This window comes from Tasmannia lanceolata, unplaced genomic scaffold, assembly GCF_043159265.1.
Source record: "Tasmannia lanceolata isolate RefF3 unplaced genomic scaffold, GAP_Taslan_0.1 ptg000004l, whole genome shotgun sequence".
NCBI lineage: Eukaryota > Viridiplantae > Streptophyta > Magnoliopsida > Canellales > Winteraceae > Tasmannia > Tasmannia lanceolata.
The window spans coordinates 2643133-2768888 of NW_027518681.1; the positions used below are offsets into that span (position 1 = coordinate 2643133).

General features: G+C 40.7%; 5 protein-coding genes and 1 long non-coding RNA gene across 7 annotated transcripts; 3 read left to right on the forward strand and 3 right to left on the reverse strand.

Annotated features, from left to right (window-relative positions):
* Positions 1-11617: 11617 nt before the first annotated feature.
* LOC143876032 (uncharacterized) lies at positions 11618-15176 on the forward strand. The gene is made up of 3 exons (XM_077377636.1): positions 11618-12276; positions 13097-13444; positions 13959-15176. The coding sequence occupies exons 1-3, from the start codon at positions 11842-11844 to the stop codon at positions 14577-14579; spliced, it is 1404 nt and encodes a 467-aa protein (XP_077233751.1). The 5' UTR covers positions 11618-11841; the 3' UTR covers positions 14580-15176.
* A 23514-nt stretch (positions 15177-38690) lies between these two features.
* Positions 38691-57876, reverse strand: LOC143876033 (uncharacterized). Its single transcript, XR_013250285.1, has 2 exons — positions 57499-57876; positions 38691-39152 (listed from the first exon to the last, which is right to left on the reverse strand). It is a non-coding gene; the product is annotated as an uncharacterized LOC143876033 (long non-coding RNA).
* Positions 57877-63711: 5835 nt separating this feature from the next.
* LOC143876034 (uncharacterized) lies at positions 63712-65542 on the forward strand. Of its 2 annotated transcripts, XM_077377639.1 has the most exons (3): positions 63712-63991; positions 64025-64412; positions 65288-65542. In XM_077377639.1, exons 1-3 carry the CDS (start codon positions 63798-63800, stop codon positions 65378-65380), a joined length of 675 nt encoding a protein of 224 aa, XP_077233754.1. In that variant the 5' UTR covers positions 63712-63797; the 3' UTR covers positions 65381-65542. The 2 variants fall into 2 exon arrangements, with proteins under 2 accessions (XP_077233754.1, XP_077233753.1); XM_077377638.1 differs by having other exon boundaries at positions 63718-64412.
* A 4293-nt stretch (positions 65543-69835) lies between these two features.
* LOC143876035 (upstream activation factor subunit UAF30-like) lies at positions 69836-89342 on the forward strand. Its single transcript, XM_077377640.1, has 2 exons — positions 69836-70227; positions 89045-89342. The coding sequence occupies exons 1-2, from the start codon at positions 69949-69951 to the stop codon at positions 89162-89164; spliced, it is 399 nt and encodes a 132-aa protein (XP_077233755.1). The 5' UTR covers positions 69836-69948; the 3' UTR covers positions 89165-89342.
* Positions 89343-97667: 8325 nt separating this feature from the next.
* On the reverse strand, positions 97668-100948 carry LOC143875712 (uncharacterized). Its single transcript, XM_077377315.1, has 2 exons — positions 99014-100948; positions 97668-98351 (listed from the first exon to the last, which is right to left on the reverse strand). Exons 1-2 carry the CDS (start codon positions 100785-100787, stop codon positions 98254-98256), a joined length of 1872 nt encoding a protein of 623 aa, XP_077233430.1. The 5' UTR covers positions 100788-100948; the 3' UTR covers positions 97668-98253.
* Positions 100949-107004: 6056 nt separating this feature from the next.
* VEP1 (NAD(P)-binding Rossmann-fold superfamily protein) lies at positions 107005-108824 on the reverse strand. Its single transcript, XM_077377641.1, has 2 exons — positions 108536-108824; positions 107005-108342 (listed from the first exon to the last, which is right to left on the reverse strand). The coding sequence occupies exons 1-2, from the start codon at positions 108572-108574 to the stop codon at positions 107206-107208; spliced, it is 1176 nt and encodes a 391-aa protein (XP_077233756.1). The 5' UTR covers positions 108575-108824; the 3' UTR covers positions 107005-107205.
* Positions 108825-125756: the final 16932 nt, after the last annotated feature.

Here is a 125756-nt window from a genome sequence, read left to right on the forward strand (position 1 = left end):
GAATCACCGACCAGGCGGGAAACACGCCGCTTCATGTGGTTCGGACTGTTCAGTCACCCTCTTTTTCAGACAGGGAGCATAATCACCATAAAATTACATTATTGCCCTTCAAAGTAAATTCATTTCCTCATAAATTATTTTAGAAGAATGCTAGACTCACACGACCCTTTTCAAAAAAAGGGTACAAGGGCTCTCCCATTGGTCAATATACATTTACCTATGGGAGTGCCCTTGTACACTTTTTTTGCAAGGGCTCCTGTGAGTTTAGCATTCCTCATTATCCCAAAAATCTTATTTATTTTTCTAATGCCATAGTGAGTTGCCATAGAAAATAGTCTTTACCCTCATGTGGCCCACCTGAAGGGTGATCAAGACCATCGATATAGTAGTGTACCATAAGCCCGGATTTTTAATTGTCTAGTTAGGTATTCTTTGGCTTGCAAGAAACACATTTCTTACTGAATTTTTTCCTTGGAAAATTTTAGTTTCCACAATTTAAAGAGAAATGATCTATGAGTTATTTAGTGGGACATCATCATAAATTTAACATCTCTAAATAAAACTTGAACCACGGTGGTTCAAGTTACTCCTTTTCATGTGTAATCAAACCATTGAAAAGCAAGAAATTCTGGAGAGTGATGTGCAGCCAATAGGAGAGCCCTTTCACCCCTTTTTTGCAGGGGCTCCCTTCAGTCTAGAATTCCTCAATTCTGGAAAAGTTTTTTTTTTTCCAAACTTTTCTAAAAAATTCTTGCATTTCAAAAGATGGTGCCCCTCCAAATGATTAATTAAGAAGGCATGACTGTATATTGATAATCTGATTCATGAATTTTTATTTTTTTTATAGTGAGCATTTAGAACTCAATTAGGGATTCAAATAAATGTAGTTTTGTCATTCCTATTTGACTGTTCATGGAATTGTACTGAAGGTTTGTTGTCTCTTTCTCATTTATAAGCCACAAATGTGGTACTATGATCATTGTACCGACACGATCATTCTGAGATATGGCCCTCAATTTGATTCAATGCCAATAAATGAATGGGGGTTTCACTTTGCTGAATGTGCAATAAATTTCTAAAATATCATGGATCACAACTTTTAAAACCTTTAAATTACTCACGAAGTCAATGAATAGAAATCCAAATGAACTAAAACTCTCAAAGCTAGACTAGTCGAACACTCTATCCCATGCAAAATCAGGATTCAAAATCTATAAAATTATAATTAACACATCCACGTTCAATCAAAATCGATAAAACCAGAGAAGAACTATACATAAGCAGGTACTGATCATTTAAATAGTCTCATGGCATAGCTTTAGATTATCACAAGAATTCATGGAGCACCGAAGTGTCAAGCATGGGGTACTGAAGTACTGGAACGTCGGTCCCGAAGTACCAAAGCATGGGGTACTGAAGTACCAAAACATGGGGTACAGAAGTACTAAGCGGTCCGTTGTAGGTCACCGACGGTCATCGATGTTGGAACTAGTTCCTCAATTTACAAAGCCAACGTACTCTCCCATTGGCGGGATCGGCTCAGATCTTAGCTTCTTAGACATTCGAGAGTATCCAAGTAGCTTCTCAGTCATGATTACGAAACATCCACACGAATTTTCATGGTGCAATGTACATAAGGTGATGGGGTGTAAAAACTCCGGCCTCTCACAGGCCGCCACCTGTCCTGGAGTAGGTGAACTCCAGCCTCTCACAAGCCGCCACCTGTCCTGGAGTAGGTGAACTCCAGCCTCTCACAGGCCGCCACCTGTCCTGGAGTAGGTGAACTCCAGCCTCTCACAGACCGCCACCTGTCCTGGGGTAGGTGAACTCCAGCCTCTCACAGGCCGCCACCTGTCCAGGACACCTCACCAGGTTTTCCCCTATAAATAGGGGTTCAAAGCTTAAACCAACGGATAATACGAAAAAACCCTCTCCACCCAAAAACTCTTAAAACTAGCTATGCACTCCTGCTCATACTGACTTGAGTGTCGAAGGGCCTGTCCGGAGTAAAACCCGGGTTGGTCTTCTGACCTCGCTTGCCTTGTGCAGGACTCAGCCCTCATAGCAGGACTCAGCCACTTCGCTTCCCTTCACTCCGGTCCCTCAGGACTCAGCTCCTCTGGTCATCCAGCTCAGCTCTTACGTCACTGTCGTACCTGTTACCGATTTTCGGTCTAACAGATTGGCGCCATCCGTGGGACCCCAGAACTAAAAGCTGTTCAGATCTCTCACAAAAATGGCAGGGCAGAAGAATGCGCGGGTACCAGCTGCACAGATTGAAGCCGTGCTGCCTCGCAGGACCCGAAGTGAACGAATCGCCTCGGTGGTGGTGGCGACCTCTGCTACAGCTGAGCAGAGCCCTGCTAGTTCAGAGCACCTAAATCCCCTACCCACTCCGGAGCAAGTTCAAGCTCTATTTCAACAGATGACAGCTCTCGTTGGGCAGTACCAGCAACTGCTCCAAACGCCTTCACAACCTCCTCCAGAGGCTCCGCGGTCTGTCCAAGAAAGGCCAGACATCCACAGGGGAGAGTCATCGCGCCATGGTGAGGATCGAACTCACCGCTCCACCAGACAAGTCCATCACCCCACAGCGAGACATTTCCAAACAGAGCCTCACCGCCGCCAAAGGTCGCGGTCCCGCTCCGCACAAAGGCGCCGAGCTCATGAAGATCGTGCACCACCAGTGAAGTTCCGGCCTCGTCGTAGGAGTCTAGAGAGTCAGTCCGGCTCCGCGGCGAGCCAATTTGTGGGTGGAATCAGGTCCTTGGAACATAGAACGGATCCGCTCCTACAGAGAATGGAGGAAATGGACCACCGAATAGAGGAACTGGCGAAGGATCAGAGCCGGCCCGCCTCCAGGGCGTTCTCAAGCAGAACGCCGTTCACTGATGATGTCCTGGGTGCCCCAGCACCCAGAGGGTTTAAAATGCCCGCCGTCCCGCAGTACGACGGGACTACTGACCCCGTGGACCATTTGGAGATGTTCAGAACAATGATGCTCCTCCACGGTGCTTCTAACGGCTTCATTTGCAGAGCGTTTCCAACGACGCTAACTGGTGCGGCAAGAGACTGGTACTCCAGGATCAAACCGAGCTCTATCAGTCACTTCAATGACTTCGGGGAGGATTTGGTTCGCCACTTCATGAACAGCCGCAGGCCAAGGAAAACAACAGCATCCTTGATGGCCTTGCGGCAGGAGGATAATGAACCTCTGAAAGCCTTCGTTCGCCGCTTCAACAGGGAGGCACTTCAGGTGCCAAATCTAGATACCTCAGCAGCTATGAATGCGCTCATCGCGCGTGCCAGGTCTAATGATTTCCGTCGGGCTGTCGCTCGACAAATTCCGCTCTCACTGGCAGACCTCATGGCCGGGGCAGATGAGTATATAACGGTGGAAGAAAAGCTGGCAGCTCTTAATTCAAATCGGAGGATAACCTCTGAAGAGAAAAATCCCCCCAAGCAGCGTAGGGAGGATAAACCTCCGAGAAGAGAGAAGTCCCCATTTCCGCAAAGAAGAGGAGAGAACTTCACACCCCTCAACACCTCCAGAAAACATATATTGGCTGCGATCAGCGAAGAGGAATTCGTGAAGTGGCCTGCTAGAATGATCTCCAAAGGAAACAGGAGAGATCCATCAAAATACTGTCGGTTCCATAAGGACCACGGTCACGACACAGATGAGTGTTGGCAGCTCAAAGAGGAAATTGAACAGTTGATCGGTCGGGGTTACTTGAAAAAGTATATCCGAACTGACGGCCGCAAGCAAGAGCGCAGGGAAAAGAGCCCCCGAGGCTGCAGCCCTCGAAGATCACAGCCGCCCCCTGCTCGGAACAAAACTCCTCAACCGCCCAGTACGCAGCCAGAGGCACCTCGATCTCAGCCAAGGGGGGTCATTGGCACAATCATGGGTGGACCTGCCGCTGGGGGCACGTCTTCCGCTGCCCGTAAAGCGTATGCACGACGGATCAACGCCGTGCACACGACCAGTAAGAAGACAAGAACAGAGAATGAGATCTCCTTCTCAGATGCAGATTTGGACAACCTCATACTACCTCACGACGATGCACCGGTGGTAACCATGCTCGTCGCCAACTGGAAAGTAAAGAAAATCCTCGTTGACAACGGGAGTTCGGCGGATATCTTGTACTACCACGCCTTTCAGAAGATGATGATAGGAGACGACCGCCTGAAGCCGGCAAGCTCAGACCTGTTTGGCTTCTCCGGAGAGGTTGTGAAAGTAGAGGGGCAGATTGAGCTCCCAGTTCTTGTCGGAGAGCCACCTTGCCAAGCGTTCGCCATGGTCAACTTCCTAGTAGTAAGGGCCACTTCGGTCTATAATGCTATCCTGGGACGGCCTGGCCAGAACCTGATCCGTGCAGTGGCTTCGGCCTACCACCAAAAGATGAAGTTCATAACGCCCAATGGCGTGGGAGAAGTTCGAGGAGATCAACCTCAATCCAGGGAGTGCTATGCGATGGCACTGAAGGGCAAAAATGCAGTGGAATCACTACCAATCGAACTATTCGATGTAAGGGATGAACTCAGGGGGACTCAACCCACTGAAGACCTCACCTCCATTCCGTTGTGCCTAGAAGACAAGGAGAAAGTTGCTCTGATCGGCTCCTCTCTCAGTAGCAGCATTCAGCACCAGCTCACTGAGTTTCTCCAAGACAATGCAGATGTCTTTGCATGGGTTCCCGCTGATATGCCCGGCATTGATTCAGAGATCAGTACGCACAGGCTTGGTGTTGATTCAACCTGTAGACCGGTTAAGCAGAAGAAGAGGCATTTCGCTTTTGAAAGGCGACAGGCGATAAAAGAAGAAGTGGAGAGGCTTCTGAAGGCTGACTTCATTCGCGAGATTCGATATTCGGACTGGCTGGCAAATGTAGTCCTAGTCAAGAAGACAAACGGAAAATGGAGGACCTGCGTCGACTTCACCGATCTAAATAAGGCATGTCCTAAGGACAGCTATCCGCTCCCAAAGATCGATCAACTTATCGACGCCACCGCGGGTCACGAATTGTTGAGCTTTATGGACGCCTTCTCCGGATACAACCAGATCAGGATGTACGAATCAGATATACCAAAGACCCCCTTCGTCACAGATCAAGGGAGTTATTGCTACCGTGTTATGCCCTTCAGCCTCAAAAATGCCGGAGCTACTTACCAAAGGCTGGTGAACAGACTCTTTCAGCACCAGATCGGCCGCAACATGAAAGTCTATGTGGACGATATGCTGGTCAAGAGTCGCAGTGCGCAGGATCATGTATCTGATCTCAGAGAAACATTTCAGGTCCTGAAAAAGCACAGCATGAAGCTTAACCCCACCAAGTGCACTTTCAGAGTCAGCTCGGAAAAAATTTTGGGGTTCATGGTAAGCCAACGAGGGATAGAAGCAAATCCAGAGAAGATTAAAGCTGTGATGGAGCTCACTGCTCCAAAAACTATCCGAGAAGTTCAGTGGCTCACGGGAATGATAGCCGCGCTGGGGCGCTCTATCTCCAAGTCCGCGGAGAGGTGCCTGCCTTTCTTCAGCGCAGTCAGAGGACTCAAGACTGCGCCCTGGACGGAGGAATGCCAGACCGCATTCGAGGAGTTGAAGAAATACGCATGTCCTCCCCACCACTATTAACAAAGCCGGAGCCGGGTGAGGAGCTATTTTGTATCTCTCCATTAGCTCCACGGCTCTGGCAGCTGTCCTCGTCCGCGAAGAGCACCGCCAGCAAAAACCTATCTATTATGTCAGCAAGGTTCTTCACGACGCAGAAATAAGGTACCAGCGGGTCGAGACACCATTTGATTATACCAAGAAGCTGATCTCTAATGAAGGAGACAGTGTGAATCAGTTAGATTGTTCTAAACTGATTGGTAGTCTCATGTATGATATGAGTTGCACTAGGCCAGACATAGCCTTTACAGTTGGCATGCTCAGTCGTTTCACTAGTAATCCTGGCCATGAGCACTGGGATGCCCTTATGAGGCTGATGAGATACCTTAAGGGTACTTAAGGATATGCTCTATGTTATAATGGCCATCCTCCTATCTTGGAAGGGTATTCTGATGCATCATGGGGCTCCAAATTAGGAGACAGTAAATCTACCAGTGGTTATGTTTTTACACTGGGTGGAGCCGTTGTTGCATGGAAGTCAAAGAGACAGACTTGTATTGCTCTGTCATCTATGGAATCGGAACTTTATGCTTTAGCTTCTACAGGAGATGAAGCAGAGTGGATAAGAGATCTGATCCTGGACATTCCATTGACCCATTTAAAGATTAACTCTTTAAGTTTGTTCTGTGATAATCAAGCTACAATTACGATTGTGAAAAACTCACTCTTTAATGGTAAGAGGAGACATGTCCGGCTGAAACATGCCACGCTGAATTATCTTCTAGAACAGGGTATTATCACTTTGGTTGATGTGAGATCAAAGGATAATATGGCTGATGCTCTTACAAATGGACTGAACAAAGATCAAATATTCAAAACTGCGGGGAAGATGGGGTTAAAGACTGTGTAGACATGTCTTAACCTACATTCATATTATTTTGAATTTTTCGAATCTCCCTATCTTGGCCAAGATAAGCACTTGATATGTTTCAATGATGTTAACAGTTATCTTTATGTCATTCCACATTTGATGACATGTCCTTCTTGGGAAAGGTTGTTTCATTCCAAACTTGATGATACAGCTTAACTCAATTTGGATATGATGCCTGTAACATTCCAAATGAAACATGGAATGGTTCTTTCTAAAGAAACTGTTTAGGTCTTGTTCTTGATTGAAACTTGACATTGATGCTTATTGATATTGATATTTATTTTCAGCCATTATGAAATTGTACTGAGTTCTTTCTGTAGAACTAGATACTTTTAGTAAAATACACAAATGATTGGATTCATTTTAATGAAATTCATATTTGGTAATTTACAGGAATTAGCGAAAATGGAGGAGATTGTCTCAATTTGGATCTTGATGATGATGACTTACTTGATGAGTGAATCCTTATAGAGCAGTGGGAACTATTATTTTCTTTTCAGTTGATTAAATAGTTCACCTACATGTGAAACTGCTTATGTTTGAGTTTAGATTATTTCTAAAACTCTTGGTTATTCTTTAAAGTATTTTGTTTTCAGTTAGATTACAGATCTTTATTGATATGGTGATATGGATGATTCAATAATTTTGTTTGGACATCACATTAACTATCTATTGGATTGTGCTATATGTAGAACATAGGAGGAGATTGTTGGGTATATAATATAACCCATGTATGTTCTAATATAAGCCCAATAGGTAATGGATCAGGTGTAGTGGGCCCATTTGGGCTGGAGCCCATTAACCTCTTATAACCCTAGTGTATCTCTATATATAGGGGCTGGAGGCAACAAACTTGGTATTCCAAACTAGATACCTTGGGTGTAATGCTTTAAGCATCCTTGCTTAAACCTTAATTACATTAACACAGACGCCCGTCCAAGTCAACGTCGTCCGTCCGAGATGAGCCCGGTGAATAGAATCTCGGACGGACATTCTGAGCCCAGTTGGTTTTTTCTACCAAGCGCGATATTTCTTACCTAGGTCATATCTCCTTCACCAATTACTGGAATAGACCGGGAACGATGGAATCCCTGTGACGAGGAGAGTTTAAGGGATCCAATTCGGTGGTCGAAAACCTAGCAGGTAATGACCAACAATGGAGATATGGAAAACTTCTAGTCTAATAGAAGGTAATCATCTATCTTACATGCTCCAAAAATGAAACCAGAGTTAAAAAAATGATTCTTATGCAGATTCTTACTTAAAATCACGTTCTTCCGAGTCCATAACAGTTTACTATATACGTCTCACACTCTCCTTGGCCACCACTTAAATTTTGTGATTAGGGTTTCTTCTAGAGAAAATCAACCTAATATTAGGTACTTATTATTTCAACTATATTTTCAGTAAGTTGGTTCCGAACTAGAAAACAGTAATTGGGCAACATACATTGCCGATCACAAAGGGCCATTTGACAATCCGTCATCCATTATAACAACATTACAACCAACACTTCACTCATTTCAATAACATTTTCACACCTAATAAAACCAATCAATCAAATCAGCTGAAAAATCCTAATCCAAGAAAAAATGCTCCACGTCTGACCCAAGGGTGTGTGTGTGTGTGTGAGAGAGAGAGAAAGAGGGGCATTTTAGTGTTTGGATTTGGGAAGAGGGGCCCTCCCAAAATCATATCTTCTCTTTAAAAATTTCTTCAGACACCATCCTTACAGAGTTACAGGTCTCCAAAATGGCTCTCCGAAAATTACAAGGCATACAAAAAGAAGGAAATATTTTTCATTTAATAGAAAATAGGAGGATAATCTAGTGAATAAAAATGCTTATTAATGTATATTAGTAAATATAAACTAATTTCCAATGATTTGGTCTTGATCACTTAATAAATGTGAATCCTAATAATGTCTGATGAGAAAGTGGGCACAAATTCTTTTTTTGAAATATCATGAGCCTTTCTGTCTCAATGAAGGCAATAAATCCATGCCATATTACCAATATTAAATTATTTCAAATATTCGCTTCTCACAAGATTCTCGATTTGGATACTTTACTGCTTACCATATATGTCATGGTAGGTTGTTTGATTCGAATTTACGCAATACCTTATAGAATATAATGACAGGGAAATATGCCCTTACAACATATAATAACACTTTTCCATTTTATATCTGAAACGGGCGTCTTTCCCTGTTTGAAACCCAACAAGTTAACCCGGAAGGGTGTGGCTCTTTGGCATAAATTCATGGGTTTGCTCCCCATTGACGAGGGTTCGAATCCCCCCTTGCTTACCCGATGCACGTGGTTTCTGGGTGATTACGCGTATCCGTAGAGAAATAGTCCTACCCCCCGAAGGGGGTGGGGACACCCTTCGTTACCCACAAAAAAAAAGACAAAAAAACAAAAAGTTCCTTACAAATAAGAGGGATACTCTTCCAAATATTTATTAATTTATTTATTTCTATATTAGCCTAGAATTAAAAAAGATAATTGAAAAGGACAACACAATACATAGTATAGAATTTAGAAATAAGGGATTTGCAAGGCAATTTGGCCCAAAGCCATTTTGATGTTCACTTTTGCAGGAGAAACCATAACTATATATTAAGCATCTGATATACATGTATAGTGGGTCCACTTGGCCGAATCACAACTTTTAAGACCCATTTTTTATTTGGCTAGAGCTCTCTCTTACAGATGTGTATGTGAAGTCCAATATTTTTTAGAAAGTACATTGGGGCCCATTTCTCAAGCAGATCAAAACCGTTCATTTGATGGGCCACAACTTAAATATGTTGTACCCCGTAAATCATCTCCAAAGGATTTATACTAACACTCCTATCTATAGAGGGACTTGACATTATAGAAAACTCAACAGATTCGAGGGTTAGGATCATCCTATAGATCTAGAGATGATTTACTGGGTACAATCTAGTAAAGTTGGGGTCCATCAAATGAACTGTTTGGATCATCCTAACAAGTGGACCCTACTCTAAAAGTAAAATCATCTAAGCTATTTCTGAAAAAAACAAGAGATTTTGGTGGGTAATCTAAAAACAAAATGTGAAAATAAGAGAATGCAAAGCAACATTCAAAGTATCTAATGTCTATTTGCAACATCAACGACAACCCCTGCCGTTTGTTTAACGGCCCCCAATATATTCCTAATCGCACCCGTCCTTCTTTCTTACATGTTGCCATGTATGGCTCTTGATTTCCAAATCACACCCCAACGGGCCCAACCCCTTGCGCTTTTGTCGTCATTCGCTTTACCATTTTCTATTTATGTATGAATTTCCCTTTTGTCGTGATTCCCAAGTACCACCCCCATCTCCTTGTCTTTTCTTTTCCCTTTCACCTCTTTTGAATTTTCCGCGTTCTCAACACTACCATTGAAAACTCTCTCTCTCTCTCTCTCTCACAGAGTGAGACCAGTCTTCTCTTCCTTCTCTCTCTTTTTTGGAGGGATTTGCTAGCCTCCATCGCAGTAGGCATTTTGCGGATGGGTTTTTGCATGTGAGAGCAGCCACATGGGCTCACTTTTCAACAGATTTTGTCGTTATTCATGAGGAGGCTACGGCACATGAAACCAAAAAAACCTTGGCTGCACAATGTTGAGCAGGCAACATGATACGTAAGTGTATGGTATATAGGAGGTAGTTGTGAGGTAGTTATTGCAGGGATTTGCATTTTAGGTTTGTAGGTATGTGTTTTAGAGTCATGGGTGTTAGTTTTTATTATGCGTCAGGTTAGTGGTAAGTAGGTTGATGATGTGGTAATCTCATTATTCTTGTATTTAAGTTTATGTATTTCAATGTAATGGAGGAGAAGAAAAATTTATAGCAAAGGACTTTGTTCAGGAGAGTCATGGTTCCTCTTGATTTGAACCACTAGGAGGTCCGGTTGCCTCGAATCAACCATTTCCTCGTCTCTTTCTGTCTTTTATTTTTTTGTTTTTGCTAACACAACACACTAAAATACACTAATAAAAGTGGGTGTGGCAATATCAATTCCATAGTCTGATATTTCCACACCCTCTGTTTCCTCTTGCGTTGCGCAGCCAAGTTTTGTTCACATGAAACAGCCCGCGCGCGGAATGCCTTCTACAAGAACATAACATGGAATTGATGTTGCCACACCCGTTGCTATTAGAGCACTACTGAAGAAGTTATTCAGCAACGTTGAGGAGCTAAGTTCTGTTCGAGCGATGGATGCTAGCAAATCCCTTATTTGGCTAGAGCTCTCACTGTTAATAAAATTATATAAAAATTCTAGGGATTTTCTAGGGACCATGGCATAAGGCATTTCGCGGCGAGGCTGTTGCGTGTGAGAGCAGCTACACAGGCTAAGATTTTGTCTTATTCATTTAATTCAAATGAGGTGGCTCCTCTCAACCAAATTGATTAGTCATTAAACAAATTCAAGTGCAAATCTAGTTGTTTGCGTCAAAATCAAGAGATTTTGTAGGCAATCTAAAAAAAATGAGAAAATAAGACATAGCGAACAAAAGCTATAGAGCAATGATATAATCTCCCCCTTTTTATCCCTGGTCCACCCCGCTTGTAGTGTTAAAAGTAGTCATAGTACACTAGTGGGGTCACCCGGGGAAGAAAAGAGGCTGAATTTATCACCTCCGCAACTTTTTTACTGATGTCCGTTCCACATACGACAAGTACCACATGGGTGGCCTCATGAAGTTCTACAAGATCAACGGTCTCGATTGCACACATCTCTCTAACAGACTACCGTTACCTTTCCGTCACCAAACCGTGTGGAAGAAAACTTCCGTTTTCAACGTCGCCGTTTGTCTAACGGCACAGAATATATGCCCTCGATTTCCAAATCGCACCCCCACTTCTTTTGGTCACCGGTGTTTTCGCCCCACGTAGGATAATACACCCCCAGTAACATCATTTCGCAACCTAACAACGGGGCGCGTTATCCTAATCGGAGCGAAAACTTATTTCCTCCCTCTATCTTCAAATTAGGTCGTCTGATTTGTGCTTTTGTCGTCGTTGGCTATAAAATTTTCTATTTTTATGTATGAAGTTTCCTTTTAGACCACCTCTTTTTCCTTTTCTTCTCTCCCTCTCTCCTCCTTTATTATCCGCGTCCCCAACACTACTATACTAGTCTCTCTTCCTTCTCTAGCTACTCTGTGGCAAAACCCTGTTGCCGAACCTTCCAATAAGATCCCTCTATGTGGGTTTTCTGAGAAAAAAATAGGGTTAGGGTTAGGGTTAGGGTTAGGGTTTATCAGTCTTTTTTTTCTTAACAAGATGGAGAAGAAGCAAGGGTTTTTTTCAGCGTTAAAAGAGGAAGTAGTAAGAGGGCTATCTCCAGCAAGGTCTAGGGCAAAGAGTCCGGCGAGAAGTGGGTCACCCATGTCAGGGTTACTAAGGAGGAAGAAGCATGTGGTGGCTCAACCTGAACCGTTGATTGCGAGATCTGGGAGTTTGAGACCTGTAGGAGAGACACTGACCCCACTAATGGAGGGTCCAGATCCAGATGGATTTGAGGGTGGAGATGGGAAGAAAGAAGGTTGGGGTCATTGGATGAAAGGACAGCTGTCACGTGCACCTTCTGTTTCTTCTTCAGCTTATAAGAGGTCTGATCTTAGACTTTTACTTGGGGTCATGGGTGCACCCCTTGCCCCTGTTCATGTTAGCACCACTGACCCTCTTCCTCATCTTAGTATCAAAGACACACCCATTGTGAGTTTTCTTCATTCTAAGTCTACCATTTTTTACTGATTTTTTTTTTTTTTTGAGGTGGTTTTGATTTTTGGTGGTTTTGGTTTAGAGGAAATGTGAAATGGGTACTTTTTGCCTTTGTTTTTTTCTTTTTACCCCTTCTTTATTGGTTTTTTTTTTAACCCTTTTTTTTATTTGGTGGGGAAGTATGGTAGTTTTGATCTTGGTAGTTTCGACTATTAGTAAGAAAATAAAATATTTGTGGTTGGTGTGTTGGTTTGTTCTTGAAATCTTTTTGTAGTGTTTTTATGGTGAATACTTGTTGTTTCTACCTTGGCCTTTATTTAGATGAAAAATTGCAGATTTGGAGCTTTGTTTGTATTATGAGATTGTTAATTCGGAGATTCTCGAATGGTTTTTTATTTATTTATGTAAATTGGTCGTTAGCAAAAGGTTTTCCAAGGAGTGATTAATTTAGAGGCAGTGATTCGTTCTGGCTTTTCTTCAGATTGCTGAACTGGTTCATGTTGTTATGTGGGTTTTCATTGGTTTTCCAAGGATTGATTAATTTAGAGTGAGAGATGACATTGAAAAAAAATAGAGGGAAGAGATTCCTTTTGGTTTTTCTTCAGATTGCAGAACTGGTTGATTTTGTTCTGTGGGCTTTCATTCTCTTGGAATTTCCTTAGGCTATGTAAAACAAATTTTATGCTCATTTTAAGTGTAAAAATGGGCGTAAAATTTGTTTTTATGCCTATTTCACGTCAAAAGAAACAGAGCCTTTAGGACCTTGTGGTTGTCAAGTAGTTAAGTTCAGTCATGATGTGAGTATCGTTTACAGGAGACATCGTCTGCTCAGTACATATTGCAGCAATACACGGCTGCTTCGGGAGGCCTAAGGTTGCAGAGCTCGATCCGCAATGCATATGCCATGGGAAAAGTGAGGATGGTAGCTTCGGAATTTGAGACGGCTACGAAGGTTATGAAGAACCGGCATGTGTCCCGAGCTGCTGAATCCGGTGGATTTGTCTTGTGGCAGATGATGCCCGATATGTGGTATGTGGAGCTCGCAGTCGGAGGAAGCAAAGTACATGCCGGTTGCAATGGAAAGCTTGTCTGGAGGCATACTCCTTGGCTCGGTGCCCATGCTGCTAAAGGGCCCGTAAGGCCCTTACGTCGTGCCCTTCAGGTGAACTTCCTTTGTCTATTCACTACATTTCTAAAGCATTTCTTATACTGCATTGTTATCAGATTTGTTGTTTCAAATCTGCTTATGATGTTTAGGCTATGTCTGGCAACCAGGGATTTTTTTTTTCATGATAAATTAGTGTTTCCAAGTGGTGAGAGAGGATTAGGGCAGGTGGAAGAAGGAGAGAGATTTGAGTGGGCACAATTGAGATGAGGGTGAGAAGTGGCTAAAAATCAAGAAAAAGTCGATCCTATTTTGAGTAGAGTTTTTTGTTTCCTCATTTTTAGCCCCTTCTCACCAAGTGGAGACACTAGTTTCCTGATTTTTAGCCAATTCACCCGCCCTACCCCTCTCTCATCACTTGGAGACACTAGTTTATCATGAAAAAAATTCACACTAGCCAAACGTGCCCTTGGTGTTTACTCCATTTGTAAAGCATTGCTGATTCTGCATTGTTTTCAGATTTGTTCTTTCCCATTTCATAATTTTTTATGGATGGCTCTATTTTTTTCAGGGACTTGATCCTTTAACAACTGCTAGCATGTTCGCCGATGCTAGATGCATAGGCGAGAAGAAGGTAAATGGAGAGGATTGTTTCATACTAAAGCTCTGTGCAGATCCACATACATTGAAGGCCAGGAGCGAAGGCCCTGCAGAGATCATAAGGCATGTCTTATTCGGCTACTTTAGTCAGAGGACCGGACTTCTCATCCACATGGAAGACTCCCACTTAACCCGCATCCAATCAAATGGTGGAGACGCAGTTTACTGGGAGACCACCATCAATTCCTTCCTTGACGATTACCGACCTGTTGAAGGTATAATGATCGCCCATTCGGGTCGTTCTGTAGTAACCCTTTTCAGGTTTGGTGAGATGGCCATGAGCCACACCAAGACAAGGATGGAAGAAGTTTGGACGATCGAGGAGGTGGCATTTAACGTTCCGGGTCTCTCAATGGATTGCTTCATCCCCCCTGCCGATATAAGATGTGGGTCAATCAGTGAAGCCTGTGAGCTTCCTCAAGGGGAGAGGGGGAAGGCCATGGCTGGAACTCATCGGTCCACCAAGGTTGCCGCACTAGAGAAACCACATGATAATAACCTCGATAACATCATATGGAGGGTGGAAGTCTAATGCATAGGATCAAAATGAAATTGTTTATAGGGATACATTTAATCGACTGACAAATTAGAGATCTAGCTAGAAGCTGATTGAAGAATTTTGGGTTTGTTTGCCTCATCTTCAGTAAAAGATCATGTTCATTCACAGAGTCTGCCTCGGACTTCTACCGAATTTTTAACTCAAAATGCAGTTTTAGATACGGGTTTCGAATTTGGGGATGAAGCAGATGGAGGTTTGTTTTTTTAATGTTACCTTCCATAACCGAAGGACTTTCGATTTTACTAATTCCCTTTCTAAAGCACATGTAGTTGCCGACAAGAACCTAGCTGCTGGCATGTGTTGACTATTCTCCTATGTTTTTACTTCAGTTTTTCAGTTTTACTGTGTTGATTGATGTAAACGGTTTTTTTGGGTGTGGAAAATGGTTTTCTCTGGATCATAAAAAGTGTGAAAGAGGAAGAGATAAGAAACCTATTCTCTTACCTCTACTGTAACAAAATGTGTGTTACTGATCTGGATTTCTGGTTGTGGCAGTGCTGCTGAAACAAGATGTAAACAGACTTGTGTTCTATCAGATATTGAATGCTTATATATATTTTGTTTCTCTCATTTGGATTTTTGTGAATTATACACTTCAATAATCATCTCTAATGGTTTACATCGTTCCTTGTTTGTCCTTGGAAAGTTCAATTGCAATGTTAGTTGGGTTTTCATATTCAGATGGGGATATGGGTGTGGTCCCTCTCATTTAGAAGTTTTGCCTTTTTTGACCAAGGACCCAAAATCACAGCTCTAAAAAGCCCCCAAAGACATTGTGGGAGGGATTTGCACTGTCTGGGGCAGTGATTCTGAAGCATCATTAAGGCTTGGCACGGGGTAAAAGATGACCCATGTGGTTCCTTTTTCTTTTATTATTTCTTTTGGGTTGGAGAGGGGTGTGTGTGAATCTGCTGTTTACCTGCTTTACATTTGCAGACATTGTCTATCCTTCCCCACTTGACTTCTGTTTTTCTATCTCAGAAATTTCCAACATCATGATGTTTATACGAGTTCAATTCCCATCTTACCCATCGGCTTTCCTTATGGTGTAATTTATTTAATGGGACTATGTGATATACTTCAGTCAAAGGACTACATGAACCAAGAAACCAAACTCTCCCTCCACTTGGAAACCAACCATACTAATTTGTCTTCTTTTTCTTCTCACCTGCGAAAGCTTTTTGACAGAGCCCATGGTAGTAATTGCTATATATTTTGACAGTGCAATCAGAGAGAAAATATTCGTTAGCTGTAGGAATTCTCAGGTTGGGCCTTTGGTAATTTATGACTTGTGTACTGTTTTGGGCCTTACTATGTTTAAAGATTGATGGTTACACTGCTTATTTGTGTCCCACTTTCGTTACTGAAAAGCCACCTTCCCCCTATAATAGAGTGGGAGGAAAAAGCTTGAGGGGGCCCCCTTCTTAGCATTGCATTTCAAAGTCTGTTTTTCTCCTCCCCAACAAAAGCTTCTGTTTTTTATTTTTTTTATCTCTGGTAAATTTCCAAATCATCATGTTTATATGAGATCAATTCCCATCTTACCTATTAGTTTTTTCTAATGGTGCAATTTTTTAATGGGAAAATTTGACTAGTTCAGTCAAAAGGAGACTAAATAAACCGAGAAACCAACAATGACTACTTCCCCTTCAGTTTCACACCTCACTAGCAAAAGCTTTTGAGTTTTGACAACCCATGGTATCAATTGCTTTATAAATGTGCGTTGAGAGAAAATCTTGATTATTAGTAGGAATTCTCCCGTTGGGTTTTTGATGGTGACTTATGAGTTATGACTTGTGTACTATCTGAGACATTATTATGTTCAAAGATAGATGGTTACAACTCTCTCATCTGCTTAATTGTCTCCCATTCTCATTTGAGTGGTAATTCAATAGGGTATCTTTCTCATTGTACGGCTGTAACAATTGCAGGGCAACCACCTCCAACCGTATTATTTTATGCTCTTCACAGTCTAAGCAATTGTCTTAATTCCCTTCAGTTCCAAACAATATTCTCTCTTATTCTATCTTGTCAAAAAATTTCCTTCCCTTTAGTTAAAACAAGGAAAATATATACAATGCCTTTATTTTAGGGAAATGTTATCAGCACTACTGTATTTTGATGAGGGCACTCCTCACTTTATTAAAAGTATGGTATGGCCCGCCTCATAGGATGATCCAAACGGTCCATTAGATGGGCCACAGCCTAAATAGGTTGTGCCCCAAAAATTATTTGCATAGGTTGATCCTAACCCTCTGATCTATAGAAGCTTAAAAAATAAAAGACTCTGAGTTTAATTAAATTCTCTCATTATCAAAACATGGAAGGGGGAATATCAGCAGCCTATGTACAGTTTATTAAGACTATTTAGAATGACTAGTCCCTTCCAAATATCTAAAAAAAAAATACTAGATCGATCAAGCACACAAAATTGTATAAACTTACAAATCTATTACGAACTCACAAATATAGTAGTCGGTAATTATAGAATCAATTTTGAAACCTCTTCTATCACAGTTCTAAATTTTTCTCAACCAATTGTTTTGGGAATGCCTTTTTAAAGTCTATTAGAACTATTTTTTGTTTGCAATCTAGGCTTGACTTCTACCATCTTACGTCAGCAAATAAAATTTCAATTTTTGTCTCCTTCAGATGACCAAGATATTTGTACTATCAAGAACATTTCGATTTCTCAAAGGCCATTGATATTGGCACTACCATGTTTTGATAATTACACTGACTCACCTTCTCTTTTCTGTCACAGGATTTCCAAAGGCTCCTCAAATTTTTTATTTTATATATAGACTATTGATATTGGAAATAACATATTTTGATAATGGGAATAACTCACCCAGTCTGTTATTAATTAATTAGTTGTCAGCGGAATTACAATTCCCTAAAAGCTCTCAACAGCCAATTAAATAATAAAAGCCAATTTGGGTGATGCAAACCATTCATTTGATGGCTCTGACCTAGAGCTGATCTGGCGAACCCTGATAGCTGGGTTGATAAAGAGGTGATGACCTGCACGACAGCACACGAGGTCAGAAGGCCAACCCGGAGTCCTTGCTCCAGACGGGCACTTCGACACTCAAGTCAGTGAAACTGAACTGCCAAAGCGTTGAATAGTGATTTTTTGGGATTCGCATCCCTTACCTTGTCTCTATGAGGGCTATTTATAGCGGGACTTTCAGTGTAAGTTTGCTTGTCTTTTTAGGACAGGTGTCAACCCATGGTTGGGTGAGGCAAACAGATGATTCCCTCTTGGTTTGTCGCAATGACAAGAATACCCTTTAGGAGATGAGGGCTTTTAGGGGTCTACCCTGGCGTCACGTGTTGCATGACGATTGGGGTTGTTTTGCATACCCCATCAGTAGCCCCCCAGCTCTTCGAGTCATTGTAATGACTTGGAGAAGCGCCTTTGAGCGTCATACTGGAAATGGCCTAGTCTTTAATGAACTAGGGACTGGATTCAGTGGTTAACATTTAGTGAGGTTAAACTTGTTCAGAGTGGCATAGGTTGTTCTGGAAAGTTGGTGCGCGTGTTTAATACGGAGGCTGGTGGGATCTTTCCAGAACGGCCAGGGATGGTCTGAGTATTTCTTCAGAGCTGAGGCCGGTTGATTTTACGAGAACGGCCTTAGACGATCTGATGATTCATTCAGAGCTGAGGCCGGTTGATTTTACGAGAACGGCCTGAGACGATCTGATGATTCATTCAAAGTTGGGGCCGGTTGATTTTACGAGAACGGCCTTAGACGATATGATGATTCATTCAGAGCTGAGGCCGGTTGATTTTACGAGAACGGCCTTAGACGATATGATGATTCATTCAGAGTTGAGGCCGATTGATTTTACGAGAACGGCCTGAGACGATCTGATGATTCATTCAAAGTTGAGGCCGGTTGATTTTACGAGAACGGCCTTAGACGATCTGATGATTCATTCAGAGCTTAGGCCGGTTGATTTTACGAGAACGGCCTGAGACGATCTGATGATTCATTCAGAGCTGAGGGCGGTTGATTTTACGAGAACGGCCTGAGACGATCTGATGATTCATTCAGAGCTGAGGCTGGTTGATTTTACGAGAACGGCCTTAGACGATCTGATGATTCATTCAGAGCTGAGGCCGGTTGGATACAGAACGGATCCCTACGATCTCAGTTTTGTCATTTTAGTGGATTACGTTATAACCACCACGGCCTGAGACGATCTCATTTTTGTCGTTTAGTGGATTGTGTTATATCCACCACGGCCTGAGACGATCTCCTTTTTGTCGTTTAGTGGATTGTGTTATATCCACCACGGCCTGAGACGATCTCCTTTTTGTCGTTTAGTGGATTTCGTTATATCCACCACGGCTCGAGACAATCTCTTTTTTGTCGTTAGTGGATTGCGTTATATCCACTACGGCCTGAGACGATCTCATTTTTGTCGTTTAGTGGATTGTGTTATATCCACCACGGCCTGAGACGATCTCCTTTTTGTCGTTTAGTGGATTGTGTTATATCCACCACGGCTCGAGACAATCTTATTTTGTCGTTTAGTGGATTGCGTTATATCCACTACGGCTTGAGACGATCTCAGTTTTGTCGTTTTAGCGGATTGTTATTTCCACCACGGCTTGAAACGATCTCCTTTTCTTTGTGAGTATATATTTACTCATTCCCTCTTTGAATCTCCCATACTTGATAGTTTTTTACTTATTCCCTTTCCAGCTTTCCCCCCATTCCAGTCTCATTCCTGGTCCTTGGCTCTTCGTTTTTCGAGTCTGTATTGAATACACTGACGTGTGGCGTTAAATGGGTGGCGGACATGGCCGGCCGTCTGACAGGGATGAGTATAAAAGGGGCCTGTGGGGCCTCATTTTTACCATTCGTAACTCTCATTTTTACCTTTGCTCTGCCAGCGCGGCTCCCTTTGGTCAGTTCGGTGCGGGTTGCTTGAGTTCGAGGGTCAGATTACCCATAGGTAATTTTCCAGTCTGATTTTTATTTTTCTTTGGCCGCATATGAGTAGTGAAAGTTCTAGTTCAGAGTCCGGTTCGGGGTCTAGTTCGGAGTCCGGTTCACGGTCTAGTTCGTCTTCAGGAGGGCCTTCCTCCTCAGGCGGAACCAGTTCGGGTTCGTCGGAGAGGACAACATCGGTATCAAAATTGAAGGGGCAAGGATCCATGGCTGGTCGGCCAGACGATGTGTGTGACGAGGAGTATGTAGACGTAGGATCGGATGAGGTCACTGTTGACCTGAATCAAAGTCCTATTTGGGTAGCGAATCCGGACTCCCCTACTATCGTCAGTAGTGGAGCCGAAGACGATGATGAGGAAAATAACCATGAGAGGAGAGCGTCGGTCTCTCTTGCTGGGAGTAGAGTAGTCGAGTTATTGGCTTCAGCGAGAATGGAGGACGGTGTTAGAGAGGGTACCGCAGCCGCTCAGGTGGAAAACACACTTGATGCTTCCCGACTCGTAGACGTCCGAGATCGGTACTGTATTCCCACACTATTTACCTTGAGGGCGGCTATAGAGGGGGATAGGGCGTGTAATGATAGCGTTGATTTGTGCATATACGAGGAGGCCATGAAGGCCGGTCTTAGGTTGCCGATAAATTCATTTATAGCAGCCGTGCTGAGATTCTATGGTCTGGCCCCCGCTCAAGTTGCGCCGAACTCGTGGAGGACTATAGCCGGCTTTGTTTACCTTGTGCGGTTCCGTCTTCAAAGGAATTTGTCTGTGCCCCTTTTTAGGAGGTGCGCTCAACTAAAAAGCCATCAACTGGGAGGTTAGATTTATATTAGCCAACGTGTTGAGATGAGGATGATCACTGGCATTCCTACCTCCATTCATACTTGGAAGAGCAGATTTTTCTACGCAAGCTGCGAGGGAGGTTGGCCGGTCTCCACAAATTGGTCTTTTGTGAATACGAAGGCCATGAGTTGCAAACCAGCTTTAGATGACGAGGATGAAGTCACTTTGGGAATGATCCGCGATGAGATCCATAAGAACGGTCTTATTCACTGCTCGGAATTCTCCAGGGAGGAGGTTTTGGTCGAGATCGGGATTAGTTCCACTTCCTAAACACGTAGGTGTCTTAGGCCGTTCTCAAATATTGTTCATCGTCGTTTTTTTTTTAATGCCGTGATATTTTCATTAATTGCACAAATCTTAGGGTGACTACATTTGTATACATTTTTAAGGATGCTCCTTTGACGGGCTACTGGTAGTACTTCCTCAAGTTCTTGGAGTTCCAAGCATGGGGGAGCTGGTTCTCGTCGAGGGTCTTCAACTTGTAACTGCCGGGCCGGATAACTTCAACTACTTTGTATGGCCCCTCCCAAGTGGGGGAGCGTTTTTCGGCCTTTCTTGGCTGGGATACTGCAGCTCTCCTCAGGACCGAGTCACCCACACGGTATTCTCTGGGGTGGATTTTGGTGTCGTGGTAGCGGGACACCCTCTGCTTATACGCTGCTGATCGTATTTGAGATTCTTCACGTACTTCCTCCAGTAAGTCCAGATTGGCCCGGAGCCCGCCTCCGTTTAATTGTTCATTGAAGCAGGTTACACGTGGTGAGGGAACCCCGATGTCAATCGAGATTCTGGCTTCGGTTCCAAAAGTTAGGTTAAAAGGGGATTCTCCCGTAGCTAAACACGGAGTGGTGCGGTATGCCCATATGACATGGTACAACTCATCGGCCCATCGTCCTGCCTTCTCATCTAATCTTTTCTTGATGCCTTGGAGGAGGATTCTGGTCGTGACTTCTGTCTGCCCATTGGTTTGAGGATGGGCAACGGATGTGAATCACTGCTCAATCTTGAGGTCTGCACAGATTTTTCTGAATTTTTTGTTGTCGAACTGCTTGCCGTTGTCCGTTATAAGGGCTCGGAGGATTCCGAACCGGCAGACCACGGATTTCCAGAAAAATGCTTGGATATTTTGTTCACTGATTTTAGCAAGGGGCTCTGCTTCCACCCACTTCGTGAAGTAGTCTATTGTGACTACCACGAATTCTCGCCCTCCAGGAGCCGGTGGAAAGGGCCCTAGGATGTCCATTCCCCGTACAGCAAATGGGAGTGGGCAGATTATGGGGGTCATTGGAACGGCAGGTTGGTGACTGACGGATGAGAATTTCTGACACTTCTCGCATTTCTTTACTAGGTCCAGAGCATCTTGCCTCAAGGTCGGCCAATATAAGCCCCTAAGCAGTACCTTGATGGCCAGCGCTTTGCCCCCTAGATGTTCTCCACATATCCCCTCATGAGTCTCCTGGAGTGTGTAGGCAGCATCGCCGGGTCGGAGACATTTTAGGTATGGGAGGGTATACGATCTTTTGTAAAGACTTTCTCCGTCGAGTGAGAATCTCGCCGATCTCTGGGTGACCTGGCGTGCTTTATTTTTCTCTTCGGGGAGTTTGCCACTGCACAGGTAATTGATAATGTCGTTCATCCAGCACGGTTCCTGATCTATTTGCATTACTTCGACGACTTCACTTTCGATGCTAGATTTTTTTAGGAATTCTACACATATGTTTCCCAGAGCGGTATACCCGGAGGCCGCGAGTTTGGAGAGTATATCTGCTTTCTCATTCTCCGTTCTAGGGACACGCATTACTTCAAAGCTTGTAAACTTGTCGGCGAGTGCGCGGACTTGTGCCAGGTATTTGCGCATGCGGTCGTCGCGCGCCTCATATGATCCCTGTATCTGTTTAACGACCAGCTGTGAGTCGTTGTACGCTTTCAATCTTCCGGCCCGAGTTTGGATTGCCAATTTCATTCCGGCCAGAAGCGCCTCGTACTCCGCCTCGTTGTTTGACGCCTTGAACCCAAACCTCACGGCGTAGTCCACGACGAAGCCCCTGGTCCTGTGAGGAGTACCCCTGCTCCGCTTCCCAAGTGATTCGATGATCCATCCACATGTAATTCCCAGAGCGGCTCTTCCATCGCTTCGTCTTTTTCCTCGGCACTTCCATTTCCGGTTGTTTCTCCGGCAATCTCGGCTTCTTTATTCAGAGGTTGATCGGAGGTCGCATTGCTTTGCCGCCCGGGTGCCTTGTCGGAGGTTGATTTCTTTCCTCCTCAGCCGGCATAATGCATTCAACAATGAAATCGGCTAAGAGTTGGGCCTTTACCGCCGGTCGGGGCAAAAACCTAATGTCGAATTCGCTAAGTTCTACCGCCCACCTCACTAGCCGTCCTAAGGTGTCTAGGCGATGGAGAATTTGCCTGAGTGGTTGGTCGGTTATAACTTTGATGGTGTGGGCCTAGAAATACGGCCTGAGTTTTCTGGCAGCCATAATAAGAGCGTAAGCCAACTTTTCTGCCCTTTGATATCTGGTCTATGCCTCCTGTAAAACTTTGCTGACGTAGTAGATCGGTTTCTGTTGGTTCTGGTCTTCTCTGATCAGAACAGCTGCCAGCGCTACCGGACTCGCCGACAGGTACAACGTCAACTCTTCACCAGGTTCAAGTTTGCTCATCAGGGGTGGTGCCGATAGGTATGACTTCAGTTCTTCAAAAGCACTCTGGCATTCCGGAGTCCATGGGGCTGCTTTAATTCCCTTAATCGCGTTGAAGAATGGCAGGCATCTTTCCGCCGATTTAGAGATGAAGTATCCCAACGCGGCTACCATCCCCGTCAGCTTTTGAATTTCCCTTATGGTGGTGGAGGGAGTTAGACCGACCACTGCCTGAATTTTCTCTGGTTGGCCTCTATCCCTCTCTAGCTGACCATGAATCCAAGAAATTTTCCCACAACGACGCCAAAAGTGCATTTAGAAAGGTTCAGCTTCATGTTGTGTTTCCTTAGGACCTGGAATGCTTCTTCCAAATCGGGTATGTGACTGAAAGATTCCTTGCTCTTTACTAGTATGTCGTCTACATACACCTCCATGTTGCGTCCGATTTGTTCTCTGAAAATCTTGTTAACCAATCTCTGATATGTTGCTCCGGCATTCTTCAGGCCGAAGGACATCACACGGTAGCAATATATCCCCTGGTCGGTTACAAACGAAGTCTTGGGAGTATCCACTTCGTACATGCGAATTTGGTTGTATCCGGAAAATGCATCCATAAAACTTAGAAGCTCGTGCCCCGCGGTGGCATCTATTAGTTGGTCGATCTTGGGCAGCGGATAGCTGTCCTTGGGGCAGGCTCTGTTTACATCGGTGAAGTCCAATCAAATTCTCCATTTTTCGTTTGTTTTCTTCACCATTACCACATTGGCCAGCCAATCGGGGTACTTGATCTCCTGCATGAAATCAGCCCTTAGGAGTTTCTCCACCTCCTCTCTGATCGTTCGTTGTCTTTCTGGGGTGAAATGCCTTCTTTTTTGCTTTACCGGTCTGCAGGTGGGGTCAACGCTGAGTTTGTGCATGATAACGTCGGGATCTATCCCGGGCATATCAGTGGGCGTACAAGCGAATACGTCCGCATTTTTCCACAAAAACCCGATTAACTCTTCGCGGGAATCGTCGACCAATGATGACCCAATGCTAACCACCTTTTCCTGATCATCTTCGTACAACGTGATTGGGATCAAGTCTTCTGCGGGCTGGTTTACAGTAGCTCGGGTTTCGTCTCTCAAGTCCTGCAATTCGATGGGTAATGCCTCCGTTGCATTTTTGCCTTTTAGCGCAGTTGCGTAACATTCCCTAGATTGTAGTTGGTCGCCTTTCACCTCACCCACACCACTGGGTGTTATGAATTTCATCTTCTGATGGTAGGCGGAGGCGATGCCGCGGAGAAGGTTCTGCCCGGGTCTCCCTAAGATAGCGTTGTAGGCCGAAGTGGCCATCACTACCAAGAAATTAACCATCGCAAAGGCCTGGTGGGGAGGTTCCCCGACTAAGACGGGAAGTTCGATCTGTCCCTCGACCTTGACTATCTCCCCGGAAAATCCGAATAAATCTGAGTTCGCGGGCTTTAAACGTTCGTCCCCTATCATCATCTGCTTGAAGGAGTTGTAGTAGAGGATGTCCGTCAAACTCCCATTGTCCACCAAGATTTTCTTCAGTTCCCAATTAGCAACGAGCATGGTTATGACCAAGGCATCGTCATGTGGGAGGATCAAGTTGTCGAGATCCGCATCAGAGAAAGAGATCTTATTCTCTACTTTCAAATTTTTGTTGCTTGCATGGACCGCGTTGACCTGCCGAGCGTAGGCTTTTCGGGCGGCCGAGGAGGTTCCTCCTGCTGCCAGGCCCCCCATAATAGTGTTTATTACTCCAGTGGGTTGCGATCATTGCGGTTCTGACCTCGGGCTGCGAAGAGTGAGAGAGTCGCGACGGGCTTGTGGCGACCGTGGTCGCTGGGGGCTCTTCCTACCCTGAGGACTTCTTTCTTCACGTTCTCTACTGTCCGCACCATGCTCGACATATTTCCGGAGATATCCCCTTTGGAGCAGCAGCTCGATTTCTTCCTTGAGATGCCTATACTCATTGGTGTCATGCCCATAGTCTTTGTGGAACCGGCAATACTTAGATTTGTCCCGCTTGTTCCCTTTCGTCAGCATTTTGTCCAGCCATTTAAGAAAATCTTCCCGTCTGATCGCGGCTAGTATGCGATTCCTAGGTGTATTGAGGGGCGTAAAATTTCGCTCCCTTCGCTCTGGGCTTCTTTCTTTTGCCATGGGCTTATCGTCCTTACGTTTTTAGGGTTATTTTCCTCTTCCGGAAATTTTTCTCCTCCCGGAGTCCAGGGCCACCAATGTTTCTTCTATAGAGATGTATTCTTCTGCCCTCGCCATAAGATCCACTAATGAGTGCAGATTACGACGGGCTACCGTTCGGCGAAATTCGATCGATTTCGCACCCGCAAGGAGTGCATTCGTAGCCGCAGAAGGGTCTAAGTTCAGGACTTGCAGGGCTTCTCTGTTAAATCGGCTAATAAATTCTTTTAGGCTTTCACCACTTCTTGACGGAGAGCCATCAGTGACGCCGCAGTCTTGTGTGGCCTTCGACTGCTCATGAAGTGCCTAACCAGGTCGTCGGCGAATTCTCCGAAACTATCTACAGAGTTGGGTTTGAGCCTTGAGTACCAGTCTCTTGCGGCACCAGTCAAGCTGGTTGGGAATGCCCTACAGAGGAATCTGTCAGAAGCCCCGTGCAAGAGTATCATGGTTCTGAATGTCTCCAAATGATCTACCGGATCCGAGGTCCGGTCGTACTGTTGGACCGAAGGCATTTTGAACCCTTTTGGAGCTGGTGCGTTTAGCATGTTATCTGTGAAAGGATGCTCGCTGGAGAACGGTTTTATAGAGGACCGATGGTGGTTTTTAGCTAGCTCCTCGATCCGGTGATCAATCTCCTCGAACCTCCGTAACACGGGATCAGTGCTGTTTTCTACCCGACTATATAGTCTGGCCTTCCTGTCTATGGTGGGGCTCGCCGCTGAATCCGAGCGGCTCTCCGAACTTCTCCCATGACGACCTGATTTTTCCTGTCCTGCACGACCGGCTCGGTGCCGGTGCCGTTGTTTCGATCGAGACCGGCATCGCCAATGAGGTTCTGTTTGCGCCTGTCTTGTTCGGGAGTGATGGTCACGTCTCGAATGAGAGTGAAGAGTGTGATCACGGCGGGGCTGAGCAGGCTCCTCTGCCGGGGGTTCCATCTTTAAATCAGGGGGTTGAGGGACCTCCGGGGGAATGCCTGGAGGGGCCTGCTGTACGAGGTTCTTGTATTGGTCGACCAGCGTGGTCATTTGTTGGAAAAGAATCTGAATTTGTTCGAGCGTAGGAGCCGAGGTGGGGGTTGACTGAGCGGGGGCTGGCCCCGCTGCTGCCGGATTGATGACGACTTGTGAGGCTAGTCGTTCTCCCCTTGTCACTTGTCGCGGTGCTGTTCGGACTGCCCGAACAGGAGGTGCTCGGGTACTCTTCCGTCCTGCCATTTTTCTTGAGACTTAGAACGGCTTTTCGTTCGGTTCCCACGGATGGCGCCAATCTGTTACGCTCGGAATCGGTAACAGATAAGGTAGTGACGTAAGAGCTGATCTAGAAAACCCTGATAGCTGGGTTGATAAAGAGGCGATGACTTGCACGACAGCACACGAGGTCAGAAGGCCAACACGGAGTCCTTGCTCCGGACGGGCACTTCGACACTCAAGTCAGTGAAACTGAACTGCCAAAGCGATGAATAGTGATTTTTTGGGATTCGCGTCCCTTACCTTGTCTTTATGAGGGCTATTTATAGCGGGACTTTCAGTGTAAGTTTGCTTGTCTTTTTGGGACAGGTGTTAACCCATGGTTGGGTGAGGCAAACAGATGATTCCCTCTTGGTTTGTCGCAATGACAAGAATACCCTTTAGGAGATGGGGGCTTTTAGGGGTCTACCCTGGCGCCACGTGTCGCATGACGATTGGGTTTGTTTTGCATACTCCATCGGCAATCTAGGCTTGACTTCTACCATCTTACGCCAGCAAATAAAATTTCAATTTTTGTCTCCTTCAGATGACCAAGATATTTGTACTATCAAGAACATTTCGATTTCTCAAAGGCCATTGATATTGGCACTACCATGTTTTGATAATTACACTGACTCACCTTCTCTTTTTTGTCATAGGATTTCCAAAGGCTCCTCAAATTATTTATTTTATATATAGACTATTGATATTGGAAATAACATATTTTGATAATGGGAATAACTCACCCAGTCTTTTATTAATTAATTAGTTGTCAGCGGAATTACAATTCCCTAAAAGCTCTCAACAGCCAATTAAATAATAAAAGCCAATTTGGGTGATGCAAACCATTCATTTGATGGCCCTGACCTAGATATGGTGTGCCCAAAAAATCAACTCCATAGGATCATCCCAACCCTTTGATTAGTGGAGATTAAAATGGATGGGTATAAACCTCCACAAATCCGTCCATTAATAACCTCCACAAATCGAAGGGTTAGGATGATCCTATAGAGCTGATTTTATGGGCACACCCTATCTACATCAAGGCCTATCAAATGAATGCTTTGGATCATCCAAACAATATTGTGGGCCCACTGTGTCCATTTGTAGGGGTGAAAATGGACAGATACTGTTTGTCCACTAATCTGCCCATTTTTTTCACTCCACAAATGGACACCCTAGGATGAGCCAATAGAGCTGAATTTTGGTGGACACCCTATGCATGAAAGGGCCTTCCAAATGAATGTTTTGGATCCCTCAACAATGTCGGCCTGACCCTATTTAAGCTAACGTTAGCAGCTAACAGGAACCCTTTCCTCATATATATATATATATATATATAGAGAGAGAGAGAGAGGAAATGGTTTATGGGCTCGAGCGTAGATAAACTTATCTACGCTCGAGCATAGATAAACTTATCTGCGCTCGAGCGTAGAAACAGGGTGGGGCCACATTTTTTTATGGGATCCAAAGCATTCATTTGATGGGCCCTTTCATGGATAGGGTGTCCATAAAAAATCAGCTCTATTGGATCACCTTAGGGTGTCCATTTGTGGGGCAAAAAATAGACAGATTTGTGGACAAAAAATCAGCCCTTTAGGATCATCCTAACGCAGCCATTTGTGGAGGGAAAAAATGGGCAGAAACGGTGTATGTCTATTTTCCCCTCCAACTTTGATTGGGTTAAGATGATCCTACAGGGCTGATTTTTGGTACACACCCTATCCATGGATGGGCTTTCCAAATGAATACTTTGGATCCCCCTAAAAATGTGGCCTCCACTATGGTTTGTGAGCCATGCACAGATAGCTTATCTGTGCAACTGCACATACTACATTTCCTATATATATATATATATATATATATATATATAGAGAGAGAGAGAGAGAGAGAACGGTTTCTACACACAAGTGTAGATAAGTTATCTACACACTAGCTTAAAATACAGTGAAGGGCATATTGTTTGGGTGATCCAAACCATTCATTTGATTGGCCCTCACATAGATAGCGTGTCCACAAAAAATCAGCTTCATAGGATCATCCCAACCCTAGATTTGTGGGGGTAAAATGGGCGTGTATTAAACTATAAACCTTCAGAAATCTGTCCATTTTTTGCCTCCATGGTTCGAAGGGTTAGGATGATCTTATGAAGCTGATTTTTTGGGCACGCCCTATCTATGTGAGGGCCCATCAAATGAATGCTTTGGATCACCCAAACAATGTGGGCCCCCACTATATTTTAAGCTAGTGTGTAGATAACTTATCTACACATGTGTGTAGAACCCGTTTTCTCATATATATATATATATATATATATATATATATATATAGAGAGAGAGAGAGAGAGAGAGAGAGAGAGAGAGGAATATGTTCGTGCGCTCAAGCTCTAATAGGAAATGGTGCGCTTGAGTCCACCAATCACATGGGTCCCACAATTTCTGTGAGGATCCAAACCATTCATTTGCAAAGCGCTATCATAGATAGGGTGTGTACCAAAAATCAGCTCCATTGAATCATCCTAACCCCTCCAAAAGTGGAGGGCAAAAATGGGCAGATTTGTGGTCTGTCCATTTTGACCTCCACAAATGGATGGGTTAGGATGATCCTATGGAGGTGATTTTTTGTACACACCCTATCTATGTAAGGCCCTTTCTAGTGAATGCTTTGGATCATCCTAACAATGTGGGCCTCATTGGTTTGAGAGCTCAAGCTCACCATAAGGTTCCAACGCTTAAGCTCACAATCCTTTTCCTCATATATATATATATATATATATATATATATATATATATATATATATAGAGGAAAGTGTTTCTACTCGGTCCCCTAGATAAGCTTATCTACTCCTCCCTTTAAAAAAATACAGTGGGCCCATGCTGTTTGGATGATCCAAAGCATTCATTTGATAGGTCTTAACATAGATAGGGTGTGCCCAAAAAATCAGCACCAAAGGGTCATCCTAGCCCTTCGTTTTGTTGGGCACACCGTGTCCAAAATGGACGCATATAAACGTACCACAAGGCACTACAAAACGAAGGGCTAGGATGACCCTTTGGTGCTGATTTTTTGGGCACACCCTATCTATGTTAAGACCTATCAAATGAATGCTTTGGATCATCCAAACAGCGTGGGCCCACTGTATTTTTTTAAAGGGAGGAGTAGATAAGCTTATCTAGGGGACCGAGTAGAAACACTTTCCTCATATATATATATATATATATATATATATATATATATATATATATATATATATATATAAATATAGAGAGAGAGAGAGACGCACGTACTTTTAAAAATATTGTAGGGCCTACACTTCACTGATCCAAATCATTCATTTGTTGTGCCCAATTTAAATAGAATGTTCCCCTAAATATCATATATATCAAAACACATGGTCGTGCAGGTATAAGTTTCCTAATAATGCCAAACTAATGGGCATCCTTGCAAATTAAACCAATAGGGATTACGGGTGACATAGGGAAATAGAATCCAACTTGGCAGAGAGTCACCATCGGATCAATCTTAAGGATGAACCTTTTGTCCCACACATGAATATACATCATATAAAGGTGTAGTATGTTGAGATTGTTGATCTTGAAGAACATCACGAGGCAATCTACATTGTCCCGGTCCCATGAAAACTAACATCCCATTAATAAATTAAAGGCCTAGGGCCCTCTTTGTTTTGGATTTTGAGAATTAATTTTGAGTTCAAAACTTATTATTGACTCGAGATTAAATGCAACTCTGAGTATGTGAAACAAGCTCCAAAATCTTAAGATGTTAGAGATGGGTTATTTAATTATTTATCCCTCACCTGTGGCCTCTCTTCTTCTTTTTTTATTGGCCGTACACATAGATTTTCATACCAGGGCATTTTTGGGTTTTGAACTTAGGACCTGTCGTGAGGCAATAGCTATGATACCATGTGAAATAACCAACCAATTACTCCAGAAGCTTAAACTATTAGAGATGGTGTCTTTTAATCATTTATACTTCAAAAGCGATAGGTTTTGAGATGATATCAATCCTCACGGTAAAAACAAAGGCTTAGAGAGGCACAAGCATTCTTTGTTCATGCTATGGAGTAGAGATGGTGTGACTCACGCTTAGACCTGGCAAGAAGTGACCTGGACCCGCGGGTCAACCCGGCCCATGCGGGTGGGGTCGGGTCCACCATTAGTGACCCGTAAATTTTGCGTGTCATTTTCTACCCGGACCAGTCCAGGTCGGGTCAAACCCGGCCCGGCCCACCCGTTTGCCAAGTCTACTCACCCTATCAAAATATGAAGTGTAAAATGGTGGACCCCACCAATGCTATGCATGAGCTGTAGGGATGCAACTTTGGTCGGGTTCAACCCGATTTTAGCTTGGGTTGGGTTCGCATTTTCTCGGGTTGGGTTGGGTTGGGATAGGGTTGCGAAAAGCCAACCTGATTTAATTTTAGGTCGGGTTAGGGTTGAGGCCTTGGCAACCCGACCCGACCCAAGATGAACCCGACTCAACCCGAACCCAACCCGATTTGGAGCGCGGTTTGGATTAGGGTTGACATCCTCAACCCGAGGCTCGGGTTGGGTTGGGTTGGGTTAGGGTTGAGAGAATGCTATCTCGGGTTGGCCTCAACCCGACCTGAGTTGCACCCCATTGAGCTGTCAAAAAAATTCCGTGGAAAATATTATGCTCAGAAAGTGATTTGCATTTTTTATTTGCCGAGTTAGATACCTTGGGTCCACTCCCCCTAAGTTATTAGGTGGGCAAAATCACCTCCTTATGTTGCGGGCAACATGAACAATCAGTAGCAAGTATATATTAATTTAGTTTACCACGAGAAGCGGGAAACTAGATTAGCGGGTCCCTCGGTTTAAGTGGCCAGCGATAATTTTGACTTTGACTCTGAATAGAACTTTGACTACCTCTTTGTTTATTTATTTATTTATTTTAGAGGATTTGTTAGCGTTCATCGCAGAAAGCATTTCACGAATGGATTGTTGCATGTGAGAGCTGCCATGCTAGTGAATGAAGACAAAATCTACTGAAAAGTGAACCTATGTGGCTGCAATCACATGCATGGTTTTAAATTTTGAATTCCGGTCTGAAAACGAAACGTACCAAAACCGAAATTGCCGAAATGACCAACTTTCGGTCGAGATTTCAGAAATTTTGGCTAATATTTCAAGAAAATATATTTTTTACAGAAATTTGGTCAAAATTACCAAAATTTCAGCCGAAAAAACCAACATTTCATGGCTTTCAGCTGAATTTCGGCTAGGCCCGAAATTTATACCGAAACCGAAATTTAAAACTATGATCATATGCAATGGCCCATCGAAATGCCTTCCAACATGGACTCTAGAATATCTCTTATTTTAGGATTTGAAGAGCAAAGGAGGGTAAACGCAAGGAATTACTAGAAGATGGTGGTCAGATACACAAAATAACCTTGCTATATTTAATTCTGGTAGATGGTTTTGCCACATTTATTATTAGGTAATACACCCATGTCAAATCTACCCACTTCATTGATTTCAATTAGGATAACATACATGAGACTCATGAGTGGAATTGATGGGTAAAATAGCCTTGTAACCGTGGTTAAAATAATTAACCAGGATTAAAGGGTTTCAACGGATAGGCCTTTGTCTGCTTTCGTTCAGACATTTTTTTGGCAACAGGGAGAGTGAAGAAGATGCTAACTAGGACTCCGCTTCCCAATGTATCAATAGGTTTTAGAGAAGATGCTAACCAGGAGTCCTGTCCCCAACGTAGCGAAGGATTTTAGGCCTCCACTGACCTCTAATTAAGCAGGTTTATATTCCCTAATTCAGCAGGAGTCCCACTCATTGTCTTTTCTTTTATAATAGAAATATGGGATTTGCTAGGGTCCATCACAAAAGGCATTTCGCAGCGCATGTCAGACCAGCCACCTCGTGAAGATTCACGCTGTTGTCTTCATTCACGAAGTAGCTGGGGTCTGACATGCACCGCGAATTGCGATGGACCCTAGCAATTCCCTAAAAATATAGGAGGAATGATAGATACAAGGCAGCCCTTGCATAAAGAGCCTTAAGAGGGCTCATGATTGGGGATTTTTCTTTTCCACAGTAAGTCGATTCTAGGCAACTAATATTTTCCCTACTATGCATTGATAAATTGTAATGAGTGGGGACAATTGCTTCACAGTCTAAGGTGGGGAAAATAAAATAAAAATCAACAGTTGAATATTTTCAAACAATAAAATAGGGTGGACTTTTCCATCTCTAGGTAACAAAACAAGGTATTTCCATACGTGAGCACCGTGGTTGGACATTGTAAGTTTGTAACTACTCTCCCTTTCTTCTTTTCTTTTCTTTATGTGGTGATGACTTCATCACCCATCTATATTAAGACTTCATGTTGATTGAGAAGACTAGTTCCGATTGATAAAGACTAGTCCAACTAAAAAATCAATCGAGTATTATAAGAAAGTGAAGAAGAAATCCAAGGGAACCAATGTAGGAACCCCTCCGTTTAGAAAGTCTCCCTCACGTTAGAAAGTGGAGAGCAAAACCCCACCAACCATGGACGCAAAGAAAAGGTGAAGTGAGCGTGAAATCATACCCTGTAAAAGCAATGTGACCCACTTTCTTTCTTCTTCTTTTTTTCGCTTGTTTTTGCTGAAAACATCTGTCATCCATATCAATTGCCTCCAATCCTTTTTGTTCAAATTTTCAAACTGCTAGTTACAAAATCCTTGTATGAAAAATTCTTGAAGACAACCAAAATTTTTTATTCCACATTAAAAAATCAAGTGCTGTTCAAAATCACACATTTGATGAATAATTAGTCAATTTCTCACAATTATTTGTAAATCTTCTAAGTAGTTGCATCCTAATCTAATCAATCAAACTCGTCCACCTAGCCCTCATTCCATACTGTCACGCCCCCTCCACGGCCTGGCACACCTTTCAAGGTGCACCTTTCAAGCGTGCAAGGCATTTGATATTAACCATTATCCACAATAATCAAGGCACAAATAATAGTAGTAAAATCTCAACATGAACAGTGAATAAAAATAACTTGTCGAAGTCTCTCACTCCAGTCCCATTGTAAAACTAAAGCAAAATTTCCAACCAGTGTCTAAAATTAATTACTTTAAGAAAATACGGTCAAAGTAACTAAATGTCCAAATAACGTAAGTCTACTCTCCCTCCCCGATTCTCCGTAAGCGTCGAGTCTCCAGATTTGTAGAGATATAATCCACGGGTGAGCTAATGCTCAGTAAAGTAATAACGCAATTACTCTAGCAGGGTCTAAGCATGCCAAGAGAATGAAAGGTTAGAACAGATGATTAGTAGGTAACTGAAACATGGAAGGAACAACTTGGTCTCCCATATTCCAAAGGTTAACACTGAGGATTTCACAAACACGATCGACACAAGTACATTGAAATCATATAAGTCACTGGACAAACCACGATGTTGACATAAAACTCTTTCGACACCTTGTATTTTGTAAGCCTAAAGGTTCAACCCTTGGCAAGTCCATACTGTTTTGATGATTCCAAACACAAGTGATTTTGTGTTACTAATGATTTTGGTATTTAAGTTGTAGATGTACATGTTCATTTAACCAAAGTCAATGGAGCTTGGATCAAGGCATCGGAGCCAAAAAGAGAGCATCAATAGAAGTTTGGAGAAGCCTTGGAAGATCCAAGATTGCAAGGACTTGAAGTTAAGAACATCATGTCGAAGATTGATGAAGTATCAAGTTCCTTAGATTGTAAAGTCCGTCCTTAGCATAGGTGCTTTAGAGGCTCAAAGGAGAGTGAAATAAGGTCTCTAACAATGTAAAATAGTGAGGTAAAACTGATGGAACAAAAGCCCAAATTGTACATAGAAATGAAAGACAAAAAGATGAGAAAAAGTGTGCCTAGCGGTCTACAAAGGGTAGCTCAGTCGACCGAGAGGCCCCTGACCGCAAAAATAAAAAAGGGACAGAGTGTATGTCGCGGTCGACCGAGACTGGCAGTTGACCGAGAGCGATAAAAATGCCTTTTAAAATAGCGTATCCGTTGCGGCTAGTTTTGTCCCCTTTGCCTATATAAGGGTTCCCTAACTTTTAGTCATCTCTATAACACTCCTAAACTTAATTTGAAGATTACATTGAGTTGGAACCCTTTGGAGGCTCTTTTGAACTATATGTGAAGGTGTGGACTTAGGCTTTCATTTGTACATCATTCTCTATCTATTGTAAGCCTTGCAAAGGCATTTTTTATTCTTTCTTTTCTCGTATTATCAATTGTAATTGGCAAGTGCTCGGAAACGCAGATCCATCTTCATGGGCAAGTGTTTCGATACGTGTGGCTTTCTCCGATGGCGAGTGGTGAGGCGTGGAGCCACCTCGGTTGTAAAGGTTTCATCTTCACCTTAAGAAGATTGAGTAGAGAAGCCATCAAGGTGTCTTGGTGGAGTGGAATGGGTCTTGAGTTTAAGACCGAACCACTATAAATCCCGGTGCACTATATTCTCTCTCTCTACCTACAACCTTGTGCGTCTTGAATTTATCTTCATTGTGCATTCCTTACTCATTTTGTTCTTTGATTCTAATTCATTGATCAATCCTTAAAAAAGAGCAAAAATGTTATAAACCCAATTCACGCCCCCTCTTGGGTTGCCAGACCGGGCCCTATTTCACGCCCCCTCTTGGGTTGCCAGACCGGGCCCTATTGCTATTTCATTTAGTATCAGAGCTCAAGGCTCTTACATAACAAATTCATCTTAGGTGCTGCTCTCTCATTCAACAGCCAGCCACGAAACGCCTTTCTGTGATGGTAATGAGGGTCCTCGGATCAAACATTGTTCACGTGTTGTTGCGCATAATCAAGGTCCTTGGATCAAATATCAAGGGCGGCACCTACATTGATATGTGGTGTTGTAAACTTGCTACAAACTGAGAATTCGGCTATGTATCTAGTATTTATTAATTGCATCAAATTATATAAATTCAATATTCGCAGCGATGTTTATAATGTATATTTTCAATTTATCATCTGATTTTACAGATTTATCTGTAAATATTGTCATCTCAAAATAATCCCAAGAACAGAAAAAATAATTGTCTGATGTGACTGAGAAATGAAGCAGTCAAAACCTTGGGGTGGGGCTAGCTTTGATGATGAAATGCAACCTTTTTTTTATTCTTTTTTTTTTTGAACCATCTTGACAGTTCACCAACCAAAATTTCTGTCTCCCTCAATCTTGAGAGTTGAAATTTTGAACAAAAGAGTAGGATTCAATAGACATGAATGAGGTTGGTTTGATAATGCCTTGTGAAGGCAGCTACGTTTCAACAAAGAAAAGGAAAGTGGGCCATACATATTGCTTTCACATGGTCTGATTCCACGCTCACTTCAGCTTTTCTTTGCGGCCATGGTTGGTAGGGTTTGCTCTCCACTTTCTAACGTGATAGAAGACTTTTTAAATGGTGTGGGGGACTAAGTTGATTCTTTCTGAATTTCTTCTTCAATCGCAACTAATCTTTTCAACAACCAAACTCTAAATATAGTCTGGTAATGATGTCAGACGCCAGAGCCTTTACAAAGGCCAGCCATGTTTACGTGCACATACAATGTTTTGTTATTTAGGGCCCTGTTTGGATTGCAGGTAATTTCTGGAAAATTTTGAAAAGGAAAAATATTTCTACAAGTTCTTACTTTTTTTTTCAGATCAACCAAAAGAAAAAAAAGATAACTTGAACTAATCCTATTCAATTTTCACTTAGGAGGAACCTTAGATTTATAGGGGAGTGATAAATCGACTCCCCATGTGTGTTTCTCTCTCCTCTGGGTTAGAGAGAGAATGAGGAGAGAGATAGACACATGGGGAGTCGATTTATCACTGCCCATAAATTAACCACAATCATATTGCTTCCTTCTAGGAAAAAAAAAATTTTGTCATAATCATTTCACTTCCTTCTAAATTAGGGGAAAAAAATTCATCCGAAATATTTTTCTTGCAATCCAAAACATGACCCTAGGAAATGAAGAGGCCCCACTATTATTATTGTGCCGAAAAATTTCATCTATACGTTTTGTCCGCACCTTGGATAAACATGCCCTAGAGATATTTCATTGAGACAAAAAATCGAATCCTTACCCTTCAATTAATAGGAAATTTCTAATTAAATGTGCCCCGCTGTCTTATTCTTTTATTTTTTAGCTCTTGTTCTTGTGATGTAAAATGTTCCGGTCCGGTCTGAATTCAGACCCGGCCCAGCCTGGCCGTCTGTTGCTAGGTCCGGGAATGGCTCCTGGCAAAAGAGCGGTAGACGCGAATGACATATAAGCTGACGTTAATAGCAGGTCTAATTCCGCTTACGACAAATTTTATGTCTATTTTTAACTGAAAAAAAATGGGCATAGAATTTGTTTTAGGTTAATTCTAAGCAGAAGAAACAGATGATTATTGCAAAAGAAACTTGGGCAGAAGAGGCCGAGTTCTTGATGTGAAACAGATATAGAAAAGGGAGTTCCACTTCCACCTATAATCTACAAACGATTTGCCTAAGTTTTTATAGACAGCTTATTTTACTCTTGTGGTCCCTTTTGTTTTTGCTTTTAGTATGAGTCCCCGAGCCTAGGAAGTTGTTATCTGGAAAGTGGCCCGCAATCGTCCAAATATAGCAATTAAGGTGCACCATAGGAGGAGGCGCAGATTGAGTCATTTGATGGGGCCCACGAATCAATGGGTTGTACCTAAGTTCTGGTGGGACCCGCCATAAGAAGATGAAATGACATATGCCCCTTTTCCTCCCCGGAGTCACCTCTTGCAGTGTGACAGAAATATGCCAAAAGTAAGCAAAACGTGATTCGGCAGTAAGACAGGATGGCTAAAATTCGAATTTAATATGGTTTTGGTTTACAAAAGGGAAATGTTATCAGCACCATCGTACCTTGATGATCGCGCTCCTCACTTTATTAAAAGTACGGTATTGCCCGCACCATAGGATAGGATGATACAAACAGAGAGGGAGTAGCAGTATGCACTCGGACGCTACAAACGAGTTTTAAATGGCTTTTAAAAAAGAGAAAACGGTTTTTACACACAAGTGTAGATAAGTTATCTACACACTAGCTTAAAATACAGCGGAATGCATATTGTTTGGGTGATCCAAACTATTCATTTGATTGGCCCTCACATAAATAGGGTGTCCACAAAAAATCAGCTCCATAGGATCATCCCAACCCTACGATATGTGGAGGTAAAATGGACGTGTATAAACCTTCACAAATCTGTCCATTTTTTGCCTCTACGGTTCGTAGGGTTAGGATGATCCTATGAAGCTGATTTTTTGGGCACACCCTATCTAAGTGAGGGCCCATCAAATGAATGCTTTGGATCACCCAAACAATGTGGGCCCCCACTGTATTTTAAGCTAATGTGTAGATAGTCTATCTACACGTGTGTAGAAACCGTTTTCTCTTTAAAAAAATCCCTTTTTTGGTAACTAGAAATACAATAGAGGAGGGTCGCCAAGGGAAGAATAGGGGGCAAATATATCACTTCACTATAGAAAAAAATGAGTGGTAAAATTTGCATTTATCTCATAATGGCTTAATAAAGATAGACATTAGGGCATTAAAAACCAAAATCAAAGTCAAGTAAGAAAGCCCTAGTTAGGGGCACCATCATCATTGGCCCACATCTGCTCTTTACGTTTAAGCACACCTTATTTGGTGGCACAACATACGATCGAAGCCCACCTCAATTAGTTGCGCATCTGCATTTGAATCACGATCCACATAGGCACAACATTCACGTTTACTTTTCGTTTTCTTCACTTCTAGGACACAATGGAGGTTTTCTCTCTTCATTGATGCAATCAAAGATGTGGGACATCTACGAAGTGGGGTATTTGTAGACACACCATTTACTTTCACCCTCTAGCCCTTTGTTGTTTTCAGGATGAATCTCCAATTTTTAGGTGGTGGTATCTGAAAAGTGGCCCACAAGAGTCCAAATAAGGCAGAGCAATTCAAGGTGGACCATATGGAGTGGTGCAGATTGAGTGACTTGAGAAGACATGGAGGCCAAGCAGTGGCATCATGCTACAATTGAACTTTCCACTTATTATTGAACCTTCCATGCTCTAATTAATGTAATCAGATAGATCATTGATGCCAATCAAGAGCTCTGTCAATATAGACATGCATAGAAGAAATAACAGTAACCTTTGTGCCTTAAAGGTAGCAATTCAAGACTATACAACCTTAGATCGGCATCTGATGAGAGCTTGATCAAGGGAGAATCATCAAAGATCGAGCCAATCAAGACACATGTGTACTAAATTGATGTGAACCATTGTCTGATCTATCTATGGTGATGGCATTACAATCATCTCCTTGGAGAGGGCATATCACCTCCTTTCCAATAACAACATACAGAGCAACAAATAAAATTTGTGGAAATAAAGGTTAATTAAATCATTAAATCCAAATATAATATGGAGGGTTCATAATCAACTCCACCTCCTTAGCTAATGCTCATTACAATCATCTCAAGTAAATTTTTTGAATAGAACTGAAATAAATTTGACTAAATCTTGAAGTAAGTCCCACTCCGGAGATCCTCTCGCTCTAGAGATCCAACAGCGATCGGCCTACTGCTCCTTTGTATCTGAAAATTGTTAACCACAAAGTGAGCTTCTAGCCCAGCAACTTGCCCAATCCCATGCCAACTAATAGGAAAGTAATATACATATAGAAAAAGAATTTATCATGTTCGAAAAAATCAGTTCATGCAATATAATTAAAGAAGAAAAAAAAGCATTTTGAAACCCATAAATTATCATGAATAAGAAGGGTAATTTTAAGTGAAATCAGTTCAAAAAACTCGGTTTATCAACTCAGTTTTAAAAAAGATCAGTTTTCTAAGAGGGTGCTCCTCAGTCTTCTCTGTGGCCAATTTCCAACCCTATTGCTAGGTGGTGGAGCCCAAGCGAACTATATGTCAATGGGACTTACAAGTCCAAGAGCGTGCAAATGTAATATAATAATCCCTAGAGATCAACCTTATGGGCATAAGAATTCAAATCACCACCAAAGGTAAACATTACGTTGGCGTGGGGGAGAGGCGAGCTCAACCTTATGGGCAAATCTTCCCGGCCAGTCTATGTGATCACGATCAGTGTACAACCCACTAGTAGGTGCTAGGTACTAAAATCCTCGCCATAGGTCAATGTTACTAGCGGACAACTATTCCATACCAAAATTGAATCTCCGACAATTCTAGTTGATTGTGGCATGTGAGTTAGTTGTTATGAAGGATGACCCAGACAATCGAACGAGCCAAAATCTCATTCTAACTGTAACTCTAACCACAAAACCACACGATTTCTTCCTCCGTTTAACTTTATCTACATAACAAATCTCAAACAAACTCTAATGCCTAAATCAACTACAATTCATACTTTAACTAATATTCAACCACGTCGGCCCAACCCCTCTGACATTGTGCCCGAGTCAACGATGACTCTTGCACTCCCACTTAGCGCTGACTCTCTATTGGTCATGCAGAGTTCCTTTCTAAACTCCCTTAACTTCTTGTAGTACAATCCTTTGGTAAATATATCGATGACTTGTAGTACACTCTCTCCTGGTCATGCTGGGTTTGCGTAGCGGTGGGTGTGTGTTGGGGGGGCGGGGGGGAGGAGGGGGGCGAGCTCAACCTTATGTGCAAATCTTCCTGGCCGGTCTATGTGATCACAATCAGTGTACAAGTGCTAGGTACTAAAATCCTCGCCAGAGGTCAATGTTACTAGCGGACAACTATTCCATACCAAAATTGAATCTCCGACAATTCTATTTGATTGTGCCATGTGAGTAAGTGAGTTAGTTGTTACGAAGGATGACCCGGACAATCGAACGAGCCAAAATCCCATTCTAACTATAACTCTAACCACAAAACCACACCACACGATTTCTTCCTTCGTTTAACTTTATCTACATAACAAATCTCAAACAAACTCTAGTGCTTAAATCAACTCTGACATTGTGCCCAAGTCAGCGATGACTCTTGCACTTCCCCCTTAGCGCTGACTCTCTATTGGTCATGCCGAGTTCCTTTCTAAACTCCCTGAACTTCTTGTAGTACAATCCTTTGGTAAATATATCGGTGACTTGTACACTCTCTACTAGTCATGCTGGATTTGCGCAGGGCACACAGGGGGGGTGATCAACCTTATGGGCAAATCTTCCTGGCCGGTCTATGTGATCACAATCAGTGTACAACCCACTAGTAGGTGCTAGGTACTAAAATCCTCGCCAGAGGTCAATGTTACTAGAGGACAACTATTCCATACCAAAATTGAATCTCCGACAATTCTATTTCATTGTGGCATGTGAGTTAGTTGTTACGAAGGATGACCCGGACATCAAACGAGCCAAAATCCCATTCTAACTATAACTCTAACCACAAAACCACACGATTTCTTCCTTCGTTTAACTTTATCTACACAACAAATCTCAAACAAACTCTAATGCTTAAATCAGCTACAATTCATACTTTAACTAATATTCAACCACGTCGGCCCAACCCCTCTGACATTGTGCCCGAGTCAACGATGACTCTTGCACTCCCACTTAGCGCTCTCTCTACTGGTCACACTGAGTTCCTTTCTAAACTCCGTGAACTTCTTGTAGTACAATCCTTTGGTAAATAAATCGGTGACAATAAATCGGTGACTTGCTTTCATTCAAGAACTCCTTGGACTTCTTCGAAAGATGTCGATTCAGTAATACCGACTTCATCAATTGATGGTGTTGCATATGACACATCCACAAACTTTGGATTTGGCTTACGTACGTAAGTGGATCTTCATGCTTGTGTTCTTCATCTTCAGATATCTCTAGATGTAACTCTCTCTCATCTCTTCAGTTTTCCTCATAGGATGAATACCTGTTTTCCATGGACTTAGCTTGTTTGGACATTTTTGGCTTTCTTCTACAGGCATAACCTCTTCTAAGGATTGATTGATTTGACATCACCTCCACTTGACTCGAATGGAACATTTATTTTTAGCTTCTCCTGCAGATTAGAGTCTAGAAACAAGAGTATCCCGTTTTTATGAGCAATAACATCCCTAAGTTAGGAGTTAGAGAGAGAGGAGCAAAGAATCAGAGTTTTATGTTGGAAATTGTAAATCAAAATTAATGTTCATGGTGCTGTGGAAAGTTTTTGAAGACTAATAGGGTAGCTATTTTGTGTTTTGTGTCTAAAAGTATGAAGTCATTCATGTAGAGATTTAAGCTTAGAGGGAAGCTTTAAAGGTAAAGGTTCAAGATAGAAGTATAGAGATACTATGGGAAAAAGGTAACGAACACCAAGTCTCTTGTACTTGTGTTTTGATATAAAAAAAGTCCTCTTATTTTGATGTACATTTGTGTTTTAGCGGACGTCTACACGGGCTCATTGGCCTTGTATCTCCCAAATTTTATCATCATTTTTTCGGGTTATGTTTTTCATGTATTTTTATGTTTGGCCCTAAGTGAACCCGAAGCAATCCGACTCTACCTGACAAGATGGGTTGGGTTAGGGTTGAGATATTTAGAGGCGGGTTGGGTTAGGGGTGACCATCCTCGACCTGAGGCTCAGGTTAGGGTTAAGGGAATGCTATTTTGGGTTAGGTAAGGGTTGGCCTCAACCCGATCCAACACAGCCATAATTGCACCCCTACGAATGGTATCAAAGCTTAGGTTGTGTTGTGTTGAATAATCCAGTGCAAGATTTTTGCACATTTTATTATGTTTTTTCAAAAATGTTATTTAGTCAAAATATGGCTTATCATAAACTGATGGAAATTTTTTTAAGTCTAGTTTCCAATAAAAAAAATGGATTTTTAATCGGAATTTTCTACAAAAAGTTATTATCAAAAGAGTGAAGGTCTGTCAAAGTAAACTGTTTTCTTGAAATCTGAATTTTTAAGTCAAAAATTTCCTTCTTGTGTTTGGTTTGAAAAATTATCGACAGGAAATTGGTTTTTTCATTATGTTGTTGATCTCCTCCAAGAGAAACTCTATAGGTGGCAACATAAGCTTTCGATTGCCTCCAATCTAGTGCCCCATACACACAAAAAGCATATTAGGGTTGATTATTTTGTTATGAAAGAAATATAATATTGGTATCATTCCCCTTCCCCTATATTTAATGTCACAACCAGGTCCCTGATCTCTTCACAAAATCAAACCAGGATGTATTTGCTATGAATGAATGCATAATCCTCCACTTCTCCCAGGTTGACATGCCTCATGTCCAGAAACTCATGAGTTAGCATAATAAAGCAAGACTTTCTGACCCACTTAACTCATCCAATAGGCTAGTTGCAAGTTGAGATATTGTTTTATACACCATAAAAATGTGATTTGGGCTGAAATGATTAGTGGCAATGATGCGCTAAGCATCATTGATAATATAGATAACTTAGTTAGTTTCAACTCCAATTTTCGAGCGATCAAATCTCTGATAATTGAAGATAAAGACAACATAGTCAGGCTAATCACCAGTTGCTTATTGAAGAAATTACTCATCATTTATGATAAAGATAACTTCGTGGACGGACGAACGTAATGGTCCCAAAGAATCCCAGCCGAGCAAGAGGATAAATGTGAAGAAGAGAACCCAGTACTTAGAAATCAAATGAATCATGGCAGGTAGTTCAGAAGAAAAATTGGCCAAGACGCTCACAAAGAGCCCAGTACCCTACCAAATTAGCTGATTATGTAATTCACAAGGGGTGAGCTTTTAGATCTCTCAGGCCTAGTGATTGTCGCCCATTTGCTCTAAGCCTTGGTTTTCCATCTCTTGCATGTTCCGAGTCATGGATTGTTTTGTGCCTTTTATTGTTTCATCATTCTATATCTCAAATAAACCGGTAGGGGTCCCTGCCTAACCCCAGCTTACCTATCAAAAAAAAAGATAACTTCGTCAGGCTAAAGTTCATATGACAAGAAATCACTCATCTCTAAGATAAAGATAACTTTGCAGTCTAAAGACTCTAAACTAGCTCTAGTTTCAAAGTGATGAAATCACACTTCTCTAAGAGAAAGATAACGTTGTCAGGCTCAACTCCAGTCTGTGTGTGTGATGAAATCACTCATCTTCCAACTATAAAGATAGCTTGATCAGGCTCAATTCTAGTTCCCAAGTGATGAAATTACTTATCTCCGACAAAAGAAGCCCTACGAAAATGAAGAGTGGCAGGAGGTAAGTAGAAAGAACCATCAGAATTTGCGAAAAAGCCAGAGAGCTAGGAAGTTCAGCCAGAGGATGATTGACGCTCTTGGTTATTAGAAGTTTCCAAGATTCTTTGTTCTTCCCTTTCCTTGGATTCTGCGTCTAAGGATAGGTTTTGTTGTTGTTGTCTTATGGTTTGTATCCCTATTCTAGGAATAGGGTTAGAGTTTGTATGCTGATTGTTTCATCTTTCTCATTTAAATAAACCGGTAGGGGTCTATGCCAACCCCAGCTTACCTATAAAAAAAAAGAGAAATTACTTATCTCCGACAATGAAGATTACGTCGTTAGGCTCAATTCAAGTTCATGTGTGAAGAAAATCACTCATCTCTGATGATAAAGACAACTTCGTTAGACCCCACTTCTGAGTGATGAAATTACTCAATTGCTGGAGATAAAAAACAACTTCGCTAAGCATATATTACACCTTCTATGTGATGAAATCTTTGCATGGACACAGACAAGGAGATTCACTCTTGCTCTCTAGTTATTTGCACTGGCTAAGGAATTCCTGGGCAGTGGTTTGTCATCCCGATACAGAGAAGGCCGTGCTACCTACTTTTTAAGAAATAGAGGCAGTATTACGATCACTCACCACCTATTCCTTGACAACACTATAATCTTCTCCAATGGGAGAAAATCCAGCCTTAAACAAGTCATGTCATTCCTTACCGGTTTTGATCAGGTTTCAGACAAAAAAAGTCAATAATTAAATCCAAGAGCTTTATTTCTTTCTCTTCTTTTTTTTTGATAGGTAAGCTGGGGTTTGGCGGGGACCCCTACCGGTTTATTAGAATGTGAAAGATGTTACAATCAGCGTACAAACACTAACCCTATCATAATAATAGGGATATAAACCAAGAGAACAAAGACAAGACATGTCCTTAGAAGTAATATCTAAGGAAAAGTGGACACACAAAGTATCTCAAGGACCACTAATAATCAAGGGCGTCTATCATCCTCTGACTCAACTTCCTAGCTCTCTGGCTCTTCCACAAATTCGGGTGGTTCTTTCTACTCACCTCCTGCCACGCTTCAAGGGCGTATATCATCCTCTAAATCCAAGAGTTGCTTTGCTATTTCTGAGAAAACCTCATCAAACAGAAACAACATCATTGCAAACAGGACTGTATTCACCAATAAATTTCCTCCCATCTCTTATATCGTGGTTCCCCTTTATGTAGGCCAACTGAAATCAAGCTTCTTCGATGACCTCATTTGGAAGATAAGATCCAAGATAGAAAGGTGGAAGGGCAGGTTTATATCCGAAGCAGGGGACTAGATCTCATAAAACACATTTTCCCTTAAAATATTAGTAATCCCCCAACCCAACATCAGTTCAAAAGCGAATTGATAGTCCGCTACCTAATTTCTTGTAGAGTAGGTGTGAACAAGGACCAAGAACTCACTAGGTTTTCTAGGGTTGCATTTCCAAACCCAAAGAAGAGGGAGGATTGGCTACCAATTCAATGGCGGATCATTGTTCATCTTTCAGACTCGAGGCTCTCCATCATCTCCATGCTAACTCCACGCTTTGGAGCTCCTTTATCAGATCAATCTGCTGCAGAAAACAGCATTTGAGTCTCATAGAACCATCTCTTGACAGTTCTAAAATGTGGAATGAAATCATAGTAGTCAGATACCTAGGTTGAGAACGCTCAGTGGATTGTTAGAGAAGGATCCATCTCACTCTTTTTAGACCTCTGGTTAGGCAGCGCCCCTTTGATATCTCTGGACGAAAACAAGGAAGCCATTGACTGTAAAGACAGCATTAAGGAGAAGCAATTGCCATCAGGCGGCTTGAGAACGCTTGGTAGATTGTTGGAGAAGGATCCATCTCATTCTTTTTAGACCTTTGGTTAGGCAGCTCCCCTTTGATATCTCTACACCTGCCTCCTCCTAGGATACAGTAGTTGATCAACTCCAAAGTAGTTCTGTCTGATGCACCAGATAAGCTGATATGGTGCCCTGCATCATTAGATCAGTTCAATACCCACACGGATTGGGATCTAATTAGAACCAAGGGGCTAATCCATAGCTGGGCCAAACCCAGTTGGAACTCTCTTCCTCCAAAGATCAGGTGTTGTTTTTTTGGTAACTGTTCCAGGAAGCTTTGCAACTGATGACAGAATCAAAAGAAGACATATCCAGACACCGTCCATATGTGTTTGCTGCAAGAACCATAAGGAAGAAGCCTAAATAACCTCTTCATTGAGGGTGTGATCTGTATCGTGTGCTGTTATGTTACGTGTGCTGTTATGTTACGTGTGCACAACTCTTCAATAAGTGGTGCCTGGTTAGTAGTCGTGGTGCTGTTATGTTACGTGTGCTGTCAAGTCGAATCCTTAGAAACTGGACAACAAAGAATGTTGAAGGAGATGCAAGAGATGTTCTCTGCCATGAACACCCGCTTTGATCAACTTGTGGCTGGTCGAGGCCGCGATCAAGGGGAAACTCCATTAATCGCAATGGAGTAGGGCGTTTTAATGGCTAATTGAGTTGGGGCCTGAAAGTCTATGGTGGAAATCGGCACGCATGGCGGAAGCTTAAGTGCGCTGCAAACAAAAAATTTCGTTTCCACCAACCAAACCAAGATCCTAGTTACTAGATTGATTCATGGTGATGATTGAAATACATAAGTAAATAAAACTTTACCAATACAAGATGATTGACCAATACCGCCAATCTCTGCTTGATCTACTCCCTGCTAGGTGTTCATCGTTTCTCAAATGCAAGCCGCTCCGGAAGTCGAAGTGGTGGCTCCTCTCGTCGTGTGGTTGAAGGAGGAAGAAGACAACTTCCTTGCTGAGATCCAATCCCAACAAAACTGAAATCCTTTTTACTACATGTTCCTCCAAGGAACTAAAAGCAAGAAGAAAGAGAGTAGACGAAGAGAGAACGAATTGGAGAGTGGGGAGGGTTGGACGTTTTTGGCTCAAGGTTTTCACAAGTATATGTGCAGCCCAAAACATCAAACTCTCAAACCTTTTTATAGAACACCACCAAGGGAATTCGTTTCCTCCTAGAATCCTAAAATGACTTTGGAAACTTTTGTTAAATAAAACTCTTTTTTATTTCTAAATATGAAATACACACACATGGGTAAAACGTTTTCCCCAATTGTACATAGTTTCCAAATTCAAATAGGATTCCAAGAAATAGAAAACTTCTCCATAACTCTCTTCCCTTCTTAAATTTCCACCAATAGGAAATTAGTTAATTCCATCCAATAAGAATTAAGATAATTCAAGCCAATAGGATCTCACTTAACTCTCATCCAATAGGATTTGAGTATTACTTGAGCACATGCACAATTAATTCACTTAAGTCCCATCAAATAAGATTTAAGCAAGAATTAAAACAAGTGCCCCACCATTGTACCGTGTATCTCCTCTAATAAAACATGTGTACACACCCTAGTATGGTGCGCCTCCACCCTGCATCACATACAGTGGGTCCAACCCATTCCAAACGTACGATCAAATCCAAAACCCGGATTGTCCAACAATCCTAAAAGGTCTACCGAGTTGTGAGTGGGATCATCACAGGGATCCAATGGTCGTTCCTGCAGGACCCACATTGGCCCCACAATTTGATAATATGGCGTTGTAGGGATTCCCTTATTCAAATAAGGTTAGTGGGTGAATACCAAAAATCCAAGATACCAAATTGAGTTCATCTATGTGTTTATTTTATGTTTTTTCAGGGTTTGGTTATATTCTTCCAGGTGATGGTTGATTTGATGTGTATCAGCTTATGTATGTTTTAATTTTCCGTGGGATGGTTCTGTTAAAACATGAATAGATTATTTTGTAACTCCCATGTAAAACTCCCTCTTAATAATACTAAGAGAGGAAACTCTCTTTTATAAACTTAGGTTTCCAAAAGGAAAATGATTTCAGCGCTCCATTGTTTTGATAAACATGCGCTCCACTTGTTTGTCGTGTAGTATTTAAAGGTCTTTAAGAGCTTTTTGAGAACCGTAATATTCCTCTGACAGCCCTTTAAATACTACACGGTAAAAATTGGAGCGCCTATTTATCAAAACATTGGAGTGCAGAAATCATTTCCCTTCAAAAAACCTAAAGACTACTTTCCTTATTTGCCTCCAACACACATGTTGTTGGAGCGGGGCCCTCCCATTTGGAGGTGTTGCCCACTTCAAACAAACATTCAATGTAATATTGAATGCTTGGTGAAATGAAGAAAAATTTTGGAAAATGAAAGGGAATAAAGGAGGGACAAGTTTGATGGTGATGTATAAGAAAAGAAGAGAATGAATAAAATAAAGATAAATGAATCTCTTGAGCGAAATTCCGTGAAGCAAGCGCTGAATTTCAACTACTTTTGCAGTGCATACGCCAAGAAATCGAAGCACGCGCCGAATTTCAACTACTTTCGCGGTGCATACGCTAAGTCGGCAGTCGTTGTTGAATTCAGTGCCAATTTTGGTGACTTTCAGTGCGGGCACTTCGATTGCAAGCACAGTGCCCATCCTGCACCTATAAATAGGGCAGAAGAAGGGGCAGAAAGACAGAACACCAGCAGAAGCACAAGTGAAGTGCACTGCAGAGTGAATGAGAGTGAGAGAGACACACACACACAGTTCTCTGATAGCTGTGTAGTGAGAGCCAGTGCGTGAGGGAGTGTTAGCTACTCATAGCCATACACTGAAGGCACAAGTTTGTATGCACTCTTTAAGAGACCCACCTACAGGTGATGTTGTAACCCATTATTTACTATAGTGGAAGTTTTCAAGTGGACTACGGTCCCGTGGTTTTTTCCCTTCACCCAGAAGGGTTTTCCACGTAAAAATATATGGTGTTACTTGTCATTTATTTTCGCTTCCATATTTTTATCCCATTTAATTTTCACAGCTTTAACTCGGGAAAACTTTATCCGGGCCTGTAATTCCGTAAAAGTAACATTTTTCCCAACAAAGTGGTATCAGAACCTTTGCTGCTCTAGATTATTTTTCTGTGAAGAATTAAATGGAGGAGAGCTCAGGCAACATGATTAAATTGACTGCATCTAAGTATGCGATCTGGAAGCCAAAGATGGAGGATCTTTTATACATTAAAGATCTGTGGAAGCCTATTACAATGGAAAAACCGACAACGTCGACCGACGGCAAATCGAAAACGTCGACCGACGGCAAATCGACAACGCCGACAGACGGCAAACCGGCGACCATGTCCGAAGGAGATTGGACAGTGCTCAACCGGAAGTGTGCCGCTCAGATCCAACAGTAGATTGAGAAAAGCATTGTCCAAAATTTTGCCAATGAGCACGATGCTTACGTTCTTTGGCAGAAATTGGAGAAAATGTATGCGAGGACAACCGCCCAGAATAAAGCAAATATGATACGCAGACTTGTAAATTTGAAGTACAAGAACGGGACTAGAGTCTCGGAACACATGAGCGAGTTCCAAGGCATGGTGGATCAACTCAATTCTATGAAGATGACAATAGAAGACGAGTTGCAGGCATTGCTACTATTAAGCTCCTTGCCAAAGAGCTGGGACACACTAGTTGTGTCGGTCAGCAACTCAGCACCTGACGGAATGCTGACCATGGAGATGTTAAAAGACAGAATGCTAAATGAAGATCCCGACGAAAAGACGAGGGATATAATCCAAAGTCAGAGGCACTTGTCACTGATAGACAAGAAAAGCAAAACCGGCGCGGGAGGAGCAAAAGTCGAAATCCCTACAACCAAAACCAGCAAAGATGACGATCAAAGTCCAATTTCAGACGAGACAAAAAGTGCCACCATTGTGGGAAGCCGGGACACTTCATCAGAGAATGCAGAAAGTTCAAGGCGGAGCAATCTAAAAATAACAAAGAAGATAACAGAACAAATGACACCACAATAGCTGAGGATGAAATTGTCATTGTTCGAGATGATGACTGTGTTAAGCTCGCATGCCAGAGTTCCACCTGAGTAGTTGACACAGGTGCTTCCTTCCACGTCACTGCACGGGATGATTTCTCCACATCTTATACAAGCGGCGACTTTGGCCTTGTAAGGTGGGAAATGAAGGTGCATCCAAAATAATCGGCATCGGCAATATTTGTTTGGAAACTAAAATCGGATGCAAGCTATTTTTGAAGGACGTGAGGCATGTTCCAGACATCCGCCTCAATCTAATCTCTGCCGGGAAGCTCGACGACGAAGGCTACAGTAATTACTTTGGTAAAGGAAAATGGAAGCTCACCAAAAGTAATCCAGTGGTAGCCAAAGGAGTAAAAAGCAACACTCTCTACATCATAGAAGCCAAGCTATGTGGAGGTGAAGTGAATGCAATGGAAAAAGAAGTACTAACCGAGCTATGGCCTTAGTTATCAATTCTGTTCCGTTCCGACAGGAATTCCGGTTCCGGCTCGGAATCCGGAACGGTTTAGGATATTTTCCGTTCCGGCCAGAATTCCGGTCCATTACGATTTAATCCTTTTACCCTCATTTTATGACCATTTTATGGTCGTTGGAAGGGTATTTTTAATGAATATGCCTTTTGGGACACATATTTTGGACTATTTATTAGTTTTTTATCCTTTTCTATTGTTTTTTTTTTTTGGGGGGATTTTTCTCATATTTTTTAATATTTTTTTGTGTGACCGAAAAGTTTTGACTAGAATGCACCGGAATGACCGAAATCCCACCGAAATTTTGTTTCGGTGGCCAAAACGGAATGGACACCGAAACGGAATATACAACTATGGCTATGGCATAAGCGGCTCGGCCACATGAGTGAGAAAAGGCTTAAGATTCTCGCCAGAAAAGAACTCTTGTCGGGAATAAAAGAAACATCCTTGCATACTTGTATTGACTGCATCATGGGAAAACAACACAGACTTGCATTTCGCAGTTCCTCACCATCTAGAAAAGCTAATCTTCTAGATCTTGTGCATACTGATATCTGCACTATGCAAAGTAGAACACTCGGAGGTGCTCTCTACTTTCTAACTTTTATTGACGATCACTCCAGCAAGTTGTGGACGTTTGCCTTGAAAACTAAAGACCAAGTGCTGGAAGTTTTCAGACAGTTTCACGTGAAGGTTGAAAGAGAAATTGGCAGACGATTGAAGTCTCTGCGTGCAGACAATGGCGGCGAATATCGAGGACCATTCGAAGAGTATTGCAAAAACTTTGGGATCAGACTGGAAAAGTTAGTACCGAAGACATCCCACCACAACGGTGTCGCGGAGAGGATGAACAGAACCATCTGTGAGTGAATCAGATGTATGCTCTCAAACGCAAAATTGCCAAACTCCTTTTGGGGGGAGGCAATGAGGACAGCGGTTGACTTGATCAACCTTTCTCCTTCAGTTCCACTTGACGGTGACGTACCAGAAGCTGTCTGGACAGGCAAGAGTGTTTCCTATGGCCATCTGAAGGTGTTTGGATGCAGAGCATTTATTCATATCCCGAGAGATGAAAGATCCAAGCTCGATGGAAAATCGAAGGAGTGTTCTTCCTGGGTTATGCCCATGAAAAGTTCGGCTACAGACTCCGGGATCCTGTCAGCAAAAGGATCAACAGAAGCAGAGATGTTGTGTTTCTTGAAGATCAGACAATCGAGGACTTCGAGAAACACGAGGAGCTGCAATCATCAGATAATCATCCAGTTAATCTGGAACTAGTCTCCCAACCCACAGATTCGAATGTCGGGGGAGCTATATCAGATACCGATGGTGACAATACTCCACCAGATGACGGTTCAACATCAGAACCGGTTGCAGAACAGGTCCCACCAGAACCTGAGTTAAAGAGATCTACCAGAGTGCGACAGCCCAGTCGCAGATATTCTCCTAATGAGTATGTGATGCTCACTGACGGGGGAGAACCGGAGAGCTATCCGGAAGCAGTGTCCGACGAGCACAAGAATGAGTGGTTAAAAGCCATGCAAGAAGACATGAAATCCTTACATGAGAACCACACATATGACCTAGTCAAACTACCGCAAGGTAGAAAAGCACTCAAGAATAAATGGGTGTTCAGACTGAAAACTAAAGAAGCCAGCTCACAACCACGATACAAAGCAAAGCTGGTTGTGAAGGGATTCGGGCAGAAGAAGGGCATTGACTTTGAGGAGATATTCTCGCCGGTAGTAAAAATGTCTTCTATCCAAGTTGTTCTTGGTTTGGCAGCCAGCTTAAATTTGAAGGTTGAACAACTTAACGTAAAGACAGCTTTCCTACATGGTGATCTTAATGAGGAGATTTACATGGAGCAGCCTGAAGGTTTCAAAACCAAAGGGAAATAGCATCTTGTGTGTAGACTGAATAAGAGTCTATACGGGCTCAAGCAGGCACCAAGACAGTGGTACAAGAAGTTTGACTCATTCAAGGAGAAATACGGCTACAACAAAACCAATGCAAATCACTGTGTGTTTGTCAAGAAATTTTCAGACGGTGATTTCATTATCCTCTTGCTTTATGTTGATTATATGCTAATTTTTATTTTTATTTTAAATGGCGAGATATATTGATTAAATGGAACCGAGTTGGTCCTCAGAATACAAAGGGAAAACAGAAAGAAGATAAAAACACATCAGCTATACAAAATACAATTAAGATGGAAGATCATCGAACCACTCTAAACCCTGCCTAATGACCCCAGACTTGGCTAGTCCATCAGCTTCTTCATTGGCTGATCTTCTAACATGGGCAAAAGAAATTTCTGACCTTGCCACCCAGTCCAAAATCTCCTCAATAAGGCTGAGAAATCTCCAAAGGGGAGGAGCTTTACCAGCAATCCATCTAATAACATTAGAGGAATCCCCTTCCACAACAACTTTATTCAAGACAGGTCTTTCGATGTGAAGGATACCATAATATGCTGCTTTTACTTCCGCCTCTGACGAATCAAAAATCCCATTCGGTCCACAGAATGCCCACTCCACAGCCCCTACATTGTCCCTCATCAGAACTCCAACACCTGAAGACCCCGGGTTTCCGAAGGATGCTCCATCCACATTCAGTTTACTAAAACCCACAGGCGACGGAACCCACTTCTGAACAATCTTCTGCCTAGTTAACCCTTCCATACAAATGACATCCCATCTTTCCCACAAATCATAAGCCGACACGAATCTGAACAAAGGAAGGTTCTTCGCCCATTTGATAGACATAGCTATAATCCTCTGATAAATACTGAAGAATGAAGTGGATGTGCCCTCGAAAACCCTACCATTTCTTTCTTTCCAGACCGCCCACCAAAGAGCTAAAAGGCAAATCCTCCACATCACCTTCCCTTTCTTTTTCCAAGGGACAAATTCCCAGCCGTCCAAAAGCATAAGTACTGTTTGAGAAAACACCCATGGGATACCAAATCGTGCTAAAACTAAACCCCATATCACCCTTACTACTTTACAATGTATGAACAAGTGATCAATAGATTTGCCATCCTCCAAATATAACGGACAATGATCAATCAAGCATAAACCCCTTCTTCTCAGAAACTCAATGGTTTGGATACGCCCGCTACTTACAGACCAACCAAAAAAAGACACTCTAGGGGGACAATGAAAGGACCAAACCTTAGCCACGAAAGAATCCTCAACATCCAGAACAAACTTAGCATATGCAGATTTCACGGAGAAGATTCCGGATGAATTCCAAATCCATATTCTTTTATCCTCACCGGATTTCTTGATATAGCATTTCTCAAGTAGCTCAAACAAGGAAGATAAATCCTCTAATTCTCTTTCAAAAAAATTCCTTCTAAACCGAGGACACCAAATCACCTTCTGATCCACTCTTTCAAAACAATCGCACACAAAAGCATTTTTATCTGTAGCCACTCTTAGTAGATTTGGGAATAGCGATCTCAAGGGTTCGATTGCGCACCATATATCAAGCCAGAACCTGATACGCCTAATAGAATACACTCTGAACTTACAGCCCTGATTAAATACATTTGAGAAGCAAAGCACATCCCTCTAGATCGACACTCCTCGCCTCTCATAAGCATCGGCCGACGCCCATTTTCCATCCAGCACCCCCTATTTACTCCCAATTACTCTAGCCCACAGAGCTTGATCCTCCTCACCAAACCGCCATAACCACTTACACAACAAAGCAGAGTTGAAACCCTTAATTTTCCTAATTCCCAAACCACCTTTTTTAATTGGAGCACAAACCTTCTCCCTTTTAACCAAATGAATACCCTTCTTTTCAATCGACCCCTCCCCAAAGGAATCTTCTCTATCCTCAACCCCACGCTTACCGGGCATTTAAATAACGATAGGAAATAAACTGGAATATTTGCCAAAACTGCCTTAACAAGGGTCAGTCGACTTCCTTTTGAGACTAATCATCTTTTCCAAGTCTCCAATTTTTTCTCAATTCGAGCAACTATCGGGTCCCAAAGAGCTTTATTAGGCCTCCCCACACCCAATGGAAGGCCAAGATAAGAAGAAGGAAGCTCTTCAACCTTACAGCCCAAAATAGCTACACAATTGCTGGCTTCAAGAGGGGATAAATTGAGTGCGAACATACTTGATTTCGCAAAATTAGATCGCTGACCTGTAATCATCTCGTAGCATCTAAGGATTGCCTTGAGGCTCATCACTTTAACTTGATCCGGCTCACTGAAAAGTAGGGTATCATCCGCAAATTGAAGGATTGACACTTCCACTTTGTTCTTTCCTATCTTAAAACCTTCTATCAGCCCCACTTCGCTGCCTTTCTGAATAAGCTTGCTAAGAGTTTCCGCCACGATCACAAAAAGAAAGGGAGATAAAGGATCCCCTTGTCTCAAACCCCTCGATGATTTAAAGAAACCTTTTGCCGAGCCATTAATCAAGATCGAGAACCACGCTGACGAGATACATCTTCTAATCCAACCTCTCCATTCATTTCCAAACCCCATTTTACCCAATAGATAATCCAAACAATCCCACTCCACCCTGTCATAGGCCTTTTCCATGTCCAACTTACAAACCACCCCTTTATTTCCGTGCCTGAAATAATCATCAATGGCTTCATTTGCTACCAAAGAACATTCCAAGATCTGCCTCTGATCCACAAAAGCACTTTGGCTATTGGAAATAAGCTTAGGCAGCACTACTTTTATTCGATCCGCCAACACCTTTGCAAGCACCTTATACAGACATCCCACCAAACTTATTGGCCGGAAGTTGGACATCTTCGAGGCTCCTTCTATCTTGGGTATCAGTGTAATAAAAGTGGCACCCGTTCCTTTATCAAGATGCAATCCCTCATGAAATTCTTTGAAGAATCTGAGAATGTCACATTTCACCACCGACCAACAAGACTGAAAAAAAGACAAACAAAAACCATCCGGACCAGGAGCCTTATCCTCGGAAAGAGAGAAAAGGGCTTTTTCAATCTCTTCCTCACCGAAAGGATCTTCTAACTTTGAGTTTTCCTCCAAAGAGAGACAATTAAAAGCCACATCTTCCGGGAGACGCAACAAATTCTCAGAGGAGTAGAGTTTGGAATAGAAAGATATAATGGCTGAGGATATGCCTTCCGTTGATGATATGCTAATTGTTGGCCATGATACCGGCAAAATTAGCAAGCTAAAGAAAGAATTGAGCAAGTCCTTTGCCATGAAGGACTTGGGACCAGTGAAGCGTATTAATGGGATGAGTATATCCCGAGACAGACAGAACCACAAAATTTGGCTATCTCAAGAACAGTATGTTGAAAAAATTCTCGAAAGGTTCAACATGAGCAAAGCTAAACCAGTTTGTTCTCCACTTGCAAGCCACGTTAAGTTCAGTGTGAAACAGTGTCCTTCAAGTGAGACAGAAAAGTCAGAAATGGATAAAGTGCCCTATGCATCGACAGTCGGCAGTTTAATGTACGCCATGGTATGCACAAGACCTGACATTGCTCATGCTGTTGGAGTTGTTAGCAAGTTCCCCTCAAATCTTGGTAAGGAACATTGGGCAGCAGTCAAATGGATACTCAGGTATCTTAGAGGTACATCTAGTACTCAGTTATGTTTTGGTGATGGTAAACCTGTATTACAAAGTTTTACAGATGCTGATTTGGCTAGTGATGTGGATATGAGAAAATCCACATCAGGGTACCTACTAACCTTTGCAGGGGGAGCTGTGTCATGGCAGTCCCGATTACAAAAGTGTGTTGCCTTATCCATCACAGAAGCAGAATACATCGCTATAACAGAAGCATGTAAGGAGGTCCTGCGGATGAAGTTCCTAAAAGAATTGGGCCGCAAGCAAGAGAAGTATGTCCTATACTGTGATAGTCATAGTGCAATCCATCCCGGCAAAAATTCAACGTTCCACTCCAGATCCAAGCACATCGATGTAAGGTATCATTGGATACGTGATGTGCTGGAAGAGAAGTTGTTACAGCTTGAGAAAATCCACACCGACAATAATGACTCCGATATGATGACAAAGACCCTACCCAGGGAAAAGTTGCAACCTTGCAGAAAAGAAGCTGGCTCGACGACCCCCCTTCCCAAATTGATCGTGAGGGGGAGATTTGCTGGAGTGGGGCCCTCCCATTGGAGGTGTCGCCCACTTCAAACCAACATTCAATGTAATATTTAATGCTTGGTGAAATGAAGAAAAATTTTGAAAAATGAAAGGGGGGCAAGTTTGATGGTGATGTATAAGAAAATAGGAGAAATGAATCTCTTGAGCGAAATTCCGTAAAGCACGCGCTGAATTTCAACTACTTGCGCGGTGCATACGCCAAGAAATCGAAGCACGCGCCGAATTTCAACTACTTTCGCGGTGCATACGCCAAGGTCGGCATTCGTTGTTGAATTCAGTGCCGATCTTGGTGACTTTCAATGCGGAATTTCCACACATCGATTGCAAGCACAGAGCCCATCCTGCACTTATAAATAGGGCAAATGAAGAGGCAGAAAGACAGAACACGAGCAGAAGCACAAGTGAAGTGTACTGCAGAGAAAGTGAGAGTGTGAGAGAGACACACACAGTTCTCTGATAGATGTGTAGTAAGAGCCAGTGTGTGAGGGAATGTTAGCTACTCATAGCCATACACTGAAAGCACAAGTTTGTATGCACTCTGGAAGAGACCCACCTACAGGTGATGTTATAACCCATTATTTACTATAGTGGAAGTTTTCAAGTGGACTACGGTCCCGTAATTTTTTCCCTTCACCCCGGAGGGTCTTCCACGTAAAAATATCTGGTGTTATTTGTCATTTATTTTCGCTTCTATATTTTTATCCCATTTAATTTTCACAGCTTTAACTCGGGAAAACTTTATCCGGACCTGTAATTCCGTAAAAGTAACCATTTTCCCAACACATGTGGTGGGAAATAAGGCAATTTTCCCAACATAAAGAATATGAACATGTGCTTCAAAACATGGTAACATGCAAGTAGGAAAAGAACCTTTTAGGAAACAAGTCACTCACACGCCTTAACCAAGTCCAAACAGTTCTTTTAAGAAAGTCCTTTTTTCCAATCCCTAATCGAATACCCTATCAAATAAGATTCCTAATCATTAGAATCTGCGTAGGACAATCAAATATCAAATTTGGGGTAGAAGGGACTGCGTTCAAGACACTCAAATCGGGGTAAAAATACTGTCGGTCATCAATCTTAAATTATCACGAGTAATCAAATCTACATGCATAAATCTAGGATCAAACTTATGATTAACACATGATAGTTATCCCTAAAAACTCAAATCTAACTACGTTCAAACCCTAGAACACAAAGAATCGAAATAGGGAAAGAGAAAGAAGAAATACCTGAAAGTTTCTTCCAATTTGAGAAAACCCTCTCTCTCTCTCTCTCTCTCTCTCTCTCTCTCTCTCTTCGGCTCTTCCTCTCCCTCTCTTTCTTCAAAGCTAGAGTCTGTTGATGTTATTTTGATCTACTCTCTCCGTAAACGAATGGCTTTCCCCAGTCCCGCCCTTGCTTTATTTACATGAGAACTCCTTTTTGAGGGAATTGCTAGGGTCCATCGGAAAAGGCATTTCGAGGCTTGTCAGTGGCATTTCAGACCAGCCACCTCGTGAACGGAGACAAATTACCACCTCGTGAATGAGACAAATTTGTCCCATTCAAGAGGTGGCTGGTTGAAATGCAAGCCGCGGAGTGCCTTTTGCGATTGACGCTAGCAATTCCCTATTGGGTTTTATTTCACAGAGACCAAGGGATAGGATTCCTCTCTAAACCATAATAATAAAAAAGGGGAGTGATAAATCGACTCCTCAAATTGATAAATTGACTCCCCATGTGTCTTTCTCTCTCCTCTAGGTTAGAGAGAGAAAGAGGAGAGAGATAGACACATGGGGAGTCGATTTATCACTGCCCTAAAAAAAGGATTTGCTAGGTGCCTAAGTCCAACACAAAAGGCATTTTGAGGAGAGTCTGCTACACGAGAGAGCAGCCACATAGGCTCACTTTCCGACCGATTTTGTCAATATTCATGATGTGGCTGCTCTCTCATGCAAGAGACTTTCCGTGAAATGTCTTTTGTGATGGACCCTAGCAAATCCCAAATAAAAATCCAAAGAAATCCTAATCAGTTAGGGACTGTGTTTGGATACGCTGATTTTAGAATCTGGGATTTCTTCAAAATTGTAGATAAGAGACAAGAGAAGATGCAGATCAGCCGTCGTTTTCTCATTTTCTGACTTCGTGCCCTTCTTTCCGTCAGCATGAGAGTAGCAGATCATCCCATGTTTCCAGGTTTTAGAAATCTCAAGATGTAGGAGATATTTCTAAAAGTTGGATTTCTCACTTAAAATCTAAGAAACGTTGTCATGACAACATACAGTCTTTTACACTGTTTTCAAACTAAAAGCCTGGATTCTAAAATCCGCATATCCAAACGGCCCCTTATAATCCCACCAAACTAAAACTATTACCTAACTAATCGGATTTCTTTTATCCATGTCAGAACAAACCATAATAAGTGTTATATATGACTGTTAAAAATTCAAGAAATCTTAAAAGGGTGTTGTAATGATTTTAGCCCTTTTTGATAAAAACACCCCATACCATTAATTTTAAAGAACAATAAGCTCACTTTTGATATAGACACCTCATTTCAAAAAACTAATTATAAGATCATTGATAATGACACCCCATTTCAAAGAAATAATTATAACGTGTGTGTGCAAGGAGAGTAGGAAACAGGTGTTATAAGATGCATGAGGGGTTAGTTTACAAACTGATGACGCCAAAATTTGTATCTGAGAATCGGATGAGCGTTGTTCATGGATCCGACTGTTCGGCTTGTTAGAGCTCCGATCTGTGGGTACCTGCGCTCACAGGAAACAACGTTAGAAGGGCCCCTGGAGGGGGACTCCGGGGGCACCCTCCAACGCTCAAGTCAGAAATCAGCGTTAACAGAAGAAGATCTAAGCAAAATACTAATTCAAAGAGAAAGAGAGTGTTTCGGGGGGTCGAGGAAGATGATCCCCTTTGAGCATGGGGGTGCTTTTTTATAGGAGGGGTGGCCCATTATGTCCACTCGTCAATCATGCATTTGATTCAACCCACGTGGGGCGTGAGTGGTGGAGGATAAGATCGTGGAGATATGATTTCCTAGAATTATGGGCGGAGATCATGGAGAGTGACCTTGGCGGGATGTTTTGAATTTGAATGAAGCGCCTTAAGCGTAACGGGTGCCCGGATTGATAGCTTAACGGCGGGATTCCTGCTATCGTGTCTGATTCCTCTTGACGGTCAGTGCCGATAGTTCTTTATGTGAGTTTGGTCTGAGGGTCGGTACCTGGCATACCGATTTTACCCCTAACATATGTGAGTTTGTGTTGGGCCATTTGTGTGCCACGGTTTGGTCCGAGGGTCGATACCTGGCATACTGATTTTACCTCCAACATATGTGAGTTTAACCCAAAAGACTTGAATTTTTCAATTCTTCGTGACTTCAATCTTCAAGCCCTCAATGATTCTTCAATTCTGAATCCCTCAATCCTTTAGCTCTATGTTTCCATTCTTCATGCTCCATGGATATCTTCTTTACTCATCAATCTTTGGCTTCATACTTTCAAGCTCCATGCCTTGATCCATTATTCAATATACTTTAAATTTAACCTTTCAAGAGCATTCTTAAAGAGCAGCCAATCATTAGTATATCAAACAATATAAAATATCATATTGTGTTTGTTGTCATCAAAACATAACTTAAGAGAGTGACCAAGGTTGAACCCTTGGCTAACACAAGTTTTAGGTGAGAATACTTTTCCCATCCTCCAAACTCATGAGTTATCTATCCATTACAGAGCAAATGACCTCCCTTTTACTAGAATGGATGGAGAACTATGTTGGCAAAGTTTGCATTACATTCAAAATATACGTACTATCCTCATTTTTTCAATTGAGTTTTCAAAACTTCAAAATATTTAGAAAGTTCAAAAAAAAAAAAATTATAAACAAAACAACATTGGACTGGATGAGAGATCTTACACAAAATGTGTTTATCCATCACTTTTCACTCTTTTTCTCTCTTTCACCTTCTGGTACTCCTTTTGATCGGACTCTTCTCGTTGATGAAACTAGGATGTAGGAAACTAAGATTTTTTCAAACTCACCACCCTTAGGTTTGATTATAAATAAATATAGTTTGATAATGTAGTAATGCAACTTCAAGTTAAATATAGGGTATTTTTTTGTTCCTTTTGTGATTAAGCCCCCGGGCTTTCAACCTTGAGGTAGGAGGTTCAATCCCAGCTTACCAACCAAGAAAAGGTTGACTTCTCAACTCTTTTTTCCTATGTGAGCCCTCCATAAAACTTTCATAAACCTTAAAATATTTAATTTTTTTATGTATATCTTTGCTATTGAAATATGACTGGGAATGTATAAGCCATGGTTTACTATTTTAGATTTAAGAATTTGGTGACATGTATTTTAGAAATTTGGATGTATATGAACACAATTTTGAATCGCACTTTATTAATACAGTAACACCATTTTAAACTCGTTTTTCTCATATTCTTGTTTTTTTTTCTACGTTTTTATCCATTTTTTTAATTTCTTTTTGGTAGGCAAGCTGGGATTGAACCGCCGACCTCCAGGTTGAAGAACAAAGCCTTGACCATTGAGCTAGAGGCCCATTTTCGGGTTGATTCCAATTCATTATTTTAGCACCCAACCCGACCCGCGAGTTGCATCCTGGTGTAGATTGGCAAAGCCTGGTCTGAGCTTTGGTCACAAAATGATTTCAAATAGGTTAAACCCGAATCATAACCTTGTTGCCCTGGCCCATATATGCAAATGTCGGTCGATTTCTTTCCACACCTTATGGGAAGTCCAAGCAACCTTGGTAGGATTGGTTGGCTGTACCTAACCCTATTGTGTACCATTTATCATTTCCCCTTAAAATACGCCTCATAATTCTCTATCATAGTAGGACCCACCACACAATCAAACCATATCATAATATGTTGGCCCACAATGCTTAGTTGCATATGTATACCATTCGCATGTTCTAATTGCCACAAAATTCTCCTCCTACCATCCCCAATAAACGTTTGGAACTCCATCTTTCACTATAAATTTCACAACATTTCTATATATTTCGAGCCACTCAAAAAAGTTAGACAGAGACACTGTATCCGACATATAACATGAGAAGAAAAGGCTAACGGGCGGATGTTAGCACATAACGTCAGTAAAACCCATCTGTCAACAGCACCTGCATCCTTCATTTTCATATCACGCTATTAAGATTTGGGAAAATATGACCTTTAAACCAACCTGATATGACATCTTCTTCTGGGTTCAATCCCACATATCATTTTAGCATCCTCCACCCAGACCTCTGGCTGTTGAGCTGTCTACAAAGATCCTTCCACCCACCCCTCTTCCTCGTGAGCTGTCTACAATTAAGCTCATTTTCAAGAATTTTATGTGTTTTCTAAGAAAATTTGCTATATTTTTAGGGGAATTGCATTCAAATTTCTTTCGAATTTTAGAATAAAATCTATTAAAATTCAAAGTGGTAAGGCGTCTTCCATTCATTGTAAAACCATGTACGAAGTGTTGTAAATTTTGAGGGTACTGTTGTTGATAAAAACAGAAACTTGTTACTTCAAGGCGTGATATCACTTTCCTTAAGACAAGATTCGCCTCACTAGTAGTGTGCAAAGGGGATCCGCGAATTGCCTCCAAGATACAATGAAGCCTAGTAAGGAAGCCCTACTAATGTTTGATGACGCGTAGCACTAGCGGAATCAAATCCGAAATGCCCTTCCGAAATTTCAAGCCTTAGAGAAATTTCTAGATAATGTTTCTGCAGAAAAACAGTATCTAGAATAGTAAACAAAAGAAAAACAGTATATAGAAATACTTGGGGATTTTGTAGGAGTGTAGAAGAGAGTGTAAAGTCTGTCAGAATTGCCAATTCGTTTTCTTTATATGAAATGACTGAAGTTTGCACATTTTTATAGACCATCTGGTGTCTTTTCAGTGTGAAAAACACCTCTACAGGGCACCTTTCCAAAATGTTTGAAATCTGACTGTTAGATCGCACCCATTGATATTGAATGGTCCTGATCGATTCTAGAGGTGACTGTTGGTTTGAGTAAAACCTCTCTCCAACCCAGTCATGGGCCCGTTAGGCCCGAACCGAAATGGGCCCACCGTTAGGCCCGAACCAAAGCCCAACCCAACTGAACCATTCGGGTTGATGGGCCTGCGAACCATTTGACTCACCCATCCGACCGGTCCACCTTCATCTTGATCCAACAGTGCAGATCAAATCTGGAAAAATTAAAGGCTCCAATCGCTCCTCGCGACGTTGCGTAAGTGCAAAGTGCGCCTAAAAAAGCGCCACTATGCGTCCTATAGCCCATTGCCCACGCCGCGCGCGTGCGTGAGTGTGTGCGAACGGTGCGTTGCACCGTCCCGCGGGTCCAACCATGGGTTCAACCCAATGTGCAATCAACAAGAATTAGAAAATGTAGTGCTTTATAAGCCCTTCTCTTTCTTTTCTCTCATCCGGTACGGGACTATCTTTTCAACTACACTTCTACATCCTTTTGTAAAAGCAAATATTTTCAAGAAAATATTTTCTTTTTCCCAAACGCTTTTGATAAAACATTTTCCAAAACACTAAAACATGTAATATACAATATTTTGAAAATGCAAAATCACTAACACAAAACATCCCTGATTTGAAGGAATTAATATTGTTACCTAGGACTCTTATCTAGTTACAATAGGTTTCTATATGCTACAAGATTATAACAAGGGTCTTATCAATTTACAAAGTATATCAATCTCTTAAACTGTCGTGCAACCTCATGCAACTCTGATACTTCCCATCAAGTTGGTGTGTGAATATCAAGCGCGCCCAACACATCTCATTTTCTTTCTTTTTCCTTCAATGATGATAAAAACATTTCAATGATGATTCTTCTCTCTCAAGTTTTTCATCCAAACCCTTAATCATATACAACATAAGTATCTCGAATCATGGCTTGATACAAAAATTTAAAAGGGATCCCAATGGACTGTGACCAATTTCATATGTTAATTATTAGTTTCTTAGACTCTCAACTTTCTTTCAAACACCTTCTCTAACATGTAAATTCTTCCAAAGTTGACCTACAACAATGCCAAACTTTATTCATAACTTCACTAGAAAGGGAAGAAAAGTAGTGGGTATAGAATCTTAAATAAGCACAAGTAATAGAGATCGAGTCTGGAGACCGCAACATTACACCAACCATGTCATAATGTTTTTCAGAAATACAGTGAGACTCTTCTCAGACGCGTACAATCTAAAAAGCACTGATTTTTTTTACAAGGCACGTATCCCAACGTAACCCCATGGGCCCACAACCCTGAACAACCCGATGAGCCGCTGACGTGGACGTACCTTCATTGACACGTGTCAGCTACTCACAGTAAAATTACGAACAGATCACATGGATCTACACCTCCTGACAGACCCCTCATCCTATTTTGTTTCTTTCCTTGTAAGAACCCTATTTATTCTCCCCCTTCTCTTCCAAACCCTCTCATCTTGTAGCGCAGGTTAAAGCGAGAAGGGTGCGTAGGATAAGCGATAATGGAACGAGGCTCTATTTGTGCTCTTGTTTTCCTCTGCATTGCTATAGCTACTGTCGGCGGCCAAGCTCCGGCTACTTCTCCGACTGCCACGCCAGCAACACCGGCTACACCCGTCTCTTCTCCACCGGCAACCTCAGCCGCGCCAACTCCACCTACAACTCCAACTCCAGTGGCGGCTCCGCCAGTCTCAGCCTCGCCTCCCGTTGTCTCTACTCCGCCGGCTGCCGCGCCTCCCGTTGTCTCTACTCCGCCGGCTGCCGCGCCTGTGGCGGCTCCGCCGAAGCCGATACTCCCTCCACCGGTTGCTTCACCGCCTCCGGCTGTGGCGCCTGTAACTCCACCGCCTACTCCGGTTCCAGTCAGCTCCCCTCCTTTACCTCCACCGGTTTTGCCACCTCCAGTGGCTTCTCCACCTCCGGCGCCTTTGGCGGCTCCGCCATTGGCTCCACCGCCTGCGGAGGTTCCGGCACCGGCTCCTAGTAAGACGAAGAAGAAGCATCCTGCTCCGGCTCCGGCTCCAGTGGCTGCGAGTCCGCCTGCGCCGCCGGTTGCGGCTCCTGGCTCGTCCGAGTCTAGTGTCTCGCCTGGACCCTCCTCCACTGTTTCAGATCAGGTACATTTGTTCTTAAATCTTTGAAACCCTTTTGTGCTGTTCTGCACTAACGTGCGCCGGAATGTAACCAGTTGATCTGAAACGTTGGATCAGATCCGAACTTTTTTGGTTCGTTCGATCGGACGATGCACCTTTTCCTTGGAAATCAGTAAAAAGGTCAAAAGTTCGATCCTGATTCAACGTTCTAGTTGCAAAAATCAGTACTTTTGGGTGAGGGATAAGCGCCTGTGCTATCGGTTTATGTTAGAAAATGACCGTTGGGAAGACTAACATACGCCCCCCAAAAAATAGACGGAACTCAAAATGCATTATTTTTTAGTTCAGAAAGGGAGTGGAAATCTCGAGGCAAACGATCTCGGCCGTTAGATTCCACATGTACCGAGACTACTTGCTCCTTAATTATTGTGGAGCTCTGTTCGTGAGTGAAGTGATATATTCGCCCCCCCTTTTTTTTTACTTAGTACAGCCCCCCCTCTACTCATATACTGTATTTATGACTAATTTACACTAGAGGGGGCTGTCCCATGATAACAAGAGGGGCCGAATATATCATTTCCCCAGCTGTTAGCATTTCGGTCAGTGGGTCCCACCAAGCAGGATCTTTCCTTGTGCGTGGGCCGGGCCCACCTGATGCAATCCTACATTGAAATCAATCATTTGCAAAGCCAAAAATGGATTTGTAGGGACTAGGGAGGGAGATGATAATTCGCACCCCTTTTAACATGAATCGTGGCAGATTTTAATGCCTTTCGACGTCAAAATCACGTTGAAAAGGGTGCGAATTATCCAACAGGGGTGCGAATTTATCATCATCCTGTAGGAATTGCAACTGGTTTTGATGGCTAACTTAGATCTTGTTGTGATTTTGGTTGCAGAACGGTGCAGAGAAGGTTGGGTGCGTGAGGAAGATGGTCGGAGGTCTGATCGCTGCGTGGGCTGTCTTCTTCTTCCTCGGTATCACAGTCTGAGTGTTATGGTGTTTACTGTTTTTTACCTTTTACTATTTTATAGTGCATTTCCCACATGTTATGAGGGGTACATTCACTTTGGATTCTTTTGATGATAGAGAGCTTTGTATTGAGGATTATTTGATTTGAGATCTGGATTTATAGATCTTCTCTTTCGTATAATGTGTTGTGTTTCCACTTGAAAGTAAGTAGAAAATAAGGCTTGTTTAGAGTTTAAATTCCTCTAATGGGTTATTTCTAGGGTTGCAACTCGGGCCGTGCAGGTCAGGTTTTCCAAAACCCTACCCTACCTGAGAATTATCTCACTAATTTTAAAGCTTGTAGGAAAAAAAAAACTAATCTTCACATCAAAAGTCTCTAAATTTATGTCATCGAGTGTATAAATTGAAGGATACTATTTTCACATAACAGATATGATCACCTAGTGAAAACAATTGTATCAGTATATTGGAAAATAAGGGAGAAGATATTTTCACTCCTCCTATATTACACATGTGCTCCCCTTTAACATGATTTGATGTGAAAAGTGGGCAACTTTAATGCTTTATGACATCAAATCGTCATAAGGGGGCGAATCCGGAACGCAGAGGGGTGAAAATATCATCGCTTGAAAATAATTGGCTATGCTATTCAAGAAATACTTAAGAAAGTCACATTATATGAGTCGGGTTGGGTGTGGGTTTTTTTGTTTCTTTAAACACGGCCTACCTTTTCCAATTTATAACCCGACCCTACGCAAGACCCATGATTTGTAATTCCTACCTATGTTATTTTCGGGTTGGGTAAAAAGCGACCCAACTTGCACGCCTATAATGTTTCCCCCAGAAAGAAATGGAGGTGTGTGTATGTCAAAACTAGGTACAGTGATATTCGGAGGGAGTTGGACGATGTACGATAATTCTCACCCCATGAAAGGAGGGTAACGGCAGACTTTGACGCCTTTTAACTAGGGGTGCAACTCGGGTCTTGTTGGGTCAACTTGAGGCCAATCCTAACCCAACCTGAGATAGCATTCCCTCCTAACCCGACCCAACCCGAGCCTCAGGTTGAGAATGGTCAACCCTAACCCAACCCCTCCAAATCGGGCCAGGTTGGGTTTCGGGTTCATCTAGGGACAAACAGAAAAATACAAGAAAAAAAACATAATCCTAAGAAAATCATGATAAAATTAGAGGACAGAGGTTGGGTTCGGGTCTGGTCGGGTTGCCAAGGGCTCAACCCTAACCTAACCCGAAATTAAATCGATTTGGCTTTTTCTAATCCTTATTAATCCCAACCCAACCTGGGAAAATGCCAACCCAACCCGAGCCAAAATCGGGTTGAACGCCCGACCCAAGTTGCACCCCTACTTTTAACGTCAATTCTCATTAGAGTGGCGTGAATACAGGGATGCGAATTTGTCATTGCCCGTGAACATGTGACAATGACATCAATGGGACGTTGGATTCCCTCTTTTTCGACAGCTGTGAAGCCTTTTTCCAAACAATTTAAAGCCGAGACATACGGGGGGTTGGACGGAAGGGGACCCTTCATTCTTTGCTTAAAAGTAATGGGAAAAGAGCTAGATTAGGCTTAATTAACATGATTTGCTGGTAAAGCTAACAAGCTTTGACGACATGCGTGCGACATTCGCTCTTCAATTTTGATTAGAATTTACAACTCTTTAAGTACGCACACTGGATTGACATTCTTGAGATGCTGTTTGGATGTAGGGTCATTTTCTATTCGAAATTTTTTCATGGAAAATGAATTTTCCACGGCCTAGTTAAACTCATTTTATGGGCTTTTTAACTAGAAAATTTTCCTTGTTTTAAAAGAAAATTGCAATAATAGGACACCCCCGGATATGATTTTTTTTCTTCTTCATAATTTTCTTTTCCTTTGATCCAAACGCCTCTCCCGTTGGAAAACAGTGTTTTGCCAGGATATTACTGTATGTTTAAATAAGAAAAATTATATGGGAACAGTCCTCCATGAGGACATCACATGCCCTGTTTGTTGATTTGTTCAGCCCTCACGGGCTATAAAAAATTGGGAAGAGACAACCTTTGGTCATCATATCAAATTTGAGCCGAACGCAATTAAAAAAAGCTCAAAAATGCTTCAGAAGGATGTGGGACATGATTAAGAAATGTTGACTCTGGTCGTGAAAACTGGGGTCAAGGTGAATTAGATTGCAAGGTAAATATGTAAAATGGGTAACATTCTTGCTTATGTAAGGGGTTAAAGCAGAAGATTGACTAGTAGTTGTTGCCTGGAGACATTAGCAAACCAACCACTCCAGTTTCTTGAGGTTCTCGAATGGGTAACTTTTAGGTGTATCCAAACGGGCCACTGGGAGGGGAGGGAAAGGGAGGGAAAGGGTATAGCCTGGCTGAGAAATGGTGAGCTTGGATGGAGACAGATTGAGATGTTTTTTTGAGGTTCTCGGAGGTTTGTGTATGCGTGTGTGTTGGTTGTTTAAGGAAAAATGACCATTTAATGCGAGTAAGACAAACAAACAGGGGTGTACAGGCAAACTATGCTAATTTCTTGGGAAGGATGTGAGAGTGAGGAGGAAATTGAGGGCTAATGATTTTCTCCATTACTCGTTTAAGACGAATTATTTTGGTTCTGAGGTAAGGTTATTTGTTCCCCTCTTGCACTTCTTTTATGCATCAATAAATTTCAGCTGCGCCCGGATTCCTCAGTAAATTCTGGGTAAAGAAATTGATTATGTTAATGAAAAAGACTTTATCGTTAATAAATCTAAGGAACTGATATGATCCATGCTCTCTTATTGACTATTGAGAGGAGAGCATGATGGAATTGTAAACCATCTCTGAGGAACTGAATTTAAGGAACTGATATCCTCGAACTCATCCTATGAAGATGATTTTTGGGGCACAGTCTATTTTGGGGCCCAACAAGTAAATGGGTTGGATCTTTGAATAAGGTGGGCTCCGGTGTGTTTTAAAAACAATATGATTATGCAAAGAAGCCATATATTGTGGGCCCTACCTATTATATGGTGCAATAAAAGAGATATTAGGGTGTCCATCTAGTAGGTGTACATACTTTTCAGAAATTACTGTATAGCCTACCTTGTTCTAAGATCCAAACAATATTCTGATGTCCGGCCTTGTGTAAATATATTATGCCCTAAAAATCATGTATATTGGATGATCCTAACTCTCTATTGTGTAGAGGTTTATATAAGGTGTTGTCCATCTATAAATCGAAGGGTTAGGATCGCTCATGGAGATGATTTTATCAGCAAGGCCTATTTACGTCGAAGCCCTTTTTCTTTTGAAAAATACACTTTTTATGACATGCATTCATTTTTTTTTAAATGCAGTGATGCCTGCCTTGTTCAACTATCTACAGTTCTAAACCAGCCCAAGCTTAAGAGTGTACCGGTTGTGAGCAGAGTAACCCATGGTGGGGGAGGAATTCATTAGCACTTTAAGTTTAAGGTATCTGTGTATAAAACCTGACTATGGCAGTTCAGTTTACTTTAATAGTGTAATCCAAACAATAGAAAAAGTGCCAAAATTCTTGCAATCCAAACAGTTCCTAGTATATTAGCTTTGGTAGATGAAGAGGCAAGAACAAAGTTTACCTCAAATATAGCCTAGTATGCCCCTTAGTTCAGTATTTTTCAAAAAGTAATATACCGCTCACACCATAGGGTGATCCAAATTCTCCATTTGATGGATCAAAAGGTAAAAAGGTTGTGCATCAAAAAACATTTCCATCAAATGGTCCCAACCCCGATCAATAGAGGTTACCATAACATGCAGTTCCTCGATACATTTCCATCAAATGGTCCCAACCTCGATCGATAGAGGTTGCTATAACATGCAGTTCCTCTATAGATCGGAGGCTACGATCATCCAATGAAAATGATTTTTTGGGCACAAATATGGCCCATCAAATGGACAGTTTGGATCATCCTATAGTATAAGCCTTACAGTAGTTTTTGAAAAAAGTATGAGACTAAGGGGCTGACGCCATATACAATTTCCGAGTTTTTATATGGTGTAAGCCCGTAAAAACCAGTATTTTTCAAAATATACTGTATGGCTTACACCCATAGGATTATCCAAACTGTCCATTTGTAGCGCACAATGTTAGTAGGTAGTTCCAAAAAAAAATCATTTCCATAGGATGACCCTAGCCCAGCTGCATGCTATGGAAATTATTTCCTGGATCCCTCGTCTATTCCTCTTCCCCAACATTCCTTTGATCTCGATCATATCAAGAGATATATAAAGATTTCCATAATATGCAGCTGGGCTAGGATCATCGTATGGAAATGATTTGTGGGGCACAACCTACTTATGTTGTGGCCCAAGAAATGGATGGTTTGGATCATCCTATGGGTGTAAGCTCGTACTGTACTTTTTGAAAATACTGGACCATACGGTCTTACACCATATAAAATCTCTAAAATTTCTTTCTTTATAATGCCTGACGCCCCTTTTGTCTTCACAAAAACACAAACCCTTTATCTCTCTTGGCAAGGTGGTCACAATAGTAGAGAAGAAATACAGGTGATTATTGAGTTCTGATTCAGAGCCTCTGTTATGACTCTCTCTTTGGGTTTTTCCTACACCATTTTCATGGGTGAGTTGAAGCCCTTTCCCAAGTCCTCAACTCTCCGAAAAGCTCCATCTACTATGACAACTTTTAACATATCCTGTGCCACTTCGAAACCTTCTACAACTGGAAAGAGAGAGCCACGTGGATTCAGCAAGCCCAAACCCATCTCTCCTGCAATGCAACAACTGTTGGGCGTTTCTGAAATCCCTCGAACCCAAGCCCTTAAGCAGATTTGGGCTTACATCAAAGAACACAATCTCCAGGTCCTTTTTTTCTTTGTCATTCTTCTAAAATGATATTAAGGAACTGGGTTTCATTTTCTTACTTGTTATTGATTGGACATGCATATTAGTTCCTTATGGCCATGTTTGGATTGCAGGAATTTTTTGGAAAGGAAAAATATTTCTACTTGTTTTATACTTTTATGTACTAAAATTGATAACTTGAACCAACCCTATTCATTTTTTACTTAGAGGGATCTTCAATTTACAATAATATCCCTCTAAATTAACCATAATGATACCATTTTCCACTAATTCGTGGCAAGAAAAATATTTCCATCAAAAATCTTTTTTTCTTGCAATCCAAACAGGGCCTAAATGTGAGTTGGGTTTGTTTTATTTTTTTATTTTTTGTTTTTTTTTCGTTGGGTTGTTTTGAGTAATGGCTGTTTCTTTATCCGTTTGAGAGTTTATCTGTGTACCAAGTTTCTGTGTGTTTTTTTGGAAATGAGAATAGTATTAGATAATGTGAATAGTCGTGTTATTCTTAATCTTGTTAGATCTCTGTGGCATTTTACACTAAGGTTGTATGGATCTACCTACATGAGATGTTTATACATTGGAATGGAATGGCTATGTGCTTCATTGTTAATGGTTGGGCTATTCCCTTTTCATAATTTTTCAAGCAGTGATGAACATTCTGTTTTCTATGATTGTTAGATATGGACTATGTTATTCGTAGAGCTTTCTCTCTATGACTTTGTGGATGATGCAGCAGAACCTTCGCACTAGCATTGGGTAGTTATTCTTCCAGTGCCAAAATCACCAAAGAGAGTGAAAATTGTTGTAAATGGTCTTTCACCCCAGTTAAACAAGAAAAGGTCTATATATAGGTTAAAGATATCAGATAAACCAACTCTCTTTGTCTGTCATTCAGCATGTTCCATTGTGGGGAGAGATTGTTGGTGGTGTGGGGCAGTTTATTAGGCAATAGATCGACTGATGTGCTCATCTTTGAGTTAAAAATAGAATTACAGTGAAGAAAGCAAGGAAAATGACAAAGTTTCTTGTAACAAATAAATTATAATGATAACCTGGTATGCTTTAAGAGTCATCAGATTCAAGAAAACAGTGGGCAGCAATCAAATTCAAAATCCAAGAGGAATAGATTATGTTCTGAGTGTGCCAAGGTAGGTAGTTCTCCAGAGTCTATAAGTTGGGAGAAGGAAATGGCCGTAGTCTGAATTTTTCCTTGACTGCGACAATATATATTCTCATTAATCAGTTGTGGTATTCAATATGAAACTTTTTATGAGGTAGTTGAGCACCCTCTATGGTGTTTGAATTTGATCTTGTCAGTGATTGATGGAGCAATCTAAAAATAAAGAAAAAGAAAAGAAAAAATCTAAATCCACCAGCACAAGTTTGTTGAGTATCCTACTCACAATGGGTCCCAACTCCCAACATATCTAATGTAGTGGTTTTATCAAGATTCTACAATTCCTATTCATCGAACTACCTGACCTCCTTCTATTCCTCCTTCTCCCTCTTCCCAAAAGATTGAGAATAATTGCCTCCTTTCCAAGTTTCTGCAATGTACACATCGAGAATAACCTCTGTTGAATAATCTATTAGGGTAGTTTAGACATTACTTGTAGTTAGGGGTGTTGTTGTCGTTGTACATTGTTGCCCTAGTTTGGGCCTATATATACATCACATTCACGAGGAGCTCCCTAGTGGAGACTCTCCATCCTTCACTCCTCTTCTTCTTCCTCTCTTCTCTCTAACCCTAATCTCATTTCTAATACGGTATCAGAGTAAAGATCCTAAGGAAAGAAGTAGATGAAGAAGAGTTCCTGTCTCATCCATCACGCCATTCCCTTTTCTTTCCTTCTCTCTCTCTCTCTCTCTCATGCGAACCTCTCTCTTCCTAGTTGGGTTTTGCGGTTTGGGTTTCTCGGCACTCCCTCTTTTGCGCAAAAGTCTCTCTCAGATTTCCTTTTTTCTCTCTCTCTCTCTCAATCTCCCTTGATTCTCTCCTCCATCTCATACCATTCTTTCCTCTTTTTCTCTCAGATCTCTCCTTTCCTTAAAAAATAATAATAATACTAAAAAAAAATCCCTAAGATCTTTACATTCTCTCACCTTAATCTCTCTCTCAATCTCCTCCAACTCTCCTTTTACGGCAAAACAATTTGTCGTAAATCCCAGTTTGCCGTAAAACGCTCCTCTCCTAAATCTTTTTCATCTCCTTTTTCAGGTATTCTCTCTCTCTCACTCTCTCTCATGCATTCTCTCTCTCAGTTAGTGCAAACCATTTCTTTCTCTTAGGTTTGCTGTAAAACTCAAAAAAAAAAAAAAAAAAACTTTCCGTATCTTGTGTGCAGATGTGTTGTTCTACCACTCTCGTCTCTCTCATATGCGCAACCTATTTCTCTTTGGTTGCCGTGAATTCCCAACAAAAAAACATAAAACTCTTTGTCGAAAATATTTGGCTTCTTCCTTCTTTCTCTTTAACCTAATCTTCTACCCAAAATCCCCCAATCTCAACGCAAAGTCTCTTATTTTCTCGTTTCTATATATATATATATATATATATATATATTGGTCACTTTTGCTCTCCACTCAAAAATACCAATTTCAACTCACAATCTCAAATCCCCGTTTTGGACCATACTTTCTCACTACCATCTCATTTGAGAGAGCCAAATGGCTCTCAATACACCCAAACTACCTCTATATATCTTTATTTTCTCTTCATTTGGTTGTTATTGGTGAAGCCGGATCTCAGTCTAATCTGGAAAGTACTGTACACTTTTTCCCAACTACGGCGGTCCCGCTTGCCTCTAAGTAAGCTGGGCCCGAAGGCGGGGGTTCGAGGGCGGTAGCCCCCGACCCGAAAATTTTAAAGTATTTTTATACTGGGGGTAGTTTTGTACTTTCATGAATTAGGGTTTTTCCCTTTATTATAACGCGTCTCAGAATGCCATATATAGGGTGTGATATCAGGAGCCACCCCAGAGAGAGTTGTGAGGGCTTTTGTAATCTCTTCTTAAGAGTAGTGGAATCGTTGGCTCGTCGCTTTGCTGTGGACGTAGCCCATATGATAACGGGTGAACCACGTAAATCGTGTATTCTGTATGTGTGAATTTTCATTTATCTTTTGCGTATCGTTATTCAACTGCGTTGTTAATTCTTAACAGGGTTGTATCCAAGGCGCACACCAAGTGTTCGTTGAAATGTCCGAGAGAGGTATGGTGCCTTGGAAGTCTTCTTTTGTTGTCGTTGGTGTTGTTTATTTTCTTTTGTTGTCTTATGATTGTCTTCTTGTCATCTCTTATCTCTTTCTTTCTAATGTCTTCTATGTCATTTGTGTTGTCTGTGTTTTTCTATGTCCTTTATGTTCTTATTCAAGGTGCACAACAAGTGTTTGGTGAAATGTCTGAGATAGATGTTGCGCCTTGCTTGTCATCTTTTGGTTGCAAGTTGAGAGCCCATCATCTTTTGGTTGCAAGTTGTGGGGTAGTGTTGTCATATAGTTCTTTGTGTCTTTTCTTTAGGGGGAGTGTAGTCCTCTTTGTTGTCTTTTCTTGAGGGGAGTGTTGTTAGTGTTGTCTTTGTCTTCTTGAGGGAGTGTTGTCTTATTTTCATGTCTCTTCATGTTGTCCGGCTTTATGCCTTATCCCTTCCTGTTGTCTTCTCCTGCATGTCTTCTCTTGGCGTAGTTTTACACATTCTTTTTTCTTTCTGGCTTTATGCCTTATCCTTACCGGGCGATGGTTTCCCCATTGTTGGTCGGCTATTTTCTTCCTTCTATTCTTATCTTCATGCAATGGTTTCCCCATCGACCTCTCATTAGGCGACGATGTTCATGCCGTCGACCTTCTTTCTAGATGATGGTCTCCCATCGTCTATGAAGCACGGGTACTCTCCCGGGGGTCCCGTACCCGTACCCCACACGTATGGGGTGCGGGTACGTTCGGGTACGCCCCGGGTACGTCCCGGGTGCGCACCCTTCATTTAAATTTTTTTTTTTTTTTTTTTCTGTTTTGGGTGCGTGTCGGGTGCGCACCCACGCGTGCCCGACACGTTTGGGTGGGTTTTAATTAAAAAGGGGGGTGTTTCAGCTACTTAAGGGGGTGGCTTTATAACATATTGGGGGGGGGGGGGGTTGTTTAGAAAACAAATAAAAGGTAAAAAAAACCGTCGATTTATACCCAAATCTCTCCCTCTCTCAAAACCCTACCTAAACCCATCTTCTCCGGTGAGCTCCCTCCACTCCGACGAGGTCTCTCCACTCCGGCGAATCCCTCCCCTCCGACGGCCATTAAAGCCTTAAAGGTAACCCTCTCTCTCTCTCTGTGATTCTCTCTCTCTCTCTCTCTCTCTCTCTCTCCCCGTGCTCTCTCTCTCTGTAACTTCTCTCTCTCTCAGCCTCTCTCTCTCTCTCAGCCTCTCTCTCTCTGTTTCTCTCTCTCTCTGTGCCTCTCTCTCTCTCTCTCAGCCTCTCTCCTCTCTGTGTTTCTCTCTCTCTCTCTCTCTGTATCTCTTTCTCTCTCTGTTTTTTTTTTGGATTTGTCAATCGATTTTGATCCAAAATAGATTATCGGGCCTGTTTGTTTTGGATTTTGACCACATTTTTTGGATTTTGTCAATCGATTTGAGTCCAAAACAGATTATTGGGCCCTGTTGTTTTGGATTTTGAGAACATTTTTTGGATTTTGTCAATCGATTTTGAGTCCAAAACAGATTATTGGGCCCTGTTTGTTTTGGATTTTGAGAACAGATTGTGAATCCAAAGCAGATTTTGGACTCACAATCTGTTGAATCTAATTTTGAGTCCAAGAATCAGCTTCGGACTCACAATCTGTTCTCAAAATCCAAATATGATTTTTGATTGCAATACATGTTGGCTGTTGAGAGTCCAAAACTGAGTTTTGGGTGCAATACCTGTTGGCTGTTGAGAGTCCAAAACTGATTTTTGGGTGCAATACCTATTGGCTGTTGGTTGTTGGCTGTTGGCTGTTGGCTGTTGAGAGTCCAAAACTGATTTTTGGGTGCAATACCTGTTGGCTGTTGAGAGTCCAAAACAGATTTTTGGGTGCAATACCTGTTGGCTGTTGAGAGTTCAAAACTTATTTTTGGGTGCAAATACCTGTTGTCTGTTACTCTGTTGAGACTCCAAAACTGATTTTTGGATGCAATACGCCAATGCCTGTTGAGACTTGAGACTTGAGAGTCTAAAATTGCTTCATTATAAATTTATAATTGCATTGCATTGGATTGCCATTTGCCATTTGCCATTTGCCATTTGCCATTTGCCACTTGCCTTTTGAATTTACATGGGTATGTTTGGTTGTGTATACAATTGTTTAATTTACATGGGTATGTTTGGTTGTGTATACAATTGTTTAATTTACATGGGTATGTTTGGTTGTGTATACAAATTTACAATTGGTGTTGCCTTGTAACCTTGTTTGTTTCAATTTGTGTAATTGAGAATTAGAGTCCCTTGTTTTGTTGGGTTGCAACGTTGCGTACTAAAATTGTTTTTGTTGTTTAATAGATTTTAGAATGTCTTCATCCGGTGCTAGTAGCGCCGCCCAAGCCGCACATACGTCTTCTACTGATGAAGATTTGTCGAAGCCTTTATGGAAGCATGTCTCTAGATTTGATAAAGATCCTAAGGGTGGAGGGAATGTGAGGTGGCAATGCAATTTTTGCAGTAAGAGTTTCAGTAGCTCCTACACAAGGGTTAGGGCGCATTTGTTGAAGATAGCGGGACAAGGAATCGGACCATGTCCTAAAGTGAAAGTAAGTGATCTACTTGCACTGCAAAGGTTTGAGGAAGAATGCAAAGAGATTATGAAGCAAAATGCTCCCAAGAAAGTGCCATTGCCGCCATCGTCGAGTACTGGATCATTGGGTTGCACAAGTATGTTTGTGGCTCCAAGTTATGATTTGAAGAAGAGAAAGACAAGTGGAAATGTGAGTGCACTTGAAAAAGCTTTCAACATGGCGGCCCGTGATCAACTACATGCTGAGATTGCTAGGATGTTTTACTCCGGTGGCTTGCCCTTTCACCTAGCAAGAAACCCATACTATGCTAGTTCCTACACTTTTGCCGCCAATAATGCACTTTCGGGGTATTTGCCTCCGGGGTACAACTTGCTTACGACAACTCTACTTCAAAGAGAGAGGGCTAATATTGATAGGTTGTTGCAACCTATTAGAGACACGTGGAAGGAGAAAGGCGTGAGCATTGTTAGTGATGGATGGAGCGACTCACAGAGGAGGCCTCTCATTAACTTCATGGCGGTATCGGAAGGTAGAGCTATGTTTCTTAAGGCAATAGATTGTTCGGGGGAGACAAAAGACAAGCATTTCATTGCTAACTTATTGAAGGAAGTCATTAATGAGGTTGGACATGATAAGGTTGTCCAGGTAGTTACCGATAATGCTCCAAATTGCAAGGCGGCCGGACAACTTGTTGAAGCTCAATTTCCTTCCATATTTTGGACCCCGTGTGTGGTGCACACACTCAATCTTGCTTTGAAGAACATTTGTGCGGCAAAGAATGTGGAAGTAAATCAAATTGCCTATGGAGAATGTAGTTGGATCTCGGATATTGCGGGAGATGTCATGCTAGTGAAGAATTTCATCATGAATCATTCGATGAGATTGGCCATATTCAACGACTTCAATAGTTTGAAGTTGCTTTCCGTTGCCGAGACTCGCTTTGCAAGTGTTATTGTGAGGCTTAAGAGATTTAAACTCTTAAAGCAAGGTCTACAATCGATGGTGATTAGTGACAAATGGAATTGCTATCGAGATGATGATGTAGGAAAAGCAAAGTTTGTGAAAGAGAAGGTGTTGGATGACATTTGGTGGGATTCTATCGATTATATACTCTCTTTTACATCTCCTATGTATGACATGCTAAGAGAGTGTGATACGGATAAGCCTTGTCTTAATTTGGTTTATGATATGTGGGACACGATGATTGAGAAAGTGAAGACGACAATCTATAGGAAGGAAGCAAAGAGAGAAGAAGAAGAGTCTAGCTTTTATGAAGTGGTGCAAGAAATTCTTTTTGATCGTTGGAACAAGAGCAACACTTCGCTTCATTGCTTGGCTCATTCATTGAATCCAAGGTTAGGTGACTTCAAATTTTATTTAGATTAATAGTTATGTTCATTGTGAACTTTATTTCCACTTTTAACATGAAACTAAATTATTTTTTCTATTCTTGAAGGTATTACAGCGAAGAATGGCTTAGTGCCGGTTCAAATCGTGTTCCTCCACATAAGGATACAGAGATTTATGCAGAGAGGGTAAAGTGCCTCAAAAGGTACTTTCCCAATTCAGCAGATCGCACGAAGGCTAATGTGGAGTTTGCCCACTTCTCTATGAAGTCTGGATTATTCAACGACGTTGATTCCATCAATGACCGAGCTACTTTAGAGCCTCATGATTGGTGGGCTGTCCACGGTACGTGTGCTCCTATGCTTCAAAGCTTAGCTTTGAAGCTTCTTATGCAGCCTTCGTCTTCATCTTGTGCCGAGAGGAATTGGAGCACTTACTCCTTTGTGCATTCTTTGAGAAGGAACAAGATAACTCCACAACGGGCTTAGGACTTGGTTTTTGTTCATAGTAATCTTCGTCTTCTATCAAGACGATCTCCACAGTATGCACAGGGAGAGACGAGGATGTGGGACATAGGTGGAGATTCATTTGACTCTTTTGAGGATGTTGGGGTGCTTGAAGTTGCTAGCCTTTCACTCGATGAGCCGGATTTGGAAGCCGTTGTTTTTACCGATGATGTAGATGATGATATTGGAGATGAGGCGACGGACATTGTATCTAATGAATGATGCGATCGTAACATCTTGTACTTAAAGTTGGAACTTATGAAATATGGAGTAATATTAGATTTTGCTATTTTGGTGATGTTAATTGTAATTTGATTGTTCTTTAATTGTTTTTAATTTTTATAAATATATAATAAAATAATAAAAATTATTATTATATTTAACGTACCTGAACGTACCCGCACCCGGGTTTTTTGGAAAATCACGTACCCGCGTACCCGTGTCGTGTCGTACCCGTACCCCGCACCCGTACCCGTGCTTCTTAGCCCATCGTTGGTTGGTTATCTTCTCCCTCCTTTCCCGGGCAATGGCTTCCATATTCATTGTTGGTCGGCTTTCTTACAGACGACGGTATTTTCTCGTCGACCTCTCTTTTCCGGGCGATGGTGTCCCCATCGTTGGTCGGCTCATTTTCAGGCGACGATGTTCATGCTGTCAATCTTGTCTCCAAACGATGGTTTCCCCCTCGTTGGTTGTTTATCTTTTCCCTCCTTTTTTGGGCGATGGCCTCAATATCCATCGTTGTTAGGCTCTCTTACAGGCGATAGTCCTTTCCCGTCAACCTCTCTTTTTCGGGCGATGGTTTTCCCATTGTTGGTCAGCTCTTTTCAGGCGACGATGTTCAAGCTGTCAACCTAGTCTCTAGACGATGGTTTCCCATCGTTGGTTGGTTATCTTCTCTATCTCTTATTCTATCCAAGTGACGGTTTTCCCGTCAAACTTGTCTCCGATGGTTTCCCCATCAGTGGTTATCTTCTATTGGCGTGGTGCTGCTTAGCTGGTGTTCCTGCTCGCGGTGCTTCTCCGTTGCTCACGTACGCACCTTTGGTGTGCCTTTTTTTGCTCGACGGATCGTGGTTATTCCCCTGCCGAGGTGCACGGTTCAATCATTCGTGGTTCCAGACTTATTTGTTGGGTTCTCGTTCAGGGGGAGACCCGGTTGTGACTGCTCTCGCCATAGTGCTACTTCAGGGGGAGCTGTTCCTTTTTGGTGGACGCTGATCTCGACGACCATACTCTCATGATGGCTGTTACCTTTTGTTATACTTTCCTTATGTATTCACCACGAGGAGTGTTATACCAAGATGGATGTGTGTATGAGATTATGTACTTTTTTTGTTATTTTTAGTTGTTTGTTGTAGTTTTCTTTGTACCAAGCTGGAGTTCCATAGCATATACACTCCAGCTTAAGGGGGAGTGTTGAATAATGTATTAGGGTAGTTTAGACATTACTTGTAATAGTTAGGGGTGTTGTAGTCGTTGTACATTGTTGCCCTAGTTTCGGCCTATATATACATCACATTCATGGGGAGCTTCCTAGTGAGCTTCCTAGTGGAGACTCTCCATCCTTCACTCCTCTTCTTCTTCCTTTCTTCTCTCTAACCCTATTCTCATTTCTAACAACCTCAATTTGTTCTTTCCCTTTCTTTGAAACCCTAAGGCGGTGTTGGCTAATATTCCCATATATTTTTTGTCGCTGTTCAAATGCTCGGTTAGTGTAGTATTGTGGATTGAACAAGTTCAACGAAGGTTCTTATGGGGAGGTATGGATGAGAAGAAGGGTATTCCCTTGGTGAGTTGGAAAAATGTATGCCTCCCTATTAAGAAAGGTGGTTTGGGTATTAGGAGAGTAAAATAATTTAATCATGCCCTTTTGGGAAAGTGGTTATGGAGGTTTGGAAAGGAACAATCTCAATTGTGGGTTAGGGTCATTGGGAGCAAATACGATTGCTTGCCGGGAATGTGGGTGTTTGATAATAGCTTCAAGAAAAAAGGTTTGTGTGGCGTGACATTTTGAAATTGTCGCATGCGTTTAACATGAGTGTTAGGTTTAGAGTTTATTTGGGGGATAAGATTAAATTTTGGAGTGATGTGTGGTGTGCGGATGAACCTCTTATGGTTTTGTTCCCGGATCTATATAGTGTAGCTTCTGATAAAGAGGCTTTTGTTTGTGATTGCTTTGTTCGCAATGGGGAAAGCTTAGTTTGGTCTCAGGTCTTCAGGAGGAATTTCTTTGATAGGGAGTTAGAATCGGTTTCCCAATTTCTTAAGCTTTTAGATGGGTGCTATATTAAGATGAGCGCTTTGGATAAAAGAGTATGGACTACGGAATCTTCTCTGTCAAATCTTTTTATTTAGTTTTGATGCCTTGTGGTGTATCCTCTATCTCAGCCAAGGTATGGAAATTTCATTGCTCGTCTAGAGTTTGTATCTTCGGCTGGGCGGTTTGTCGCGATTGGATTCAAACCATTAACTTCCTTCGGAAGCGAGGTATGTTGCTTATTGACCATTGCCCCCTATGTTGGAAGATGGTGAATCTGTGGGACATCTCTTCATGCATTGCTCCTTTTCTCGTCAGATATGATTTGGCATATCTTGGGTTTTTCCATTATCTATTCCGGAATTGATGCATCAGTGGGAGTTTGTGCCGTGGAGAAAGAAAGGAAAACTGTTGTGGAGAATCTGTTTGCTTGCAACATGGTGGGTGATTTGGAAAGAGAGAAATTCTAGAGTGTTTGAGAGGGTTACCAAATCCCTGTACTAGCTATATATGAAAATTATTGCCCTCTCTATATCGTGGGCGAGATGTCTTTCGGCATTCCGATTTGTTTCGGCCTTTGATTTATGGGAGGGGTGGGGGGAAGTTTGCTTTAGTAGGGAGGGTAGGTCTCATATTGTTCAGCAGTGGGTGGCTCCTCCTAATGTGATGTTCAAAATTAATTTCGATGGGTCGAGTTTTGGGAACCCCGGCCCGGCTGGGATAGGCGGTTTTTTTCGAGATGATTGTAGCGAAATTGTGTGGGCTTATTCTGGCCCTCTTGGGGTATGTGATGCCTCAGAGGCTGAGTTGAAGGCATTAAAAGAATTGATAGAAATAGTATGGATTGCTTTATTGTGGAGGGTAATTCACTCAATGTGATTCGATGGTTGAGGGGGGCGGTGTTGTCTCCTTGGAGATTTTCTTCTATTTTTGATGAAATAGATGATCTAATCTTGGGCCCTGCTATTGTTTTTAATCACGTGCGGAGATCTGCTAATGGGGAGGCGGATTCTTTGGCTAGGGGTGGGGGGTTAGTCATATGGAATTGGAGTGGTTTGACTTCCTCCCTCCTTGAGAGTTTTTTGTAATATTTATTGTTGTTTATCTCTTGTACTTTCGGGAGTGGTCCTCCTCGGCCCACTCCCTTTTCTAATGAAATCATTCTGCCATTTAAAAAAAAGAGAGAACTTAATAGAACAATTTGTGAACATAAAAAGTTTCAATACTATAGTCCATGAAGAATTTAAGGGCATATAATAATACTAACAAATAAATCTCACTTGCACTCAAAGCCAGTCATACATGTATCTAACTCCCATGCTATCTAAAATGTCTCTCAAACACCTTTTGGATTAATGCTTAAAGTGTCCACCACATTTTGCAACCTTAGTGATGGTAACATCTCCTCGATGGCAGCTTCTGACATAAACAATGTACTCTGCCTCTGTTGTGGAATCTGCAGTAGTGTGCTTCTTACAACTCCAATGGATCTCTCCCCCACCCAATGCAAATTTGAATCCAAAAGACGACCCAAGACCATTGACGTCAAACCGGAAATCTGAGTCAGTATACCCGCGAATACTTAGGTCCTTACCACCATAGACCAAGCAGTGAAATTTAGTCCTCGAGTTATTTGAAGACGGCCACAGATCATCAACTTTGGTCAAGCATATAATCTCTCTATTCTCCAGTCCCACCTAGTATTTAAAATTTTATTGTTGGTTTAATGGCATCATTTTCATTTGATTGATCATATCCCTTGATCTAACGATCTATCTCTGTGAAATTTAAAGATTTTTTTTTTCTTATACCATAGTCAACCAAACATTTTTTTCTTAATTTCAGCCGATCCAACGGTTGCATTGTGATCTATGATCGATTTCAGAACCTGAGAAAAGCCAACCTGTTTTTGAGTTTTTTTTATCAGAATGATCTCGAATTTCGATCTTATTCTAAGGTAAATTCCCAACTCATTCTAAAGTTTCGAAATTTCCAACATCTGCATCATTGCTGATCCATCGTGCCAATTTTTAAAATTAGCTGGTTTTTTGAAGTCCAAAAAATTTCAAAATGGTTTTTTTCTTGAAATGCGTCGATTGGATTCATTCTGGTTCACTACTATAACCCAGTCATGGTTTTAAATTTTGGCTGAAATGCCGAAATTTCGGATTTCAGTTGGGACCGAAATCGAAATCCACTGAACCCGAAATTTGGGGAAAATGATTTTTTTTTCAAGAATAAAATATTTTTCCGAAATTTCGAAATAAATAATTAAACCTTTTTTTTATTGGATTTCGGGATTTCGGCCGAAATTTCAGTTTCAGCCAAAGCCGAAGCCGAAACCGAAACCGAAACCGAAATTTAAATCCATGAACCCAGTTGCTAGCCATTCCAGCCTTCAAGCATTTCCTTCCTGAGAATACTTGAAGAAGAATCTTCAAGACACTATGACTGAGATAAGAACATTGCAATGGTTGAGGACCCCTAGTATTGGCCTTCACCAAAAATTCAGTAAAAAGTGATTTTGGAAGAGAGTCCTATAATGTTAAACATGTCACCTAGCACATGGCAAAAAACAAAATACAAGATTGTACACTCCATTTCTTGTACCTCAACATCATCTCAGCGTGGATTTTGTTCTAGTATTTCTGAAGACCTTGCAATCACATAATTCAGTATATGTAGTGGTTGATTGCTTCTCAAAGATGGCACATTTCTTGGCTTGCAGCAAAACCTTAGATGTACTTCACATCGGTAAACATTTCTTCGAAGAGGTAATAATGTAATATATCTTCACGGAATTCCAAACAGGAGCAGGGCAAGGAATTTACACTGGTTGGGGGGGGGGGATGTCCCCCCTCATGCTATATGCGCCTCCGCCCCTGATTCCAAAGACTTGTTTCAGATTGTGATGTCAAATTCATGACCTACTTTTGGAAAATGTTGTGGAAAATGCTGGGTACCAAGCTACATTACTCAAGTGCTTTTCTCCCACAAATAGACTGACAAACTGAAGCTGTGAATCGTAATCTGGGATGCCTATGCTTGGAGGGAGACAACATCAAGGGATGGGACAATGTATTGCCTAGGGCTGGGTTCACTCACAACAACTCACTCAGCGATACGATAGGAGGGAGTTCATTTGAGAGAGTTCTTGTCAACAGCTAAAGAAATCCATTAATTTAGCACCGCTAGCACTTGAAGCAAGGCCAAGTGCATTATCAAAAGGATTTTCAGAGCACATGCTAGAACTGCATGACAAAGTTCGACTGAAGATCACTTTAAACAATGTGTCCCACAAAGAAAGACATATCTACGCTGCAAATTCGTTGAGTTTCAGGAAAATGATATGATTATGGTATCAGGCCGGAGCAATTTCCTAAAGGTATGTAGAAGAAGTTACACTCTGGAAGCGAAGGTCCCTACAAGATAATTGAGAAGATCTGTGTAAATCCTTGTGTCCTATAATTGTTTGGTGACATGGGTATTAGTTTCGTTTTCAATGTGGAGGACTTGACATTCTACCATGGTACTAAGATCGATGTTGCAGATGCTGGGCCCACAATCCGTTTATGACCAGCTCCAATGCTTAAAGAAGATAATTAAGATTTGATTGATGATCAGATTGTATCTACTAGGAGCGGCGGCCACCATAAACACCTTGTTCGTTGGAAAGGTAGACCAGAGTGCATGTGGATTGCTGCCAAAGAATTCCAATGAATCAATCCCAATATCTTTGACCACTATAATTCTATTTATTCAAAGAAGTCAAATTCTTTCAAGCTGAGGAGAGATAATAGGGACCAATTTAAGGTTTCTAGTTACAGGAACAAGAAAAGTAAAAGGGGTCATTTCCATCCACGTCAATCATAGTAGTCAACTCCATGCCTTGTACTGGAGTTTCGCTTAAGTCGCTTAAGTGAATTGTTTTAAAAAGAGGGCGCATTTCACTTCACTCTTATGATTTTAAAAGGCAGGGAAGCTCTTATTTTCGTGCGCAAGAAGGGGAAGGGGGGGGGGGGGGGGGTATTTTCGTAATTTTGCGGAAGCCCTTTAGAGACTTATTTTTGTCCAATAGGGTGGATTTTTTTAGGGTTTTAAAACTCTCTAGAATCTTTTTATTTCTCTATATATGTAGGCCTTAGGGCCATCTCTCTCACATGTTGTGTTATTAATATGAGTCAAGCTTTGCTTATGCAGATATATATTCTTCTTTTCTTGATCTTGATGTGATGTCTTGATCGCCCGTCAGTGTGATACCTTCGGTCCGGTGGTTTGAGGCCCTAGGTACCTATCCTTCCTCTTCTCTATCCTCTGAGGTGACTTATTCACCTTGACTCGTTTTACTTTGTGTTCGTATTCAAAGAAGCCTTTTATAATCATTGAAATCAGATTTTAAAGCTACTGTGGATGCTAAGGTTTTACTATTGTCATTTCAAGGAACAATCTTAACGAATCTAATCATAAGTTTGTTTGAATTGATCTCAACCATCAAATTTATAGATTAGGTTGATATCAAGATCCAATGGTCGGATTGTATTGATTTCAATGATGTTTGAATGGATTAGTTGTAAATGTGAATTATAAGCACATACAAGAGTTGGATCGTATCTATCTTTGGAAAGTTACCTACATCCCAAGTCTTGACCATATTTTTGGTGGATTTTAAACAAGTGACAGGTGATTTGAACTTCCTATTTTTATCCTAAGAGGATGAAAGAGAGGTTTTCTGGGCCACACACCATCGGATTTATAGATTAGGTTGATTTCAAAATTCAATATTTGGATTGGATTGAGCTTCACTTTTGCTTGAAAGGATTAGCCCTGATTGTGAATTTCGACGCATATAAAACCCTAATTTCTTATCATATTTTTGGTGGTTATTATACAAGTTAACTGTTGATTTGAACTTTTTCTATTAATCCTACACCAACATATCTTTGCAAAACAAATCTACACCTCCCTTCCTTAAAACTTTATCTCTTGCTTAGGATTCTTACTTCCTTTATGACGAGGAATATAAAAATGAAATAAAAGATTAGTTATAATATAGGATTCTTATGATTTTCATTTCCTTTATGATGAGCATTATAAAATGCATAAAGAAAATACTCGTAAGGTCATCTTTCGTTTGTCTATATATTAAAGACCATCACTTGAGCAATGACAACAAAAGCAAAAGCTAAGAATAATGTATCCAACACATATCCCGCACCCTTATCCTTATCGTATCCTGTTGAGTTGGGTAGTCCACCCAATTTGATGAATCATGGTTTCATAGATACAATGACTATAGCTCCAGCTTATAGTAAGATGCACTTCTTGAATAATAACAAATATGTTCCTCTTCCTATTGCAATCACAATGATGTGATTAGAAGAAACAAATGAACTACGTATTTATCCTCATGAAGGTGCTTGGCATATTTGATAGGCTGGCATCACGAGATTTTTTCTGTAACACATCTTCTATCTTGAGCCAGTTCTCCAATTGTCACTTAGGTTGATTCCTCTTTGATGATAGCTGCTTGTCAAGTTGATTGTAGAGAAGATGTAAGAATCAAACAATCAGTCCAACGTATCGTCCAATCAAGGAATATAAATTATTTCATTGTGATCATGTTAATGCACGACTACCAACTCACATGTACGATGACCTATCTTTCCATTTAAACATAATGGGGACTACACAAGGTTTGAAACTTTCACACATTAGTCCTTTGGGCGAAAACTTGTGGATTTATCTCCTCATTTCTTCTTGTCTGGTATGACAGATTTAGTACGATGCTTGGTCAACGTGATGTCGTAAATTTGCATTGGAGGACATTCGTCTTGTCATTCTTTCGACATGAGATCTTGTACTGATTGAATATTTAATTGCCTTCAGCAAATTTTCCTAAACATATTCACCTTCAACTGCTTTTTCTTAATAATCGTTCTACTTGAATTTCCCGCAAAAATTATTAGCAATCGAAACACTAGTTCCCGTTTGTTAGTTTAGATCTGACATCATCCTTCAATGGATTTAGAGCAAACCTCTTATCCTTTTAAAATGAGTCAGTGTTTTTCTCCCATTCCATGGATTTTAAATCAATCGTCTTATCCTTTTCTATCATAAATCCAAGGCCTTTCAAGTACATGTTATATGTGTCCATCAGTATGCCATCATAACGATCACAAACAATCATTATATAAGTCAAAAAATTAAGCAAACATCTAGTATTGACGGAAACTTCATTACCTCGTTTAAACCATGCAAATTTGTAGGAGGTTGCTTTTCATTCTTGAGGATGAGCCTGTCCAGTATCTGTATTCAGACCATATTTCCCGAGCTTCTTCCATCAATGATAATTGTTTAAGTGTTTCCATCCTTTCCCATTCCTTTTTATTCAGCATATGTTCTAGCTTTTGACATCGATTATGATTTCTGACTAGAATTTCTGCCCTATTAGGTTTAGGTTTTGATATTCTTCATCTTTTCATGCCCTTTATAGAATTCATCTTCAAGTAACTTGCCAAGTTGGACGCTTAAAATGATAGATTTCCTACTCCATAGGTGAAGTTTTCATGCTTGTAATCCAATCATGGAAAGTTTTTGGGTGTAGCTTTACATGAAAGTTCAATACCTCAATGTTAATCGAAGTCGCCATAATAGGAAGAGAATGAAGGAAGCAATAGGAGAGGTGAAATCTGGAAGCAAGGACTCCAAAAAAGGAAAAGTTTGGGATGCAAGATGAAGTCATGCGGGAAATCATTAGACCCATCTAAGGATGAGATAGGGAAGCATGCGGGAAGTGCTCGGGAAGCAATGTGGAAGCGTATTAGAACTGTATAGGAAGTAAGACAAAATATCAATATCAATTCGCCTATTGACTGTGCTTTCACTGATACCCATCAACCAATACCCGTGGAGTTCTTTTTCCCTTTTTTTGGTCATGCTCCCTGAGATTGGCTGATAAACATGTTTTTTGATGAAGTGAAAAAAGTAGATATCCTGACCTTCCACATGGACATCCAATATAAGCAATCTATATCCTGTTTCGAAGATCCCTTTGGGCCTACAATCTCTATTTCTACATATGTTTGAGGAATGTATCATTTCGGGGCATATGTTTGAGGATTCAGTTAGAGGAGTGAAGATGCGAAGATGAGAAAAGAAAGAAGTTTTGGAATGAAGAAAGAAGTTTTGGAATGAAGAAAGAAATAAGATCACATATCTGATTGGAGGAAGGTAGAGAATTACCTTGTTTAAGAGATTGAAGAAAGGAGTACACTTGGATCTTATTCTTCGTTCGTTGATACCATGTAAAAATATTGAGTAATCAAATAGAGTAGGGAGAGATAAGGAGGAGAGAAACCTATATAGTGCTAAACTCAAATTTAACTGTGGGTTTGTCAGAATGACCAACATAGCCCTATCACTTAAACAACCCCTTCCACACCTTGTAGGCCTCCTTGAAAAATCACAATGATCTGATTATCTGTCTCACCAATGGCCTACAGAAGGACAGTTGGTACAATAAGCTTTTTTAAACTAGTAATTGCGCCACGCTACAATATTTGGCAACTCAACTCAACTCAACACTACAATTTTTGGCTTTTTTCCTAAAATATGGGAATTAATTTCAGAAATTATTAAAAATTCAGAAATAAAAATAAAAATATTGCAATGTCTCGCAAACTATTCGTAAATTGCTCCTGGAAGTTACAATTTATTCTTGATAAAACTAATATAAATCCATTTTTTGCTTAAAATTCATATTTGACGCACGAACTAAATTCCTATAAAGGGGTAATGCTATTGAACACAAATTGTGCCCCCAATCGCAATTCACGGATCAAAAGATTACAGATTTTTCGAATTCCTTAGAAGCGGTAATTCTTGGTGCATCACTTTGGTCTTCTTCATCGGACATGTGTATCATGGATATTGGGCGGGGCAGAGAGACACCTAACCAATCCTAAGATAAGCCCAAAGAAAACCAACTGCTAAAATGGGCGTATTTTTGTATTACTAGAGTTAGAATGTGGAAGATGATCTCAGGAAAGCCCTTGTACGATGGTAAGGCACAGACTCCCAGTTTCTGTTCGCCCTGCATGTAGGCCAAAACCTTCTAGGTGGTCTGGTCCACATGAAGGGCACGCAGGACTGGCAGTTCCGGCCCTGCCATCCTACAAGGGCATCCAGCATTCCTCTAGGATTACTCTCATAGGTGGTCGTTGTTCTACTCAACTCAACAAAGCCTTTGTCCCAAACTAGTTGGGGTCGGCTAAATGAAATCCTTTAGAGAAAAAAATTCATGATAGGCGGTCGTTACCGAGTCTACTTAGTTTTTTTTTTCCTTAAATGCCTGACTTTGAAACTGTTGGAAACTAGAATGACATCAATGGTGTCACCCAAGAGGGTCCACGATCTGAGGTTTGATGCTTGATTCTCACCAGTCCATTTAGTTCTGTAATATAAGCTTATCTTGGCTTGGCTGTCTCATTTAACATTGTGATAATTTAACTCCTGATTTTCAAAGAGATGTTTGACAGAAGAGAAGCTTATACTCCAGAACTAACTGATGGATGGACCTATGAATCCAGGTCAGATAGGAAACTTGATGTGGAGTTTGCAAGATTTCCCTGCTGTATTTTATTCTAAATTTGCTTGTAAACAAAGTGTTGATTAATTCATGACAGTTTTGTTCGAAATGCACTTTCTCTTTGTCCAAGTTTTAATCATGGCCTCTATTGAGGGAGGGGGAGGCTGCGAGGGCTGATTTTTTGTCCTTGCAGTTATATCTATTCTTATTGACTTCGCATCTCTGGATTTAGGGGAGTGATTTTTATTAGAAACTAACATATAGTTAACTCTGGGATCATTTGATGTAGTTAGTTCTAGTATTTGTTTACCTTTTTCTCCATGGAATTGTGTATTGATTTTTTCCTCTTTTCTTTTGCAGGACCCGGAAAACAAAAAGATCATAGTATGTGACGAGAAATTGAAGAAGATCTTTGCTGGGAAAGACCGTGTCGGGTTTCTTGAAATTTCAGGGCTCATTAATCCTCACTTCGTGAAGTAATTGTCTATTTCTGAGAGCAGTTAGAAATTGAAAGATTTTTCTATGAAGCTGCCTTTTGTAAATGGGGCTAACTTTTAGTTGATCTTGGTATGCACAAGGTAATATTTTGTCAAGTTTTGCTCTTTTTGTTTTGGAATGCAACACCTTCCTTGGCCTTGTTAATATTATGCTTTCCTAACATCTCATGCTTCAGAAGAATCAGGTATTCTTTGAGTTGATTGCATGTTTGGGCCCTGTTCATTTAAGATTATGGCAACTGATTGTGAATGCTAAACTGATTATTGGACTCAATATTTTTGAGTTCAATAATCCGTTTAGCATTCACAATCAGTTGCCATAATCTTAAACGAACAGGGCCTTGGTTTGTGCTCTATCTGGTCGCTACTTTCTTGGAATTGCTTACTTGGAAGAAATTCAGTTTCTATTGCTGTGTTTTTCTACAGTGAATTGCTGCTCTGCTACTTTTGCATTCATTGTTTTCTTTCATCTCCAACTAAGCTTGTTTTTATGTGTGCTCCTTGCTCATGTTGAAAACCCAAATTTTGTTTTCATCAAACAATGATCTAATGATGGGCGCTAGTGTTCACTATTTTATGCAAACATGGAAATATGCCTTCTTAGTTGGGATCTATTTTCAGTGTATTTGGGGGAGGTACGGCGCATTTTATGTAATTACAAAGTAATTTTGTTACCATCAATACCGAACTTAGAGAAGGAATGCTCATGTTAGTTTTCTTATTTCGTTTCGGCTTTAGTTGCCTTTGTGATCCTTTATAATATAACCATGGTTTTAAATTTCGGTTTCGGCACTTGTTTAGGACCTCACCGGAACCGAAATTTCGACCGGAATTTCTGTCAAAATCCCGTACACCCTGAAAAAATCATATTATATAGAATACGGAATTTCGACCGAAATTTCGGTACTTTCGGTCGAAATTTTGGGAAAAATATTGTATTTTAAGAAAAGAACAATATTATATGTAAATATTTGATTTTCTCCACAAAATATTGAATAAATCTTATCGCTGTTTTTTCCATTTTAGTTTTAGAATTAAATACGTCGGGAGGAATTGAGAGTATGAGAAAAATACTTAGGGCGCCTCCACTAAGGAACAGTGGGCCACCCCACAATTGATCTGAATCGTCCACTTAAGGTCCTGCTTCAGATCTTAAGTAACCAACAAATCATCTTAATCGTTCAATCATAACGTCTAGTATGGTCCATAGAACCAATAAGAGGCGGGTCCTACTATCCAATTATAAGTTGCAATTTATGGAAAATGCTTGCAAGAAATTAAATTATATTTTTTAATAAATCCCATTTCAGTAGAAATGACACTACACTTTCTCTATCCAATTACAAATAAACTATATAAGAAAGTATTGAATTTTCATTTTGGCAAGTTTAACCAACATGGTAAAAAAGGTTCCTAGGGTCCCACCAATAGCCCTAAAATTAGCTATTTTTGGTAAATATATTGTTCTCAATATGTATATATACATGTACCGTTTCTTTTAGATTTTACGGCAATAAGGAAAGAGCAGAAAAATGCGACTGGGAAGATCCCGCTTGAATTGGCGTGAAACCGATATTTCGGGATAAATAATGAATAAAAATGAGATCTTTCGGTGAGATCCTTAAATTTCGGACGAAATTTCGGGGTAAATGAAATTTCGACCGAAATTCCGATCAAAATAATATTCCATTTCGGGTATATGCGATTTCAGTTTCGGTAAACACCGAAAAACGAAATTTCAGACCGAAATTTAAAACCATGGTCATAAATAGACTGGTGGGCTGGCCCGTGTAAGAAATAGGGGCGAATATATCGCTTAACCAATATGGAACAAGCGAAGGAAGTACAAAGTCAACAGAAACAGAGTTGGTTATATTCATGTTTTTAAATTTCGGATTTCGGCCGAAATCCGAAATTTCGTGTTTCAGTCTCTACCTAAACCAAAATCATATATATCCGAAATGGTATATTATTTCGACAGAAATTTCAGATTGTCTGCTTGTTCAAAGCTTGTTCATTTGCTGACCTTACCAAATGCTAAAATTCTGGATTTGCTTGTTCAAAGCTTGTTCATCTGCTAAATCTCACAGTTCCATGATTTCTGTAGTAACACCTGCTAATTTTCATGGATGGCTTCCATCGGTTGATGCCCAAGCAATAACAATGGCAAAGTCACCATCAATGATGGTGGGTCAGTCGTAGCTTAAGCATACCTCAACTCCCAAAAGAAGGGCTCTTGCTTCTACCGCATTAGAATTGCACTCTTGCAAGACTTGAAAAGGATAGAAATACAAAACTACCCTACGATTACCTATGGAGCTACTGTTGAAATTGAATTTTACCCAACCGTGTGTGTGTTGGCCTCGGGGGTGGGGGGTAGTATCCACGTTGGAGTGACTTTAATATCCATTCCTTTTTCTTTAATGATAGTTCCCAAATTCATGAGAATGTTGCCAATCCAGTTGTTGGAGAAACTTCTGTCATTCCTTCCCTGTAGAATGAGCTAAATTTTGATGTCTAATAATATTCTTTCGAAATGCTTATTTCATTCCTCAAATGTGAGAATGTGTCTTTCTTTCCGTATATGCCAAATCAATCCATATGACACCAATCTCTAAAGAACGACTTATCCCATTTTGTGATAGGGTCCACCACCTCAGAAAGATTTGCTCTTGATTGATCTTTGGAACACTCAAGAGACTGAACTTGATAGACCTCCATAGCCTAAGAGAGAATGAGCAATGTACCAAAAGGTGGTCCAAAGACGCGAGGCATCTACTCCAGAGCTAGTGCTGCCCTACCCCAACACACCGCTGGTGCAGCCTTCGGGGGTCATGGCCGGTTTCTTGGTGCAGGGAGAGAGAGTTAGCCATAGCTGCAACTGTTCTTACGGGGCGGAGAACGCGTTGAGAGAGAGAGAGAGAGAGAGAGAGAGAGAGAGAGAGAGAGACCGTTGTTGAAAACTTAGGAGGGGAGAGAAGCAATAAAGAAAGCCTGAGATATTTTAGGAGAAATCTTGGAAAAAAACCTAGAAAATGAACCATTCTTTGGGCCAATTTTGGGAAAAATATGTTGGAATAATTAATTCAAACGTGGGATAAGTGGAGCCCACCTAGTTCATGTTTTAGAAAGAATGTTTTTTTCTTTTTCTAGTCTTGCTATTTTTACTTAGTCAGGTCTTTATGGAATCTTTCTATTTTGTGTTATTTAGTCGGTGCTGTGTGTTAGCAAGTGAGTAGTGTTTTTTTAGCAAGTTAGTCTTTTGTTAAGTCAGTTGTTAATAGCTTTCTATTCTTATAGTTAGAGACGTGAGTTTTGTTAACGAGTAAAAACAGTTCTTTAAAAGGGGACTTTGTGTTTGTGAAAAGATACAGTGAATCAATAAGAAAAAAATATACACTGACGTTTATTTTTTTATGTGTTATTTTATTTTTTAAAGTTTGTTCTTCTAGTTGTTTGCGGTTTATCAATCCTTCAAAGTGGTATCAGAGCAAATGCCTGGGTTCAAACCTCCCGGATAGCAAAAAGTCCACATGCAATGGGCAAATCCAAAAGAGGGGCCACATGTGCCACGTGTAGGACAACCTTTGAAAGTGGGGCCACACGAGAGGGGGAGTGTTAAAGAATAAAAGATTAAATAACGCCATCTCCAACAGCTTAAGCTTTTGGAGAAGTTGGTAAGTTAACAAAAGAAAGTGGTGGGTTTCTCATCTCTCGTCGTGATGGTTATCCGAATTACTGCAAGAAAGTGGTGGGTTTTTTTTTTCTTTTTTTAAAATTTGAATTTTCATTAAATTAGTTACTTGAGAACTAAAGATTAGCTGCAAAGTTTAGTAGTTGAATAAGTAACAAAACTGCATATAAAGGGGAAAGAGTTTCCCAATAAAAAAAATTTCTCAGAAAAAAAAAGGGAATGGCAATAGAAAGAAACATGCTAGGTATAGATTATAGATAGATAGATTATGAGTAATGCGAGAGCCGGCCCTAAAAGGAAACCGAACAAATAATTTTGCGCCACAACATCGAAAGTGTCGTGAGCCATCCCTTAATTTTATGGAAATCATCAAAAAGTTAAAAAAATTGGAACACATGCTATGTTCTCTTTGCATGTCCCGTGCTAGGTGGTACTCTCCATATCATTTTCCATAGATTATAGATAGATAGATAGATTATAGATAGATAGAGAAATAACGGGAATCTAATTGGATTATGTATGCTATTGTGGCAAAACTGCACCCCAAATTCCAAATCCAATTGTGTCGAGCACTTATTCTGTACAGAAGTCTCCAATAGACACTTTATTCTAGCTACTAGTGGATGAGGGCCATGGACACAAGCTTTTCATATCTGTAGCAAGGATGTAACAGTAGAGAGGCCCTCATGCAATGGTGGTTGGAAAGTAAGCATCACAATAATTACTGTTTGTTCTGCAAGTGGGACTTCGTTAGGATAATCCAACAAGATACTTCTTACTCCCGAATCAAACTATTTTAAAAATGATAGGATACATGCAAAATCCCAAATTCATGTGATGAAAATAATAGCAACCCTACTCATGCCTACCCCTAAAAGAATATAATAGTGAAATATTCCCCTATTCTAAGTATCTAATGACAGACGTTGAACAGGGGACTCAATGGAAATCACCCATCATGACAAGTTGCACTGGGAAAAACAGAGCCCTCTGTGCCCATTTCAAGAATCATCATCGATTCCAATTAGGTTTTGCATGACAAGAAAAGGTTATTTTAATGAATACATAATGGGTAACTTGAGGACCACCCCAATTCTTTTATTACTCACCGATTCTCTAGCTTTTGTGAACTGGAAAGCACTATAAAAGCTAAATTGAAAAGGAAAGAGGCAAAGAAAGGTGATGGCTTCGCATTTATAATACACAAACTATATCCGTTTGGTTTGTGATCTGGGACCCACTAATAGAGGAGAGAAATGGTCACACTTTAAAGAACTAATAAAATTGCACCTTTGTTTCTATGGATTTGCTAGGGTCCATCGCAAAAGGCATTTCACGATTGGTCTATTGCACGACCGACCAGCCACCTCGTGAATGGAGACAACAGTTGTCGTCTCCATTCACGAGGTGCTGTTGTCTCCATTCACGAGGTGGCTGGTCTGACATGCGAGGCTGATCTGACATGCGACAGACCAGCCGTGAAATGCCTTCCGCGATGGACGCTAGGAATTTCCTTAATGCACGCTAGCAATTTCCTTATTTCTATGTGAGGTAAGCCATATAACTCTTTCCTTTGTTTCTATATATTTGAGTCCCTTAGATGTGATATCAATGTTTTCTTGTTGGGCTTATTGAATTCAAGGTTTAAAATATCATGTAATATTGATCAACCACTGTACACATCTCCTTTTGTTCTACTTAACTTGACCTGTTAAAAGTCATTTCTTGAAGTGATGCTCCAGTGATGAAGTTATATCCTGAATGCATGTTATCTTTAATACGAAACAAATAAAAAAATAAACGAGTTTTCAAAAACTATCCCACCCTTTAAAACCATCCCATTTTCAGACCAATAATTATAATCCATTTGAAAATACACTACAAAGTGACCTTGAATTTTATCTCTAAGAAACAAAATTTCTTTTAACACAAAAAACTCCAAATTCAGACATCTTTAGATGGTCATTACCGGAACTTCAAGATCGTCTAAGCAGAGAAATCAAGTTAGATATTATATATATGTTTAAATTTAATTTGAATTTCAAATGATTATGTTGTGAGGTTTTAGTTGTACAATGTTTTTTCGCAAACATTTAGGGGTCGTTTGGATACTCGGATTTTAGAAATCTGGATTTCTTCAAAATTGTAGCTAAGAGATAAGAGAAGAAGCGGACCATTTTGATTCGTTTTTACTTCTCACCCTTCTTTCCGTCAACAAGAGAGTAGCAGATCCTCCCATATTTCAAGGTTTTAGAAATCTCAGGATGCAAGAAAGATTTTTAAAACCTGATTTTCTCACTTAAAATCCAAGAAACACTCTCAGGACAGCATACAACTGCTTGATCATGAACCCTCTTTTACACTGTTTTCAAACCAAAAACCTGGATTCTAAAATCCACGGGGATGAGGGTTCATGATCAAGCAGCTGTATGCTGTCCTGAGAGCGTTTCTTGGATTTTAAGTGAGAAAATCAGGTATTAAAAATCTCTCCTGTATCCTGAGATTTCTAAAACCTTGAAATATGGGAGTATCTGCTACTCTCTTGCTGTTGGAAAGAAGGGCGAGAAGTAAAAAACGAATAAAAAACGACGGCTGGTCCGTTTCTTCTCTTGTCTCTTAGCTATAATTTTGAAGAAACTCCGGATTCTAAAATCCTCGTATCCAAACGGCCCCTTAGTAAAGGGACCATTCAATTGGTTCAAGAATATAGAACTTCTTTCATTTTCTTGGAAAAAAACACTCCGAGTTTTACAAAAAATAGATATTTGAAATTAAGCACCAAGAATAATAAATTATTTCTTTGTCTATGACCTTGGAAGAAGAGGTAATGAACACCACTTCAATCCACATTCCACCTTCAATTTCAGGTAATATCTTTTAAATTTGTTTTTACTTTCTTGGTTTGCATGCTAGTTTAATTTTGAATTAGATAAACTTTTCAAATTGATTTCTATCCGTTGTTGATCATCGTCCAGTGCACTTTTAATTGAATTCTCTAATTTATTTCTAGACCACCAATCTGAGTCTCTTCCCCTTTTAAATCATCGTCCTAAAATTTGGGAAAAACCCAACTAAAAAAGAAGTAATGCGTGCTATGGTCAGTTCTGATCCGAATTATCTCTATCCAAAAAATTTGATAAGAAAAATAAAATGTTGAGCATAAATGGACGGGGCTTGATTTGAGATTTAAATTGTTTCTTCTTGCACTTGTAGTCCTAACTGTTTGATAGTTAAATTTCGGTATGATTTCATGATGCATGTGGGTAATTTTTAAATCCAAGTGAAATATGTTTTAAGATAAAGCCATTAAATTTTAGTAGACTGGTCTTTAACCTGGCGGGTTTGGTGTCTTACACATTCCAACTGTAACATGATAATGAATCCGTTTGAAAACTTGGATTGGTCTACCATAGAGGCTTTAACCAGTGATAGACCTTAACCTAAGTGGTTACTCATCGTTTTTTTTTTTAGGATATCACATAGGGGAAATTACCAACTCTCAGCCTAGTACTCTTTGGAGTGTGTTGAATGAGAGGAGTACTAACCAGCTAGGGAGAGTTTAGAAGATTTTGGATCTTCTGGGATCTATCATTTACCCCCTATCTTCTAGATATTGTTCTGGTGATAAGGTGGGTGATATGTGCTCCCGATTGTATTATCTATTTTTCTCTTAATATACCTGGAGAGAGAGAGAGAGAGAGAGAGAGAGAGAGAGTGCTAAAACTAAAAATGCAAAATTAAAGGAAAGATAAATGCAGTTTGATAACATGGATCCCATAGGGTGCCCTTGGAGAGGGTCATTGCAATTGCACCCTTCCATTTCGTATTCCTCATAATAGACATATACCTAGTACATGTGGGGTACCTATGGCTGCACCTCTACCTTGTTCGCTAGCTAACTAGCTAAGCCATTGGAACTCCGGGTGCTCTATGTATGCTCGACAATGTACTTCTAATTAATTATAACGAACACTATAACTTGTTCTATTGGAGGTACTTTTAACTCCTTACAATCCCTATCTTACATATCAAAAGAACTCTTAGCTAAAATAATAGCATTACGAGTCCCATTTAGTAGGGCTACAAGTTGGGTCGGGTTTTACCAGACCTGAATCGACCCGACCCGAAAATAACATGGGTCAGGTTTAGAAATCATGGGTCTTAGGTAGGGTCATGTTTTAAATTGGAAAACCCGACTCAATCTTAGGTAGGGCCGGGTTTTAAGAAAAATAACCCGAAACCCTACCCAACTTGGTGTACTGTGACTTTCTTAAATATCTCTTGAATAACATATTATTTTTCAATATATTGATACAATTGTTTTCATTGAGGTGGTCATATCTGTTATGTGAAAATATAGTGTTCTTAAATTTATACACTTGATGACATAAATTTAGAGATTTTTCGTTTGAAGATTTGTTTTTTTTTTCTACATTCTTTAAAATTAGTCACTATCCTATGCTAAAAAAATGAAAACCCGACCCAACCCGAGAAACTATTTGGGTAGGGTTTTGGGTTGGGTTTATTAATCTTGGGTTTTCTTGTAAAAAATTAGACCCATCCCCACCAGAGATTATTCTCGAGTAGTGTAGGGTTTTGGAAAATCCGACCCACCAAACCTGAGTTGCACCTAGTGAACATGTCTGCACCTACCCAATATTAAAAAAAGAAAAGAAAAGAAAAGAAAAGAAAAGAAAAATCCTACTTGTTTCTTCGTACAACACAGCTCAATAATACAGTGTTAGCATTCTCAAACAAGCATTCTCATGTTATGTTGTCCTGGATGATGTGATGACACAAAAGAGTAAACTTCTTATCAAAAGAAAAGGCAGTGTTCTCTATCTCTCACTCCCCAAAACACAGTTACCTTAGAAAGGAGAAAAGATTTTCAAGATGCCTTTCTATTTCTGAAACATTACACTCTCTCTCTCTAAAACAAAGCCTCCTTGGAAAGGAGGAAAGATTTTTCCACATGCCCTACCATTTCTCAGTGTCATAAAATATTAAAGGACGCAAGCAGGCATGCAAGTCACTATCTAGATATAGAAATCGTACGTTCTGTATGTGGTCCTCCCAATCTTTTTCCCCTGAAGCTAGCCTTCTCTCCACTTTAGCATGCCCAAACACACTCAATAATTTCCACAATTTCCCAACATTCAAGACATGGTACATGAACAACTTCCCCAAATCTCGTCCCCCACTATAACTTTTTCCATTAATTTACATTACATAATACTTTTGAATCGAGTTACAGTGGCATGATCTACCGACCTAGTACTAAACAACTTATAAAAATATAGTTTGTTATGGGATGGTTCAGACCTTTTGAGATAGTCCAATATAACGGCCAGAAATTTCTAGGGTTTTAGAAACAGATCTCATGGCTTCTTCTTCTCTTTCTCTGCCTCAGCCTTTTCTGGCTTTCTCCTCCTCCTCTCTTTCTTGGATGAGGGTTCTTCAATAATGGTGGACAGGCCTAAAATAATTTGAAAAAAAAAAAAAAGCATGGGTTAAAAGCTAAACATGTACGAGAAAATCACAGCCTTTTTGTTCATTATTTAGTGATGGATAGTTTGGGTTTTGATTTGAAGGTAATTCTTTTATCCTTCGAGAAAAAGGTTTCTTTTTTGTCCTCACCTCAGCTTATTTTACACGTGGCGCATGGATATAGTGATGGGGACCATTCTTCTGGTGGGCCAGCACTAGACTTTCATGTGTTCTGGTCGCATGCCCAGAGGACAATTCTTTCTTGGGTTCTGGTTCGCATGAATTTTCTTGAAAAGTTTGGAAAAGAAATTTTTTTGTTTTGTCAACTTTTTGTTGTGAAAAGAAATTCTTCTCTCATTACTTGAACTCGGTTCTTAGTTTAACAAAGTTTGAAACTTTTAGTGTTACTTGACCCTACCTTATGTCATTTATTTACTTTTTTGTAGGGGCCGGTCATTGTATTTTTTACTTTCCCTTCAATAAAACTCACCTTTTGATCACAGAAAAGCTAAGGAAGAAAGACAGGTTGGATGTGGACAGCTTCTTTGGGAATTATATTATCATGTAAGAACCGATTAATGAAAGTAAGGAGTGCTGATATCATTTCCAAAAAAGAAAAAAAATAACATAATTTGATTATTCAAAACTTACCTGACATGGAACCCATTTTCTCCTTCACTCTGATATTCTTCATCACTATTTCTTCTTCTTCTTCTTCTTCTTTCTGTTTATGTTCATTTGATTTCTTACAACCCTTTCCAGCGAAAATCCAGGTTACATTCATTTGCTTATTGATCATGCGGGAAGCGTAATAAGGGACCTTGACATGCTTTCTATCCTTCAACATAGAACACCCATTAACAAACATTATACAATCCATCAAACTCTCTTTTGCCAACCCCTTCATATCATAAGCCTGTGATCTTCTCCAAAGGCTCTTCTTATGAGAATTCACCGGATTCGATAGGCAAAGTGCCCGTGTGGCATCACTTATTGCTGCCTCCACATCTTTTAGTAACAAATGACATTGAGTTCTGTTGCTATAGAGAACAACCCTCTCTTTCCTCATCTTTAAAGGGCACAACTCCAAAGCTTCTGTATATTTCTCCACAGCTTCTTCCACATTGCCAGACCAAAACCTCTCATTCCCTTGATGTTTTTTCACTCCCACCAACACCATCTTTTCCTCAATGTCTTCTTTGGACATTCTCTTCTCTCTCTTCCTCATTTCCACCTTTAGATCCCACACTAATTCTAATGCTTTTTCCACTCCTTTACTTTTCTTGTATTCGAATTTCCTCTCTTCATAATCAAGAAGTAAAGCTTTTGCAATTGAATCTCCCACTTTTTTTCTCCCTCCAAGATCTCTAAGCTCCACCAAATTTACAAGGAAAATAGCAGAAATCTCCATAACCTTAAATCTTGTATCTGGGTCTCTGAGAAGCAACAAAAGGCAGTCAATTCCCATATACTGCCAACCATCTGAAGATCTGGAGAGATTGCATAGACTCTCCACAATCTCTTCACATTCTGCCACACATTTCCTTCCTATTTTACTATAACATAAAATTCTCAAAAGCCCTACTCCACCAGGGGAACTGTCATTGACCAAACCACCCCACATCTTACACAAATCTTTCAAAAACCCATCTCTACAAATCAGATGAAGACATCTCTCTTTACTAGCAAAACAGTTTAGAAGACTAAGAGCCCAACACTGGATTTGACTAGCCCATTCCTCAGCCTTCCTATTCTCCATCTCCAAACTCCCCGTCCCTCTCGTTAGCAAATCACACTGGTACTTCAATCTCTTCCTCCTATCCTTCACCCCCACAAACTTAACATACACCACATCGAGACACGTTGAAGCAATCTTCATGGAAAGCTCTACGATCTCCTCTTCATGTTGGGCGACTACATCAAAGGTCGTTTCGTAGCTAGCAAGGTGTCCGAGCGCCCGAACAGCCACTCGCTGCTCCACCCAAGTCATCTTTCCTCTTAGAAGCTCTATTAATGGAGGAATTACACCAGAGTTTACGGCTAACTCAGCGAATTTGGCCTCTTTTATCGTGTAAGAGCCGATAATGTGGGCGGCGTAGTAAGGGATGTATATGTTCTGGTGGCTTAGAAGCCAGGCTCGGTTGGTGATCCCTTTGTGGATGAGACTTTTCATGCAATAAAAGATGCCCAGTGATGGGAACTCTGGATCATTTGGGTGAGCCATGGCAAGGTTCCAGAGCCCACTTAAGACTAGGACATGTTCTTGGTCGTCGGTTCGGGGCATTTCTCGGAAGAATTTCGCGATACCGGCTCTTCTGAGAAATGGGTCTTGTTCCTTCATGATGCAAAAGAAACAGGACGAGGACGGACAGATTGACTCTAAGGTGTTCTTCTCCTCCTTTTTCTTGTTGTGATGGGAATCCATTAGCGTTATTGGTGTTGAAGAAGGTGAGAAGGGAGATAAAAATGGAGGATATGGGGTGGAATAGTGACACCTAGTGGGGCGATTACATGAATAGAATTTGTTAATATGTGACTTTTGATGGAGAGGTGGGTGCGTTTGGTTAGGGTTTGAAAGATATGTGGGAGCGACGTGTTATGTACTTTGCCATATCTGTTTACAAATAGAGAATTTATATGACGGGTGGCCGTGAAAACACGTGAAGTCTAAAAAAGTAGGTACGGCCCACTTTTTTTGATGCTGCAAACCGTTCATCTGTTTGCCACAACGTAAATAGGTTGTGCCCCAAAAATCATTTCCATAGGATGATCCTAACCCTCCGATCTGTAGAAAATTCCATAATTGATTTTTGGAAGGTTTGCCATATCTGTCTACAAATAGAGAATTTATATGATGGGTGGCTGTGAAAACACGTGAAGTCTAAAAAAGTAGGTACGGCCCACTTTTTTGATGATCCAAACCTTTCATCTTTTTTTGATGTTTGGGCACAACGTGTGGTCAAACAGATGAACGGTTTGGATCATAAAAAAAAGTGGGCCGTACCTACTTTTTTAGACTTCACGTGTTTTCACGGCCACCCATCTTATAAATTCTCGTCTTTCAAATATATGCTGCTCGGAGGAGAAAGACATGCGCCTGTTGGTTTTTAAAGGAGTAAAATGAAAGTAACTTTAGGAATTAGGACAGACTTTTAAATGGGCTTCCATTTTGGTAATTAAAATGAAGGATTAAAATGACTATAGTACCCTTTTACAGACAAATGCCATCACGGCTAGAGTTGTTGGCCCCCATTGGGCAAGTTCAATGCCAATGGGAGGAACAAAAGTTTTAGGTGCTTTTTATGGAGGCTATTTGTTAAAGCCATTCCTATGGACACCCGTATCCAAAAGAAGACTATATACCTCAGCCTCTAAAGTGTAATTGTTGTGATGACAATCAAGTGCAAGATCTAGTTAGACACCCGTATCCAAAAGAAGACTATATACCTCGCCCGTAGGTGTAATTGTTGCCATAACAATCAAAGTTCAAATTCTAGCTTAGATCATCTTTTCATTAAAAGTAGCATGGTGAAATGGTGTAATCCAAATACTTGCTCAAGGTTTCAAGCATGAATTTTACGGGAAAATTCACAAGTGGAAAATATGGAAACCAGTTCGTTTCTCGGAATAAGGTAACCGATTTATTTTCGTAAATAAGGATGTAATTTTGGCGGATTGCTTTATTAGAAACTTCCAAGATTATAATATAAAAGTCTAACAAGAATATTGGAAATTTGAAAGATTTGGGAAACTCAGTATTGCAAGTTTGGAACCGTTTTAGCTATTTCCTAATTTTATTGCTAACTTTAATTGTTTGCCTTTATCTATTTTGAAATTTTTTTGAGCTCAGAACAGTTGGAGGAACTTCCTCCAACCCCTCTAATAGCAAGGGGAGTGGAAGTATCAATTCCTTCTGAATTGATATTTACACACCCCTTGCTATTAGAGGGATTGGATGAAGTTTCTCTAAACCGTTTTGGAGCCAAGTTTTGTTGATCTATTTTATAGATCTTTCCTATTTTGTAGGCTAATTGTTAGCCTTTTCCTAATTTGTAAGAAATTTAGCTTTTAGAGTATTATGGAGAATGTAATTGACATTTTTTGAGTTTGGGGAAACATTGAATAAAGTTTGGGAAATGATATTTCCCCCTTATGACAGATAAAATCACCCCCCTCAAAACACCCAATATTTTTATAGTGGTTCGGTCCAAAACCCGGACCTACATCCACTCCACCAACATTGTTGATGGCTTCACTAAAACCTGGCCTTCTTCACGGGTGAAGACCAAACTGCTACAATTTACAAAGGTGGCTCTGCACCTCCACAATTGCCGATCTAAGGTGGTTCTAAGCCTCAACACTCCGAAAGAGGAAGCTCCATACCTCAAACACTCGCCAAATACAATAAAGAAAATGAAAACTACTGAGCCTCTTCACAAGGAAATTAGACACTAAGCTCACTTGAAATCTCTCTCACTCACAAAAGATATACAATTTGAAGCCGAGATCTAATCTGAAAGAATCACCAGTTTGAGGCACAAGGGTATTAATCACTCATTAATATGTTCAAAATATGATTAGGAGTGTCTTAAACTCACCAAAAGGGGTAGAACCCTTTTATATAGAAGAGGAGGGCTAAAACTAGGTGTTTACACTCTCCCAACGGCTCTCTAACGGCTAGTTTTTTCTAGCCATTAGAAACAAAAAAAGTCAAAAATTGCTCATGGTCGACCATGGACTCTGGGTCGACTGTCTTTTTTTTTTTATTATTATTATTTTCTTCCCCAACAGCCACCGCTTGACCGGCCAATCCGCGGTCGACCGCAAAACCTTGTTTTTACATGTTTTCCCAGTTTCTTTATTCTTTGCTAGGGGGCTTTTGGTCCACTTAATTTCTTTTATTTAAAATATTTGGGACCCATTCAGCTACCATTGAGTGCCTTGTGGGAATCATTGTGGGATTAGATTTATACAATCTAACATACGACTTTGACATTGAATCATCCATTTGATTTTCAATCTTCAAGTCCTTATCTTCTTTTCCTTCTTGGATCTTCATTAACTTAGCATCTATGATCTTTCAAATTGATCCTTGCTGTTGATCCAAGCTCCTTGACTTTGTTCCTTGAATGATTTCAATCATCATTGAAAAAAAACACAAAATTCATTAGTATATAACATAATGAATCAACTTGTGTTTGGAATATCTATCAAAACAAGATTAGAAGACTGCCAATGGTTGAACCATTAGACTTGCACTATATTTCTATCCCCTTTATCAATTTAATTCGAATTGAGGTGCCTGGAATAACTACTTTATTGTTCAGTTGAGCTACTTCATTTCTTTTAAAGTACGTGCTTGAAATTGTGCTCTAGATTCCACGATGATCAATATCTAAACCCAGTGAATGATAATTTGCCGAACGAGGCCTATTTCTATGAGGATTGATATCTAAAATTGACCCATGTTAACTTGCTCAACGAGGCCTATTTCTATGAGGATTGGTATATAAAACCAACTCATCTTGACTTGCCTACCGAAGCCTATTTCCATGAGGATCGGTATTCAAAACTGGCCCATGAGGCAACCATTCCTTGAGATTCATTAGTCCACCTTCCAAGCAACACATTCTTCAACAATGGGCAGTGATCATCATCTTCAACAATATCAGTAACAAACATCATCCAACATTTTCAGCAGACAAGTCATCAATATTCCACAATGTGCGTTAACGAATTTTAATTCTATTTTTAATTGAGAATATATATATATATATATATAACAAACTTGTGTCGATTTCCAATCTACATACGTTTGAGGGGGCATGTTAGAGTGTGAGACGTCTCAACCGTTGGATCATCAAGAATTAGATGAAAAGGAAGTTTGGTTAGATTTGGCAACTGTGTAGTTAGGTTAAATTAATATTATCTTTTCCATGTTTATCTTAACTTCTCGTGCTCATCCCTAGGTGCTCTATATAAGCACAATTTAGGGTCAATTATAATGATCTAATATCAATGAAATCTTTTTAATTTATCATTCTATTACAGTTCTCACTTACTATGCTACAACTTCTGTGGAGGTGATCTAACCTAGTCATTGTAAATGCACATTAAACACGACCAAATATAGTATAACATATTTTGGATGAGTCTTGATGATGTTCAACTGACAGGGGACTAAGTGACATTGGAATTGAGGGGTCTATGTACCCATGGGGGCACATAAAGTTAAATTTGAGGTCCCAATCAGTGATGCCTAACAAGAAGTTATACATGGGAAGTAGGGCTGCAACTCGAGCTGGGTTTTACCCGACCCGCATCGACCCGACCCGAAAATAACCTGGGTCGGGTTCAGGTTTCATGGGTTTCGGGTCGAGCCGGGTTGAGCATTCAAAAGCCCGCATGAATCTCGGGTCGAGCCGGGTTTGAAGGGGCCCGACCCGACCCGACCCGAGTTACATAAGTTATAGTATGTACATTTTTTTCTATTGTTAGTTACAAGTTAAAAGTGAAAACCCACACACCCACTGTTATTGTATGTGAGTGTAATTTCTGCTTCTATGAGTTGAGTTGATTCAAGCGTTTGATTCAGCATTGTTTGATTGTAATTACAACATTGTTTGATTACGGCATTGTTTGATTCAAGTTTAATGTGAGTGTAATTACATCATTGTTTGATTCAAGTGTAATGTGTGTGTAATTTCTACTTCTATGAGTTGAGTTGCCTTGCCAAACAAGAATTTTCCTTAAAAAATTGCGTCAACATGAAAAAATCCGACCCGACCCGACCCGAGATTTATCATGGGTAGGGCCGGGTTTGGGAATCGTGGGTTTTCCGAAAAAAAACCTGACCCGACCCGACCCGAGATATTTCTCGGGTAGGGTTGGGTTCTTCAAAACCCGACCCGCCCGATCCGAGTTGCAGCCCTAATGGGAAGTTTGGGTGGAGTACTATATGCATAAAAATCACAGGTGCCGAATATCGAATCCACCCCCACCAGGACTTGTATTTACTAGTGGGCCTACCATAATTTCTACTTTCTAAATCTGCCCCCCAATTAGTCAAAACTAAAGGTAAAAGTGATGTTTCACTATGATAAATTACAACTATTACTCAAAATTTTACAGTTCGTTTCTCAAATCAAGTGTAGTCATATCAGTTGATGCCACCCAAAACCAAGACAGGCAAAATTTCATACATGCTTTTATGGGACTGGGTAATAATAAGGAGGGCAAAATTTAATTTTCACCTCAAGAAACCTCATCCGTTTGGCAAATGATGATCAATGGTAGAGATTTCTTGGACTTAATTAGGGTTGATATCAGCTAACATCACCTTAATTCAGCTTAATTACGGTTGGTGGTACTCTGGACCCTTGATCAAAAGACGTTCTTTTAAAGAGATAAGAGGAGAGCCATTGGAACGCTAGAGGAAGCCAGCTAGCCAAGCCATGAAGATCATGCCATTTGGCCGTTCTGGCCCAAGCGCTAGGCCCACAGCCACATGCCAACCTGGACTGGGCAGGACGAATATGCATGTGGGTCCCCCAAATCATTTTTAAAAAAGAGAAAATTTAAAAAGAATGCATGTGGGTTCTCCAAATCATTTTTCAAAAAGAGAAAAGCTAAAAAGAATGCCTGCCAGGGGTACAACTGGGGCCTGGCTTAACCCCCCATTTCAGGTAGTGTTGAGTTGGCAAATCGTTGGGTTGGGCTGGGCTGGTAAAAGTCAAAACCGATTAGATTTTGATTTTTTTTTTGAATTTTTTCTCTGTACCCAAACTGATCCAACCAGACCCAATTTTGGATAGTGGGTTTGAGAGATTTAAAGGTGGGATGGGTGAGGGTTGACCCTTGTAAACCCAAGGCATTTAGATTTAATTATGGTTGAGGTTTTGAGTCTTGAGTTGGGTTAGGTTTGGCCTCAACCCAATCCAATCCGCCCGAGTTGCGCTCCTACTGGCTGCCTGGTGTCACGGGCCTTAGACTAGGTCCCTGCGGCACGTGCGTCACCCCGCGGCAAAGCAAGTCAGCAAGGCAAAGGTTGGAGGCTCAAACCTACAAAGCAGAACACAAAAGGGAAACTAAGCACACAAAGAACAAAGGAGCTTTAGCAACCAACTCGCTTAGCCCAGGAGTTCCCTCCAAGAGTGCTATAAACAACATTCTAATACTGACTATATCCCTATTACTAATAAACACACACTTGTACCTATTAAACAAGTAAAGGGCCATAGGCCATGTGAACAGCGCTGGACAAAATGGCCTTGTGACACACGTGACACTGGCGACCCCAAATAATTTTCCAAAAGAGAAATGCTACAATGCAAGGCTGGTAGGTCCTTTCCTAAAAGCCACACTTTTTAGCCACATGTGCCTAACATCATCGGACATGATTACACAAACATATACCCTCGTGGGACTCAAATGTCCACATAGTCTACTAATTCACCCCAAAATATCATTCCTCCACAAACTTGTAGAAAACAGAGGACTGGTAGATGAACACACAAATCTGCACACCACTAATAAAACAGAAAGAGTATGGTTTTTCTTTTGCAACCCTCACAATTAGGCATGTCACCATCTCACCTTATTCCAACTCCCACGTCAAAAGAAGATAGAAATCAGATCACACAAGCCAAATGCCATAGTAAGCAAATACTTAACTTTTTAAGAGTGCCAATAAGGCAATAACATTCACTATTCATAAATTCAAAACCCAAAAAGAAGAAAAAGAACTACTTTAAGATTTTCAATTATTCAGTCCTAACCCATACAAACATAGGGTAAACATACCTTCCAAACATAGGGAAAACATACAAGTGCAAACATACCTTCTAAGGAATAATCTTATACTCTTTCATCTTATCAATCCAATAACAGAGTGAATTTTTAGAATTCCTGAAACCCAAGAACCCATGCTCTTTACTCTTATTCATACTATCCAAAAACGATTCTGACACATTTAAAACAGTATCAGCAAACCACCAAGTCCCAACTTCATCCAATTTAGTCTCACAAAGCTCATTCTCCTTCACAATCTCCTCCCAAACACCCCCTTTCTCCTTCATCATCTCAACCAAACTAAATCCCTCACCATCAAAACCCCCCTCCCCAATTTCCACCCCAAATTGCTCTCCCAATATCTTCCACAAATGTTTCCACTTAAAAACATCCCCATTACTAACATTAAAAGCCTCATTCTTCGCATACGGATCCACCGCAGCCCAAATCTGATGCTCCGCGATCAGATCCGCGTCCGACCCACTCGAATACTCCTCCCAAGCAATCCTATTCCCAGGAAACCTAAGCCTCAAACCCTCATGCTTACAAATAGCTGCATAAACACATAAAGTCCCAACAAGATTCATCATAGCAAAAGGCGAAAACCCAAATATATTCCCAGGCCTATGAATAGACCAAGATAAACCCTCCTTTTTTTCAACCTCTTGGAATAAAATATCTTCTTGGGTATAGTAAAAATTGGGGTATTCAAGCCTAGGTAAATCTTCATGAAAAGGGGGTTCATGGGGTTTGATTTTACCAAACATTTCAAATGGGCCTAAGTAGTGTTTCAAGCCCGTTTGGAGACAAATATGTTGGAGATTTGGGGCGTTTGGGATTACAGCAGTGAGGACATTTTTTAACATGGATCCATTAGCCTCACAATTTTCGGATTCGGATTTTCGGTCGGTCCAGGCCACATAGAAAATATGGGTAACATCAGAGAGAGGGGAGAGTTTTGTTAGGGTTTCGTCCAGCTCTGAAATGTTACATTGGATGTATTCAATTGGGTGGTCTGCGTTCCATGGCGGGCGGGCCCGGCGGGCCACACCATAGACCTTCCATGGGCCACCGGGAGTATCCGAGAGAGGGAGAATTTCGGCTAGGCTGTTGCCGACTATTCCTGTGACACCGATGATAACGGCTACGCTTTGGAATTTTGGTGGTCCTTCATCTTCTTCAAGTTTTTTCTGTAGAGAAAGACAACAAAAAAAGATATGGGTATGTGATTAAAGAGAGGTTGTCCTAAGTCCTAACCGATTGTGAGACCCAAATAGATTATTGGACTCAAAATCAAATCTAATTTTGAGTCTAATAATCAGTTTGGGACTTTCAATTGGGTGTCATAATCTTAAATGAAGATGGGCTGATTAAGAATTTTACCCTTGCTGCTCCAATTGCTCCTGCCCACCACCAACTCATCGTGTTGTAGGGATGGGGTTTTTCTTGGTCTTGTGATTTGGGTGGGTAAGAAAGGAGATGAAGAAGAGAGGAAAAAAATAGAAGGGGAAAGTGTGAGGGTAGTGGTAACGATGAGGGATTTGGTTTTCCTTTTATTGAATGGAAGGTAAAGAAAGAAAGACCTGTCTTTTGTTTTGTATGTAGAGAGAGAGAGATGGGATAAGGTTGAGTAGCGCAAGAAAATGGTTGTGTGTATAAGCTGAGGCGGCAGAATGGGGAATTACTATTTTGAGTTTTATGAAATCATTTACAGCAGAGAAGGGTTGGTGGGTCATTGAAGACTTATCATTCCGGCCAATGCTAGGTTAGGCCAGGTGTAAAATGGTGGCCCGCCCTAATAAAATATGAGGTGTAAAGTGATAGGGTTTAGGTGTCAAATGGTGGGCTCTATCCATGCTGGGGGTGTGAAACTGAAAACGTGTGTCACACCCATCAAAATATGAGGTGTAAAAGGGTGGGACCTAATCCATGAAAATTAATATTTCATGGAAAGAAAAAAACCTAGGTCTTTTTCAATGACAAAAAACTCTGAGGAATGATAGATGCAAGGGTCCTCTTTATGCAAGGTCCGAGAACTAGCTTTAACAAACTTTGAGGAAAGCTAGTTTAACAAGCTAGCTTTCCTAGCAGAAAATTGTTGGCTCTGTTCACTTGCGTTCCCTGAAAAGCAAATCCCTGGAAACAGATTCATTTTTTCTTGACAAGACATAATTCTGGTGTTCACTTGCTTTCCTGAGAAAATAACAAGCCTGGGTGGAATATGTCAAATAATGACATGGAATTGCCAAAAATGACATAGAAATGTCTCTTTTCTCACTAGTGTGGGAGACCAAATCCCATTATTTTGGTTGGATTTACTTTCTCGGGAAAACTAGTGATAAAAGGTGTGCAAGTAGTTTCTCGGGATACATTTTCCTGCATAGATCCTGCGCACGTGAACAGGCGCGGGAAACCTTTTCCTACATAGTTTCCCTGGATTTCTTTTCCTAATGCCACGTCAGAATCCTGTGAAACCTTTTCTTTTCTTTTCCCGGGAAAACAAGTGAACAGAGCCTTAGGGAAACTGGACTTTGCAACTCAGAAAGAAATTGAGAAAAAGGTTTTGCCATGACATCACAAGTGACGGACAACCAACTCCCCTAGTTCGAAACTCACCATTTTTTTTTTGTAACACATGGCTCAGTCTGATTGCTGGTTACTTCCATGAGTCTTACTCGATTACTATATGTGATTGTTCCTTCCTGGGACTTACTCTCCTTTCCCATTCATTTTCCTTCTTAGCCCTATCAAACGATGCATAGGGTAAAATGAGAGGCCCCATCCCAAGAATATGATGTGTTAAATGATGGGCCCATCCTATGCATGGGTTTGGGTGGAGATGGTGGGTATGAAATGGTGGGCCCCACCTTATGCATGAGCTTCGGTGGAGATGGTGGGTCCCCCTACCCCAGTGAAACATGGCGTAAGGAGTGCGCCCACCTTATGGATGAGCTTTGGTGGAGATAATACGCCCCACCCATGGGTGTAAATTAGTGGCCCCGCCACATCAAAACATGATGTGTAAAATGGCAGGTCCCACCCCATTGAGACATGAGGTGTAAAATGGTGATCCATACTATGCACGAGGTGTGAAAATTCCATGGAAAAATCCAACTGCTAGAAGATTTGCAATTTTCTTTGAGAAAGTCGAAAGTTTTCAATTTTTTAAAATAATTTTCATGAAAAATGAGTTTACAAAATGCTGGAAAATTTATTTTCTACGGAAAAAATTTCAGTAAAATTTTTCCAAGAAAACAAATTTTTAACAGAATTTTTTCATGAAAAAAATAAAAAACTCACATTTAGAGTGTGTTTAGATTGCTGGAATCAAGAGTTGGAACTAGATCCCAATCGACCCGAGTTGCACCCGTCTAGCAATAGGATATAAGAGATTATAAATTTATATAGCATTAATTATAGTAGGGAATAAGAATAAAGTATGGAATAAAGGCCATTATTGTTCTCTGTTCATTTCTGAATATTGGTTTTATTAGTTTAAGAAACCATACTTTAGAAAACTTGGTTCTTTCAGCAATGAATCATAATTCGAGTTCTTTCTAATTTTTCATTCACATTCAGTACATATGTGGTCCTTTTCAAGAGAATCCTTAAATATTCGTATTGGTTTCTTCTAGGGGCGGAACTAACATATAGCGTGTGGGGGGCTAGGGACCCCCCCCCCCCCGCGCACGCACCCACCCAAAGATTTGCAAAATCGTTAACTTTAAAACGTTTACTTTTTGATATAATTTTAAAAAATCCCATTTTTTTGGTAATTTATTGCTATAAAATAGGGATTTTATTAAAGGGAAGTGATATTCCCTTTAAAATACGGATAAAAACACCTCCCTCCCCCCAACGTTTCTGTGAGAATGGTTAGTTGCTCGAGGGCCCGTTAATGTTTGTTTTTGCCCTTTAAAATAGGGATAAAATCCCCCCAACGTTTATGTTAGAATGGTTAGCTGCTCTAGGACAAATTAACCCCCTTTAATATTTTTTTCTTGCCTTTAAAAATTAATAAGTAATGTTAAAGGCGATTTTATCTGCTAGATGGGGGAAATATCATGGCCCTTTATTAAAACTTCAATTTTCTTTCGCTATTGAATTCGAGTTTTCAGGGTTTCTCCGTATAATTTTTTTTTTGAACTCTTCACCACCCCTTTTCCTAGCGCTCAAGAAGGGTTTCTTTTGCGAAAAAAATTGCTTGAGTTGCTTCAATCTCCATCGCGGAAGAAGAAGGAGGAGAAAAGGTTAATTCTATTCTTTTCTTTTCCCCCTGTATTTCTAAGGTTTATTGCTTCTGTTTTTTCTAGGGTTCTTTCCTTTTCTAATTTTCTTTTTTAGAGGGAGAAGGAGAGAGATTTGAGACTTGAGAGGGCCAATTGAGATGAGAGTTGAAGATATGGTGATTGAAGTTAGAGGGATCTGGACTTAGGACTACTAACACCTGTCGACCCCGATCCGAGAGAGAGGTGGGAGACGAGCCCTCAGCGGCCTCTTAGGATCATCCACGTGTGAAGGAGAGCTCTACCAAGGAACTCTCGAAACGGATGCCACCCTCATAGCATAGCACGAGTGGCGATATAAAAGAGATACCTCTCGATTCGGGAACAAGTCCGGATTCGAAACGTACCTAAACAAACTCAGAGTCGCCATCCATGGTATACAGCCATGGATCCTCAAACAAAATATGCTCCGTATACCATGGATAACCAGAGATATGTATGGGTCCGTGCCTGATTACGAATGGAGAAGGTCTGAAGAGCACCCCCAATTCGTCCGAGTGCAAGCACTTGATCTCTTATGCCATTTATTATTAACCTCGAAGAGTTTCGGGCGAAAAATCATATGAAATAGGAACAATTCCTAGGAATCGTCTACCTAAGCATCAATTTCCTGAGGATAAAGAAATAAGCATATAAAAAATGAAATAAAAGATGGTGTCACCTAAGCAAAGCTAGGTTACGAGTGACATGTCTAATGGGTGTCTAAGTTCTGGTGGACATACACATGCAAGCTACAGCTAAAGGTATAGTATCAGTACAAGAAAGTAAGAAAACACATCAAAACATAAAACACAAATCAATCATATATATGACAGGACAAGACAAATCCTAATTCTAATGCGACTTGACTCGGACCAAGATGACCGTTCATCCCAGCTGCTCTACGTATCCCGGCCTCGGGAAGAATCAGAGTCAACGTAGTTCGATGACTTATTCTAAACTACGATGCCTAACCATCTAGAACTGCTATCCTTGACTCGATCCACTAGACTCGACTGATATTTAAAGCTTTTTACACAATTGCTTAAGTTCGTGTGAATTGTAAGTTTTAGGACTCTCTATATGCCCTAACTAATGCAAGTTGGTTAGCCTTAAGCTAATGCAAGTGGGCCCTACACCCTATGTATATTTAGGCTGTGCAACCTAATGAAAACCATGGGCTGGCTATATGCTTCCTAGTCTAGCCATCGGTTCGACTAAATGTCTAACCGATCGACTCGAGGCCTCCTAACTCTAGGGACACTCACACGACAGGACACACCATATCAATACAAACAAGACATAGTTCTAACTCTAAAACAAACCAAACGGCTATGACATACTCCTAACTCTAGGGGAAGATCTCTTTGAAAAAGGTTTTGAAGAAGTTTTTACATTTTTGGAAGGTTTGACAAATTTATTTTTAAAGGTTTGGCTGGACTTGTGATGTGGATCCCAAGCTGCACTACGTACCCTGTGGAAGGGATCAAGCCAACGTAGTTCGGAATGAACTTTCACAACTATCACTAAAACATAACACTTTTCAAGTGATTTAATGTTTTTGATGTTTTTAAAGTTTTCATATGTTTTTGAATTTTAAGATATCTCAAATGTTTTTGTTTTGAATTTTAAAGTGTTCAAGTTTTTTTTTTAGATTTTTAAAACGCTTTCACTCTTTTGGTCAAAGACCTAAAGAGAACACACAAATCAACAAACTAGGGCAAAACCCTAAAGCTATGGGAAAACCCCGAACAAGCAAACTAGTGTCAAAGACACTTGAACTAAACCACAAACAAGTAACTAAAATCCAAAGTAAAAGAGAAAGGATAAGATCTCTAACAAATCAAACTCAAACAAGACTAAGCTAGTCTCTAAGGATAAACCTCTAAACCAAGTGGCACTAAAGAGGGGTTACAAATATCTATGATGCGTTTAAAAGACTAAGCAAGTCTACTATACAAAAAGGGGAGAACGCTACTTGGATTGAGCAAGTCCCCTAAGGGTGGGCTTGGGCTAGCGCCTTCATCGCCCTTGAATCAACAATTTACTTTTCAAAGAAGAATAAGACATTTTTAGAGGCTAACATGACCCCAAAACTTTTTTGAAAAATCTACTAAATCAACGGAGACAAGCTAATTTAGCGCGAATGTTAAAATTTTATAGTATTGGCATCAATCGTTAACCAAATGGTATTTGCACTGCCATATAATGATAATAATACTACTAAATTCAAGTGGAACCTGTTTGCTTGAATATATCTTTTAGTGTTTATAAAAAAAAAACTACCCAAGAGTCATTTCAATCTCTAGAATATTCATAAACCTATTAAAACAACAAGACAAGGTAAGATTATGCAATTATCAAAACATGGCTAGCCTAATATAATGAACCCTTTATCAGGACAACAATATTAAGGACCACTCCCTACAAATCCAAATATTATGAAAAATAATTAAAACAGCAAAAGAGAAATAATCAGTGCGCCTATCCGTACAAATAATAACAATACTAAACTAAAGACTTTAGAGTTTAAAGTGCCTAAACCAATTTAATGAACATGTTAGGATAGAATAACGACATAGTCCCCTATTTTTTTTCTTCTAATCATTCATTTATGATGTAAAAAATGAGTTAGTCCAAGGAAGAAACAAGAACAGGGGATTGTGCAACATTATGCATGGAAATAATATTAGCACTACTATGCTTTGAAATTTCTTCCCAAACACCCCTTCTTATCTTTAAAAAAAATAAAGGATGCCAAAATATTATTATAATACTAAAGCCAATTAAAAATGAGAAACAAGCTAAAGCCATACCACTACCAAATCTACCGTTTTTATATCAAGCACGTTTAGGCTAGTGTTTGCACTGTTACGAGCATAACTTGTTTCTTTCCCTTTTTATATGGACCTAACAGATGTTACATGAACCATGGAAGCAACTCGCTAATTGGATAAGAGGAATGGAAATTGAGATAGTATGATATGAGATCTAGGAATTGAAATGCTTTGCTGAAAATAAATTGAGACACGAACTTTAAGTAATATAAATTGACCATAAAAGGAAATTTCATAATGATATATGAATAAATACTGGTCATAAGAAAACTCCAAAAAGAAACAAACAAACAAGGCTTTGAATACTAAGGACAAATAAATTTGGTACACTCATCAAGACATAATAATGACAACCAAAGTCTTTTCCTAACACATTCCTAAACCGAATGAGCATCTTGTTCTTTTTCACATTTTTTATTCCAAGGTAAATCAAGGCTGAAAGCAGTTTTATAATTCTTGGCCTCCAAATTAGGAAATTTTCACAAACTTTTAATGGGAATGAACAAAATTTATAATTAGCCCTATAAAATACCAATGTATAAAAATCACAGCCACATACAATATAAGTACAATATAAGTTTAATATAGTTTTGGTTATCCCAAATTCAATGGTTCCTTTAAATAGAATGATCCTTTACACCTCAATTTTCGGTTGTTGACGGAAAAAAAAAAGAGCAATTACAAGAACCAAGCTAAGGTGAAATGTAGGGGCTACCATTATCAAAAGGGTGAAGGCTTGTTAATATCAAATGTGTGTGAAGGGTGCCACTATCAAAGAGGTATGGGCTGCCCTTATCAACGAGGGTGAGGGCTGCCACTGTCAAAGAGGGTGAGGGCTGCCACTATCAAAAGTGTGTGAGGGCTGCCACTATCAAAGAGGTATGGGCTGCCATTATCAAAGAGGGTGAGGGCTGCCAAAAACAAGGCTATATAAGAGGGCTGCCATTATCAAAATGCGAAGATGGCTGCCATTATGAAGGAAGTAAGGGCTGACAATGTGAAAAGGAGTTAGGGCTGCTATGAGCATTTCCATATCTTCTTTTTGCTTGAAAATCTAAATTGTTAGGCTCATATAATCTATGTGATAAAGCCCACAACGGACAAGATGGTTCAATGCACTTCTTAGAGCTTTAAGTTCTGCTTATTAATTCCAACAAACCTAACATGCAGAGGATATGCTAATGCGACTCATAATTGGGATAATATGAGAAAAGTGACCAAAGTGTAATAAACCAACAAATAACTTCACACAGACTATTGTATTGAAATGCTCTTCATGGTAACTGTATGAATACCAAGAGTAGATTTTAAATTTATATGAGGACTACTGTCTACTCCATCATGTATCACCCTAATAAAATATCAAAGTATTGATAGCATGGTTGTAGACACCCCATTTTGACCGGACCCCTTTCCGCAAAATCAAATAAAATTTTGAAATTGAGCATAGTCCCAAAGTTGGGTCGAAGCCCCGAAATCAATTCTTGAACCCTGAAACTGTGCCCTGACTGTGAAAATCCAAGAATCGAAGCCCAAATTTCTGAAGGATTCGAACCCCATAAATTGACTCAGGTCGCACCCCAACCCATGTATCGGGTTCAAGTTGTCCATAATACAAAGAAATGCAAAAAAGGGGGGGGGGTCGAATTATCATTCCCCTTATAAAGGGACAACCGAATTAGGGCAGATGGGGGTGTGCCTCATTTTTCTAAAAAAAAAAAAGGAGAGATGGGTGGCTAGGATTAGAAGGAGAAAAAGCCCTAGATATAAAACACCAGGGAGAGCCTCATTTTAGAGGAGGAGATCTCATTTTGCAGCCGCATAAGAGAGGGAGGAAGAGCATCGCCTCCACCTCCGGCAAGCCACCCTTTCAAACCCTTCTCTTCTCCTCCTTCTCAACCACCGACCCAAACCCACTCCTGCAACCTCCACCATCTCACCCGCACCACCTCCACAACCTCATCTTCTCCATTTCAAACCCAAAACCCCTTTCTCTGCAATCCGGCCACTCTTCTCCGACCACCATACCCCTATTCCATCTCCCATTTCTCTATTTTTCATCTCCATCTCTTCCACCCATAAACTACGACCGGATTTAGCCAAAACCCATTTTCTTCGGCGAGCTTCCATGGATTCCGGCGAACCTTGCTACCTCCGGCCATCTCCCTAGCAGCCACCACCGACTACCTCCTCTATTTTACCCCTTTCCCACTTCCATTTTAACCTCTACCTCCGGCCAGCCAACTCCTCTTCTCCGATTACAGCCACCACGGATTCCGGTCACCTCCAATCCAAAACCCACTTCCCACCGACCATCCTCTCAACCTCTCATCCATTTTTTCCCTTTTCCTTCATTTTCTCCACCCAACCACCTCCACCACAAACCCCATGTCCAACCCATTCCCTGTTCTATCTAAAACCCTTTTTCACCGGGCAGATTCATCCGCCCAATTTTTTTTATATCCCACCGAATCTGTAATTTGTCAAATATCCTCTCTGGGTCTGCGAGTAAATGTGGCTGTTGAATTTGGGATTGTGGGTTTTGGGTCATGGACATTTGTAGGGTTTGGGCATTTACAGGAGAGTGAATCAATGTATTAGATAATAAGAAATCCAAGCGGCGGCAAGCGGGAAAACTAGAATAGGGGATCGAATTTTATCTTACCCTATTTGAGGAGCAAAAAGGTAATCCAGGAGTCGGGCCATTGATCCGGTGACCCCTATAATTCGCGATCAATTCTACTCTCTAGCAACCTCACCCAATTCAGGTAATCCTATACCATCTAGTTTTGCTATGATTTAACATCAATTCCATACTTTTTTTTTATAATAGCATTATATATATATATCTGTATGGTTTTTGTGATGATATCAGTATAATTGGTTTTCGATGAATGGTAGCAAATCTGTTGGTGATCATTTGTATGGATAATTACACTACCCAAATTCAACGAGGGCATTGAATCTGCTAGTTATATTCAGTTTTGATATCGGCACCACTCAGCTATGATGACGGTACTACATCTGCTCGTTTCGTTGTGTTTTGGTAGTGGTCTACTCACCTTCTGTCACTTGTATAATTTTAGCTTGATTTCCCTTGTCTGGATGGATGGTGGAGGGATGTATGCTTAACTGATGTAGGAAATCGGGTTATTACTTATACCCATGTCATGGGTATGAGTATCATCTGATTTCACAGGAGACCCATGTCGAGGGTTCAGCTGAATTGTTTTGTGGTTCTGACGTGTTATTCTTTGAAATTATAATACATTGATTCATGGTTGCTTATCTTGTTTTCTGCTGTGGTGGCATTGCTTCTGGCTTTAGATTTAATTTGGCTTTTGATTGCAAGATGGCAATCTTATTTTCTGCGATAAAGGCGATGGCCCAAGCCCATCCTTAGGGGACTCGCTCAATCCAAGTAGCGTTCCCCTCTTTTGTTTAGTAGGCCTACCCAACCTTTTGGATTTCTTTTAACCTTTTTTTTTTAAAAAGAAAAAGAAAAAAAAGAACCCTTCTCTGGGCAATGATAAGGTTACTTGGAGCCCGTCTTTATGTTTTGTGGCTCACCGCTTCGTACTTGGATCTGAACAAGTTGATGTCCCCTGTATGCACTGAAATTTTTACTAATTGGAATTATCGTAATCTTTTGATATTTCTAATACTCTTCTTATCTTAAGCATTGAGTTAGGTTATGAAGACAATAATGAATGGACTGTTCAGGTGAGATTATCTTGAAGCTTATCATATTTGTTTAATTTTATTTAAATAAATTGTTTTAGGAAAGAAGGAGATCAGATGACTACTCTATTAGATATTATCGACATGAGTACTGTCTGATCTCAAGGCGGGATTAGAAATATTATCATGTGTATTATGATATCAGATGATTACTTTAGCATCATCTGATTTCATCCCCATATTGGGGTGGTGTTTGTGGTTGGGCATAGAAGCGTTTGATATTGTTTTTGCTTTATTAGGCTATCCAGCGGCTGGTCTGGACTAGTTTATGTTGTTTATCATTTTATGATTGCTATAGGTTGTGTATTTTTTAATTGAAAATTCTTCTTTTTAATTGAAATTTTTTATAATAATTGAATGGAAATCTGAGTTTACTTGATAACCTTTTTCTTTACTTTGATTAGAGACTAACTCAGTCTTGTTAGAGCTTTGCTTGCTTGGGATCTTGGATCGTTTTCTCTGTTCTTGGGGCACTTCTTTACGTGTTGTGGTTCGTCTCTTTGAGACGCTAGTTGCTTGTTCGGGGTTTCCCCTTTAGATTTAGGGCTTTGCCCTAGTTTGTGGTATTACTTGCGTGTTCCCTTTAAGATTGAAAACCTTTAAAGGTTTAGAGCATTGGAAAAGCTTTAAAATCCAAAAAACATTAGAAATTTAAAACTCAAAACATTTGAAAAACTTTAATATAAAAAACATTTGAAAATATAAAAAACCTTTAAAAAAATCTGAAGTGTTAGTGTTTATTTTAGAAGTGTAGTTTGAGAGTTCGTTTCGAACTACGTTGGCTTGATCCTCTTCCACGAGGTACGTAGTGCAGCTTGAGATTCTTATCTCAAGTCTAGCCAAACTTTTGTAAATAAACTTTGAAAATCTTTTAAAAACCTTTGAAAACCTTGTTTTCCAAAGATCTTCCTCTAGAGTTAGGAGTTTTGTCCTAGATAGAGAGTTTTAGAGCTAGGAGTTTGTCTTTTATTTGTTGTGTGCTCGTGTGTGTTTGTGTTAGAGTTAGGAGTTTGTCCTAGCTAGGAGCGCCTCCGTCTGGTCAGTTGGCGATTCACATCGCCGACTGATGACTAGATCTAGGATGCGCTAGTGATCCCATCGTTTTCCTTAGGACGCACAACCTAGTTACACATAGGTTGTAGGAACCACCTGCATTAGCTTAGGGCTAACCCGCATTTAGCTATGGCATATAGGGTGTCCTAAAATCCACAATCCACTGGAATTTAAATAATCGTACAAGAAGTTTTAATAACTAGTCCGGTCTTTTAGATCGAGTCTAAGATAGAGGTCTAGGTGTCTTGGGCATCCTAGTTTAGAATAGGTGCGAAGAACTACGTTGCCTTGATTCTCGTGGAGGCGGGGATACGTAGGCTTCTTTGGATGAATATCAGACTATCCGATGACTCGGGCTAAATCATTTAGAGTCTTTGGATTTGTTGTGTTGTTATATTGTATATTTTGTTGTGTTTTCTTACTTTCATGCGCAGACCTTATACCTGTAGCTGTAGCATGCATGTGTTCGTCCACCAGAACTTAGACACCAGTTAGGTATGTCACTCATAACCTAGCAATATTTAGGTGGCACTTCTCTCATTTTTTTTTGTGTGTTTATTATTTTTATTCTCAGGAAAGGCATGCTTAGATAGACGACTCCTGATGATTGTTCCCATTTCACATGATTTTTGCCCAAAACTCTTCGAGGTTAATAATAAATGGCATAAGAGATCAAGTGTTCGCACTCGGGCGAATTGGGGGCGCTCTTCGGACCTTCTCCATTCGTCATCAGGCACGGACCTTTAGTATCTATGGTTTTCCATTGCAAACAGAGCATTTGTTTTGGTTCCATGGCGCATCCATGGATGGCGACTCTGAGTTATTTTTAGATATATCTTGGTTTCGAGCCCTGGCTCCGGATCAGGATGTATCTCTTTCCTTTTATATCGCCACTCATGCTATGCTGTGAGGGTGGCATCCGTTTCGAGAGTTCCTTGGCAGAGCTCTTTTCCATTGTGGAGATCTTTGAGGATTGCAGGAGGGATCTCGCGTCTCTCGGCACCGTCCTCGGATCGGGGTCCACAATGGTACACTAGGGGCCAACAATAGCATTTCACTACACAAGCATGAGTGACTGAATAGAACCATTACCAACATAGAACATATCAGATACTGATCCCAAACCAGATTACACCGTTGCTTTTCTTTTCCAAAGAATAAATGAACAAAAATAAACTGAGCCAAATATCCCTACAACCTGATCATATCAGGTTCTTTCCCCCTCTTCCTTTTCTTTTGAAAAGAAAATGCGTCAGGGGAATGGCCTCTCCTTTATCCGACGATCCAAACCATCTATTTCGCATGACAAATAAAACTCATGCAATCTTGACAGATGAGATTCTTAATAAGACCTCATCATTTTATTCCATTTCAACTTATAGAAAATAAAGAAATTTCAATTATTATTTCAACTCTTTAAAGGGAATCAATAATACACTTGGTGAAATCCAAGCAACAAATCTAAATTTTCAATTATTTCCTACGTTACGGAAGACAGCATCAATACAAAACCAATCAACTTCACGAGTATCGCATAAAAAATGAAGAAAAGAAATTTTAGGTCTAACTTGAGATATGATCTCAATTCAAACATCCAGCACACAAGATTAAATGCAGTTTTGATCTAATTCACCATATGAAATAAATTTTTGACACAAATCACGAAGCATGATTTAAGCTTATAACCCCACACAAAACAGTATTTGATGATATGAGAATCAAAATCACAAATCTTAAGCTAATAACAGGTCACAAAATTAAAGAGTTACAGAAACTTACCTTTTGAATCCTTCTTCTCTTGCCGATTGTTCAGAGCTTCGAAGAAATCACTTCCTTTCTCTGTAATTTTATTCTTCTCTGTTTTTTTTTCCAACTCCTTTTGGCTTTAACCTCTTTTAAACAAATCTCAGCAAAAATCATCTGAATGAGAAAGCTACCTCACCAGCTAAGATGGATCTAGAGTTTAGAATGGATAAAATGAAAATTCCAAGGCTTCTTCGAAGTGATCTAGAGTAACAATAAGGATCTGTAGCTTATAAAGGAAGAAAGCAAAGAAAATTTCTCGGCCGGAGCTCTGGCATTCTCGTTGGAAGAGATGATCGGCAACGAAAAAAAGACGAAATTAGGGTTCGAACACACACACACTCTCTCTCTCTCTCTCACTCAAACCCTAGATCTAAAAAAAAAAATGAATTCCCAAATGAGACCCTTTGTCTCCTATTTATAGACAATCCCTTAATATTTACTCCCCTTTATATTATAAGACAACCCACCTTTATGTATATTTAACATTGGCTTAGGTTTAATAGGGTGGCCCATGTAAAAATTTAATGAGATAAAAAAAAATTCGTGCTTCTCTGGTTACCCAGGGACACCCTCCTGCAGCAAATTACCCACGTTTTATTCCCACCAGGCCACCTCCTGGTCAGGATAATGCACACCCCTTCTGCAACTCTAAATTCACACAACACTACCTACCCCTCTCGTTTGCTATGCAAACCGCGACGGATTTTTCTGAAATTTTAGAGGGACCTAAATGGGACCCTGACCTATGCTAGGACTGATTTTGGGACATCATATTCACCTATTTAAATAATTTTTTAACAAAAGCAAGGGTTTAGGGTTCGGTCAAAATGGGGTGTCTACAACACCATGTTTGGCAGTATGAAAATTTTTCCATGGAAAAATAGTTTATAATGTAGTGAGAGAGGGCCAGAGTAAGGGGTAAGGAGGGTGAGAGAAGATACTTGAGGGGAATGTGTTGCCTTTTTTTTCTTCGAACCCCCTGTAGGATAATTCACACCTTTTTGACGTAAATTGAGGCAGATTTTAATGCCTTTTAACGTTAATTCACATTAAAAGGAGTGCGAATAATCCTACAGGGGGTGCAAATTTATCATTGCCCTTTTCTGAAACCAAATAACTGGTTGTACGTCACTTGTGATGTGGTGGCAACAACCAATTTGTTTACACAATTACACTAACTCACTTTGTCTTTTCCATTAACTTTCTTTGAAGTGTTAATACACATACATGAATCTTTATTCTTATTCCAATATCTATATTTTCATTTCTATGAGTTTTTGCCATTTGGGTGTGAATTGAAATTAAAGGCAATTGGGTTGTCATTATTAAGTTTCCATGGAATCTGGCTTTTTGGCATTGATGACTGACCATTTCTAAAAATATACTCCCTCCAAGAACTCTGGTCAAACATATACTCTCCATAGCAGCACTTATCAAAAGAGAACCAATTCTATTTCTGTAGTGAAGCTTGCTTGGTTCTTGGAGGAAGCAAACTTTGGTCTTTATCGTTTTCATATTTGATTACTTGAAAATTTAATTTTAGGTTTGTTTTGAACGGCGAAAATTCTACTTTTTTAAGTGTTGCATTTGCTATTTTTGAAAGGATATATATATATATATATATATATATATATATATATATATATATATATATATATATATATATCATGCATTTCTTTTACAACTAGCCCGGCCCCCCAGGTGTAAATTCCTGGTTCTGCCCTTGGTTTCTTCTTAATCAGACTCGAATTACCTTACATGAGAATAAGACAGTCAGTAATGTTGGAAATAAACAAATCGATTGAATAAGAGCTTATTCAATCAGTGGCTCAAACATTAGGCCACATATCTAATTGATGGATTGATTTGAAAGGAAAGTTCTGAATTCATTTGATTTTAATGATTCTAGTGTTTGTATGGTGTACATTAAAGGAAAACATATAAAGATAAAGGGTCTAAGGGTGTCACCTAGAGTATCGGTCCACTAAAGGTCATTTATATTGAGATCTCTGGACCAATATTAATTTTGACGATTGATGAGAGAGATTGATGGTCTCTAACCCTTATAGTTAAAATTTTCAGCTATTGTTATGTATCTCCTTAAATGAAGGTCAAAAGCAATGGATATGTTTGTGATCTATAAAGTAAAAGTTGAGAACTTACTTAACTTAAAGGCCAAAACCTTGAGGCCTATGAAGGTATTAAGTCTTGTAGCAACACTCATAAATGAGCTATGATCTAAGGGATTTCGCCTTATATCTGCCAGAGAACGGTATTGCTAAGAGCCGAGACTGTACTCCGATAGATGTGGTAAGAAGCATGTTGTGCAAATCATCTTTGCCTGAGTTCCTATGGAGAGATGCCTTGAAGAAGACAGTGCACATCCTAAGTCGGATTCCCAGTAAAGTCATACCGAAGACCCCTTGTGTGTTATGGGTTAGTAGGGAGCCAAGATTAGGAAATTTGCACATATGAGGTTGATTGGCCGAGGTAGATACGCCGAGTTTTAGAAAATGATGACCTTAGTGGGAGTGCTATGATCCCATCTCTTTTCATCAAACCATAATGAGTGATCAGTTGGCTCAGTGGTTTGACATCATTAAGGAGGAGCTACTCTCGATAGAAAGGAACCAAATTTGAAAATCCAGTGAGTTGCCAAATGGAGTCAAGCTAGTTGGCCATAAGTGGGTCTTTAAGACCAATGTTTGACTCTAAGGGTTGCATTGAGATGCATAAAGCAAGACTTATTGTAAAAGGCTATACTTAAAAAGGGAAGGATAAATTGTAAAGAGGCTTTCTCTCCAGTTTCAAAGAAAGACTCTTTATGAAAAGGCATGGCTTTGGTGACTCCTTTTGTTCTAGAGTCGCACCTAGTATCTCAGTAGTGGTACTTAAAGTTTTATGTATTAATCATATCATTTGGGTTTAATGAAGATATCATGGATAAATGAATATATCTTAGGGACAGTGTGAGTGATGCCATCATGTATGTGAGTGTACAATTCTCCAGTGATATTACTTTGGCCATGTTGTATGGAGACCTACAAGCACAGGCAATTGGCCTAGTTAATTCTTCTGCCCAGAGGTGATGAATTACTCTAATGCCATGTTGACTATGCCTTGGATGGAATCTTGGTGTAAAGTATTAGGTGAAACATTCTATATGATTAAAGTCTATATTCACCTAGTTAGAACTCAAGGATTGCCGGGATTGTCTCAGAAAGCCTATATTGACAAAGTTCCTTAGAAGAGAAGATGATGAGAATTCCCTATAGTTCCGTAGTTGGGAATCTCATAAATGCTTTCTTGTCTCGACATAACCTATGTGGCGGGCAAGCTTAGAAAGTTCCAATGTGATCCTGTGTATGGATTATTGGAAAGTTGTTAAGGAGGTTATGTGTTGTCTGTAAGGGATTGAAAGTTTTATGCTCACATATAGTAGATTAGATGACCCTTAAGGAAATTGGTTGATCTGATTCTGACTTTGTAATTTTTCATACACTTAAAGTTCTACTTAAGGACATTTTGCAAAAAGACTTGGATCGTCAAAGAACCTCAGGTGTGCACCATAAGTTGCTTCCACCTTGGATTTAGAGTTTATTGTGTATTACAAGGCCTTATGGTATGCCTTGTGGTTGCAGAATTTTGTCTCAGAGTGTAGACTCGTTAGTAATCAACAAGTTACTAAGAATATGTTGTGATAATTCCGTTGCGGTTTTACTTTTCCAAGAACGACATATAAAGTAAGGAGTCAATGTGTTGACATATTGTCGTGAGGAAGATAATTCAAGGTCAGTTAATGCCTATTGAGTATATAAGTACGGCACTTATGTTAGCAGATCCAATGATGAAAGGCTTGACACTTGAGGTCGTTAATGACCATGTAGTGCACGTATAAGGAAGAGAACGCAATATAAGGAGAGGTTTCCCATAAGCCTAGTGGTGAGGAGAAGGAAGAGAAGAACAATGGGCGTTTTTGAGTCGTCATCGTGCTCGGGAAAGAACCGCGGCTTCGTCAGACTACAAGTTTGGAGGTGTGGAAATGGTGAAAGGTATTTTTAACCCATCTTGTTAGAATAAAATTTTTCTTTGATTTGAATGCCCAAGATCCGAAGGGATCGATTTGGTTATTGTTTAAACAACATTTCTCACCTTCTACTCAATCTTGCCCTCTCAAGTCTCTCCTTTATCCCACCCCCTCACCACTTGGAGAAACTAATTTATTACAAAAAAAATTATCGGTTGTCAGGCATGGCCTTAGGTGAGACAAGCATCCTGTAAAAGTTATATAGCCTCCTCCTTTAGTATTTCTTGTCAAACAACCAATTACTCCAAAAGCTTAGGCCGTTGGAGATGGCGTTGTTCAATCTTTTAGAACCTCCTCCTTTGGTGTCCAGACATGGCTTTAGGTAAGACAAGAATCCTGTAAAAGTTATATAACCTCCTCCTTTAGTATTTCTTGTCAAACAACCAATTGCTCCAAAAGCTTACGTTGTTGGACATGGTGTTATTTAATCTCTTTTACTAACACCCCCACCCCCCTCCCCCGTGTGGCCTCTCATTTTGGGTTGGCCATTCATTAGATGTGAATTTTTAATATGGAGTCGTCGTGAACCCAGGACCTTTGCTCTGATTCCATGTCAAACCCCAATTACTCCAAAAGCTTAAGTTGTGGAGACAGTGTTATTTAATCTTTTATAACATTTCTTCTCACCAAATGGAAATCTTCGGTTTCCTCTTTCAATTTTCTGTCAATTGCAGTCCTTTTTTTTGGCAAGTGTGAGCACAACTAGGGGCAAGGGCGGAGCTACATGTAGCATAAGCTGTTGAGTTGGGCCAAACTCCTTAATAGGGCCAACTCAATTGGGCCCAGCCCCCTTTAAAATTTGCAGCCTGCCCCCT

What these genes read in the sequence shown, in the direction of transcription:
- LOC143876032 (XM_077377636.1), top strand. Translation starts at nt 11,842, where the DNA reads ATGGAGAAGAAGCAAGGGTTTTTTTCAGCGTTAAAAGAGGAAGTAGTA. An exon ending in GTATCAAAGACACACCCATT is followed by an intron (nt 12,277 to 13,096) that starts GTGAGTTTTCTT and finishes TATCGTTTACAG; the next exon opens with GAGACATCGTCTGCTCAGTA. An exon ending in CCTTACGTCGTGCCCTTCAG is followed by an intron (nt 13,445 to 13,958) that starts GTGAACTTCCTT and finishes TATTTTTTTCAG; the next exon opens with GGACTTGATCCTTTAACAAC.
- LOC143876034 (XM_077377638.1), top strand. Translation starts at nt 63,798, where the DNA reads ATGGAACGAGGCTCTATTTGTGCTCTTGTTTTCCTCTGCATTGCTATA. An exon ending in CCTCCACTGTTTCAGATCAG is followed by an intron (nt 64,413 to 65,287) that starts GTACATTTGTTC and finishes TTTTGGTTGCAG; the next exon opens with AACGGTGCAGAGAAGGTTGG.
- LOC143876035 (XM_077377640.1), top strand. Translation starts at nt 69,949, where the DNA reads ATGACTCTCTCTTTGGGTTTTTCCTACACCATTTTCATGGGTGAGTTG. An exon ending in TCAAAGAACACAATCTCCAG is followed by an intron (nt 70,228 to 89,044) that starts GTCCTTTTTTTC and finishes TTTCTTTTGCAG; the next exon opens with GACCCGGAAAACAAAAAGAT.
- LOC143875712 (XM_077377315.1), bottom strand. Translation starts at nt 100,787, where the DNA reads ATGGATTCCCATCACAACAAGAAAAAGGAGGAGAAGAACACCTTAGAG. An exon ending in GAAAATGGGTTCCATGTCAG is followed by an intron (nt 98,352 to 99,013) that starts GTAAGTTTTGAA and finishes AAATTATTTTAG; the next exon opens with GCCTGTCCACCATTATTGAA.
- VEP1 (XM_077377641.1), bottom strand. Translation starts at nt 108,574, where the DNA reads ATGAGTTGGTGGTGGGCAGGAGCAATTGGAGCAGCAAGG. An exon ending in GAGCAATTGGAGCAGCAAGG is followed by an intron (nt 108,343 to 108,535) that starts GTAAAATTCTTA and finishes CTTTCTCTACAG; the next exon opens with AAAAAACTTGAAGAAGATGA.